The 144,179-nt window shown below is 33.1% G+C and overlaps 2 protein-coding genes and 2 long non-coding RNA genes across 9 annotated transcripts; 3 read left to right on the top strand and 1 right to left on the bottom strand.

The window, feature by feature from the left end:
• The first annotated feature begins 8,521 nt into the window (after nucleotides 1-8,521).
• Nucleotides 8,522-19,319, top strand: LOC143056456 (uncharacterized). 4 transcript variants are annotated; one of them, XR_012972354.1, is made up of 5 exons: nucleotides 8,522-8,778; nucleotides 12,264-12,387; nucleotides 18,188-18,284; nucleotides 18,480-18,570; nucleotides 19,000-19,319. XR_012972354.1 is itself a non-coding variant. In XM_076229536.1 (3 exons), the coding sequence occupies exons 1-3, from the start codon at nucleotides 8,591-8,593 to the stop codon at nucleotides 19,060-19,062; spliced, it is 375 nt and encodes a 124-aa protein (XP_076085651.1). In that variant the 5' UTR covers nucleotides 8,523-8,590; the 3' UTR covers nucleotides 19,063-19,319. The 4 variants fall into 4 exon arrangements, 1 of the variants encoding a protein (XP_076085651.1); XR_012972355.1 differs by lacking the exon at nucleotides 18,188-18,284 and having other exon boundaries at nucleotides 8,523-8,778; XR_012972353.1 differs by lacking the exon at nucleotides 18,480-18,570 and having other exon boundaries at nucleotides 8,523-8,778.
• Nucleotides 19,320-26,723: 7,404 nt separating this feature from the next.
• On the bottom strand, nucleotides 26,724-99,066 carry LOC143056113 (uncharacterized). 3 transcript variants are annotated; one of them, XM_076229195.1, is made up of 39 exons: nucleotides 98,881-99,066; nucleotides 95,244-95,375; nucleotides 94,457-94,713; nucleotides 93,624-93,753; nucleotides 92,999-93,139; nucleotides 91,562-91,630; nucleotides 89,772-89,880; nucleotides 89,128-89,247; nucleotides 88,410-88,494; nucleotides 87,448-87,613; nucleotides 85,583-85,712; nucleotides 84,539-84,629; nucleotides 80,855-80,948; nucleotides 80,105-80,166; nucleotides 74,259-74,384; nucleotides 72,740-72,830; nucleotides 68,946-69,035; nucleotides 67,536-67,676; nucleotides 66,217-66,321; nucleotides 65,310-65,409; nucleotides 62,934-63,054; nucleotides 61,893-62,006; nucleotides 58,798-58,899; nucleotides 56,531-56,721; nucleotides 55,911-56,005; nucleotides 54,503-54,684; nucleotides 53,022-53,169; nucleotides 51,676-51,808; nucleotides 51,265-51,336; nucleotides 47,910-48,041; nucleotides 46,276-46,460; nucleotides 45,473-45,695; nucleotides 44,254-44,441; nucleotides 40,886-43,629; nucleotides 38,122-38,199; nucleotides 36,675-36,789; nucleotides 33,314-33,379; nucleotides 32,509-32,857; nucleotides 26,724-29,749 (listed from the first exon to the last, which is right to left on the bottom strand). In XM_076229195.1, the coding sequence occupies exons 2-39, from the start codon at nucleotides 95,341-95,343 to the stop codon at nucleotides 29,554-29,556; spliced, it is 7,641 nt and encodes a 2,546-aa protein (XP_076085310.1). In that variant the 5' UTR covers nucleotides 95,344-95,375; nucleotides 98,881-99,066; the 3' UTR covers nucleotides 26,724-29,553. The 3 variants fall into 3 exon arrangements, with proteins under 3 accessions (XP_076085310.1, XP_076085312.1, XP_076085311.1); XM_076229197.1 differs by having other exon boundaries at nucleotides 38,122-38,196; XM_076229196.1 differs by having other exon boundaries at nucleotides 98,978-99,066.
• Nucleotides 99,067-105,296: 6,230 nt separating this feature from the next.
• LOC143056649 (uncharacterized) lies at nucleotides 105,297-110,187 on the top strand. The gene is made up of 4 exons (XR_012972439.1): nucleotides 105,297-105,610; nucleotides 106,906-107,060; nucleotides 108,915-108,998; nucleotides 109,878-110,187. It is a non-coding gene; the product is annotated as an uncharacterized LOC143056649 (long non-coding RNA).
• Nucleotides 110,188-138,283: 28,096 nt separating this feature from the next.
• Nucleotides 138,284-139,905, top strand: LOC143057760 (uncharacterized). The gene is made up of 2 exons (XR_012972814.1): nucleotides 138,284-138,357; nucleotides 139,831-139,905. It is a non-coding gene; the product is annotated as an uncharacterized LOC143057760 (long non-coding RNA).
• Nucleotides 139,906-144,179: the final 4,274 nt, after the last annotated feature.

The following is a 144,179-nucleotide window of genomic DNA, read 5'->3' as shown; positions in this document are numbered from 1 at the left end:
AGAAATGTGTGTATTTCTTGCTTCCAACTACGATGTTCCGTTTGAGCTGCACGAATTGCTTTTCCTATAGTTCTCATGAATCTTTCACTTTCCGCGTTAGCGCGAGGCCATAACGGAGTTATTTTGCGGTGGTTAAAACCCATGTTATCTGCAAAATTTCGGAATTCTCCTGAATTAAACGGCGGTCCGTTGTCTGTTTTCAGTTCTTTCGGTATTCCAAAAATTGAGAAAGTTTTGTCTAAAAGCGGTATGACGGATTTTGCGGTTAAACTGGTTAAGGTTTCTATTACAGGATACCTTGAGTATTCATCTATGATTACCATAACGTAATATCCATTCGGAAATGGTCCACAAAAATCCATGCTGAGATTCTCCCATACATTATTCGGTATCTCAGACATTTGTAACGGTTCGAAAACATTTTTCGGGGTTGACGCTAAACATGGTATACATGATTTACACGTTTGTTCTACAAGTTTGTCTATTCCAGGGAAGTATACCTTTTCACGTAACAACTGTTTTGTACGTACTATGCCCTGGTGCCCTTCATGTGCAAGGTCAATTACACGCATCTGTAATTCTTTCGGAACGACGATTCTATTATCATGAAGTATGATCTCCATATCATTAACGGGAACGACTGTTAATTCGTATCGTAATCTTGAAAATGTATCTAGCGTATTACTCTCATACTTGTCCCACCTGTTTGATTTTAATGCAGTAATAACAGTTTGTAGATCTTTATCTTTTTGTGTACTGTCAGCTATTTCATTAAGGGTCATTGCCTTCGGCACAGCGTTGTCAGTTAAGTATCGAACATACTCTTCAGCTAATTGAGAATGTTTACATGCAATAGATGTAGTCGGGGTCGGATGTCTTGATAAATAATCAGCTGCGTTCACCTTTCCTGGTTTGTACTGCACTTTGAAATTATATCCCTGTAATCTTAATCTCCATCTTTCAATGCGTGCTGGTGTTTTTGCCTTTGGACTGTTGAATATAGTTTCAAGCGGTTGGTGATCGGATACCAATGTAAATGATTGTCCGTACAAATAAAGGTGAAAATGTTCAATTGCCCATACAATTGCTAATGCTTCCTTTTCTGTTTGGGAATAGCGTGTTTCAACGTCTGTCAATGATCTGCTTGCGTATGCGATTATTTTCCCATTTTGTGTTAATAATCCAGCTAATCCAACGGGACTTGCATCTACTATTAACATTGTTTCTTTGTTAGGGTCAAAGTATGACATCACACGGTCAGCAACAAGTTCATTCTTTAGCTTGTCAAAATGATTCCTGTTGTTCAGATGTCCATTCCCACTTGGAATCCTGCTTTGTTAATCTGCGGAGCGGTTCGGTAATAGTTGAGTAATTTGGAATGAAACGTCCTACATAATTGGTCATTGCTAGGAAACTACGAATTTCACCTACGTCTTTTGGTATTGTCGTGTTCCTGATAGCGCTTATTTTTCTTGGATCGGCTGATATGCCATCTGCACTAAAAATGTGACCACAGAATTCAAGTTTGTTCTTATTAAATTCACATTTTGCCTTATTTAATGTCAAGTTCTTCTCTTTAAGACGTGCAAATAATTTTTCCAATCGTTTATCATGTTCGGCTTGGTTCCTTCCAAATACGATTATATCGTCGGATATATTTCGGACTCCATCTAATCCTTCCAGTGCATTACTCAGTGTGTTTTGAAATAACTCTGCGGCTGAAGAAACACCAAAACTGAGTCGTTTGTATCTACGTAATCCTACGTGTGTCGTGAAGGTTGTGATGTTCCGGGATTCTTCGTTTAACTCCAATTGATGATATCCACTTCGAAGGTCCATTTTCGAGAATACTTTAGATCCGTTTAAATCTAAGATCATGTCATCGAGTGTTGGTGTAATATGACGTGAACGCAAAATAGCTTTGTTCGGTTCCCTCATATCCACGCATAATCGAATTTCGTTCTTGTTTTTCGGTTTAGGGGCCACAACTATCGGGGACACCCAAGGTGTTGGTCCATCCACCTTTTCAATTATATCCTGTTTTTCGAGTTTCTCGAGTTCTGCTTCTACTTGCTTGCGAATGTGAAACGGAATACGCCTATGTGGTTGAATTACAGGTTTTACACTTCCATCAATATGAATTTTCACTTTTTCATCTTTTAATTTTCCAATTCTATTGAACACATCGCTATATTTATTGCATAATATTTCATGTTTATCTGCTACTGAAGAAATGACTGGCACTATGCTTAAGTCAACAGATGTCTCGTAGCACAATAAATTCCCGTATCTTCCTTTCATCACATACATCGGTGCGGTTGTTATTTTATGGTCAGTCTCTATTGTAGCGTGAAATTTTCCCATTAATTTCAAGTTTTTATCTGAACCATATGCGAAGACTTTAGTGTCGGCGTGAGAAAGTTTGGGTTTACACTTGATGTTCTCGAATGTGCTTTCATCAATAACATTAATACTTGATCCTGTGTCAATCAAAATATCCACATTAGAATTATTGATTTTCACGTTTATTTTCGGTTGTCCTTTCTGTACTTTATTCACAGTATTTTCTCGTAATCCAAAAACGTAACCATCATCTGAACTGCTGTCATGATCATCATCATGTTCGTAATTGTCAACTTTGTTTACTTTTCGTTTGAAAGTGTTGGTTCCATCCATACGTTTGGATCTACATACAGAAGCGAAATGATTCAACTTTTTACATGAGTTACAGCTTTTTCCAAAAGCTGGACACTTGTTTGCATGTGGGAAATCACCTCCACAGTTTCTGCAAGTAGTCTTTTTCTTTACGTTTTGGTCAGTTTGTGTCTGTAGAAATCGTGGTCCGTTACGACGTTTTCCAACTCCTTTTCTAACAGCATTTGCGGATTGTTTGTCTGATTGTTCAATTTCCGTTGCCTGTTTTTCGGAAAGTTCTAACGCTCTAGCGGATGAAATTAATCCTTCAAGGGTCGTGTCTTCCCGAAGAGCCTTTCGTCTTAGTCTAGTTGAATGACAACCTTGGATTATTTGCGATTTTACTTCTTTAGATGTTTCAGTAAATTCACAGTTTACAGCTAGCTGACGTAGTCTCGTGTGAAAACTGTCGATAGTTTCATCAGATATTTGTTTGGCTTGTCTAAATTTGTAGATTTCATATTCCGTATTCTTTTTCGGAGCAAAGTAAGCGGTTAACTTGTGTTTAGCGGCAGCAAAGTCTTCTCCTGTATTGTCAAGGGTATCAAAGACTTCGTTTACATCTTCTCCAGCGTAATGCAACAAGAGTGCTCTTTGTCGTTTGCTGTCTTTTATGTTCAAACCAATGAATAAATTTTCAAGTCTACTTATCCATTTACGCCACCTTATTTCAGCATTATTCTCATGTACCGGAAAACTCGGAAAATTTGGTAAAGATGCAGCCATGGTTTGATTATCAGTGTCACTAATTATTAAATCCATTAAAATACATTTTTAACATTTCCCATTTATGTTTTTATCCTCGTCGCCAATGTAACGTTTGTAGCCTATATATATTAACTAAGAGACAAGCCATGTGTACTGATTAACATACTTTAATATAATGCTAGAGCTAAGTAATCAACACAAATACATAAAGCAATACGACGCGACCTTATCTGCTATGTCCATCAACACAACACGTGCGTGAACTCTGAACTGTATAGATATTTATGAATGAATGAAAGTTACAATATTACATCTCTTCTTTTCTCAGATTAAACTTCTACTTTAATTAATTATATTACTGTCTGTGTAGTCATAAAATCTTTAACTGTCTGTGTAAACAAATTAAGTGATAAGATGCATAAAATTGTATCAATAGAAAATTAGAACTTTATAGTCTGTGATAAATGTAAATTATCTGGTACGCGTACTGTAATGTCAATATAATTAGTGGATCGTCTGATCAATCTGATAAGGCTATCATTACGAGTGTGAATAGTAAATTCCACAAAATCGATTTGTATCATAAATTCACAAACATATAAATCAACATCAAACCTAACTGATACATCAGAAAGAGCACAGGATTATTATGCCTGTAACACAGCTCTTTAACGCACAAAATCATCGAGATGTTTCGGTGTTTGTTTTTCTCGTGATGATCTTCTTAATGGTGTGTTTGGTATAATGTCATCATCAATGATTTCTTCTATTTCCTCATCAGTCATTATCTTAGATTTCCCAACCTTTTTGAAGTGTGACGAATTTCGAGTTATATCTTTTTGTTGTTCATTCGTTGCCGTAATCATACTACCCTTTTTATTCTTGATTGTTAATGGTTGAGGATTGTACGGGGTAGATAGTTTATCTTTCTTTTCCTGTTTAACTAGTACGGTATCTCCTACTGTAAAATCAGGTACTTTTACTGAATGTTTTTTTTCGAAGTATAATTTCATTTTACTTTTGTTCTTGTGGTCTTCTTTGCGAACTTCACTGTCGGCATGGTCATTTATTGAAATGTTCGGCATTTTTGTATTGATTTTCCTTCCAAATAAAAGTTCTGCCGGGGACACGTTAGTTGTTGAGTGTGGTGTTGCTCTATAATTGCGAAGAAATGTGTGTATTTCTTGCTTCCAACTACGATGTTCCGTTTGAGCTGCACGAATTGCTTTTCCTATAGTTCTCATGAATCTTTCACTTTCCGCGTTAGCGCGAGGCCATAACGGAGTTATTTTGCGGTGGTTAAAACCCATGTTATCTGCAAAATTTCGGAATTCTCCTGAATTAAACGGCGGTCCGTTGTCTGTTTTCAGTTCTTTCGGTATTCCAAAAATTGAGAAAGTTTTGTCTAAAAGCGGTATGACGGATTTTGCGGTTAAACTGGTTAAGGTTTCTATTACAGGATACCTTGAGTATTCATCTATGATTACCATAACGTAATATCCATTCGGAAATGGTCCACAAAAATCCATGCTGAGATTCTCCCATACATTATTCGGTATCTCAGACATTTGTAACGGTTCGAAAACATTTTTCGGGGTTGACGCTAAACATGGTATACATGATTTACACGTTTGTTCTACAAGTTTGTCTATTCCAGGGAAGTATACCTTTTCACGTAACAACTGTTTTGTACGTACTATGCCCTGGTGCCCTTCATGTGCAAGGTCAATTACACGCATCTGTAATTCTTTCGGAACGACGATTCTATTATCATGAAGTATGATCTCCATATCATTAACGGGAACGACTGTTAATTCGTATCGTAATCTTGAAAATGTATCTAGCGTATTACTCTCATACTTGTCCCACCTGTTTGATTTTAATGCAGTAATAACAGTTTGTAGATCTTTATCTTTTTGTGTACTGTCAGCTATTTCATTAAGGGTCATTGCCTTCGGCACAGCGTTGTCAGTTAAGTATCGAACATACTCTTCAGCTAATTGAGAATGTTTACATGCAATAGATGTAGTCGGGGTCGGATGTCTTGATAAATAATCAGCTGCGTTCACCTTTCCTGGTTTGTACTGCACTTTGAAATTATATCCCTGTAATCTTAATCTCCATCTTTCAATGCGTGCTGGTGTTTTTGCCTTTGGACTGTTGAATATAGTTTCAAGCGGTTGGTGATCGGATACCAATGTAAATGATTGTCCGTACAAATAAAGGTGAAAATGTTCAATTGCCCATACAATTGCTAATGCTTCCTTTTCTGTTTGGGAATAGCGTGTTTCAACGTCTGTCAATGATCTGCTTGCGTATGCGATTATTTTCCCATTTTGTGTTAATAATCCAGCTAATCCAACGGGACTTGCATCTACTATTAACATTGTTTCTTTGTTAGGGTCAAAGTATGACATCACACGGTCAGCAACAAGTTCATTCTTTAGCTTGTCAAAATGATTCCTGTTGTTCAGATGTCCATTCCCACTTGGAATCCTGCTTTGTTAATCTGCGGAGCGGTTCGGTAATAGTTGAGTAATTTGGAATGAAACGTCCTACATAATTGGTCATTGCTAGGAAACTACGAATTTCACCTACGTCTTTTGGTATTGTCGTGTTCCTGATAGCGCTTATTTTTCTTGGATCGGCTGATATGCCATCTGCACTAAAAATGTGACCACATAATTCAAGTTTGTTCTTATTAAATTCACATTTTGCCTTATTTAATGTCAAGTTCTTCTCTTTAAGACGTGCAAATAATTTTTCCAATCGTTTATCATGTTCGGCTTGGTTCCTTCCAAATACGATTATATCGTCGGATATATTTCGGACTCCATCTAATCCTTCCAGTGCATTACTCAGTGTGTTTTGAAATAACTCTGCGGCTGAAGAAACACCAAAACTGAGTCGTTTGTATCTACGTAATCCTACGTGTGTCGTGAAGGTTGTGATGTTCCGGGATTCTTCGTTTAACTCCAATTGATGATATCCACTTCGAAGGTCCATTTTCGAGAATACTTTAGATCCGTTTAAATCTAAGATCATGTCATCGAGTGTTGGTGTAATATGACGTGAACGCAAAATAGCTTTGTTCGGTTCCCTCATATCCACGCATAATCGAATTTCGTTCTTGTTTTTCGGTTTAGGGGCCACAACTATCGGGGACACCCAAGGTGTTGGTCCATCCACCTTTTCAATTATATCCTGTTTTTCGAGTTTCTCGAGTTCTGCTTCTACTTGCTTGCGAATGTGAAACGGAATACGCCTATGTGGTTGAATTACAGGTTTTACACTTCCATCAATATGAATTTTCACTTTTTCATCTTTTAATTTTCCAATTCTATTGAACACATCGCTATATTTATTGCATAATATTTCATGTTTATCTGCTACTGAAGAAATGACTGGCACTATGCTTAAGTCAACAGATGTCTCGTAGCACAATAAATTCCCGTATCTTCCTTTCATCACATACATCGGTGCGGTTGTTATTTTATGGTCAGTCTCTATTGTAGCGTGAAATTTTCCCATTAATTTCAAGTTTTTATCTGAACCATATGCGAAGACTTTAGTGTCGGCGTGAGAAAGTTTGGGTTTACACTTGATGTTCTCGAATGTGCTTTCATCAATAACATTAATACTTGATCCTGTGTCAATCAAAATATCCACATTAGAATTATTGATTTTCACGTTTATTTTCGGTTGTCCTTTCTGTACTTTATTCACAGTATTTTCTCGTAATCCAAAAACGTAACCATCATCTGAACTGCTGTCATGATCATCATCATGTTCGTAATTGTCAACTTTGTTTACTTTTCGTTTGAAAGTGTTGGTTCCATCCATACGTTTGGATCTACATACAGAAGCGAAATGATTCAACTTTTTACATGAGTTACAGCTTTTTCCAAAAGCTGGACACTTGTTTGCATGTGGGAAATCACCTCCACAGTTTCTGCAAGTAGTCTTTTTCTTTACGTTTTGGTCAGTTTGTGTCTGTAGAAATCGTGGTCCGTTACGACGTTTTCCAACTCCTTTTCTAACAGCATTTGCGGATTGTTTGTCTGATTGTTCAATTTCCGTTGCCTGTTTTTCGGAAAGTTCTAACGCTCTAGCGGATGAAATTAATCCTTCAAGGGTCGTGTCTTCCCGAAGAGCCTTTCGTCTTAGTCTAGTTGAATGACAACCTTGGATTATTTGCGATTTTACTTCTTTAGATGTTTCAGTAAATTCACAGTTTACAGCTAGCTGACGTAGTCTCGTGTGAAAACTGTCGATAGTTTCATCAGATATTTGTTTGGCTTGTCTAAATTTGTAGATTTCATATTCCGTATTCTTTTTCGGAGCAAAGTAAGCGGTTAACTTGTGTTTAGCGGCAGCAAAGTCTTCTCCTGTATTGTCAAGGGTATCAAAGACTTCGTTTACATCTTCTCCAGCGTAATGCAACAAGAGTGCTCTTTGTCGTTTGCTGTCTTTTATGTTCAAACCAATGAATAAATTTTCAAGTCTACTTATCCATTTACGCCACCTTATTTCAGCATTATTCTCATGTACCGGAAAACTCGGAAAATTTGGTAAAGATGCAGCCATGGTTTGATTATCAGTGTCACTAATTATTAAATCCATTAAAATACATTTTTAACATTTCCCATTTATGTTTTTATCCTCGTCGCCAATGTAACGTTTGTAGCCTATATATATTAACTAAGAGACAAGCCATGTGTACTGATTAACATACTTTAATATAATGCTAGAGCTAAGTAATCAACACAAATACATAAAGCAATACGACGCGACCTTATCTGCTATGTCCATCAACACAACACGTGCGTGAACTCTGAACTGTATAGATATTTATGAATGAATGAAAGTTACAATATTACACAAACTAGCTAGTTTGTGAGTTTATTACAACTTAAACCGTCGGATTTTATGCTAACAGACCAACATAAATTTTTAAATTTTGATAAAATGTTAAAATAGTAATTTATTTTTGTTGGTATAAAAGTTCACCTGAGGATTTAATAATAGTATCAGTTTCTCTGACATGTATGTCAAATCATAGGTCAAATTAAAATAAAGATCATAAAACATGTATAGGAATAGTTGAACACGAAATAACAGTTTCTTTCCCCACTACATTTCGCGTCCCTCACCAGCTCCCCCTCTCAAGACGAGATAATTTGATCAGATGGAAGTGAATGACAAGAAAAGACCGAAAGGACTCAGTTTGAAGCGCAAATCCAACAACAAACCAGTGCTTGCACAAAACGAAAAGATAAACAAAACAACAAATAAACAACACACACTTGAAATAATCAGTCACGAAAGATTCGTACCAAACTCTTCACCAGCTCTGAAAAAGAATTTAGTTCAAAGGTATTTGAATGAATATCATAAAAGGATTTTTAGAGTTTAAATCAAATTCAGTGTCAATCAAATATGTCTTGGAAAATTTCAATAATCTTCAGCCATTTTTCTTTTACACTTTTATAAATAGGTGGGATGATTTTTTTTAACGATTTATGCCTATTATATAATGGAGAACATAAACATATTTACACTTTTGGTATTTAGCTGTATCTTGCCTCCGAATGACCTTAGATCGACTCCGAATAACCTTTTGACGTCAAGCAACAATCACTTTTAAATTGTGACGTCAAAAATTTTAAATTATGATGTCAAAGTTTACGGGAACCTGTGTGATTTTACGTAATGGCGGACAAATTTGCATACAAGTGTAAATACGTCTATTGGAGTCCCTGGTGTAAACACGGTCGATGAAACCATGCATGAGCTGATTTCGTCATCTCAACACGGTACCACAAATAAAAACGGTCTTGTTATTCATGTGATTGTTTTAGCCTTCTGAAGGGATAAAAAAGAATTTAATTAATAAGTTCAAGCAAAGACATATAATACATTATATGTCTCTGGTTCAAGCGTTAGACTCCAATCCTGTGATTTACAATATCTTTTAAGTCAAATTTATATCAGATAGAAATTACTTTTTGCTCTGCATCCTTGGCAGTGTGCTTGGTTCAAATTCAGCTACAGTTCGTAGTCGAAATCTTTCCTTTATTCTAAATAAGCTATTTTTTGAAGGCATGCACACAATCACCGGACATTGGAGGAACTCTCAGAACAGGGATTCCTTAGTTTTGGACTCGCATTACATAAAATCTTCAGGGTGAAACCATACAAACAGAAGATTTTATGAAATAAAAGTTATTGGTTTTATCAGTTGAATGAGGTGAAGTCATAAGTCTTAGGTGCACGGATACACTGGACTGCACTGTACGTTTCTTTTGCTTTGAAGCCTTCATTTCAAGCTTATTGATAGTTTGTGGTTCATATTGAACAGTAAATGTGTGGTTCTCTTTTAACCAAGAAATCTAAAAATTAGTACCCAATGAAGTGGGTCTCATTGGGGTCTAAGCGTGACATGGGATTGCCGATTTTTTGTAAGCGTGACACGTGAAAGTCAAATTATTGTGCCGTGAAAATGGGAAATGAAGTCTAGCGGGACACGGGAAATTACAAAAAAAATGAGAATTGCTTACGTACATAGTGTAAGCGGGATACTGGAAGCTGACAAAACAGTACATGTAAGCCTGATCTGGGATCAGAACCCCCCAATGAGACCCCTAATGAATAATAATGAATCCACAGTAGAATATTATCCTGGGGTCCTGGCTAATCTTGTCAGTATATGTTTGTTTTACATCTGTATCCAATCAATTCTTGTTTAACATCAATTAGTAAAAATTAGACTGTAATTATTTTTCTTTATGAATTGATGTATAGTGTTATCATATCTAATTAGTAGTATGATGATAATTAGTAAGCAGAAAAGGGTTAATTCTTATCAGCAATCGCCTGGTGAGAAAGTTAAAAGTTTAAGATTTCACATGTCCAAGGTGTCAATTGGATTCCAATTGTGCTGGTTTACATCAAACATCAAAATTTATGCAAATATTTATTCAGCCTCACTTTAGATTCAGAGTCAACTGGCACTGAATCGATCACATGGTATTTGTTCCCCACCTGGCCCTTACGACGCGCAGCTAGATTGGGCCGGATCCCAGGCTAAGTAGAATATGTGGTGAGCAGACCAATCAGGAATGTTCACAGAATTCAACAGCCCTTTGAGGAGGGGATGGATGGGTGTTAACAGAATAGAGAATAATAGCCAAAAAATATAAAAAAATGGACTAAAAAATAAAGAATAGAGAATTGTGAAGTTCTAAAATTTAAAGGATAGAGAAAAATGGTAAAAAACGCACTAAGAATTTGAGAAAATGGCCCTTAAAAATTAAAGAATACTGAAATAGGTAACTCCCATCAAAACAAGACTCTCTTTAAAGTCATATGAAACGAGTGAGTGGTGAAAAATAATGTTTATCCAATTCTTGAACCAATGCATGTATATCATAAACTAAGTCCTCTGTCCACGAATTTCTCATTTTTTACGCATATATATCGTTTAATCATCAATTTTTTTTCTCTCTGTCTGTTATGATTTAAGGTAGCACAATACAAAGATTTTTCATCCCTAATCAGACATCTTTAAACTGATGTAATTCCACTCATCTTTCTTTAAATTTTATAAATGAGGTACCAAAAGAAAGAAGAAGGATTAATCTTTCAAATTGTGATAATTTCATTATGACATAATTATTACATCATTAATTGTTATGTAATTAGTTGCTATATTGTGATGTCTATACTTGAATGAATTTAGCTTCTTTGTTATTCATAGCATCCCAAAATATTTTATATATTCTTGTACAACACAGCCTGACCCTAGGATTGTATTTCATTCTCTCATAAATCTTCAATGAAGTTTGCAACATCAATTCATAAGAGATCACCCAATTCAATTGGGTATAAAATTTGTTCTATTGATGTTTTTGGAAATCTGAGACACAGTTTTGGAGGTCAGGCTGTGTTGTTCATTCAAGTGTGGACATCACAATATAGCAACTAATTACATAATAATTAATTATGTAATAATTATGTCATAATGAAATTATCACAATTTGAAAGATTAATCTTTGTTCTTTCTTTTGGTACCTCATTTATAAAATTAAAAGAAGGATGAAATGAATTAAATCAGTTTAAAGTTGTCTGATTGGGAGTGACAAAATCTTTGTATTGTGCTACCATAACAAACATGGCTGCTCATCAAATGCCGTGTTTTGAAGCCGAAGTTTACCGATTGTCACCTTATAGTAAACAAATAACAAAAAGCATGGGTATTGAGCACGTGTTTAACATGTACAATCAGATAATTGTTTATTTTAATGACAGATCCATGCGTATTGCGATCACCGGATTTTTACGAGGAGGGTTACGCTCAGGTCACTATGCATACGGAAAATATGTCGGCGAATTGCTTCCTGGAAAGGAAGCAATTAAAAATAAGTAAATTTCTTCTAAATGTGGAAAAATTAAAGAATTTTCCTCAGCAAAAAGTATTTGTACATAAATTGTATAATGAAAACTATCAATTTAGTTATAAAAAACATATGCATGATTTTTTTTAATTTGAGGTTTCTTTTGACTTTAAGGAGTACACTGAAGAATTTCTTTATTTACAAATTTTTTATTCTGCTTCTGATTTAAATCACATTATTTCATTGGATGAGGGCAACAACATGCAGTTTACAAAATGACAACAAAAAACATGCACTTTCAATGAAATCAATTTGGACGGTTGACGATAGCATGCAATTTCTATAATGTTGTAGAGACGCACAATCCATTTCAATCGGGTAAAAAAACTGTTTAAGTTTTGGTATAATACTTTCACAAAACTCTACATGCCAATTATATATATAGTTGACCATATTTTTTTGTAGTGTTGAACCAGTGCAAGATAACGCGCACGAAAAGGAAGAATTTAGTGAGATTAGAAAATTCAGAGACATTCTTCTCCAGAACAAGAGAAACTACAAAGAATTGAGTGACCTGCCAGTATTCAATGTAAGTAATTCATCCTACTTCATGTGTGAACATTATTATACAATTACTGACTTTTGATGATCTTTATTAATATTTCTCTAATCTTCGTCAATTTATCCCTTTCTTCACCCATTGTATAAAAAAAATTTAATCAACGTGTGGTTCGTTTGATCTCAGTACTTCATTGGTTAAAATCCGATTATGACGTCGAATTTTCTTGCTTTCCTCTGAAATTCCTATTGTGACGGCATGAAAAAAGGCGACCATGCCTGATGACGTCACATAGAAAGAACACATCTTTTTGCAGATCATTGGAAAAGAAGGTATAAGCAATCGGAACAACTCGGCCTTTCTGGTTGCCCGAAGAAATAGCTATTGTACTGCGTAGCGAGAATGGCCGAGTAGTTACGATTGAAGGTATAAGTTTACCTGCATAATGTTAGAAAATCGTTAGAGAAACAGATTCTACCACCAAATCTTGTGTAATACGATATTTATCCACTCTCGACAGTTAAATTTTAAATATTTAAAACGCTCGGGCAAGCCTCACGTTTTAAATTTGAAAATTTAACTGTCTCGAGTTGATAAATATCGTATTACACTCGATGCAGTGGTAGAATCTATATATATATATATATATAGATTCTTTAATTGATATCAGTGGATTATTCGATTTATCCAATCGAGATATTTAAGTTATCAATTTTAAAGTTTAAAATTTATAATTTTGCTATTGATATTGGATTAACTTGATAATCCATGAGTTACTATGTAAGAATCTATTTCTCTAATTTTTAGCTCACCTGGCCAGAAGGGCCAAGTGAGCTTTTCCCATCACTTTGCGTCCGTCGTCGTCGTCCGTCGTCGTTAACTTTTACATAAATTTTCTCCTCTGAAACTGATTGGCCAAATTAAACCAAACTTGGCCACAATCATGAGGCCCCTCATGGGGGGGGGGGGGGGGGTCCTAGTAATCACATAATCACCATTTTTTTGCCAATATAATCACATAATCATTAAATATTTGCTTATCTTTAGTAATCAAATAATCATAAACTAAAAATACAGTCCTAGGTAATCAAATAATCATGAAATATTTGGCTTAATAATCAAATAATCATTAAAAAAACGGCCAAGTAATCACATAATCAAAAACCCCATGAGGTCCCTCAATCATCATTGGGGTATCTAGTTTAAAAAATGTGTCCGGTGACCCGGCCAACCAACTAAGATGGCCGCCATGGCTAAAAATAGAACATAGGGGTAAAATGCAGTTTTTGGCTTATAACTCAAAAACCAAAGCATTTAAGGCAAATCTAACTTGGATGTAAAATTGTTTATCAGGTCAACATCTATCTGCCCTGAAATTTTCAGATGAATTCAGTGTTCTAGGATTTTTTTGGCACCTTGACTTACCAAGGGTAAGATCAATAAAAAAATTACTTACCCACATCTAAAAGTTAAATCCGCCAACCAATGCGGACGGCGCAAAGCGACGTCCGCTGCGGCGAGCTTTAGCTCTTATGGCCGGGGGTCTGGGGGCCGCTCAAGGTGGGGGTGATGCTTGATTTATATCGTTTAGCCTTTTTGAAGTAAATCCAAACTTATGCAAACTCATGATCTACAGATTCAGTTTGAATTTTCCGCCATAATAACTTTGAATATTGTAATTTACTGAACAAAGCTGGATTCGGATACAATTGAATTTTGTACAAAATTTAAAAAAAACGATTTCTTACTAAATTTGACAAATATGTTATAGTTATTACTATGTCATTTATTAAGAGCTATAATAAATGCAACTGTAAGTTTATTTTCCTCCGATGACAAGAAAAAAAATCGTTTATTTCCCGATTTAAGCACCAGTTATCAATCCGGATTTTCCGATTTTACCGACACCGTGACCGACTTTTAGAAGATAGGAGAAGAATGTGGTCTCTTTTGCGCTTGATTACACCTAGTAAATGAGTGCTTAAATAAAAGCGCCGATAGACATCGACAAAATCTTCGATCTTTTATCAAAGTTTTTTCTCGTGATTTAATAAAAATAAAAAGCAGATATGGGAAAATTGAAGAGGACCGGGAAATTTCAAGAGTTTTTCGGCTTCCCCGAACTTGAAAATTGACTTACCACCGGGTGACAAAGGCTAAAAAATTACTTACCCGTTGTCCTAATCCACTTACCCCGGGTAACGGGTAATGGGAATCCTAGAACACTGGAATTGGACAACCCGTTGATGGGTTGCTGCCCCTGAATTGGTAATTTTAAGGAAATTTTGCTGTTTTTGGTTATTATCTTGAATATTATTATAGATAGAGATAAACTGTAAACAGCAATAATGTTCAGCAAAGTAAGATTTACAAATAAGTCAACATGACCGAAATGGTCAATTTACCCCCTAAGGAGTTATTGTCCTTTATAGTCAATTTTTAACAATTTTCATAAAATTTGTAAATTTTTACTAACATTTTCCACTGAAACTACTGGGTCAAGTTCATTATAGATAGAGATAATTGTAAGCAGCAAGACTGTTTAGTAAAGTAAGATGTACAAACACTTCACCATCGCCAAAACACAATTTTGTCATGAATCCATCTGCTTCCTTTGTTTAATATTCACATAGACCAAGGTGAGCGACACAGGCTCATTAGAGCCTCTAGTTTGATTTTTTGGTCATTTTTTGTTAAATGAAAATCCCCTTTGAGTGCCGTCCACATTCCACAAAGTTGTCAATTTCATTAACACCTGTTATCATATTTTAATACATCTATAGTGAGCTAAAAGGTTAAATTCATCCAATCACCTTCAGATATCAACGACAACCACACGTTAGTTGAATTTTTTTATACAATTGGTCCAAAAATGGATTAATTTTCATAGAATTAAACAACTTGAATTAAAGAAAATGATTTATCAACCCTAGAGATATGACATTCACTGAGGCAAATAAATTATTTTTTTATCATATCATTAATATGACTTTTTACCTATCTCTAAATTTCTAGTATTTGCTGAAGATAATTTTAAAACTGCTCCTTGTTTTTGTCTCATCTTGACAGAGTAACTTAGAGCAAGACATAAGTATGCTGTTTCTTGGGACAGTAGTGGTGGCAGCAATGTATAAGTTTGTGATTAGGTCAGTTCATTGGTAATCACTCGTGGTAGGTCAATGACATTTGGTATCCAGTTTTATTGTATAGCAATATAATATTTCCCACAGAACGTAACCAAAAGTTAGCGTGCAATAAATTCTAATATTGCACTAGTGCAATAAATCTTCAAAATTCATGACGTCATTAACGACAAAATCTTAGTTTAAACCAATTTTTACTTTCAAATATTATATTGCTATACAATAAAAGGGTTATTGCATGAATATTGGGGAATATTGTCCCTCGTAGAACATATATTGCACTCGCAAGCTCGTGCAATATAAAATTCTACTCGGGACAATATTCCCCAATATTCATGCAATAACCCTATAGTATAAGCATTGGCTAATCTCATTTCCATAGAGATTTGTTGGCTCTGTCCCTGTAGTAGTGGTTTATTTAAGAATTGAATGCTTCTTTTTGTAACTTCATTAGGGTGTAAAAGCGTTGACCGAAGTACATTTTGTATGAATGAAAAGCGCTTCATTCTAAAAAAAACCAGTGCACACGGTCAACGCTTTTACAACCCTATGAAGTTACAAAAAGAAGCGTTCAATACTTATAATTAGATTTTTTAGCTAAGATAATGAAAACACGAATTTATCAATTTTTTTTATTTAATATACCTGTGCACTTAATTGTGAGACTAAGTTTTATCATGAATGATAAGTTTTATTGTGTAATGCAATTGCTTAAAGAATAACACGTGATGTGCAGTAAGCCAATCAGAATAACGTGTTATAATGAAACATACATCTAATGTAATTATTAACTTATAAACTTTTGCTTAGTTTACATAGTATACATAGTATGTATGCATAGATCAGTTTAAGATGAACCGCTAATGTTAAGTCAATGATGCTTGGTATTCAAATTTATGGTCATTTGCAAGTCTTGTTTCTATGGAGATTATATAGCTCCACCCACTTACGTGGTTCATTGACTTTGAAATTTTTATGTACCGGTAGTTTACAAGTATATGTTTGTGTTGTGGTTTGTTTAAAAGGAACTTTGAATGTTTGTATAACTTGCATGTTAAAGTATTGCTATTTTAATTTCAATATATCCATTATCAGAACATTTAATTTTTTGGTTTTGGCAATTTCTAAGAGACTAAACAAAAGGGCCACAATCATTGGTGTATGGAATGATTGTAATGTGTACATGTCCGTCTGGTAGATTTCATTTGACCTTGACCTCATTTTCGTGGTTCATTGTTCAAAGATATTTTTTTGTAATTTTGTTAGTTTATCAGATGCTATTAGCAAAAGGTCAATTATATTTGTTGTATGTAATGATTGTAAGGTGTACATGTCTGTCTGGCAGGGTTCATATGACATTGACATAATTTTTATGGTTCATTGTTCAAAGATAATTTATGTAATTTTATTACTTTATAAGATGTTATTATAAGCAATATAGGTCAACGATATTTGGTGTATGGAATGATTTTATGGAATACATGTCTGTCTGACAGGGTTCATCTTATTGTGACCTTATTTTCATAGAACAATGATAATGATAAGTTGATGTGATGTTTGCAGTAAAACCTTCATATTAGTCAGACTTTCAACACAAATTCAATGATAAGCAAAACAGATGAATTTTCAGTATGCTCACTCTTGTTTGAATTTATTCCCTTATTCTTTGATTAATATAATAGATAGAGATAAATTTCAAACATGAAAAAAAAATGATCAGAAAGAAAGATACATAGATATAGGAAAATGTGGCAAGAGTGTCAATGATCCAAGTCCCAATCAAATTTTCAAAAGTAAACCATTATAGGTCAAGGTACAGTCTACCTCATGGAGTCTTGGCTCACACTGAACAGCAAACTATAAGGGCCCCAAAAATTACTAGTGTAAACTGTAAAACCATTCAAACAGGAAAACCAATGGTCTAATCTATAGAAAAAAACGAGAAACATGAACCACATCAACAAACGACAACTACATTTACAATGCATTATATACAGTAAAATAAGTAAACATGGTCAAAATCAGTCAACATCTTGTAGAAGCTTTTACCATTTAAAGTAGTTTGTTTATCATTCATTTCTTCTAATTTTTTAAGAATTCAAAATTATTTTGGCATTAAGTTTTACCCTTGTCAGTCTGTACATCCATATGTACATTCAAAAGTTGGTTTCCTTGCTCTAACTCCAGTGACTTCACTTTAACCATTCTAGAGTTATGCCCCGTTACAAATGGAAAAATTGCTGAATTTTTCGTTTCTGTTCTTTAACTCAAGTTTGCCTCCACTAAATTAGTTAAAACTCATACACAATACTTATTACCACAAAACTCAAATCGAGTACAAATTTGGGTAGTGTCACTTTTACTGTTCTTCAGTTATGTCCTTTTATAACTTCATATGATATGCGAGCACGGCATCATCTGTGTCCCATGTTCAGATTTATCAACATGAATGAAATCTTCTGTCAACTCCAGGACAGCCTTTGTGACATATATTGTCCTTAAATTTCTTTCCTAATTTTAATCAAAATGCCATGTGAGTTATAAATGCTCCTTTAAGCCTCTAGTTTTGCTGTATAAATTTAAAACTACCAAAATGACATATTTTTATTACATGTAGGTAGTTAAATGGGCAATAACAGCTTTTAGAGGCTCTCTAGTTCTGATTATCTCCCTTTGTATTATTCCAGGAACCAATTCAGAAGGATAGAGAGTTAGGAATCAGTTCAATAAGTTTAGAGACACTTTCTTCACTTCCAGACATCTAATTGTTGATAGATTTTGAAGGTACAATATTTATCATTTCTACTATGAACAGTCATGTAGATTTTAATACATATATGCAAAATAATTTCTATAGACCACAATTGAATTAGGCGAAGTTAAATCTGTATATAGGTAGATCGGATTATTTGATAATGTCCAATCAGATTTTAACATAATGTATAAAGTTTTAACCCTGCCTTTTTATATTGTTTTCAGATGTCAATCTTAGTTACAAACATTATTACATTGTACAAACAAAGCAAGCAAGCAAACCAAACCTTAACTTGCTAGCATTAGGATAACAGCTGTAAGTCAGTCATTGAATATTTTGAGACACAAGAGTTGTTGGAGTAACTATTCTATCGAGTCAGCCGGCGGTTTCCACATGAGTTTTATAGAACCCATTCACCAATTCTTTTTAGATTTTTCAATGTTATAAACATCAAATTCATATGTTTAGTAATTCAACTTTGACCTATTTTATAGTAGATTAGATTTTGGAGTTATGCCCCATGATATAGAAGGAAAAAACATTTTTTAGGTTTGGAGACAAATATTAGAATACTGATGGATTTTGAAACATGCATCATTTAAACTTTTTGGTCATAAAATTGGTAAAGCTTAGCTAGTCAAATTTGTTTTAAAATGATTTTACTATAATTGATTTTAAACACATTATCTACAACACTTCATGTGGATATATATATTACTTGATTTACTCTATTTTTTTTTGTAGATTCGAAGTAAATTTTTCACTATTCTGCAGCTGTCAAAATGGAAGGCAAACTTAAAGATGTAAAATTAAAAAAACACGACGAGATGAATGATACTTTACTAGAGAGTATTTTCAGCGAGTATAAAAGTAACGGAAAACTTGTGTCTGAGACAATTGTTTCTGTAGATTCATTGTACAAGGATGGCATAAATCCCATGATGAAGACACTCGAACGTTTACATAATGGAGGTACATTTACCAGTAATAAAAAAATTCTGAAGGATTTGGAACAAATTTCAGACTTTGAAAAAAAGTTTTTCATTCACCAGTTTTATACTGAAAGCACTCCCTACTGAAAATGTACTTGGGATTCCAGTGGGATACCATTGGGATTCACTTGAATCCCAGTGGGAGAAAAAAATCCAGTGGAATCCCACTGGAATGTTTTGGAGTGTCAGTGGAATCCCAGTGGGAAGTTTATCCCGATGGTATCTCAGTGGCATTTCCACTGGATTATTTCTATATTTTCCAGTGGAAATTTGTACTTTTTGTCATTCCTAATTATCCCACTGGAATTTGGACATGTGTCTTTTATAAATATATAATTCCAGTGGGATGTTGGACTTGTAGAATTTTCATTATAAAAAATTTCAATGAATTTAGCTGATAATTAAATGATGATGGACCTGAAAAATGTTATGTGTTGCTATTTATATATGTACATTTAAACATGTATAAAGTGACTAGAATATATATACTTATTTCATTAACAGTATTTAAGACAATTTAATTTTGAATTTTTCAACAAAGGAGTTGCAGGTAATTAAAATTTATTTATTTTCAAGTACAATTAATTATTAAGTCTATCTCTATATTTAGTTAAGTATTATATCATGATTATACACAAATATTATTTCCAAGCAGTCTCTTTCTTATCAATTAGTAATAGAAATGTTATGTGCCCATCTGTTTTCAATTTGCCTCTGTGAAATGGACAGGAAATGATATGTACACACTCAATGGGGCCCAATGAAGGAGACCACATGTCTTTGTATATTTCTCTTAAATTTCTACAGTTCAAAATATAAAAATAATAGATAAAAGTTGGTAAATATCATTTATTTATTATTATATATATCAGATATTTAAGATTTAGGTAATTTAATAGTATGATTAGGAAAACATTGCAAGGAATCAAACAACTCCCTATAGATACAACCCCAACACTGGTCAGATTCAAAATTTGAACTTGCAGCCATTACAAGAAAAGATGTCTTATTTATCTTGACCAAAATATGAATTTTACCATGGATGTAGAGTTGTGGACTAAAATTTAAAAGAGCAAAAGTTATATTCTATTGATATTAAAAAGTGAAGATGTATTTTTTTGATGACATGACTATTGGATTTGTGAAGATTGATGTTTTCATATTTTTTGGATTAAATCTTCTGGTAAGTACAAATTATGAATAAGTATTTCAACCTTTTTGAAAATTATGAAACTATCATTTCCTTCAAATAAATTGTGACCATGTAGGATCAAGAAAATAACTATAAGACCATGCATTTTTTGCATATACATAATTACTATTGGATTGTCACAGTATGACACATGACTAATATATCTTTAAGACAATCTCTTCAATAAAATATTATTCAATAGTAGCTAGTTTTCGCAAAATTGGAGATCTGTAGTATGACTGTAATAATTTAATATATATAGAGACATCTTTTCCAAAAAAGCAAAAAGTATTATCTTTTAAAACTTAATTAGTACATATGTACTCAATTATCATGATTGTGGATCAAATTTGAGATTTTAAAAATGGCAAGACATACATGTAAATATGGGCCTATGATGTTAGAGTAAAATAAAAGACCAATACAAATCAGAGTAAAGAATAACCTATACACTTCACTTGCATTTCCAAAAAAAAGACAATAAACTATTTAAGACATGAAAAAATAACGTGATTGATCTGCTGTTTTCACGGGAATTTAAAACAATTTCACTACACATGTGGTACATAGTGTTGAAGAATCCATTTAAATTTCTCTGGGTTTGCATTAAAATCCCACTGGAATTATTGAAATTTCATTGGGATCCCATTGAAATTTCAGTGGAAATTGCCCAGAATCACACTGGTATTTTAAAAATATCACTGAGATTCCACTGGAATCCAAGTGGGATTTTTGAAAAAATATCACTGAGATTCCACTGGAATCCAAGTGGGATTTTAAAAATATCACTGAGATTCCACTGGAATCTTCTAAAAATCCCGACAAAATTGTCCAGTGGAATTCCAGTGGGAACCAGTGGAATTCCCAAGTGAGATTTATGTGGGATTTCAGTGGAATTCCACTGATTATTTTTAGTAGGGGCTGATATTGGGATTGTATATAAATCTTTGAGAGCACCTTTAAATAGTCATCTTGGTCATAATGCATATATTAAAAGTTTAGTACAAGAAAATGAAGATGATATTATGTATTTTGAAAACATATGGAAAGCCGATATAACTTTGTTCAGATATCCATTACATTTGATGGTTGAATGCAATAACAGGCAAAAGGCAGATTTTCTGTTGAAAGTGAAAAATGTGGATATTAATTCCAGAGATGACAATGGTCGAACAGCATTGCATTGGTTTATTCTTTATTCTGATTACTGTACGCCAGAAATAAAGTATTCAGTTATAAATGTTTTGAAAGATGATGACAGTTTTTTTGAAAAAATGAAAATACAAAGTGAAGATTTTAGAAATGTTTTAGATAAAAGACATTTAGATATGTTGGTATGGTGTGAGGATAATGGTGCTAGCATTGTCACCAGAGATAAAAATGGTATCAGTCCAATTTATTATGCTGCTTTAACTGGACAGACATGGCTTGTTGAACGCTGGTTGGACGATCGATTTAACCTTGATCCGCTGACCAAAATTCTAACATGTGAGCTGTTGGCAGCCCAAACATTAAACGAAGAAATGTTTGTAAAAGCTCTTGAAATGAGATCTGATCATGCTTTAGAGCTTCCTTTATTTAAGTCTGTCATTCCCTGGATTATAGAAGAACCCAAAAGTATTACAGATTTTAAAAGTCTTGTATCAGCCGACTCCAGGACAAATCCTTTATTATCCATTTTTTCCTGTAGAATAATGGAAAGAGTTATGGGCCCTACTTCACACCATTTCTTTATGGCTGCTTTAAAATTGGAAGAAAAATTATGTTGGATTGAAGAAGAAAAGGATCAATCTTTTATTAACATGACAATGCAGTTATATTTGTATCGGAGACAGATTATGATCGACCATTTTGAAATAGGGCTTGATGGGATCACTCTTGACCACTTTAGTAGAAATTATTCAGAAATAATTTTGGAAAGAAATATTGATAAAATATCAAACGTAGATATTTTGAAATTTGTGAACCTCCTTTTAATTGAATTGCGTTTTTTGTTGGAACACGAAAACAAGGGTAAGAAAAAGGGTTTAAAAAGGAAGAGTAACATGTGCAATGTTCATTATGAAGATGAGGCCAATGATATTGGGGAGAAAGCTATTTTATTTATTTCATACATTGTATCTAGAAGTTTAACAGATAACGAGAAGATTCAAGTACAAAATTTATTGATGGAAATCTCTTTTATCAGCAGAAGACTACCATATGTAACTGAGTGGTTGCAGCAAACCGTTAAACAAACCTATAGTCATCTTCTGCAGTTGAACTATTATATTAGTGATAGAAAACACGTTGAAGTCTATGGATTCAGATATGCAGCTTGGATTTTTATTCTGGAAAAACTAATCGAATATGGTGTCACTCCTGAGGATTGTAATGAGTTTTTCGATAAACACTCTGAAAAATTTATTGATGCTCCCCTAAACATTCTTTGTGAATATTACAGAGATGTTCAAACAAGTGATTCAAATGATGAGCATGGTGTTGTCAAGAAATACTTAAGCAGTGAACTGTTTCGAATGGTCACATTGTTAGTGAAGGCCGGTGCACATGTGGACATGGCCAATTTTGATGATGAAACACCACTACAACTTGCAAAAGGCACTTCACTGGAACCTTTCTTGTTGTCGCATAGAAATCTGCAATGCCTTGCAGCAAGAGCTGTTGCAAAACATAAAATTCCATTTGAAAATATTCTTTCCAAAGATATGACTGAATTTGTTAGATTGCATTTTTGGTAATGGGGTTTATTTTCATGGAGATTAAATTTCAAAAGCTCACCCTGTTTGTGAGGTTAAATTTAGGTGTTTTTCTTGTACTTCACTGTAATCTCCTTAAAGATGTTTTATTGTCATTGCTAAAATGTCTAATTTTACGGTATTTGGCAAATCTATTATTGCATTTGGTATTAAAATTCATGAAAATAAATGTTCCCTTCTGTGTTCAGTGGTGAACCCTCCTTGAAGATCTTTATAGAGTACTGATACTGAAAAAAACATATTTTTTTAATTATCTGACAGGAATATTAGATAATATCATGAAAATAAGCCATGTGAGTGATACAGAGTCTATGGAGACTGCCCTGTAGGTTTTGGTGGAGCCTAGACTCTTGTCGCAGAAAGCTCGACAGAGGGATAGTGATCCGGTGGCGGCGGCGTTAGCTAACTTCTTAAAAGCTTTATATTTTAGAAGGTGGAAGACCTGGATGCTTCATACTTTGTATATAGATGCCTCATGTTACGAAGTTTCCGTCAGTCACATGTCCAATGTCCTTGACCTCATTTTCATGATTCAGTGACTACTTGAAAAAAAAGTTAAGATTTTTTGTAAATTTAAATTCTCTCTTATTATAAGTAATAGGATAACTATATTTGGTATGTGCGTACCTGGCAAGGTCCTCATGCCCGTCAGACAGTTTTCACTTGACCTCGACCTTATTTAATGGATCAGTGAACAAGGTTAAGTTTTGGTGGTCAAGTCCATATCTTGGATACTATAAGCAATAGGTCTAGTATTTATTTATTCAGTGTATGGAAGGACTGTAAGGTGTACATGTCCAACTGGCAGGTGTCATCTGACCTTGACCCCATTTTCATGGTTCAGTGGTTATAGTTAAGTTTTTGAGTTTTGGGTCTTTTTTTTCTAATACTATATATATATGCAATAGGTCAACTATATTTGGTGTATGGAAATATTTTATGATCTATGTCGGTCGTGCAGGTTTTATTTGACCTTGACCTCATTTTCACGGCTCATTGATCAGTGTTAAGTTTTTGGGTTTTGGTCTGTTTTTCTTATCTTGAATGCAATATGTCTTCTTTATTTGGTATATGGAATGATTGTAAGGTGTACATATCTAGTTGGCAGGTGTAATCTGACCTTGACCTCATTTTCATGGTTCAGTGGTCAAAGTTAAGTTTTTGAGGTTTGGTCTTTTTTTTTTCTAATACTATATATATGCCAAAGGTCAACTATATTTGGTGTATGGAAATATTTTATGATCTGTCAGTTGCGCAGGTTTTAATTTACCTTGACCTCATTTTCACGGTTCATTGAACAGTTATAAGTTTTTGTGTTTTGGTCTGTTTTTCTTTTAACTATAAGCAACAGGTCAACTATATTTGTTGTATGGAAGAATTGTTAGCTGTACATATCTGCCTGGCATGGTTCATCTGTCCTTACCTCATTTTCATTGTTCATTGGTCAATGTTTAGTTTTCTTGGTTAATGTTAAGTTTACATGACAGTGTAATAAAGCTTTACATTTAGGACTATCAACATAATATCAATGATTAGTAAAGAAGGTGAGACATTTCAGCGTGTGCACTCTTGTTATATCAATTCACACTGTAGATATATGTACATATGAAAAATAAGAAGATGTGGTACCATTGCCAATGAGACAACCCTCCACAAGAAACCAAATGACATAGAAATTAACAACTATGGGTCACCATACAGCCTTTAACAATGAGCAAAACCCATACCCCATAGTTAGCTTTAAAAGCCACAGAAATGAAAAATTGTAAAACAAAATTCAAAAGAGAAATCTAACAGCTATTGTACAAAATATTCAACTAAAAACAAATATGATATACAGCAACAAACAACTACTAACCTACAGGCTACTGAATAGACAACTTTCGAGTTCGATGCATTTCCGTCAAAAACTCTGGTTTTAGTGAACGTCATTTATGCGTTAAGGGGCGTCGTCACTTCCATTCTAATGTTGAGCGAGTGGTTGGAAAACTATAATTCTATATTGTACGAATTATTCGGCAAATTAAATTCTCAAAATTGACAATCAGCACTGCTGTCATTAGGGAATTGTCATTAAGTACCTACAGAACAACCATTATTTTTAGTTTATCCTGCACAACGACGATCACTAAGACGTTTGATGAACTTTAATAGTGCAGGGATACAGGCGAGCCCCTTCTATCTTGTAAATGACGTCATAAAGGCGCACATAATTGACAAGTATTTTCCGGTGACGAATGAACTCAGAGTGGTCTATTGGGACAGGCAATTATAGAAGATGGTGGGATCAAAATATTTCTAAGGCACAAACCCTCCTCCTAACCTGGAACAGTGGTCATGGTGGTGTAACAGTACAACATAAGGCACAAACCCTCCTCCTAACCTGGAACAGTGGTCGTGGTGGTGTAACAGTACAACATAAGGCACAAACCCTCCTCCTAACCTGGAACAGTCGTCATGGTGGTGTAACAGTACAACATAAGAACAAAACATAACAAGAATGTTAAAAATTCCTTTGATGTTTTAGATAAATTACATGCTTTTGATGGTACTTTTGATTCTATTGACAGCATTGACTTTTCAACTCTTTACACTACACTTCCACATAATCTTTTCAAACAAAAGTTTTCCTATTTAATTAAATGGTCGTTTGATAAATTTGAATGCAACTCATTTAAAGACTTCTTCTCTAATGAGAGAGGCAATATATATACTTACTGAAGGTGTGATGAGATGATTGAAGCTGTTAATTTTCTCCCCCATGATGATATTTCTGTACTTTTCAGCAATGAATTTTATTGACAGGTTGTATGTATTCCTATTGGCACCAATTGTGCCCCTTTAATAATAGACGAAGACTTCCCTCCACCAATAAATACTGGTCACATGATGAATATATATATAAACAAGTCTTAATTGAAAACTATGTTCAAACCTATGATTGCGTTGGATAAAAACCACAATTTTTATACGTGTGCATGTAAAACAAATTTCGTTGTAGAAGGGTCGAAATACAGCACAAACAACACTTTCCAAAAGACCAAAAAAGTGAAAAAGTATATTTAAACAAGACGCATTAGAACAAATGATGTTCTTTAACCCTGCTGACTGCCATTGGCTATTGCCAAATGCCTCTTGTTTAAATATACTTTTTCACTTTTTTGGTCTTTTGGAAAATGTTGTTTGTGCTGTATATATATATATATTCACTAACAAACAAATAATCATCTTATGAGCTTACACCCCTTATAAAAAATGGATGCTATAATAAAGCCATGGGGGCTGTTAGTAGACTTAAACACCAACAAACAAATATCTAATCATGCAAATTGATTTAACAGCAAAACAAATATGAACACAAATATGTAATCCTGACAGGCTGTCTTTAATTGTCCATATCATTCCATTTGACCATTAGCAATTTCAAAGACTTAACTTGTTCTACATGTAACATCACTGCCAGTAAAGGACATATTAACAAATGATGCTATCTATCACCAATGATATTTTGGCAATAAAGAAAGAATATACAATATATCAGTTTATTATCATTAACTTTTCTCTGGACATAACAACAACATGTATCTCAATATCTCAATTGACAATAATTCTATATTGTAAATGGTAGGAACTCGTGCAAATGTATTACAAAAAAGTTACAATATTTTCAAATTTATAATAAAATAGACAATGTAATACATATGATCTGAGATCAATAGTTTAACCAGATGCTCTGCAGGGTGCAGCTTTATACGACCGCAGAGGTCAAACCCTGAATGGTTGAATTGGGGCTAGTATGGACACAACATTCAAGCTGGATACAGCTCTGAATATGGATTGTGATTAAATAGTTGACACAGCATAGGTTTCTGACACAGAATGAATGTGGTCTAATGAACTTAAATTTTTTTTTTTGCTTTTGAGCAATTCACTATGCCATTGAATATTAATCTTCTCAAAAAAAAACCCCTCCCCCCCATTTTTTTTCCACATCCCCCTTTCCCCTATTTCAACAATGATCTCAATTCAAATTTCTAATGGAGTTTGCAACAATTACTACTCATTTAAATACATCATAAAATATTAAAATATAAAATGTGATACAGTCATGGTTAAAATTAATATTAATTAATACATGTAGTAACTTCTAAAAAAAATAAATGGGAAATGTGTCCAAAGGGACACAGATGATGCCCCCGCTAGCATATAACTTTATAAAAGGCTGCCAAAAATTGAACTTAATCTGAGTTTAGAGGTAATAAGCATTATATACACATTTCATTTAATTTAGTTGAGACTAACTTAAGTTAAGAGAACAGAAACTAAAAAATTCTTCAATTTTTCCATTTGTAAAGGGGCATAACCCTAGAATGGTAATCAAAGTGCTTGTAATCACTGAATGGTATTAAAAGACTGCTTTAATTTATCAGTTGGTAGTTAAGTGAATATTGCATTGTATTATATTGTATATAGCATTGATTTAAGTTGATTCACTACTATTCTGGGCAAAGAAAGATAACTCCAATTTTCAAAGATTTCATTAGGCATTGGTTTTAGGTGATTCAACAAACCATTGTGGACAAAGAAAGATAACTCCAATTTATTCTTGAAACTACAAAAATGCTTGTTTTTAGCCCCTTATTGGACCTTTATTCCTAGACTGTTTGCCCCATAACCCACAACATATATCCTAACCTTCTACTTATGGTATTAAACATTGTGGTACAATTTCAGAACAATTGAAATACTTATACACAACTTTTTGTACTGCCACTACATAAATGCTTGTTTGGACCCCAAATTCCTAAATCTTAGGGACCATATCCCCAAAATCAATCTCAAGCTTCCTTTTGTGGTTATAAACATTGTGTTAAAATTTTATTGATTTCTATTTACTAATACTAAAGTTATTATCCAGAAACCATCTCTTCGGACGACGACGTGATACATGTACCAATATACGACCGCATTTTGCGTCGTATAAAAAATAAAAAAATTGTTCAAGAACTAAATGCATATCTTTGAGTGTCATATTTCAAAACAAATGTTTTACCAAAATCTATTATAATTCAAATTAATGGGTAACATTTCACAGTTAAAAAATTAAATTCATACCTATTTTCTGTCCATGCATCAAGATTTTAACATGTTTTCATATGATATGGAAGCTACTAAAACATCATGTATTCCTCTTAAACAATAGCAAAACACAGACTTTTTTAAAATACAGACACATGAACGTATATAACATAAATAAATGTTTACCATTTTTCCTCAATGTATACTTTTATTCTGTTTAAATACTTTAAGTAGTTTCCTATTTCATAAAATTCACAGAATATTGAAACAGAAGTAATTGACTACTTAGCACTTTTTAGATGTAGATGCAATCCTTTAAAATCATATTCATATAATAAATTTGCACAACTATAATATACATAATATGAAAGAACTACTCCTTACTTTTCATGTCACTTAAACCCTTTAAACCAATATTTTACACATTGAATTAAGTGGTTCTCTAAATTTTTAAATATATCTCACTAAAAGCTCCAAATTTTTATTATATCTTCTCCTGGTTGCCATACTTGCTGATTTTCAAAAACACTACAACATACAGTTAATACCATACAAAGGAACTTCATGCTTAACAACTGGCCCAACAGCTAAGATTAGGTTAATAATTACTACTATGCCTGGCACAGGGGCAGATTCTGGACTTTTGATAAAAGGGGGCCCTTTATTGTCCAACGCAAGATTATATTTTTACTGATCAAAGGGGCTGACATGATTCATTCACAGTGTACAAATTTCTACATTATGCCAATAGAATCTTTTCAAACATTTTCTTTAATAGTCATTTTGAAGCAGAATTCAAATGTGTCTTTAATGATCCTTATATGTGGGGTAATGCTATCATGTTACAGCAAACTGCCTTTGGCAATATGAGCTGGAAATCATTAAGATTTGTAGATATCCAATACTGCAGTAAATTCAAAAGATGCCCTTTACAAGAGTTAGGTATCACTAATTTAGAATGATGGATTCTGGGTAAAGTTTGTTGTTAGGATAGCCATGACAAAAGATCACACAATGTTTAGGTAAGCTATTATAACAAGCTGCATATTTTCAGTAATCTGGGGTGATCTGGGGTGGAAAAACAATGACAAACAAACTTGTAATTCATTCATATAATGTAAAACACAATCAAATTTGATACTGACATGCTTATAAAAGAAAGTCCCTGCTTGGATAGCACGAGATGAACAGTTCATATCTCAGACATGTATATTATCTACTCTCACTTGAAATTCTTATTTTGTAGTACAATTTAATGTTTTTTAAAACAGTTGCAAAATCACCAAAGCTTAGCCACACGTTTTTTTCGTGGTAATGCCCCAGTTGCTTTTGATCCCCGTAATGTCAATATTGGCATTTCCTGTGTACGCCTTAATCTTTGTCGGGTCAAAGGTCTCTCTGCCTCTGTTTCTCCTTCCTCCTCTTTGATTGGACTTATTAAGTTGACCTCATCATAGTTCAAGAGTTTCTTTTTCCTGCAACAAAAAATAAAAGTAATAGTATTCCGAATTCCGATATTATGTGTATGTGCAGCTGAAAATAGATAACCATTGTCAACATGGTCTTCAGAGAATCCTGGTACCCCAAATAAATATTAGATGGCATGCAGTATCTTGGTATGCCAAGTACAGCATTATAAGTAGTTCCAGAGGAGAAGATTTTGGTAAAAGTAATGAGACCACAACAGACGCAAGTGATAGCAGTAGCCCACAATGAGCTAAGAAAGAATTACCTACTTTTTCATTTTCATCCATTATAGTTAAACAAACTACCTTGATGGTTACGGAATAACTTGATGATTTAGGAATGTGTCGTAAAACACAGCTCCTAGATCATTCACCAAAACTAGGGATGGAAACAAGCTTAACCCCACCACATTCTGTATGTACTGTGAAAGTACTTTAATTTGTGGGTATCAATTTTCGTGGTTTGAGGAATATTTACATGTTCGTGGGTTTTTAAATTCGTGGATTTTAGTTTTTTAAAAATAAAAAATAAATAAAAATTAAAGCCTTTTAAGAGACGAAGGTTGCAAATAGTCTGGATTGAGGAAATTGCAAAGTAAACATTGGACCGTGTAAATCGTAATGATAGCACTAATTAACCCATGATAAAGTAATTAACAGATTAAAGACCATCGAAGGTGTTAATTAGGCCATAAACATGTCACTTAAAGAAAACAGTAACATAAACAAATGCTATAAACGTATCTTTAATTGTCAAAAAATTCTTATCAAAATCAAACCCAGCATGAAATTATAATTTCTCATATGTACGAGAACTATGAGAATATAAAATGAACACTTTATCATACTAGCATATCAATACTGGAAATCTAACTTTCATCGATCAAAAATATTTTTAAGAGAAGCAAAAGATCAAATTAAAGTTGTACAGTTTAGGTTTTTAAAGATTAAATGGGGATAATCATGCATGCAGTTGTAGTTCTGTGACTGCTATTAAAGAATTCTCAGATTTGGCGTTATTCAATATATTTTCTAGATCATATCAGTAGTCGAACCTACCGATGGGGATCTTTCCATGTCTTGATTTGGTCAATGGTTGTTTTATTTCGTTGGACACTTAAATGACTTTATCCACGAAAACCAGGGAAATTGGTACCCCACGAATAAAAGTACTTTCACAGTATGTGCCTGTTCCAAGTCCGAAGCCTGTAGTTCAGTGATTGTAGTTTGTTGCTGTGGTACATATTTGTTTTTGGTACATTATTTTGTACATAAATTAGGCCCTTAGTTTTTCTCATCTAAATTATTTTGCATTTGTGATTTCATGGCCATTAAAGCTAACTAGGTGGTATGGGCTTTGCTCATTGTTTAAGGCCATACAGTGACCTTTGTCATTTGGTCTCTTGTGAAGAGTTTTCTCATTGGCAATCATACCACAACTTCTTTATTTATTCATACTCATGTTGTGCCTATACAGAGACTAAATCATCTGACTCTACTATAATAACAAAAAATGATTTCTAATAAATAACAAACTGTTCGTAGGGGATGACCAATTGATAGTCTGGAGGTGGGAGGAGGATTTTACATAGATTGTAAATATTCATTTTCGGCTGTTACTACATATACTTTATTTTCAAATTCTTTCCTGCTTAAAAATTTATTTCCACTTCAGTACACAATTATTTCCTGTATTATATATTTTCATCTTAATTTTAACCTTTTACCTGTCCAGGATTTTCATTTTCAAAATCATCCTGCCCCAAAGAAAATTAAATGGGAACCCTTAGTACTAACTTTACAAATATTTGTTCTGAATTTAAAATTTCCTTAGTAACCTAGCAGTTAAAGCCCTGCTCCATCAAAAATTTTAGGTATTGACCAAAAATGTATTAAACCCTCTTAGGGACGACATCAAAAAATCAATTAATGTGGTATGGGAGTCTAAAATAAAAATGATAGAACTGTTCATACTTAGCCAAAACATAGTATCTATTGATATATATTCAAAAATATGATAAAATTGATAGGTCACCGTGCATTTCCTCAAGCTACAGGCTGTGACAAAATGACAATTATTGTATGGATTATACAGGAAAAAACACCATATTGTGATTAGAACCTAAACAAAATGTTAGAATTGTGAAATAAATTAAGAAAAGATAGCTTTCAGACAATACTAAGAGAATATCAAAAGAAAAGATAGGGTCACCGTACGTTTTTTATGGCTAAAATACAAAATAGGAAAATTCTATATAGATTCCTTCAGAAAATGCACTGTTTTAGAGTTACCTCCCCTTAAAATGCCAATTTAAAAACATTTAAAAACCACCAAAAAAAATTTACGATACAATATTAATATTTATAAGTTATATCCTTATAATAAAATGGTTCTTTTAAATGAAATTTCACATTAAATATCTGCATTCCTGCCAAAATTTGATCCAAAATCTGGACCTTAGAATCTGTTTTTTACAATCCTAGATGAAAAAAGACACCCATACCACCTTAAGGATAAAAAAACTTAATTCAAATAGTTTGGGTGTGGGGGTCAAAATTGCTGCAAGTTTTGTTTAATTGACATCAATTTTTATATATATCTTTATTGGTCACTCAATTTTTCCCAAATTAAGTAAGAGTCAGTGAAAAAACTATATGAATTAACTTTTTTATCCTACATTGAACTTTTGATAGATGTCGTCCCTTACCCTCCTCAGTGAGTAATGCCTACCTTCTTAAACTATTCCCCCTCTGTAAATAATGCTTACCTTCTTGTCTTTTTCTCTTTTTTAACAGGAGGTTCACTTTCAGATTGCACATCAGTTTCTTCTGTTGCAGTGCCTGGAGGTTCCTCGGGGATTGAAAGAGGAATAGAAACATCTGAATCAGATGATCCTTTTCGCAGTCTGCCTCTTTTTGAAACAGATTTTACTGGAGTTCCCTCCCTTGACCTAATTGGAGTTTGCTCCCTTGATGTTGAAGGTAATAAAATTGATTGTTCTTGAGCAGCAAGCTGTGAAGTATCTTCCTGGAAACTTGATTTACGAGTCCGCGGTGGGGCTGGTGGTGAAAAGATGAAAGACTGAACTTCTGATGCTTCTTTAACTTTGGTAAAATCTGGAAAATCAATAAATATTTTGACTATAAGTCTTCAAATGTAATTATAAAAAAATTAATACTGAATTCATGATTATTCATGGGATAACATTTGCCATTGATTTTGTAGTTCAACGTGAATCACAATTTCAATTTTTTTCATTGATTTTGTAGTTTGAGGTGAAACACAAATTGAAATTGTGACTAGGTTAGTATGGCAATAATAGAAACCCACATTCTGATATTGGATACATATATCTGTATGCAGCTTTTTCAGATATCGCAATAATTAATCTTGCCTTTCTGTTCTATTCTTAAAATTTCAATAATAACTGCACTCACTACATTCTGAATTAACAGTAGCAATTGGCAGTTTATCTATCGTCTAAACAGACTGTCAAAAATTACTCTTCCAAAAACATCTCTCTTACTCTGGATTACTTAAATTTTTTAATTAACATATTTTGCAATATTTACCTTCTGTTGGGAGATCAACTTCCATTGGATTTGAAAATGAAAACACTGGTGGTACTTCAACAGACTCTGAAAAAACACAACATATATCAAACAAGCACTCTGTGAGTATAGTATAACATGGCAATACAAAGTCCCCTATCCTGTGAGTATAGTATAACATGGCAATACAAAGTCCCCTATCCTGTGAGTATAGTATAACATGGCAATACAAAGTCCCCTATTCTGTGAGTATAGTATAACATGGCAATACAAAGTCCCCTATCAGTTGAAAATTCATTGTATTGGAACAAAATTATAAATTGATCTATAACTTGTTATGAAAACTGATTAGACCAACAGATGGAGTGCAAACCTAAAGTCCCCTTTGACCTTGTCTGTAGGGAACTTAAAACTGCCTGGCAGTGGGTGGTCTTGAGGAAGCATGTTTCGCCACAAGATTGGAGGTCATGGGTTCGAACTCAGGCCCAGTCAAACCAGACTTTAAAATTGGTATTTGCTGCTTGTCTGCTCAGCAAGCAGCATATATAGTGTGAGCAAAAACTCATCAGCTTGGAGTCAGAATAATGGGTCTAGGTAAGTTGACATGTCTTCCTGCAGACTGTTACCTCGTGCACTAGCATGTTAAAAATCCAGGTCAGTATGTCAGTCTAATACAAAGCAGGGTATATATTCATATTACATTAACATGTTCTTGTCCTGAATATGCATATTATTTTGCCCCTGGACATTAAGCAACCATTCTTCATCATCATCATTAAAGGTTGATAACTCGTAGAAATCAATTTGAAGCCAATATGAATCAAAACTGATGTTGGTTGTAGGTCAACAAGTAAGCAACCCAACAACAAAACAAGAGCATAGTAGTGGGACCAATTTCAACTTAATTTTTTTACCAAAACATCAATAATTTTCTTTTATGTAGACAACACACATTATCTTACCTCCTATACATTTCTAGGAATATGATTGGTTAAAAGCGTCCTCGTGGAAACCGTGTATATTTAATATTAGGTTAGTTGGGAGGGGGGGCTTATTTCATACACGGTTAGTAGTGGAGTTGCGTCCCTTTATATTCCATATAAGGAAATAAGAAGGCGGGGCTTATTTCATACACGGTTAGTAGTGGTGTTACGTCCTTTTAGAAAAACAAAACAGTACTGAGAAAAAATCTTAAAGGTTTCAACAGATGAAGAAAGTGATAATAAAGTGAAATAAATTCATAAAACACATTTAAATCTAACAAGTTGTCATTGTTGGCATCTGTTTTTGTAGGATCAAAGGAAGTAGTTTCTTAATCATGTTAATGCTAACTGTATTGAAAACTTGCTCATTTTGATAGGTCACTAGTCTAAATTTTACACGTTAAGACAGTCGGTAAGATAAATTCGTCTTTGCTCTAACCCCATATGGAGTTTACTGACCCCATATATACCGTATTAGGTCACTAGCACACTATGTAACTAATATTATTATTATAGTAGTAGGATCCTTAGGAAGTTAGATTGAGGAAAGTTTGCATTTTCGTGGATATTTGATATCGTGGTTTTGCCAATTTTTGCATACAATTATTACTCAATTTATTTCACTTGACTGGGAGGAGTTTAACCGTTTCGCTCATAATAAACCATTCCATCTATAGATAGGTGTTTTAAGATAAACTCATCAATGAAGTGTCCAGTTATTCTTTTGTAAATTCCTTTGATGGCACTGATAGGTGATTAGAAATCAGTAATAATTATAACGGCAATCATCCTAATCACACACATCTTTAAATAGACTGTCCTTATGCAAATTAAAACGTAAGCTCCGCCCGATCAGTTGAAATGACATTGGTAATAATGCTTATAGAAATTTATTGAACATTTAAATTAGTAGTTCACTTGTTCCCTGAAACCCACCAAAATTAGTATCCAACAAACAATGATGAATCCACAGTAAGCAGCTGAGATATCCAGTACTCTCCTTCCCCCAATTTTCCCCATATTTTGAGTATCAAAATACATACACTTTCTTATATACTGGAATTTTTTTATACAAAAAATATTTCTATAGCTATCCTGATTATGCTATTTCATAGAGAAATAAACTAGGGTTGATAAATATTTGATACTTTTAGGGCTATATTTTTAAAAGCTTCTGTGAAAAATCAACATCTGATTAGTTTCAAGTACTTTAATATGATTTTTTATCATATGGTATTCCATATTGAGCTGATTCTAAGTATGTGTGTCTATAACCGTATTGCGTGTTACTTTTGTGATTTTCATTGAATAAAGTATATGATATATTTTGGAGGATTCAAACTTTTTCAATACCTTTGCATGTACACTATTTATTTGGTGAAATTTATTTTTGCGATTTTGTTATATCCGCGAAAATTTACATCCCACAAAAAATAACCCGCTATACAATATGATGAGTTACAGATCAAGTTTATGTTTGCTTTCTTTGCAAGCGGGCCATTCGTGTCAGAATGTGTTGTTCTGACACATCTAATTTTCCTATTTATGCAACACTTTCCTTCCTTCATCCATCCTACTGGAAACCAAATTATTTTCGAGGATACTTTTTCGCCTTTATCCCTTTCTTGTCCACCTCACAGCGATTTAAGTTTTCACACAGATTTTAAAATTAATCTAATGTTGTAAGATAAGAACAAGAATGTGTCCAAAGTACACGGATGCCCCACTCGCACTATCATTTTCCATGTTCAATGGACCGTGAAATTGGATAAAATATCTTTAATGCCCCTCTACTAATTTGGCATTAAAATTAGAAAGATCATACCATAGGGAACAGTTGTTAATGTCTGTGAGTTGTCTCATTGGCAATCATACAACATCTTTTTTATATGTGTTTCAAGTTGATTGGACTTCCAACTTCATCAAAAACTACCTTGACCAAAAACTTTAACCTGAAACTCGCACTTTCATTTTCTATGTTCAGTGGACCGTGAAATTGGGGTAAAAAGTCTAATTTGGCTTTAAAATTAGAAAGATTATATCATAAGCAACATGTGTACTAAGATTCAAGTTGATTGGACTTCAGTTTCATCAAAAACTACCTTGACCAAAAACTTTAACCTGAACCGGGACAGACGGATGAACAGACAGACGGACAGACGAACGAACAAAGAGATGGACGCACAGACCAGAAAACATAATGCCCTCTTCTATCGTAGGTGGGGGCATAAAAAGTATGAGTTTTAAATTTGGGCGACTATCTTTATTCCTGTTATTTTTCTACTTATAAAAGTCCCAAAAAATAAACTTTTTTTTACTTGTGAAAGTCCTGAAAATAATTCCCTCATGGAAATTGTTGGTTTACAGTATTTAAAATGAATGGAACTTAACCAGATTACCTGTTTCAGATAAATCAGATGTCTCTGTTTTATCCTCATTTCTCTTTGACCCTCTTGAAGGAGTAGTTGATTTTCTACCTCTTCGACCTCTAGACGGGGTTGCAGTACTCTTTTTCTGAAATTAAAGATAAACATATAATGATAACAGAGACTGTATTGGTAAATTAAGTTCAGAAAACCGAACTCTCTTCATAAGTTTCACATAGAACTCTGTTTCACTTTCAAATGCTGAGTACATATGTCAATCTCTTCTGACAATATTTACTGTGGAGTGATGCATATTTGCTTGTACTAATTTATGTGCTTTTTGTATGTAGAGAAACAAAGGGTTTTGAACAATCTGCATGTGATTGATTGGTGTTTAATGCCACCTTCAGTACTATCAGCTTTCATGGCAGTCAATTTTTATTGGTGAAGGAAGCCAGGGAAGACCACCAACCAACTGTCTGCAAGTAACTGACAATCCTAGTCAATTTTTATTGGTGAAGGAAGCCAGGGAAGACCACCAACTGTCTGCAAGTAACTGACAATCCTAGTCAATTTTTATTGGTAAAGGAAGCCAGGGAAGACCACCAACCAACGGTCTGCAAGTAACTGACAATCCTAGTCAATTTTTATTGGTGAAAGAAGCCAGGAAAGTCCACCAACCAACTGTCTGCAAGTAACTGACAATCCTAGTCAATTTTTATTGGTGAAGGAAGCCAGGGAAGACCATCAACTGTCTGCAAGTAACTGACAATCCTAGTCAATTTTTATTGGTGGAGTAAGCCAGGGAAGACCACCAACCAACTGTCTGCAAGTAACTGACAATCCTAGTCAATTTTTATTGGTGGAGGAAGCCAGGGAAGTCCACCAACTGTCTGCAAGTACCTGACAATCCTAGTCAATTTTTATTGGTGGAGTAAGCCAGGGAAGACCACCAACCAACTGTCTGCAAGTAACTGACAATCCTAGTCAATTTTTATTGGTGGAGGGAGCCAGGGAAGTCCACCAACTGTCTGAAAGTAACTGACAATCCTAGTCAATTTTTATTGGTGGAGGAAGCCAGGGAAGTCCACCAACTGCCTGCAAGTAACTGACAATCCTAGTCAATTTTTATTGGTGGAGGAAGCCAGGGAAGTCCACCAACTGTCTGCAAGTAACTGACAATCCTAGTCAATTTAGATTAAAGTTAAGCCCACCTGCCGCATGCAAGATTTCAACTGACAACCTCAGTGTAGACAAGCTAGTGATACAGTAGTTGAACTACATAGACCACTCACCTATCGAGACTCTCATTCTTCATGTGGTAGGCTTTTTTACCTACTGTGTACATAATTGTATCTTATATTGGAACTTGCATATATTGCAACCACCTGTTGGTTTAAAATTGAATAATAACAAATCAATGTTTTTCTAAGCTATTGAGTAGTTCGATTATCTTTTTACAATATTGGACTTTTCTTACCTTATTTTTACTTGGTGAATCCATTTCTGAATCTGGTGGGGTCAGTATTTCTCCATCAGACTGCATTTGTTCTTCCTGCTTGAAAGTAACAATAGTTACAATACATTAACATTGACTGTTAATTGAAAAAAAGACAGGTTGGGCTTAAAAGTTAATCACTATAGATTCATTTATTCACATGGGTACCAATTTTCATGAAGTGAGGAACAATTGTATTTTCATGGTTATTATATTTTGTGTATGTGCCAAAGCCTGTTGACAAGGTTACATATTGTACATCATTAGGGAGATACCATTTGATTTTTATGGGGGGGCTAGGATGAAAAATTGTGTCCTGCCTTTTTTTTTAGTTGTAATCTCTGTCCTGCCTTTTTATTTTTCAGTCTATTCGGTCCTGCCTTTTTTTTTTCTTAGCTTATCCTGACTTTTTTACAACAATTGTCATCCTGCCTTTTTTTTTTGGCAAGTTACTCATCCTGCCTATTTTTTTACTCAAAATCCTGTCCTGCCCTTTTTTCAAATTTTATCCTAGCCCCCCATAAAAATCAAATGGTAGCTCCCTTAGGCCTTTAAATTTGTGGTTTACCTATACCTACGAAATCTGGTATCCATCGAATAATATTAGTTACACAGTGGGCTAGTGACCTAATAGAATATACATGGGTCAGTAAATTCTGTATGGGGTGAGAGCAAAGATATCATATTACGTCACCAGTAAACTGTCAGTGTGTAACAAACTTATTTTACCGACTTTCTGATGTTTTATTTAGACTAATGGCATATAAATGGGATCCAGTCTTCAATGTTTAGAACCTACTTCCATTGGTCTAAATTATAAATACATACACATTTGCCTTAAATAACAACTTGTCTCATTGGCACTCATACCACATCTTATTTCCATTGTTAGCCTTAATGTGTTTTTTGCATTTATTTTCAGTCTTTAATCATCAATTTTTTCATCTGTTATTTTGGCGAAACTTTTTGAATTTTTCTTCAACACCATGTTGTTTTTATAAAGGGATACAGCACAGAAATGCACACAAACCCCATATCAACATACATGTGATTCTTCCGGCGGGAGTTAAAATCTCCCGCTTTTTAGACCCTCTTCCATCCCTCCCGTTAAAAATTTAAATCTTCCGCTTTTTGAAAATGTCAATCTCAAAAAAATTTCAGTAGACATTTCAGTTTACAAAATAGATACGGACAGGGAAAAAGTCTGAGAAACTCAAAATTGATATGGGAAAAGTCCGAGAAAAATGCAAGTTTCCTGTAATGAAATTTGTGTCAAAAAGGTAAATAGGAAAATAGCCTCGAGTAATCAATGAAGGTGTTAATGATTAGACTGTATATACAACAATAAAAGATGATTGGCATTTACCTAGTAATCAACTAGCTAGTTAAATAAACATGTCTGAATGACTAAAAGTGAAATACTGACAATGGAACAGTTGTATAAACATCGATTTTGATGCTGTTGAAAACATGGAACAGACTTACAGTTTATACTGAACCTTAAAGACAATAAAATCAACTCAAATATGATATGTATGGCTTGTTTTCTATCAAAGCCAATGGAATACCTGCCTTTACATATTAAAGTGCGTTTGTCTTATAATTTGACAAAATGCAAACTGTATGTTATCACCAAATACCCCAGCATCAAATTAAAGAAGACAAAGTATCTTAGCCAAATTTAAAAATGGTGCAAGTCAAGTGCCAAGGGTCAAGACCATGCTTACTACACTTCATACAAAGTTGACTATGGTGGCCCTAATTACTTGACTAAAAATATGGAGACAGCTACCCACCAGAAGACCCACAACTCTATCAATTCGACACCTTCTGTTACAAAAATGTTCAGAAGTGGTACTAAAGTTGACAATGTAGCTAAAGAAGAGGTACTTTTTGCCATGTATGATGGTTGATCACTTTATCTTGGAACTATTTATGATGAATAAATATTTGAACCCCCCTTATCTTCTATTTTACTGAGTAAAAAATGGCTATGCAGGTGTTCAAAGGTATGGAATCGTTGGTTTTTTAACAAAAAAAGAAGATATATAATGCAGTTTAGACACACACAAAAAATCTTGTGTAAGTTGATAAAAAGGAAAATAAAAAATCTCCAGTTATGAGGCCCAAACTCCAGCTGAAAATTTCCAAATCTCCAGTTGTGGCTTGACAACTCTGTCACATGTCTATCAAATATACAGGGTTTTACATGAATTTTTAAAAAGAACTATCTGTATATTCATGTTTTTGATTTAAAGTTAAAAAATGTTTTTTTTATGCATAATTTTCTGCAGTTGTGTGGCATTGACAATGCATAAGGTTGATTTCAAATTATTGTATACTGTTAATTTAACAATTATTGTGTATTTTTTTTTAATTTGAATAATGTGACTGAGTGAGTATCGAAATAATAAGAACTTATTTTGGGTTATCTGATCAATTTATCTGTATGCAGTCTTTCCTGAAATCACAATAATTGATTTTGCATTTTTGTCCTTTCTTCAAAAATCGCGATAATTTTTTTGAATTTACAGTAGCCAGTGGCGGATCCGAGACTTTTCCTAAGGGGGGCCCACTGACTCACCTAAGGGGGGGGGGGGGGGGCACTTCAGTCATGCTTCAGTGATTCCCTATATAATCAACCAAATTTTTCTCACGAAAAGGGGGGGGGGAAGCCCCCCCCTCCCCCTGGATCTGCCTACGGTAGCTGGCTGTGTTTTTTCTTTAAACTGTAAAGGAACATTACCTGATCTATAACTTTAGTAGGAATTTCATCCTCATCTTCCAACATTGGCGACTGTGACCTTAATGACCTCCTTGACGACAAACTTTCATCAGAAACAGCTGACAATTGTCTAGATGCTACTGATCTCCTTGAAGGAGATTTAACCTCTGTAAATGAATCTGTCTTCTTTTTCCTTCTACCAGGTGATTTCTTTACATTAATTTTGTCATTGTCTTCCGTATTTGTATCATTTTCAGACACCAAAGTTTCACTGTCAGCGTTATCTTCATCTACAATCTTTGTGCCTTTCTTTCTTCCTCTTCCAGGAGATTTAAGAATGTTGTTGGACTCATCTCCATCTTTTAAAATACTTTTTCTTCTCCCAGGGGATTTTTGCACAGATGACTCACTCTCTTCAACACCTTTCAAAATACTTTTTCTTCTACCAGGAGATTTTGGAACGGTCGACTCACTTTCTTCAGCTTCATCAACACCTTTTAAAATACTTTTTCTTCTCCCAGGAGATTTTGGAACGGGTGACTTACTTTCTTCAGCTTCATCAACACCTTTTAGAATACTTTTTCTTCTCCCAGGAGATTTTGAAACGGATGACTCACTTGTTTCCATGTTAGATTCACTGTCAGCCTTTAAAATACTTTTTCTTCTCCCGGGAGATTTTGGAACTGTTGACTCATTTTCTTCAATTTTGTCAACATCTTTTAAAATACTTTTTCTTCTTCCTGGAGATTTAGAATTTTTTCTCCCCGGAGATTTCGATACCGATTTTTCAATTTTCGAGTGTTCTGGTGATTTACTCTTGTTCCTTCTATTGCTTGGGGATGTCATTCCTTTATAGTTGACAGTTTTTGTACTTCTACGGCTAGGTGATTGTACTATTTCTAAGTCCTTTTCATCAGAGACACCTTGTTCTAAATTTTCTTCTTCACCTTTTTTTGTGCCTTTTCTACGGCTTGGTGATTTTGCTGTTTCCAATTGAACACTATCAGCTATTCTAAGACTCTGTCTACGACTAGGAGATTTTGAAGGAGCCTCCTCATCCTGAGCACTTTTTCTACCTTTTCTAGCAGGAGATTTAATTACAGTGTCACTTTCTATGAGCTCAGATTCAGTGTTAAGGACACTCATTCTTCTTCCTGGAGATTTAGGCGGTTCTTTGATGACTTCTTTCTTTTTACGACCAGGTGATTTAGAAACGGGCAATATAGTTTCTGCTTCTTCAACTGTTGACATTGAGGACAAACGTCTTGAAGACCTGCGTAATTCCGATTCACTAGATTCGACCAATGAATGCACTTCTACTTTCTTTTTACGACCAGGTGATTTAGAAACAGGCAATACAGCTTCTTCAACTGTTGACATGGAGGACAAACGCCTTGATGATCTACGTAATTCTGGCTCTTCGGACAATGAATCACTCCTTGTTCGAGGTTTGTTAGGAAGAGAACTTTTATAAGTAGATTTTTTCCCATCTAAAACTCCATCATCAGAATTTTCTTCATTATCTTCATTTTCTAACAAAGTAGAAAGACGTTTTTCATCAAAACAACTTTCCTCTATTTCTATCAAGGGAGGCAATTCAGAATCTCCTACACTTACTGGTTCCTTGTTGTCCTGTCCTAGTGAATCACTGTCTATCTCTTCCTCTGCATTGTTAATATCAGTAGCATCTTCATCATTTAGCTGGTCACCATCAGGCAAAGTATCTTTTTCCCTTTCATCAGTACCAGTTGCTTGTAACTGGTTCCCATCTTCATCCTTATTATCTTCTGACTCGAGAGCATCCTTTGACAAAGAATCAACAAAACTTGAGTAGACATTGATTAGGGCTGCTTCAGATTCAGAATGACCAGACACCTTCATGCTTGAACGAATCTGACCATCATCTACATCCATAACGTCATCCTCATCACTCAACTCAAGATGTAAATTTTCATCTTCTCCAGAAGTTGTAACTTTAGCTTCACCTCCGGACACTGACGAGTCCTCCTCTTTCTCAAAAGAAGATAAAACTAGTGGTACATTTTCGTCATACGAGATGTGAGTTTCTTCTTTTTCTGAGCTAGTAACATCATCAGAAACACTTTCATCAGATATTTGAATACTTTCCTTTAAACCAGAACTACTATCTGGGGTTACAAATTTTATGGAAACGGATCGATTTTTCTTTTGAAACAATCTCTGTGGTTTGAGTTCTCTGTCCTCAATCACATATTCCTCTAGATCTTCTTCCTGAGCCAGATCAGTTATTCTGTTCTCAATCTCATTTATTTTATCATCAAGATCTTCATCTGAAGACAAGCTATCATCAATCTCATGTATCGAATCTCTGTGTTCTTCAACCCCACCGAACGAAACTGCCTTTTCATTATTTGTGTTAACATCTTCCTCATCTGTGTCATCAATTTCTATTGGTTCACTGGATTGAATATCTGTTTCTATCGGTTGACTGTTTCCGCCGTCCATCTCTGCGAATTTCACCCGAGGGCTACGTTCTCTCTCAGGGAATTCCTCATCTGGGAATTCAAACTTTGGCGGCATCATTCCTCTTGCTGGTGATTTTGTCAACTTGACTGTGGGAGATCTCGGTGCTGCTGTAGTTTTAAGTGGACTATGCCTAAGTTTAACAGGACTAGTCAGCAGAACTGACTTTTTCAGAGAAGTGACTTGAGCAGGAGGGGCTGGAGGCTGTTCAAGGAAGTTTGGTCTTTCATCAACCTCCTCGGTACTGCTGTCTTTAGCTTCCCCTGTAAAAAAGAAATATACTATGAAAAGGTTTAATCTTTTGATGATAGCATACTATTTTTGTCCCTTTAGTACATGTAGCTGCTTTTGTTTTAGAATAAATTTCAAATATTGTGAATTTTTTTAGTACCTACATAGGTAACAATTTTCATGGTTTGAAGAAAAGTCGTGTTTTTGTAAATTTTGCCAAATTTTTCATATAACTCTATCTGAGAAATTTATACGTTATTGAATATGTAAATTTGTGGTTCATCATTACAACAAAATCCATGAAAATTGGAACCCAACAAACAAAAAGGATTTAACAGAGTTCTATGAACAGCCAAAGGGGAGATAACTTGACTGGTCAGGTTAAAGCAAAATCTTTAAATTGATGCTAGCAGTTTCTACACAACATTTTCAAAGAAAATCCCTTTAAGGGCTTTTGGACATAAGTTCTCGATCATTTATGATTGTCTGTCCATTTGATGTATGCAAAATAAATCATTAAAGTAAATTAAATTTGGGTTGTTTTGGGGTTTTGAAAGACACTATCCGACCTCCCCCATCCATTTAAAAAGATTAACACACAAAGGATTTTTAAATTTCCTCAACATCCAGATCAATAGAACAGCCATTAGAATTACCCTCTGCTTCAGACTTCTTAGAATAATTAAATGTTATATCGTTGTCCACTATCATCACACTATCATCAGTTTCAGTGTCTTCCTCAAGTGATGGCTGTTCATGGCTGGTATTAGGACGCTCCGTTTCATGGAGTGGTGGTCTTTGTAGTATATCCAAAGTTGATTTATGTTTAGGGGACCTTGATATGCTGAAAATAAATAAACCACAACATTAAATATAATACATGTCCATAATACGTCATGCTTAGATTGATCAATCACTACATTCAAAATTTGAGGATACAAATTTTTGTAGAGACGAAATATAGCATTTTTCTGGGATATTTGGTTTTGTGGTTTTTCTATTCTTGCATACAAGGCAATACAAAATTTGTTATTGAACATTTAAATTTGTTATTAACCTAAACCAATGAAATATTGATATTCACAGAATAATAATGAAATCAACAGAATGAATTTAATTGAAATAGAATTGTCTACATTTTTTTATTTACATGTAAATAAACCATTTCAGACATAGATATTTTGTACTTAAAAACTATTGTTCTTTAGACAAATTCAAATGGAGTGTTTTCAATTATAAAAGAACTATATGGATCTTCGACTGCTGTTAAACACTTAATCGGTACTCTTTGGTCTACATATTATGTAATTGATGACTAGATAATAAATAAATAAATAATTGTGGATTCATTTATTTTTGTGGGTATCCATTTTTGGGGATTGAGGAAAAACAACATTTTGGTGGATCTAAGTTGGCATACCAGCCTAGAGAATTTTTTTATATACCTCATTAAACTTTAAATTTAGTGATTCACATATAACCTACATAATCTACAAAAATTGGCTACAAATACTGAAAATTTAGAAATTTTTGTGGTGTTTTTACTATTGTGGAAAATCACATAAAAAAACTCCATAATGGCATTTCAAATTTTGATAGCACTATTAGTATACACCATTCCCTAAGTTTACAGTTATGAAACTCATACTTATGTCAATTGCTTAAAAAATAATAATAATACATGCACAAAAAAGTGCCTGAATTTACAGACAAACACCTGGCCTAGAAGTCATAAAACTTTCGAGTCTGTTTTTTGTACTCATACTCCAAAATCAACCAATCAAAATGCGTGATTTCCTGTTAAGAGCATGATTTATGTGCTTCGAGCACTGAGCAAAGTTTTATGACTTCAACCCCTGGTAAAATCAAACCTACCTTTCTGGAGTTGGGCTTCTATCTTTCACTGATTTTGGACTTGGTGGTGACCTCAGTATTGACTTGTGACCTTTTAAACATGATTGTGGTGTTTTGACCTTTGTGACCTCTGCCTGTGGCTCCACGAATCTCAGTTGTTTTGGTGTCGCCGGTATTGTAGCCTCTCGGAAGGAAACAGACCGAGGAGTTCCTGGTGCTGATATGACTGGTACTTCTTCACAAACTGTGTAAAAAAACAGCACAACATAAATTCTCAATTTACAGCTAATTTCTGAACGCTTGTACAGTAAAACTTTGATAGGATTGCTTGCTCTGTTTGTTTAAACATTAATTTAAGCCAGGTAATTGACACTGACATCTTCAAACAATAAAAATAGGCATATTTTAACCTGTATATATTATATTTAAATTTGATTGGACGTTATCCCAATTAAAATTGTACTATATACAAACAAAGCAAGCAAGCTAACCAAAGTCTTGCTCTACATGCATTAGAAAATTAGCTGTAAAAATATTGTTCTTTTGATATTACATTCCAAATTTTTAACTGTAGCTACATTTTGTCAGTCATAGAATGGATGATATTTAGTTACATGCTTTTTGAACTTATTTCAGTAAGAAAGTTCTCTTTAGCTAATTTTATATCACTGTATTACTGTAACTACTGTGAAACCCATAGGAAGGAAAATATAATAGAAAAAAATAGAAAAACCCCAACGTAACTACATATGAGAATGAAAGATACACGGAGAACATCAACATCCAAACTTTTCAAAAGCAGTCTTAACAATATCCATATATACCTTTTGCCATACACTCTGATGGAGAAATCTGTGGACTTTTGTTGGAGATGAACTGACGGACTTTAAGTATAGACTGAGGTGTAGCTGGTACCGATGACGATGTCCTTGACCTAGAAAGTGACTTTCTCTGTGGTACAGGTGTCTGTAACATACTTAAGGCATCAGCCCCACATATCTTGCTTTTTCTGAAAATAAAACAAAAATATCTAAAAAAGAAGTTTAGGAGAAATTCAATACTTTCCTTTTTGTTGCCAATTGGATTACAATTGTGTTTGTTGCATATATACATATGATAAGGAAATTCAATTAAAGACAGATATAAATAGGTACTGTGGATTCATAATCATTTGTGGGATACAGATTTGTTTTGTAGGTTTCATGGTTATATACCAGGGCTTCCAAAACGGTCATATATTCCGGTCATTTGTATAATGTCCGGTAAAAGTCCGGCTGGGCAAAGCATGAAACGGTCATATACTTTTTAGTTTTCAAGGCTTTTTCGGTCATTTTTACATAATTCACGATCTTTTTGACCCAACCTTTTTCCTATAACATCAACACATTTCCGGTCATAAATGTGACATGATGATTAATTACTATCAAAACAACACCTAATCCAATACTTTCTAATTTTAATCGAGGCTAATTAGTAGTTGGACAGCTGAAATCTACCTGTTCAGGTGACAGGTGAACTATGTTAAGTACCGGACATCGTATAAATTGATCGGTCTATTCAGAATTTTTTTCTTACTTTTCAGCGGTTTGTTTCTAATTGATTTAGTCCAAAAGATTAAAATTATTAGAAATTAGTTTATCAACATGATTAGATGAAATTTTTTAAAAGGTTTTAAATGAAAAGTCGTCAGAACTACGTCGTATGAACTAGAACACGTGTGCGCATGTGCACAGGTGGGAAATTTAATTATGCATCCTACATTTCTTCAAAAATGCTAAAATTATCATTGATACCTGTATCTAACGTTCGTTTCAAGTATTTTGTTGAAGAAATAACGTGGAAAGAGCTTCTTCACTCAGTCGTGCTTTGTAAACATACACGGATTTTACGTATCCGTTTATGGTCCTTGTTTTACCATTGTCAAGTCAACATCCGGTTAGAACAATGTGAAAACGAAACTAAAGTTTTTGCACAAATAAAAAGTCTAAGGCAGATATGAGCACGCTGATGTGCACACTTTGAATGATGCACTGCCAATTTAACAGTTACATCCGAACATCAAATTCATATCATATCAAAGTAAAGTTTAAAATCGTTTTTTTTTTAATGTAATGTCAATCATTGGAATGGCCATCTGATTACCATAATTGCCTTTTGTGACTAAGTCTTAAGGAATTAAAATCGGGATCAGATATGAAATGTCCGGCTGGCTCAAATATTTTTTGGAAGCCTTGTTATATACCACAAATTTTAATGTGTAACAAATAACATAGGAATATATGTAGACTTTGGCAAAAGGCCAAATCAAGTATCAATGAAAATGCAAGTATTCCACAATCAACCAAAGTTTGTTACCACTCAAAAATAAAGGACCTTGTGTTGCTGTGTCTTTGAAACATTCCCCAATTCCATTTTCAATTTCAATGGTCTAATACAAAATACTAAATGTCATACCAACCTTTTAGTAGATACAGGTGACATCATTTTTGACAGGTTATAAGGAGTAACAGCAGCTTGCACAGATGGTTGCCATGGTGATGATGTTTGTGTACTTTCTTGATGTGCCATGTAAACAACTGGCTGTTTGTGTCTAAAGAAATAAATCACAATTTTAATGTATGCAGAGTTTAAAAAAATCTCTGTGACATAGGCTTTTGGTCCAAAACCTTAAATCAGAACTCAAAGTACAAAATTTGTGCTAGACACACAGAATCTAGTTTAAAGTCAGAGTCTGATTATAGTACTAAAAATTTATATATTACCACAAGGCCTGAGATTATGTGGCCTCGCTGTTTGTAACCAGATGCTCCGCAGGGTGCAGCTATATACAACCGCAGATGTTGAACCCTGAACAGTTGGGGCAAGTATGGACACAACATTTAAGCTGGATTCAGCTCTAAATTTGGATTGTGATTAAATAGTTGACACAGCATAGGTTTCTGACACAGAATGAATGTGGTCTAATGAACTTAAAATATTTTTTTTGCCTTTGAGCAATTCACTATGCTGTTGAATATTAATCCTCTCAAAAAAATGTTTGAAGAAATTTTCTTTTTATTTATGAAATCTGAAATGAGAAAAATTTAACCCCCCCTCCCCCATTTTTTTTTCACATCCCCCTTTCCCTTTTTCCAAAACTGATCTCAATTCAAATTCCTAATGGAGTTTGCAACAATAACTACTCATTTAAATACATCATAAAATATTAAAATGTAAAATAAAGTGCTTGTTATCACTGAATGGTAAAAATTGTTTTAATTTAACAGTTGGTAGTAAAAGTGAATATACATTGTATATTGTATAAAACAATGATTTAAGTTGATTCAACTACTATTCTGGACAAAGAAAGATAACTCCAATTGAAAATTTCTTGCTATTGCACAATATTGTGCAATTAGATATTTCTTGCTATTGCGCAATACTGTGCAATTGAAAATATTTGCTATTGCACATTGAAGATTTCTTGCTATTGCGCAATACTTAATATAATAATTTTGGATCCTACATTCTACATACACAGTTAGATTTGGCATATCAAAGAATCCCAATTATTCAATTTTTGATGAAATCAAACAAAGTTAATTTTGGACCCCGATTTGGACCAACTTGAAAACTGGGCCAATAATCAACAAGAGTGCACACGCTGAAATGTCTCGCCTTTTATACTAATCATTGATATTATGCTGATAGTCCTAAGTATAAAGTTAAGCTTCATAACAACTGTCACATAAACTGAACATTAACCAAGATAACTAAACAAAGACCAATGAACCTTAAAAATGAGGTCATGGTCAGATGAACCATGCCAGGCAGACATGTACAGCTAACAATGCTTCTATACAACATATATAGTTGACCTATTACTTATAGTTTAAGAAAGATAGACCAAAACACAAAAACTTAACACAGTGCAATGAACCGTGAAAATGAGGTCACGGTCAAATAAAACCTGAGCGACTGACAAAAAGATCATCAAATATTTCCATACACCAAATATAGTTGACCTATAGCATATAGTATTAGATAAAAAGACCAAAACGCAAAAACTTAACATTGACCACTGAACCATGAAAATGAGGTCAAGGTCACATGACATCTGCCCGCTAGACGTGTACACCTTACAATCATTCCATACAACAAATATAGTAAACCTATTGCATATAGTATGAGAAAAACAGACAAAAACACAAAAATTTAACTATAACCACTGAACCATGAAAATGAGGTCAAGGTCAGATGACACCTGCCAGTTGGACATGTACACCTTACAGTCCTTCCATACACCGAATATACTAGCCCTATTGCTTATAGTATCTGAGATATGGACTTGACCACCAAAACTTAACCTTGTTCACTGATCCATGAAATGAGGTCGAGGTCAAGTGACAACTGTCTGACAGACATGAGGACCTTGCAAGGTACGCACATATGAAATATAGTTATCCTATTACTTATAATAAGAGAGAATTCAACATTACAAAAAATTTGAACTTTTTTTTCAAGTGCCAGGTCACTGAACCATGAAAATGAGGTCAAGGACATTGGACATGTGACTGACGGAAACTTCGTAACATGAGGCATCTATATACAAAGTATGAAGCATCCAGGTCTTCCACCTTCTAAAATATAAAGCTTTTAAGAAGTTAGCTAACACCGCCGCCGCCGCCGGATCACTATCCCTATGTCGAGCTTTCTGCAACAAAAGTTGCAGGCTCGACAAAAATCTAAGTACATTTTTAGATTCAGCATATCAATGAACCCCAAGGATTCAATTTTTGTTACAATCAAACTAAGTTTAATTTTGGACCCTTTGGACCTTAATGTAGACCAATTTGAAAACGGGACCAAAAATTAAGAATCTACATACACAGTTAGATTCGGCATATCAAAGAACCCCAATTATTCAATTTTTGATGAAATCAAACAAAGTTCAATTTTGGACCCTTTGGGCCCCTTATTCCTAAACTGTTGGGACCAAAACTCCCAAAATCAATCCCAACCTTTCTTTTGTGGTCATAAACCTTGTGTCAAAATTTAAATAGATTTCAATTTACTTATACTAAAGTTATAGTGCGAAAACCAAGAAAATGCTTATTTGGGCCCTTTTTGGCCCCTAATTCCTAAAATGTTGGGACCAAAACTCCCAAAATCAATCCCAACCTTCCTTTTGTGGTCATTAACCTTGTGTTAAAATTTCATAGATTTTTATTTACTTTTACTAAAGTTAGAGTGCGAAAACTAAAAGTATACGGACGACGACGACGCCAACGTGATAGCAATATACGACGAAAAATTAAAATTTTTGGTGACGGTATCATTTTTTTTATTCATGTACAGTTCAAATAATCATTAATTGAAGAGGATTTTCAGTTTTCCTAACGAAGGTCATTAGTTCTCTTCGCTTCATCCACCATTGAAAACTGTTGCCAAACAAGAATGTGTCCTCAGTACACGAATGCCCCACTCGCACTATCATTTTCTATGTTCAGTGGACCGTGAAATTGGGGTAAAATCTCTAATTTGGCATTAAAATTAGAAAGATCATATAATAGGGAACATGTGTACCAAGTTTGAAGTCGATTGGACTTCAACTTCATCAAAAACTACCTCGACCAAAAACTTTAACCTGAAGCGGGACAGACGGAAGAACGAACGAACGGACGGACGGACGAACGAACGGACGCACAGACCACAAAACATAATGACCCTCTACTATCGTAGGTGGGGCATAAAAAAGGCAATAGTGTTGAAAGTGGCATAAATTGCCAATCAATCAAACAGTCAAAGAGTTTGCCTAATTTCATCATACATACCCAAAGAAAGACCTTGACCTTGGTGTAACAGGCGTACACACAAATGGTCCTACTTTAGACTCTTCTTGGTCACTGAAAAGATAGTAGGGATGTCAATATACATGTGTACACTTTCTCATTTATTAAATATAGGAGTACCAAAAATATAAAATATAAATTTGCTTCATATATCCCAAATTTTATTCAATTAATTGTATTAACCATACATTTTGAAAACCTAATACCTCTACATTGACAACAACACTCAAGTAAACTGCATCTTGTATTGTCTTTTAAAATCCTGTAAAAACTTTACCACGAAGAACACACATTTTTGTGCTGTTAAAAAAAGAATTAAAATCAATCGTATTTATGAGGCTGGCAAGACTTTCAAAAGTTCCATAACAACCTTCATAAAAAATCTTAACTTACTTTGTTTCAGCCTCATCTTCAAATTTAACCTCTTGAACTCTTTCTAAGATCTCCAGGAAGAGATTTGACCTTGACACAATTTTAGCATGACTGTTCTTTGTAACTGTTGTAGACAATGGTTTTGGCTTTTTCACTGTAAATAAATAAATACATAAGAAAAGTCAATTGAATAGTCCTCAATACCTCAGGCTCATCCACCTTACATGAGGGTAGGAATGCCCTTTACTGTCAGACGTCAAACAGCCATTTTCAGCTACTGTTAGTGTCAGATTGGTTAAAATTTTACCGTGATTTGTCAAAATATTCTTATTGTGATTCGTCAGAGGTCTCAAATAATTATCATAACAGTTATTTTTGGAAAAAAATTAACGTGATTCTTCAAAAACAATTTATCTTCTAAAGAAAAGTGTACATTTAATCGTCATGCACCAAAAATTACTGTTAAGGTCAATTGGCAAGAATTTTTACCATTTCCATGGACATCAAAAAGTTTAACTGTCACCATAGTTACAATGCAATAATTTCAAGTACTGTTAACATGACATTTTCATGGGCTGTTGTTATTGCAACATTTAACAGGTTTGCAGTTATAGTTATAATTACTTGTGTGGTCTTCAGTATAATCATTTTTTTTAAAAACTCTTTCTCAGTTTTGACCAGTTTTCACAACTTTTCTCAGTCTCCTAAGGTCTTTAGAGCTAATTTCCTTATGCATGTACAGAAAGACTTTCGTTACATTGCTTGCTTTGTTTGTATATTGTACAATTGTAATTAGGATGTCGTCATATTAAATTTTAAAGCAATATTTACAGATTTACTATGCCTATATACATGTATATTGTTTGAAGATGTCAATTTTAATTACAAAGCAAGCAAGCCAACCAAAGTTTAACTCTACAAGCATTAGATAATAACACTTTAAATTTTTTTCTCACTTACAATGATTATTACCAAACTATGCATAATAAAGGAGAAACCTTAGAAAATAGTCTGATAGTCATGTAATTTCTAGGTCGAAAAAAGAACACTTGATATTACATGTATGTTATTCTGTCAGATTGTACGTGGACAGTTATTTACTCAAGTCTTCTCCACCAATAGAAACTGTTCACCACGATAAAGCAAAGGATGCTGAAAATTGTGATAAATATCAACAGACTTACCGATTAACTTTTCGAGTCCACAAGCCCAAAGAATCTTAGTTTGATTCTGTTGACTTGTAGAGAAGAATTTTACAAGTCTGAGAGTAGTTTTACAAGCCAATGCTGAAGAAATTTTGGTAAGTAGCGAGGACTGTACCAACACAAAAACTTACATCAATTTGAAGTTCATTCCTTACTACATACCTTCCCTCAGTTTAGCTGTTTTTTTCTTTGGTAAACTTTGATTGTCAAACACCATTTTTCTCTGCACTGCAGAGAGAACAGACAGGAAACCATCCACCATGGCATTTCTCGCTGATGCCCTCTCACGAGCTTTGGACGCTGGCTCAAACTAAAATTAAAATACAGAGTCAAGCATATCACAGCTTAGTCCTTAATTATTGTGCTTCTGTCGTGCTCCATTCCTTATATCCCTCCTTATAGCTGACTATAGGGGATGGGATTTGCTCATTGTTGAAGGCCTCATGGTGTCCTATAGATGTTTATTTCTGTGTCATTTGGTTTCTTTGTCAATAGTTGTCTCATTGGCAATCATACCACATCTTCTTTTTTATATTATCAATACATTATGAACTATTTGAATGCATATAAATGAATTTCAGAACAGAAGGTTTAATTTTGAAATTACTTATGGTAGAGACTAAATGTTTTAAAAAGCCAAGTAGCACTAAATCCCTATAATAAATGTTTGACAATCATTATTTAATACTGTAAATTCAAAATAATTGCAAGGTTTATATAATTGTTAATAGTGTGACTGTGTGAGTATCTCAAATATTAGAACTCACATTATGATTATAATATCTGATCTGTATACAAAAATTCCTCTAATCGCAATATTAATCTTGCATTATTTCCATTTTTCATATAGTTTCTAAATTTACAGTACAATGGAAGGTCTTTTTATAAATTTTAAAAATATTTTATAGAATTAAAAAAATACCTTAAATTTCATTCAATAAAACAATAACATGGACATTATCAAAGGAGTAGGTCTGGTAAGGGCCGATTTTGGCCTCAATTTTAGGTTTATCTGACGAAAGATTTTGGACACTTTTTAAGCAGTAAAGTGTCTATTTCAGTTGATTCAATTAGTTTATGTGAAAGATATTAACTGATTTACTTAAAAACGCTCTGATTCTAGCTTAAATATGAAAAATCTATCAAATATGCCAAAAAATGTCACTTTTCAGATGGTTTTTGTCAAAAATGAAAGTGGCCGCATCCGTGTTCATCCTCAACCTTTATATATGTTATGTATTATCATGAAATATAACTTACATTACAATATTGAGAATGAACACAAATGTGGCCACTTTCGTTTAAGACTGACACCATCTAAAGTTTACTTAAAATGCTAAATTTGTGAAGATTTCAGTAATTTAGTATGAATTAATGATACTAATACCCGATAAATGTGCATTGTATTGTCAAAAACAGCCCATATTTATGTAGCAGAAGCATTCTACTTTCCAATAAATAACTAAAAGTTTACATTTTAACAATTTTGTAAAACTGCTATATTTTGGGGCCAAAAAGGGGTCTTACTGGACCTATTCCTTTATTGAGAAATTGAGAAGGCTATGTCACTGATTACAAAATAGAAAATTCTGATTAGGAACAAGTACTGCCTAACCTTCAATACAGTTATACCAGTGACTTACAATAACTGCATGTTTTAACTTTTCGTTGAGTTGTATGGCCTCTACATATCTGGCCCTTTGTAGATAGTGTAAAACCAGTAATTCCAGGGAGTGTGGTTCTTTACTGTCAGTAAGATATCTAATTAGCTGACGTTCCTCGTTCTCTGTCAACGGCAGCTGCAGTAACTGATCCATAGTTTTAGCTGTAAAAAAATATAATACAAAAGTATTAAATGCACTACAAAAAAGCAATCCTAAAAGTTGTTTTTAAAAAAATTTCCTTGTTATCACAAACAGGAGTAATCTTTCTACCTGTACCATTGTAAATAATTATCCACTTCTATGATAAATTTTTGTTCTCAGCATGTGGATTTTATTCTCTTCAAGAAATCAAATGATGTCAGGACTAAGTAGTCTACCTTAGACAAGAAGTCAACATTTGTTTTTGAGATACAATTTATATCTTAGCTTTTATATATACATGTAAGTAGCCACATACTTAAGATTCCATTTTCAACCTACTAAATGGATTCATTTAATTTTCAAGGATACCAAAATTGGTGGATTGATGGATTTTCATGGAAATTTAGTCTGTGGTTTTTGTATACAAATCTTACAGTATATGTTTGTTGTTAAACTTTTAAATTGTCCTTACAAATTGTGAATTGTTAAATCAACAGTAAATCATTTTCTAGAGAAATCTAAATCACACTGTGTTTTGCTAATTATACCACCACTCATACTTTAAAGTACAAGTTAACAGGAATTAAGGTGGTACCTAACACTACAGGGAGATAACTCTGTAAAGTCAGCTAAACGTTTTAATTTCGTTGTGTTTTAAAAGGAATATTAAGCTTTTCATTGATCAAAATTGGTGTTTGTCAAACTGCTATATAACCAGTGTTTCTGACAAAACGGTTGGTTCAAAATTTTTGTTAAAGGGTCAAAGTAAATACTTTGACAAAATTTTATGAAAATTAAACGAGCCAAATTAATTTTAGTGAAAGTGTTGGGTACCACCTTAACTGTTTGACGCACTCACACACATTACAACACATCGCTGACAATCTGTTTACCAAATATAAAGTAATTCTGTTTAGTAGTACTGTACAATTGTGATGAAACAGCTTCTTATTTATCTGCCATTTTGAAATAGCATTAATAAATGTGCACAGTAATTCTGAGTCCTTTAGCAAATTAAATGCATATTCAGAACTAGAACATTTTACTGTGATATGAATATAAACCCTGCTTTGTATTACACTAGACAGACATAATGAGCCAGCTCTCTTCCACACGACATAAAAAGCAAATAAATATTTCAATTTCATATAAATTAATGTTTTTCAAGTAATAAGCATTAATCTATAATGCTGGAAAATATGATAATTCAAATTGAAATTGGTGTGACCATAGAAACATGAATTACTTTGTTGACATCCTTGAAACAGGTGTTGTAACATATCTTCCATATTATCTTCATCTCTGTATGTTCTCTGGTACTCTAGAGCCTCAGCTGTCAATCTACAAGAAAAATATTAAACTTAGAGCAGTCACGAATATTACATTGAAATCAATGTGAATTTGAAAGAGGATGGGAGGAAGTGAACATGCAGGGTTCAAATGCTCAATCTCAGAGTTGACAGAGCAAACCCCCTCCCCCCAAAAAAATAACAAGAATGTGTCCCAAGTACATGGATGCCCCACTTCCACTATCATTTTCTATGTTCAGTGGACCGTGAAATTGGGGTCAAAACTTTAATTTGGAATAAAAATTAGAAAGATCATATCATAGGGAACATGTGTACTAAGTTTCAAGTTGATTAGACTTCAACTTCTTCAAAAACTACCTTGACCAAAAACTTAAACCTGAAGCGAACAGACGGACGGACGAACAGAGGCACAGACCAGAAAACATAATGCCCCTCTACTATCGTAGGTGGGGCATAAAAATAAATAAATAACAGATGAAATTGTCAAAATGTATACATCATTGTCTGAGGAGATTCTTGACAGGAAACAGCAACATAAACATAACTATTGACTTACCCGTTTGCTAATAATACCGTCAGTTTTATTTTGACTTCTTCAGGTGACGATAATGGTGACTGCTTATAAGTAATGTAGCGCAATGCCATTTTGCAATCTCCTTGGTATAATAGAGACCTGATGATTCTATAATGTTGCCAGTCACCCAAACTCCTGGTCACTAAAGGGTCCAGAATAACAACCATGGATTCCTGAAAAAGCAAAACAAGATTTGATTGATTTTTAGTGTTTTAACGCCACATTAAACCTCCGTTTTTTGACTATTTTGTGACGGTCAGTTTTTATTGTTTGGGGAAGCCAGAGTGCCCGGTTAAAACTACATGAACTATGACCTTCGATAAAAAAAACTGAAAATCTTAGTCAATTAAGATTGGAGTCTGGTGCACCCGCACGATCGGGATTCAAACTCACAACCTCAGTGTTGACTGGCTAGTGATTACAGTAGTAACTACTTAGAGCACTCGGCCACCGAGGCTGTAAGCAAAACAAGATGGTAGTTAATAGTTTAAACATATTTTATTGACCAAAAAAGACCTATTGGATTAGACACAAGTTTTTCAACTTAGAAACGTCTTCTCCAAAACAAGATGGTATAGACATGCTTAAAAATCATAAAATTGTTGGAAGCGTTGTAAGAACTAACAGTCCACAATAATGCAAATCAAAAACAAGAATTGAACAAGCTGAAATTTCTCGCATGTTTACAGATAATGAATGAACTTTCTGTTGAATGTCTTTTTTGTTTTTTTATCAAATTTAAATACAGGTAACAGTGAGTGACCAGTGAACAAAGAAATTGAGCTGGTGGTTAGATAAACCCTGTCAGAAAATCATGTACATTTAACATTAGCAATCATATAATACCCATGGTTAACTTCATTGGTTAATGGAAAGTTTTTTGGTGATTAAATCTTTCTCAGATACTATGAGTAAATAATTCTTATATGATTTGCATATTAAGGAATATGTTGATATGACTGGTCGAGAGAATTTCCGGTAGTTACTCTTGACCTTGGTTATTTTTCGATAGAAGACGTTGACCGAACTTCTTTTCGTAACCAATGTAAACAAGATGGTGGCGATAATAACACTGACTTTAACAAAATTTATTTTCACTACACGTTAATCGTTAAAATAATACACAAAATCATTCGTCAGTTTGAATGATTAGAAAAGTTTTTGCAGTTAACTTTTTATTAGATCTATAGCAAATTTCATTGAGTACATATGTTTGTGTTAACCAACAAATATATTCATGCCCCAGACCTATTCAATAACATAAATATACAATTTACGTGTGATAGAGGTAACAAGTGTGGAAAAATATATTCATTATCTCAAATTTTAAAGAATTATAAGGATTACACGCCTTTTTAAAGGAATTTATTGGTATATAAACTGGACCAAATCACTCACAAAAAAATAAAAGTCCGAAGTGGTCGAGTTTATACACCAATAAATTCCTTTAAAAAGGAGTTTAATCCTATAATAAACATCTTTTTGGTGCAGGCGAGCCATTTCAGTATCTGCTTTTTTTGTTTTAAACTTTGCCGTTTTTCAATGATATTGTTATCCTTTAATAAAAAAAAAATAGGTCAAATATGGCATATATATGCCAGACAGAAATTTAATATCAAATAAGGTAATTGCATTCTAGATGTGGATTATCAAGATCCTACATGTATACCTTGTAATATTACATGTTTTGTACACAGAGCTTTTTGTAAGTAAATAGGTGAATAATTCATTTCAGAATATAAAGATGCATGCTAGTGCAATAACAGTTAGTTCAAGCATACAGGGATCCAGTTTGCCATAAAAAAATTATAAGTCAATAATCTGTGAATGGTTCTAAATTTATATATTTTCTTTCTTCAGATGATTGAAATACCGTGAAATTACTTTTATTCATGGGTATCAATTTTCGTGGTATGAGCAAAAGTTACAAAAGTTACAGAAACTGCTTACGCTTCTGGAGCACCAGAGATCACTCTGTTTTTGGTGGGGTTCCTGTTGCTTAATCTTAAGTTTTCTAAATCATTTTTTTTGTAAATTGTGTCTTGTGTTCTATTATTTGTCTGTTTGTCTTTCTTTTTTAGCCATGAGGTTGTTAGTTTATTTTCAATCTATGAGTTTGAATGTCCCTCTGGTATCTTTCACACCTCTTTTACATGTTAGTGGATTATTAAATTCATGGATTTAAGTTTTATGAAGAACTAAAGTGGTGTGAAGAATTTGAAGCCATCAAATACTCTAGTATTCCTTACCTCAAAGTCTTTATGATCCAGCAGCCAAAATCCTTGGACTAGCTTGACTACAGAGATCGGGATACACTGTGACTTAGTAAACTTACAAATCTTCTGAGAAAACTAAAATAAAAATAATTATATGTAAATGACCTTAGACATAAAGATAAAATATGTGTCAATAAAATGACTACCTACCCTCATAGTATCAAATTTCCAGGTTCAGTGAAACCTGAGGCCGGCAAAGCATAAATACAATGATACATGTAATGTAATTGCAGTGGCAGATCCAGAACTTTTTGTAAGGGGGGGGGGGGGCCCCGCTCCAGTCACCCTTCGATGATTCCCAATATAATCAACCAATTTTTTCCCACGAAAGGGGCCTCCCTCCTGGATCCTCCTATGAATTGTATTGTACAACTTAAATAAAGATAATTGTATGCAAATTTGTGAGGAGAAACAAGAATATGTGTCCATAGAACACCACTCTCAGCTCATACTTTTCGATTTCCCATGTTCAGTGATCCCGAGTGATAAAAGTAATGTTACTCTATAATTATAGTACAAAATGTATAGGTATTCAAAGAATTCAAATACAGAAAATTCTAATGCAACAACGTTTGTAACATTCATTTTGATTGGATAACGTCCCTTTTTTACATGGCATCAATTGACAACTGATGCTGTGGGACATATACATGCAAGTTCAGACAGCATATGACAGATTTTAATAACATGTTTTAATGTTGTTTTCTGTCAGTTTCATTAGAATGGAGATAACATAATTGTATTTTAAACTCCGACGGCATCAATTGGGGATTTGATGGTCGTAAATACCCGTTTACTGTCTCCGCTAACGCGTCGCCAGTAAACTTTATTTGCGACAACCAAATCCCCAATTGATGCTGTTGGAGCTTAAAATACAATACAGGGTTCTCCTAAATATTCAACGAGTGATTGAACATGATATTAATACATGAATACCTGTAGGGGATGAGTTAATTATCAGTCTTGTTCAGTCATGAGTTAAATATCTTTCGATTTTAGAATTCATTGATTTGTTTTTCTTTTTATTACACTGACAATGGGCTTTATAAGGCCAACATTAAAAATATCTTTGTTTCCCCTCCCCGACGGAGGTTATCAGGCTATGGGTAGGTAGGAAGGCAAATTATTTTATTTTATTTCTTGATATCATTTTTCTATATTGAATTTTTATAAAATTCAACAGGTAAGATAAGTCAAGAAAAGTGGGGTATTCCCTGTATTCAGTGTACACCCTAGTTTTTTTATGTTAAAAACAGTATACAGGGACCTCCTTTTTTCCTATTCATTTTATGGTATGAAATCTACAAAAGCACACATCCTTCATGTGATAACAATGTGTAATGAAAGCAAGTGTTTAATTAGTTAAAAATCAAGCTTATTTCAAATCTAATTTGATGCATAACTCACAACAAAACAATTCCTGTGTTCACCAATTCATACCTTGATCATCAATTATGAGATGACAAAAAGATATGTTAATGACTTTGGAATTAAAATTTAATGAATAAAAATTTTCAATAGAAGTGAACATAATTCAGTTATGTTCAGTTGCACCTGGATCATGCAGCTTGGTCAATTAATTCCTAAACAAAAGATTTGCATGTGTTAAAACATGCCCTTTTGTTGATTTCATGCCATGAATTGAAAAATAAAAACACATTTAAACTGGTCTTGTTTACACATGAGGTGAAAGCAGGGAATTCACGTATCCAACATTTTCTGACTTGTGCCCAACCTGTTCGAAGTCGAGACAAAGTAGATTGATTTCAAAGCAAGATTCAGACCATTTTTACTCAAAGATTTTATCCTTTAAACCGGAACAGAGGTTAAAGACAAAGCCAATCAAGGTGCACTCAGTGGGTTGAAAGATGCTTCAGATTTTTTATTTTCAAATATCACCCTTGCACACAACACAAATCATGTAGCAAGGCAGTTTGTTTTCCTTGATTCCGAATCATATAGACGCTTCAATGCAAAAATGCCTTGATTTAAAAGGCTTGTTGATTACAGCATCGGAAAAGGTATGACAAAAAACCAACGCACGTTTACTACAGCATCGGAAAGATATCACCAAAAACCAACATAGCAAAAAAAAAATTTGGACAAGAATGGCCAATAAAATTTTTCAAGTTGCGGCGATTCTACCGGGTTGGTGGTGGGAGGGGAAACAAACAATATTTTATTTTTGGCCTAATGGAATTAAAGTTGAAAATGTAAGGAACTATATCTTTTTCTACACATTCACATTTGTTTTGATGTGACCTCATAAACGACGTCTTGACAACATCTACATCGATTGATGTATGACATTTATTTATTTCACATGTGAAATTATCGGTTTTTATTTCACAAGGAAAGCACGGTATTTCATAGCAAACAAATAATTCTTGGTATTGAATAGTGACTTTATAGAACACTTTAAAAGTGAAAAAGATCGTTGGGTTGTTTGTCAGTTATAATGCCACTTATTATAGTTGTAAACAGTTTCATAGAATTATAAAACTTTCCAATTTTTGAAATTATTTTGAAATATTAGAATATTACTAAAATTTAGCAATATTTTTCACTGTGCATAATCTTATAGAAGGGTAAATATATATTATATGATAAACAATATATTATAATAGTTTATATAAGCTGCTAAAAAGTATATCTTGAATCAGGATACAAATGAAAATAACGAGAATATAAACAGTTTGTGTGTAAATGTGTCAGATATTTTGAGCTAATTAGAACACAGCTTTGTTTACAAATCTTTATAAGGACATCATATTAGAATCTGAAGTTTTTGTAACAGATCAATTATGCTGAGGGCTATTCCAGAAAAAAATGTATGGGGGGGGGGGGGGGGGTTGGAAGGCACATTATATTAATAATACATGGGTGATGGCTATCAGAGCAACTTTTCACACTATAATGCACTATAATTCTCAATTACAATTGTCTGGGTTGTGGGTGCTGACAAAAACTGCCTTCAGACCCCCCATACATTTTTTTCTGGAATAGCCCCGAGAAATTTTTACTGTTTATGTCTATTCTTCACAAAACTAATGGCCATGTTGACTTACTTGTTCGTGTTGTGTAGGGTCCACAAGTGAGACCAGGTCCAACAAAGAGTAAAGCACTAAAGCATTCTTCATTGTTAAGTCTATCCCTTCTAGAAGGTATACATTAAGTAGTGCCTGTAATAATATTAAATAAGTCTATAAGTCAAAATTCCTACATTTTGTTTTTAAAAACAATGATTAAATTGACACAAAGAAGATTATCCTGTTTTAAATCAGACCCAACTGGATTTTTGTCTTATCTGGAAAACTGATTTCTTATATGTTTCTTTAAATATTTAAGTTTATGATTGGTTTTTTTTACATAAATTTGTGAATTGAACTCTTTTTTTAAATATGTTCTATTGTATTGAATTGTGTGAAATTGTAATCATTGTTTGTATGTATTGCTTGACCCTTGTGGGTGTAGTTTTGCAAACTAAGATTTATCCACTTTTGTATTGTTGCAAAAGGATCAATCATGGAAAATATTGAAACTTTATTGAACGCATCAATGTAAATGTAACGGAATTTGATGAGACTGTCATCAAAGTGAGAGGGTTAGCGTTATAAAACCAGGTTTAATCCACCATTTTCTACATTTGAAAATGCCTGTACCAAGTCAGGAATATGACAGTTCTTGTCCATTCGTTTTTGATGTGTTTTGTAATTTGATTTTGCCATGTGATTATAGACTTTCCAAATTGATTTTCCTCTAAGTTCAGTATTTTTGTGATTTTACTTTGTAGTAAGGCAAATTTTTTTTTTAATTTGTTGGTAAGTAGATTTTTTGTGAAAACTTTCTTTTTTTCTAAATTCCTAACCTTGTTCAGAATCAAATTCTTAATAACCCATGAGGGATATTACATTAAAATGTATGTGGGAGGGTGGGAAGGGAAGTTTAATTATTGAATGTGGGTCACAGGTCTTTTTTCAGTATGTATCTATTACCATCATGTATAATAATCTAATAATGGTTCTTGGTTGTATGGATATTTTGAAAGTCCCTACCTACCCTCCCCCATAAATTTGAATGAAATAGCCCTGATTAATTGAATAGCTTACATGTAAACTTGGCGGTGGATACAATCCACTCCCACCTTCCTTCATCCACAAGTCACTGACAGCAGGACCCATGTTATTAACCATGCCATCAATTAGTAGTAAATCTGTTTCACCAATATCACTGAAAAATACAGTAGATTTAAATAAATCAGCATTTATTTTCAAAGGTAGAACTATAAACCATGAATTCAGAGCTGGGAAGACAATTCTTCATTCAATGCTGGTTTTCAAAACGGCTTCAATTTTAGTAATGAGATATTTTACACAATTCTTATCAAAATGAACCATAAAACATAGCAGCACCAACCTCATTTAAGAGTAATAAGTTTCTTAAAAAAAGTTACACAATTTATTGTCCTAAGCATTAACCAACTCATAATTCAATATGTAGGAGAACTGAAAATACGAGTCTGATCGATATTAAAAATCCTTAAAGGTATCAACTTATCGTCTAGCTGTAGACCAAAAATTTGGTTTCTCTGAACAGTATTACTGGCGAAATGACTATCAAAAATATGAAGTTCATTCAACATGTTCAAATGGCATAAAAATATGCAGCCAAGTGTTCTTAGTTCACATGGCCCATTATACAAGCCAAATAATTGTCAAAGTTCACATGGACAAAAGCCTGCAGAATTATGGCTAACGTTTTATGGGCCAAAATTTATACAAACAAATATTTGTATCTTTCATTAATTTTGTCGAATATAAATAAGGCCATTTGTCTTTTTCGCTTGAATTGCTTTATATTTTGTCATTTAAAATTCTTTTATAGCTTACGACATGAACAGGTTTTACTCATTGTTGAAGGCTGTAAAGTGATCTATAGTTGCTTTACATCTATGACATTTGATCTATTGTCAATAGTTGTCTCCCTTTGGCATTCATACCAAATCTTCATATTTTTCTATTGATGGCATATGCTAACGATGCTTAAAATGCATGCATGTGATATGATTGGAATGGTTCACATTGCAACAAGAGTGCACACGCTGAAATGTCTCCCCTTCTTTACTCATCATTGATATTATGTTGATAGTCCTAAATATAAAGCTTTATTACAACTGTCACATAAACTTAACCAGGAAAACTAAACATTGACCAATGAACCTAGAAAATGAGGTCAAGGTCAGATGAACCATGCCAGGCAGGCATGTACAGCTAACAATTCTTTCATACAACAAATATAGTTGACCTATTGCTTGTAGTTTAAGAAAAACAGACCAAAACACAATCTTGTAAAAACTTAACACTGAGCAAAGAACTGTGAAAATGAGGTCAAGGTAAAATAAAACCTGCATGACTGTAATATAGATCATAAAATATTTCCATACACCAATATAGTTGACCTATTGCAATTAGTATTAGAAAAAAAGACCAAAACTCAAAACTTAACTTTGACCACTGAACCATGAAAATGAAGTCAAGGTCAGATGACACCTGCCAGCTAGATATGTAGACCTTTTGATCATTCCATACACCAAATATAGTAGACCTATTGCATACAGTATAAGAAATACAGACCAAAACACAAAAACTTAACTATAACCACTGAACCATGACAATAAGGTCAAGGTCAGATGACATCTGCCAGATGGACATGTACACCTTACAGTCCTTCCATACACCGTATATACTAGACCTATTACTTATAGTATCTGAGATATGGACTTGACCTCCAAAACTTAACCTTGTTCACTGATCCATGAAATGAGGTTGAGGTCAAGTGAAAACTGTCTGACAGGCATGAGGACCTTGCAAGGTACGCACATACCAAATATAGTTATCCTATTACTTATAATACAAGAGAATTTATCATTACAAAAAATCTTAACTTTTTTTTCAAGTAGTCACTGAACCATGAAAATGAGGTCAAGGACATTGGACATGTGACTGACAGAAACTTCGTAACATGAGGCATCCATGTCTTCCACCTTCTTAAATATAAGGCTTTTAAGAAGTTAGCTAACGCCGCCGCCACTGTAGGATCACTATCCCTATGTCGAGCTTTCTGCAACAAAAGTTGCAGGCTCGACAAAAAACCAATGCAAAATGGTGGCAATTAAACAAATGGTCCAAACTGGGAAAGATTGACTGTTTGTGTTTTAACACCACTTTTAAGCACTGCTATTTGGGTATTTCCTGGCAGCCAGTTTTTATTGATGGAAATATAGTGTCTGGAGAAAGCCACTGACCTTCAATAAGAAAACTGACAATCCTAGTCAATTTAGATTGCAGTCGAGTGCACCTGCACAAGTGGGGTTCGAACTCACAACCTCACTATTGACTGGCTAGTGATTACAGTAGTAACTACCTAGACCAACCGGCCACAGAGGCCCCCAAAAATGGGCAAGATAGGCTAATCTAAGGACTTACTGGTGTAGTTTCTGGAGTTCCTGTCTCCGATGTTCAAAGGCCTGCACCAAATTAGCTGCTGGGTAGCTGTATTGCCCTGGCAGTAAATGCTCATCTAATTCTATTGAAAAAAAAAAAACATTTGTAGAAAGAAGAATACTAAAGTTATTTAGAAACTGTGCATTCAATCATTCTTGTTGCTATCAATGTTCATGTATTTTCAAGGATATTTGATTTCAAGCCCAGTAAAATTTTACTTCTTTGATCATTTAATGTACATTTATTTTCAAGTATACTCACTAAAATAAGTATTCCACAAATAATAATGATACCACAGCATACTAAAAATAAACTGCTGTGGTTGTCTGATGTCATATTTAAGTTATTTAAAGAATTTAATGTAGATGGAAGATTTGAAATTGTTTTCCGCTTTGTTTTGTTCACAAACTTTATAGACTTAGGATAATTAATAACTTCACACCTGTCTTAAGTTTGATAAAAATTTGACCCCTGCTATTTTAAATTTGACATCAACCAGTCATCTCAGTTTTTCGTATAAAAGAAATGATTTGACTTTCATAAAAGGTGTCATTTGTTAAAGTCTCAATTAAGTTACCATGAGCAATTTAACCACAGACTGAACCTCAAATATTGACAGAATTGCTTTGTCACACTAGCTCAAATAAAAATTTTAGTTTTAATTTTTGTAAAATCTTTTCAATTTATATTTTTGCAATAATAAAAAAATCTAAAAAAAATTACATAATTTAGTTCATTATTATTTGTGGGATACCAGTTTTTCGTGGATTTCCTCCGTTGAGGTCAACCAAGAATTTAAATGTTCCCACAATTGTAAAAAATTTTCAATCCAAGAAATTTGGTCCCCGCAAAAATTAATGAATCAATAGTATTATAAAAAACTTCATACCATCATGTTCAGGTAGTAGTCCTGCTCTGACAAACCACATCACAACCTTCAAATGCTGACTGATATACAGAACCACACTTAATTTACTCTGTAACTGTATGAATCCTATAAAAGTAAAAAAATTATAACAAGAATGTGTCCCAAGTACACGGATGCCCCACTCGCACTATCATTTTCTATGTTCAGTGGACCGTGAAATTGGGGTCAAATCTCTAATTTGGCATTAAAATTAGAAAGATCATATCATAGGGAACATGTGTACTAAGTTTCAAGTTGATTAGACTTCAACTTCTTCAGAAACTACCTTGACCAAAAACTTTAACCTGAAGCGAACGGACGCACAGACGGATGAACGGACGCACAGATGGACGAACGGACGCACAGACCAGAAAACATAATGCCCCTCTACTATCGTAGGTGGGGCATAAAAATCAAATGGTGCAAAATTTTATATTATATAATGAAGTTAATTCTAAGTAGAAAAGGACCATGAAGAGAAAGAGACAGACAGGGTTAATTGATCAGTATACCTCTTATTAAGAGGGAAAATTTAAACAAAGTATTTTGATTGGCCAATCTCATATATTTGTGGGGGTATATTCTATAATCTACCAGTCTGTAACTAAAGGGATCTGCCATTTTGATTTCCAGAATTTATTCATTGGTATGTGACTTCTTACAAATCTAAAAAGCAGATGTCTCACCTGAAACTCTTTTTTATCAAATTTAATGTATCTTGTTAAGAAAAGTAATTAAAGATAACATATATCTGGTGTTAATGCTTGACCTGAAAATTGCAACAATGATGTCATTCTTGTTAGCTTCAAAAGACGAGAACAATATTTCGTAGAATTTTTCCAATAATGTGATTCTTTACCCTGAAGTTGGTTTTAAATTAAATATCTGTTAGTTTTGCATTAAATTTAGTTTGATTGATTTTTTGTGTGTTTTAACGCCACTTTTTTAGACCTATTTTGTCCAGCCAGTTTTTATTGGTGGAGGAGGCTGCAGTGCCTAGAGAAAACCACAGACCTTCGATTAGGAAAACTGACAATCCTAGTCAATTAAAATTGGAGTTCAGAGCACGTGTACAAGTGGGGTTCGAACTCACAACCTCTGTGTTGACTGGCTTGTGATTACAGTAGTAACCACTTAGACCAATGTCCACTGAGGCCCCATACATTAAATTGGAGATAACTGTATTGTGTGACCTATGTTAAATTAGGTTTTATTGTCACCTTTATCAGTTTACAAAGCTCTGCTACATAAACTCAATTTGTTGACTTCAATTTACATGTACAAAATTTCGTTGAAATTACCTTGCTCAGTGGTTGATAATCCTTGATTTAGAAGATGTCTAAAAATAGCTGCGAGATGAGACAGTTTCTGATACGCATGATGTAACGTCAACATTGACCTGGTGTCTAAATTAACCACTGACCAATCATATAAAGGTGAACCTGTAATAAAAGAAACTGATAATGTACCAGGATTTCAAAAACCATGAAAAAACAGATGTAAAATTCAAATTTTTATTCAATGATGAAAATGTGTGTTACTTTTTAGCCAAAATCTGCTATGATGTATTATTAAAAAGAAAAGGTATTTTATATAATTGTAGATAATAATGTGTTTTGTAGAAATTTTATAGTCTCTCATAACTCTTTTTAGAGTGGCTCATGTTGTTTTAAATATTATTGTTATTTTATAAATGTATAAATGTATGTCAATTTTGAGGTGAGACTCTAATAAAGTATTTGTCTTGTCTTGTCTTGTCTTGTAATCAAAGCAAATAACCTATTGCAACAGAGATACATATATCTTACATTTTTTGTAATTTTGATAGTATAATGCAAATATTGAAACTAAAATGGCAATATTTATTATGTGAACTATGCAAAATATTCAAAGTTAATGAACCATGACTTAAGGTGAAGGACCAAATAAACTCAATGAAATGAGAAATGCCTAAGCTTATAATACTGCACACTAAATACCATGGCCTTATCAGAAGTAGTTCCTTTTGCACCAACTTAAACACATTCTATAACTTGTAAACAATGAAAATTTTTCAAATTCCATGATCTTTGATGAGAGGGTTGGGCCAAATAAAAAATGAAATAATCTCCCTGGAAATTTTGCAAATGCTAATACAACAGTATACCAAATATCATTGACTTATCATCAGTGGTTTCTCTTAAACTGAACAAATCACAAACTTCTACACATTAACGAAAAAAACCCATTTAAAGTAAATAGACCATGATTGAGAGGGCAGAGCCAAATAATCTTCATGAGATGTGCCTTTACTATTATACTTCTGCATACCAAATATCCTTGACCTACCACTTGGGGGTTCCCCTTAAACTGATGTAATCACAAACTTATATTTGTTAAATTAGCAAACCTTAATAGTCAATAAACCACGACTGAGGGGGCAGGGACAAAATAATCTACATGGAAATGAGATGTGCCATTATGAAAATACAATTGCATACTAAATATCAACCTACCACAAGTGGTTCCTGATTAACTTATCTAATCACAAACTAATACATTGTGGACGACCACACCACAAAAAAATTAAATCAATAATATCAAGTAATATATTCTCAGAATTCTAATCAAATTTGCATGACAAATGAGAGTGGCTATTTGAATTCCAACCAACCAACACACAGTGCATTTTATATTGACCAATCAAAAGTCTTGAGCAATATTGGACTTACATGTATTATCGATTGTATTTTTAATATGTACCACACGACTCCATGACCAGTCTAAAACGAACTTCAATGTGCAGCCATGATGAACATATTCTGAAAAACAAAGATAAGACATGAGTCATCAACGAGGCAGTCTCAGAAATTACATATTGAAATATTAAAGTTCAATCACCTGAAAAAATTTGACTTCAAATGTTTTAATAGGCAGGGGCAGATAATTTTAAAATACGTTCAACTACAAAAAAATATGTTTCATAAATGCTGAAAAATTCTGACTTCAGAATCCTATAACTATCATAACAATGGTTACTTTGTTTATTTTTTCCCCCTGAAAATTTGACTTTTCATACAAGATAAACATAATATTTATTTTTTCTGAAATTTCACTTTTCATACAATATTAACATAATAATGTGTATATTAAAGGGTTAATTTTTTTACCAAATTTGGTAAATCTGCAGTTTATCTCATGAATCAAATCCAACACTGTCAGACTAACAAAAATAATTGATCACAAAATCAAACAATTCATAACTGTTCGACAGGAAAATGTCTGTTTAACAGTAATATTCATGGCTGTTCCATTTAAATACACCTAGCACTGACAAATGACAATCAAACAAAAATATTTTGTATATAAAGGCAGTCTGACAAACAACTATTCTAATTGCAGTGGCCTCATAGTAAATACAGATAAATTGATTCAATTGCTACTTTGGATTGATACTATTTTAAAGGTGCTTTCAAAAGGTACTAGATATTTCGGAATGGAACAGCCGTAAACTATTTCAACATTTATAAAATGAAACTTACGATGATAGTATACCGCTGCCAAGATAACAATACAGAATGTATAAACAATGCAAAAATATTCTTTTCCTTTTTTATTGTTTCTACAATATTTTCAGTGGCATTTGTGTGTATCCCCAATATTTTATCTTTTGTCATCCCTAAGATCCGTCTATAAAGAGTTGCATTTATTGTTACTTAAGGATGTACTTAGGTGAGGTTTTGGAATTCGTGTCAAATGTTTGGACTCCTTGGTGTTTTTCCATTAATAGCTCTTGAAAGGCCATTTACCAAAATTTTAGAAGATTCTTGATTTTCTTTGTATAGTTTTGAGACCCAAATAATACCTATGCAAACATAAGGTAAAAGTCCGAGTCAGCCTTTTCCTGTCATATTTTAAATCTCAAATATCTCGAAAAGGAGGTCCATGACCTATCAATATTTTTAGCTTATTTTCATCCTTAGCGAATGCTCTACCAGCTTTAAGTATCAATTTTAATTTCTTAATTTCTTCATTTTCACCTAACCTCACCTAAGTACATCCTTAAGTACAATATACAGCAGCAAAACCTTTCTTAAGGTGGTACCTAACACTACAGGGAGATAACTCTGTAAAGTCAGCTAAACGTTTTAATTACGTTGTGTTTTAAAAGAAATATTAAGCTTCTCAATGATCAAAATTGATGTTTGTCAAACTGCTATATAACCAATGTAATTTTTCTGACAAAACGGTTGGTTCAAAATTTTTGAAATTTTTATATATTTGTCAAAGGGTCAAAGTAAATACTTTGTCAAAATTTTAAGAAAATTAAACGAGCCAAATTAATTTTAGTGAAAGTGTTGGGTACCACCTTAACAAAACCCCTTGGGCATTGAATATCTAGTTCAGATTAGAAAGGTGGTTAAATTGATAAAGAAGTTTCATTGTTAGTCTCCATATGGATATAATATTCAGTAAATACATGTTTGTAGCTTGCACAAGATTCATATTTGTCAGGTTTCAATGTATAAATTCTCAATCACATGAAAAACGACACAAACATTAAAAAGTCATTGAAATAGGTCAAGGGTAACTTTTATAAACAAATATCTGTCACATATTACTAATTAGAACCTGTCTTGATCACAACAGGTATAAAGAACCTAGTACCAGGTTAACCAGATGCTCCGCAGGGCACAGCTTTATACAACCGCAGAGGTTGAACCCTGAACAGTTGGGGAAAGTATGGACACAACATTTAAGCTTGATACAGCTCTGAATTTGGATTGTGATTAAATAGTTGACACAACATAGCTTTCTGACACAGAATGAATGTGGTCTAAGAACTTAAACTTAAAAACTATAAAAATTTTAAATTGCACATTTACCTATTATGGTCCAATATTCAAAATCTAAATACATGGTTAGATTCAGCATATCATAGAACCCCAAGAATTCAATTTTTGATGAAATCAAATAATGTTCAAATTTAAACCCTTTAGACCTCAATGTTGACCAATTTGATAACCGGGCCCAAATATTAACAAGAGGCTGTCACAACGACAGCAAACCGGATTTATTAACATTTATTTGTGTCCTGGCAATATCACAAGAACCATTACTGATGAATGGTGAAAGTGAAAATCGTCAATATCAAATTTGACCTCCATTTTGTCATCAGTATCAACATATTAAAATTTGAAAAGCTTAGATTGAACGGTTCATGAGTAAATGCAACAACCTGAATGGAAACGCCATTTTACGATCTTTCAAGAACCATAACTCCTGAACGGTAAAAGTCAAAATCGTCATTATTGAACTTGACCTCTATTTTGTCATCAGTAACAACATATTAAAATTTCAAAAGCTTTGGTTGAATGGTTCATGAGAAAATGCACGGACACGACGGGAAAAACCATTTTTCAATCTTTCAAGAACCATAACTCCTGAACGGTAAAAGTCAAAATTGTCATTATTGAACTTGACCTCCATTTTGTCATCAGTAACAGCATATTAAAATTTCGGAAGCTTTGGTAGAACAGTTCATGCATAAATGCACGGACACGACTGGAAACTCCATTTTTCAATCTTTCAAGAACCATAACTCCTGAACAGTAAAAGTCAAATTCGTCATTATTGAACTTGACCTCCATTCTTTCATTAGTAACAACATATTAAAATTTGGAAATCTTTGGTAGAACAGTTCATGCGTAAATGCACGGACAACTCCATTTTTCAATCTTTCAAGAACCATAACTCCTGAACGGTAAAAGTCAAAATCGCCATTATTGAACTTGACCTTCGTATAGTTGTCAGGAATAACATATTAAAATTTTAAAAGCTTTGGTTGAACGGTTCAGGAGTTAATGCACGGACAACATTTGATTGCCGCCCGCCCGCCGTACATCCCCAAATCAATAACCGACATTTTTGTCACAAAAATCCGGTTAAAAATCTAAATACATGGTTAGATTCAGCATATTGAAGAACCCCATATATTCAATTTTTGTTGAAATCAAACAAAGTTTAATTTTGGACCCCGATTTGGACCAACCTGAAAACTGGGCCCAAATATTAAAAATCTAAGTACATGTTTAGATTCAGCATATCAAAGAACCCCAAGAATTCTATTTTTGTAAAAATCAAACTAAGTTTAATTTTGGACCCTTTGGACCTTAATGTAGACCAATTTGAAAACAGGACCAAAAAATTAAGAATCTAAATACACAGTTAGATTTGGCATATCAAAGAACCCCAATAATTCATTTTTTGATGAAATCAAACAAAGTTTACTTTTGGACCCTTTTGGCTCCTAATTCCTAAACTGTTGGGACTAAAACTCCCAAAATCAATTCCAATCTTCCTTTTATGGTCATAAACCTTGTGTTTCAATTTCATAGATTTCTATTTATTTGTACTTAAGTTATAGTGCTAAAACCAAATGTCTTGGGACGACGATGACGACGCCAACGTGATACCAATATACGACAAAACATTTTTCAATTTTTGCGGTCGTATAAGTACTAACCTCCAGGGGACCAGTCTTGTATACATCTATTCAGAAAAGGTAACATGTTATATTCTAAAGCCATTGTTAATAACTGTTCTCTCATCTGTGCCTGAAATCCAAATATCATTTTAAGTAATCCACCATTTTAAATACATGAAAGGAAATATACTATATAAAATAAAGTTTGTAACATTTTTGTTGTCATTTATTAGAAAAAAATGCAAATCTATTCAAGGACTGGAATTGTTCAATATTTTTCAATTATTAAAATCATGGTTTGAGATGTTTCCAAATGCTGTCATGTTAAAGAGTAGTATGCAATATTTTCCTCTTAAGATCAATCAGATTCAGCTTTTTATACTGATCCTTAGATTTTAGATAACAAAAAGTGTTTTCTGTAAAACTTTCATTTGCTAATGGCTTGTAGATTTCTTTACTACAATCTAGTGAGAATCTTGATTCAGACTTTCTTGAACCACATGTTAAAATAAATCAAATAAGTTGATCAACCAGCTTCACCAGCAACAAGGGAAATAACTCATGACAAAGGGAAATAACCCTATCTAAAATTAAATCAATGGACAATTATCTGTAGTCACTATGAACTTTTTCTTTAATACTTTAGCCCAATACTGTAATCAAAACATATGTAGTCAATAGTTTAAAAAAAAAGATGAAGGGTGGAAATATTTTTTTTATAAAGTAAACAGTTCATTGTTTAAGTTGTGAATAAATCATATTAACACTAGATTCTCAGAGTTCTTGAAAAGCCATAGTCGAAGAGATTTGACCACCAAAATTTGAAAAGGAAGGACACAATTTTGGTATTTTGTAAAAGAAATAGTAGTGAAGACCAGTAGTTTTTTCTTCAGGGACCACCAGATATAAAAAGATTTCGAGAAGTTTGGATTCTACAATCACTGTGATCTTTTATTTCTATAAGACACAACACGAGTCTATGTTTATTATGGAAAACTATATATAGACCGTTTTTAAAGATATTCATTTTGGTTTTATTTTGCTGTTAGGTATTATGCAGTATTCCTAACATTGTTTTTTTATTCTTTGGGCCTCAGTTGAAAAGTGGTCTCTGAAGTGATCAATATCCTGTCAACACTGAGGTTGTGATTTAGATCCCCACTCTTAGTATGGTGATTTTGACTCTGTTCTTAGAGCTAATTTCCCATGCATGTATAGTAAGACTTTGGTAAGCTTGCTTGCTTTTTTATATATTGTCCAATTGTTACTGGAATAACATTAAATCAAATTCAAATATAGTATATACAGTTTTAACTATGACTGTCTATATTGTTTGCAGATGTTGAAATCTTAATTACAATGATTGAGCTAATGTTTATACATACAAAGCAAGCACAAAAAACAAAGTCTAGCTCTACATGCATTAGGAAATTAGCTCTATTTGACTGCAATTGCTGGTTTTTCCTGCTTTTTGGATTCCTCCATCAATGAAATTTGCCTGCCACTAATAGTACTAATACAAACAATTAATTAATACACTTTTGATTAATTAACATACTGTGGTGGGGTTGTGAGATGAAATGTCTAATGGCCGAGGAAGTAAACCCATTAAGATACACAAATTATACTGTTCTTTGCAGTTTAGTAAAACGGATGGACCTATCTTCTCCATGCTAGCTAAAACCTGCAAAGATAAAAATGAAAACACTGAGCAAAGACATACTTAATATCTGAAATGTTCATGTGTATAAATTTAACTTTTTCTCATTTGAAATTGTAATGTAAGGGCTATTCCAGAAAAAAATGTATGGGGGAGGGGGGGGGGGGGGGTTGGAAGGCACATTGTATTAATAATACATGGGTGATGGGTATCAGAGCAACTTTTCACACTATAATGCACTTTAATTTTTAATTACAATTGTCTGGGTGGCGGGTGCTGACAAAAACTGCCTTCCAACCCCCTCATACATTTTTTTCTGGAATAGCCCTAAGATAAACCCTACAAAAAGCTGTCATTGTTTATTGAAATGCATACTACAAGACCAATACGTTAGAGTTCACACTACTTCAGAATCATAGGAACGAGGCATTTCTTTTTTTGAAACTGATAGGGGAAAGTGGTCAAACTTGAAAGAAAAGTGCTTGATCACCAGTTGAGCAATAATATAATGATATATGCCCTATCTGAGGTCCAAATTGGAAACAAAACCTGTCACAAAAAACCTAATATATAGTATTTAATTTTTTGGATTTTTTCACCAGTGTTTGTTTATAATAATTTGAAATGATGAGAATTTATGGACAAATTTTAGGCATTCATTAATGTTAGTCTAGAATATGAAAATGTAGACTTTAGAAAGTAAGTCACTATAACTTTCAAAAGATTACCATTGGGTTATTTTCATAGATTGCTTGATTTTCAATCTGAACGGTGAAATTTTGTTTTAAAATCAAAATTTAATTTAGGATGTAACGTGTCTTTTGATTGGCTGAGGTTATTTTGTTATCCCCCATAATCATAATTTAGTCATGTCACTGTGACGTCATTAAATTATAAGAAATGACTATAATATTTTTTTCTGTCTATTTGAAATAACACAAGAGTGCACACGCTGAAATGTCTCGCCTTCTATACTAATCATTGATATTATGTTGATAGTCCTAAGTATAAAGCTAAGCTTTATAACAATTGTCACATAAACTTAACATTAACCAAGATAACTAAACATAGACCAATGAACCTTGAAAATGAGGTCAAGGTCAGATGAACCATGCCAGGCAGACATGTACAGCTAACAATGCTTCTATACAACATATATAGTTGACCGATTACTTATAGTTTAAGAAAAATAGACCAAAACACAAAACCTTAACACTGTGCAATGAACCGTGAAAATGAGGTCACGGTCAAATAAAACCTGTGCGACTAACATAAAGATCATAAAATATTTCCGTACACCAAATACAGTTGACCTATGGCATATAGTATTAGATAAAAAGACCAAAACTCAAAAACTTAACTTTGACCACTGAACCATGAAAATGAGGTCAAGGTCACATGACATCTGCCCATTAGACATGTACACCTTACAATCGTTCAATACAACAAATATAGTAGACCTATTGCATATAGTATGAGAAAAACAGACCAAAACGCAAAAATTTAACTATAACCACTGAACTATGAAAATGAGGTCAAGGTCAGATGACACCTGCCAGTTGGAGATGTACACCTTACAGTCCTTCCATACACTGAATATACTAGCCCTATTGCTTATAGTATCTGAGATATGGACTTGACCACCAAAACTTAACCTTGTTCACTGATCCATGAAATGAGGTCGAGGTCAAGTGAAAACTGTCTGACAGACATGAGGACCTTGCAAGGTGCGCACATATCAAATATAGTTATCTTATTACTTATAATAAGAGAGAATTCAACATTACAAAAAATTTGAACTTTTTTTTCAAGTGGTCACTGAACCATGAAAATGAGGTCAAGGACATTGGACATGTGACTGACGGAAACTTCGTAACATGAGGCATCTATATACAAAGTATGAAGCATCCAGGTCTTCCACCTTCTAAAATATAAAGCTTTTAAGAAGTTAGCTAACACCGCCGCCGCCGGATCACTATCCCTATGTTGAGCTTTCTGCAACAAAAGTTGCAGGCTCGACAATAAAAAATGTGGTGCACACTGTTAAATAATCTGCTACGCACGTTATTCAGTGTGCACCACATTTTTTATGTTATTTCTTCATAGACAGAAACAAGAGTGCACACACTGAAATGTCTCGCCTTCTATACTAATCATTGATATTATCTTGATAGTCCTAAGTATAAAGCTAAGCTTTAATACAACTGTCACATAAACTTAACATTAACCAAGATAACTAAACAAAGATCAAGGAACCTTGAAAATGAGGTCAAGGTCAGATGAACCATGCCAGGCAGACATGTACAGCTAACAATGCTTCTATACAACATATATAGTTGACTTATTACTTATAGTTTAAGAAAAATAGACCAAAACACAAAAACTTAACACTGTGCAATGAACCGTGAAAATGAGGTCACGGTCAAATAAAACTTGCGCAACTGACATAAAGATCATAAAATATTTCCATACACCAAATATAGATGACCTATGGCATATAGTATTAGATAAAAAGACCAAAACTCAAAAACTTAACTTTGACCACTGAACCATGAAAATGAGGTCAAGGTCACATGACATCTGCCCGCTAGATAGGTACACCTTACAATCATTCCATACAACAAATATAGTAGACCTATTGCATATAGTATGAGAACCAGGTGCTCCGCAGGGCGCAGCTTTATACGACCGCAGAGGTCGAACCCTGAACAGTTGGGGCAAGTATGGACAAAACATTCAAGCGTGATACAGCTCTGAATTTGGATTGTGATCAAATTTTTGACATTACATGGTTTTTTTTACACAAAACAAATGTCAAGATTTTACAAATCAATTAAAGATTTCTTCTTATTTAAATCTAAAATTAAATAGTTGACACAGCATAGGTTTCTGACACAGAATGAATGTGGTCTAATGAACTTAAAAGTTTTTTTTTTGCCTTTGAGCAATTCACTATGCTGTTGAATATTAATCCTCTCAAAAAAATGTTTGAAGAAATTTTCTTTTTATTTATGAAATCTGAAATGAGAAAAATTTAAACCCCCCCCCCTTTTTTTCACATCCCCGTTTCCCTTTTTCCAAAACTTATATCAATTCAAATTTCTAATGGAGTTTGCAACAATAACTACTCTTTTAAATACATCATAAAATATTAAAATGTAAAATAAAGTGCTTGTTATCACTGAATGGTAAAGATTGGTTGGTAGTAAAAGTGAATATACATTGTTTATTGTATAAAACAATAAAAAAAACTTCATCAGTAACATTTTATATTGGCAAATTTCCAATGAAGTTATTTACATAAAGTTATTGGCAAATAAAAATAGAAAATGACATCATAGTCATGTCTGGCAAATTTCCAACATACATTATCTAAAACATTTTAGATAAGATAAGGAAAAAAAGCTTCATCAGCAACATTTTATATTGGCAAATTTCCAATGAAGTTATTTACATAAAGTTATTGGCAAATAAAAATAGAAAATGACATCATAGTCATGTCTGGCAAATTTCCAACATATATTATCAACTACTATTCTATACAAAGAAAGATAACTCCAATTGAAAATTAATTGCTATTGCACAATATTGTGCAATTAGATATTTCTTGCTATTGTGCAATACTGTGCAATTGAAAATTTCTTGCTATTGCACAATACTTGATATGGAATCCTGATTTGGACCAACTTGAAAACTGGGCCAATAATCAAAAATCAAAGTACATATTTAGATAAAGCATATCAAATAAGCCCAAGAATTTAATTTTTGTTAAAATCAAACTTAAATTAAATTTGGACCCTTTGGACCTTAATGTAGACCAATTTGAAAACTGGACCAAAAATTAAGAATCTACATACACAGTTAGATTTGGCATATCAAAGAACCCATTTATTCAATTTGATGAAATCAAACAAAGTTTAATTTTGGACCCCCATTTGGACCAACTTGAAAACTAGGCCAATAATTAAAAATCTAAGTACATTTTTAAATTCAGCATATCAAAGAACCCCAAGGATTCAATTTTTGTTAAAATCAAACTAAGTTTAATTTTGGACCCTTTGGACCTTAATGTAGACCAATTTGAAAACGGGACCAAAAATTAAGAATCTACATACATAGTTAGATTCGGCATATCAAAGAATACCAATTATTCAATTTTTGATGAAATCACACAAAGTTCAATTTTGGACCCTTTGGGCCCCTTATTCCTAAACTGTTAGGACCAAAACTCCCAAAATCAAACCCAACCTTCCTTTTATGGTCATAAACCTTGTGTTTAAATTTCATAGATTTCTATTTACTTATACTAAAGTTATTGTGCGAAAACCAAGAATAATGCTTATTTGGGCCCTTTTTTGGCCCTTAATTCCTAAACTGTTGGAACCAAAACCCCCAAAATCAATCCCAACCTTCCTTTTGTGGTCATAAACCTTGTGTCAAAATTTCATAGATTTCTATTTACTTATACTAAAGTTATTGTGCGAAAACCAAGAATAATGCTTATTTGGGCCCTTTTTTGGCCCTTAATTCCTAAACTGTTGGAACCAAAACCCCCAAAATCAATCCCAACCTTCCTTTTGTGGTCATAAACCTTGTGTCAAAATTTCATAGATTTCTATTCACTTAAACTAAAGTTATAGTGCGAAAACCAAGAAAATGCTTATTTGGGCCCTTTTTGGCCCCTAATTCCTAAAATGTTGGGACCAAAACTTCCAAAATCAATACCAACCTTCCTTTTGTGGTCATAAACCTTGTGTTAAAATTTCATAGATTTCCATTCACTTTTACTTAAGTTAGAGTGCGAAAACTAAAAGTATTCGGACGACGGACGACGACGCCGACGCCAACGTGATAGCAATATACGACGAAAAATTTTTCAAATTTTGCGGTCGTATAAAAACAGACCAAAACACAAAAATTTAACTATAACCACTGAACCATAAAAATGAGGTCAAGGTCAGATGATACCTGCCAGTTGGACATGTACACCTTACTGCCCTTCCATACACCGAATATACTAGCCCTATTGCTTGTAGTATCTGAGATATGGACTTGACCACCAAAACTTAACCTTGTTCACTGATCCATGAAATGAGGTCGAGGTCAAGTGAAAACTGTGACAGACATGAGGACCTTTCAAGGTACGCACATATCAAATATAGTTATCCTATTACTTATAATAAGAGAGAATTCAACATTACAAAAAATCTGAACTTTTTTTTCAAGTGGTCACTGAACCATGAAAATGAGGTCAAGGACATTGGACATGTGACTGACGGAAACTTCGTAACATGAGGCATCTATATACAAAGTATGAAGCATCCAGGTCTTCCACCTTCTAAAATATAAAGCTTTTAAGAAGTTAGCTAACACCGCCGCCGCTGCCGTAGACGCTGCCGCCGCCGTAGCCGCCGCCGGATCACTATCCCTATGTCGAGCTTTCTGCAACAAAAGTTGCAGGCTCGACAAAAATATTACAGTCATTCCTTAAATAAATAATTGGCTTTATCAGTCGTTCCACTCTCTATATTACTCTGTTCAGCTCTTTATATTATTCCGTATTACTGCTTTGTGACGTCAAATATATTGACCCGGCTGATATTGCAAAATATCAGCTGCTCGACTTAATATGAATGCTTTTTTATCTCGTTCGCAGCCATTTCTCTACAAAAAGCTTCATATTATGTCTCTCAGCTGATATTTTATGATATCAATATGCAGACAACCTAAAAATCAGTACATACCTGTCTCTGTGTACCAAGGAATTGACATTTTATCAAACCAGACTCCATTATCAGCAAAGCATCTAAAAAAAACAATACTACTATTGAAATTCATTCTATTTTGAATTTACCTTTTTTTAGAGCAAGCATTTACAAATCATTGAAAAAAATCACTGGTTTTGCACAAACATATTAACTTGCTTATTAAAAATAGCTAAAATGGTAAAAGAAAATTTTTCAATTTTATGAAATTTACTTTCACTCTTTGTGCTTTTAAAAGTTGTTAAAAATAAAAAAAATATATGAAACCTATGTTTTTCATATCGAAAAGTTATCAAGAGTTGCCTCCAATATACAACAATATTAAAAAAAAAAAACATTTATTATGTTTTCTCTCAATTTATCAAAGATCAACCAAGTAAATTCAATTCATATAATTGACATATATATAAAATTGTTTATCCCATAACTTTAACTGAAATGCAAATGAATTAAAACTAGGCAATGGTTGTAGTTTGTTGATGTGGTTCATAAATGTTTCTTATTTCTCGTTTTTTATAGTTAAGACCGTTGGTTTTCCCGTTTGAAGGGTTTACAATAGACATTTTTGGGGCCCTTTATAGCTTGCTGTTTGGTGTGAGCCAAGGCTACGCGTTGAAGACCGTACTTTGACCTATAATAATTTTTCCCTTACCAATTGCGACTTGGATGGAGAGTTGTCTCATTGGCACTCATACCGCATCTTCTTATATCGATGAAAAATTAACTTACCAAATGCCAGAGATGCAGGATAAAAGTGTTGTTCTGGTGGCAGAGGAGAGGTGTTGATAAATTTACTCAAGCTGTTTGTCAAGATGTGTACAGCCTGTAAATAAATATAGAAATTAAGAAACTACAGTGTGCATCTATCTTTGCAATTGTTGAACATAAAATGTGAGCTTTAATATTTGCCATATTTACTTATCCTGTCGCAATTTTCTAAATAACAAAATCTTCACAAAAATTTCTGAATTAACAGTACTTATTTTTTGAAAATGGATTATCAAACAAGAATATGAGTTAAATAGTCGAGCTCACACTGTTTTTATGGCCAATGAATTCAGAAATTTGGGTAAAAAATCTTAATTTGGTTTAAATTCATTCCCGTCAGACACGTGGCAATGTCCAGTAATAAATGGTTTGGTCCAGTAAAAGTTCATTTATTACTGGACCAAATGACCAAGTGTAGCTGTAGGAATTTTGTAATAGTCATATTGTAAAAGACTGCTAAAACACTGACTGGACATATACTGGACCAAAAGACCACTGCGGTCCCAAATACCTTTGGGACCTCTGGGTTTATAGTAAATAAAAGTTCACATCCTGATGAGTACATGTTCTTAGTTTCATTTTTCCGTTTTATCAAAATAAAAATGGTGGACTCAATAATTTTTTTTCAAAAGTTAATGTTTTTTTTTTAATTGTTATGAAGCACAAATAATCTAAATTTCTCTATGAGATAAGCTCTATTCATTGCACTGTTTTTAATTTCTGGACAATGTTTTCATTAACAGTCAGGATTCTACTTCGTCAAAATTTCCTCCCCATTACGCCAGTTCATTTTCACAATCGTAGAAATGGAAGCCATTGTAGGGACGACGAGCTACCAATTTTGCTCTTGGAAACCGATAAATTTATCCACATTGCACCATTACGATCCTTATATGTCAGTTGTATTTTAAAAGACAAATGTATCAACTAGCTATAAATGAGCATCAGTTAATGATCTTGTCTGCATTGATTCAACTTAAAACTATTGTCTGATCGGTTGTCAGGTGGAATTTTCAAAAATTCATAAACATTAAAAAAAATTCTAATTAAATATTTCGTGGAAGGGCAGACTAGATTTTTTTAGACTATAAACCCTAGTTATCACACACAAAAAATTACAATTTTTCGAAGATATGCATTTTCATCATCCAACTTGAAAGACTGTCCTCAAGTACTTTCAGTAAAAAAATAGCTATTCGAACACACCTACTCTGTTTTGTGATTCATTAGTGAGTACTGTGATTTTTTTTATGTTATAAAGTCAACCTGTAGCTTTGATATATAAAAATGATAGAATCTGAAGCAAGATGATGTATGAAATATTCTTGCTTTGTACGATATCAAGACAAAATATTCAACTCAAACACACCCTAACATAAAAAGGTGCACTCGATTTTCTCTTTTCGATACAATTGTTACCCATTTTTTGAATTCTTTTCTTGAATCACACAATGGAAGGGCAGACAAGAAAATTACTGAACTAATAGATTGATATGTTTTCCGTCCATGGTAATTTTATTTTAAAAATCGGAGGTTATGCATTTTCTACATCCAACTTGAAAGATACCCATGTCATTGACTTGATATCTAATTGTTCTGCTTAACTATGTACTAAATAAATTGAAAACTTATGCAAATGGTGTTTTTAAAATAAAACACTTCGTAATTGAGAAGAAAATTGTAATTTTGTTTGTTTCTATTAACTTTTAAAATTTTTGTCACTATCAGGGTTTCCCCTGGGTCAATTATTTTTTTCACCACCTCTTTCGCCAAAACAATATATTTTTCGCCACTTTATTATTTTTTTCGCCAAGTAACATAAATTCATTTTTCGTTTAAAATTCACATTTTTTTCTACCCTCCCCCTTTCCCTCCTTCCCTTAAATAAGATGATTTCGCCCTTTTGTACTAAGAAGTGGTTTTTACAACAAAACAAAAGCTTTTATCACATGAAATTAATCCCTTATTTCATGTGAAGTCATTACGTTGAAGGATTACTCTCATTCGAGGGTTTGTTCCCAACCTTTTGGATGTACTTCTTCATAACGACAGTTTTCTTTTCTTGACCATCATAAATGAAAAAGTTGATACGTCAAACTATGCTTGAAACCGTGACGTCTGTCACTCAAACGTTAAATCGGAGATTTTTCTTGGTTTTGAACAATTTTCGTCACAACAACAGCTTTCTTTTCTAAACTGTCTTTAAAAGGAGAGAAGACGTCAAACGTTTGCTTCAAACACGTGCGTCACAAAGTGGTAAATAAATTCTGTATGTGACATTTAGTGGAAGCCATTTAACCATATCATTTTGTCAAACAATTCAATCAACACCTTTATTAATTAGTCCTTTGTTGTCGATAGCTATAAAATGCAATCAGCTGATTATTGATTTTCTGTCCAAATCTTAATGAGGTCAAGGTAAATTCCGAGTATTGTCTGATCCGGTAAAGTCCGAGAAACTCGAAAAAAATAAAATAAACAAGATGGAAGAAAATAAATCGTTATATATATTTCTTTCGCCAAATTCTTTTGCAAATGATGAATTTTTATCGCCACAATTATTATTTTTTCGCAAATTGCCAGCGGAAACCCTGGTCACTATAGCAAACATTACAGTAAACATTTCATGCCTTCTCTAACAAAGAGCTTCGATTCTTTTGTTCTATTTCAACCGGGTTTCCGACTGTTAAGACAAAAAGATCAGCAATTTAAAACTAGCAATTCAATCTGGCACAAGCAAATCATAAAATTGAGAATGGAAATGGGGAATATGTCAAAGAGACAACAACCCAACCAAAGAGAAGATTACTTGCTAAATGACAACAATGGGTCTTTAACACAGCAAGACAAGCCCTCACCCGGAGGTGGGCCTCAGCTGGACCCTAAATAAAAATGTGTACTAGTTCAGTGAAAAAGAACTTCATACTAAACTCCAAAACACAAGTGAACTAAAATTAAAAAAGATACAAGACTAACAAAGGCCTGAGGCAACTGACTTAGGACAGGGGAAAATCCAACGGGGTTAAACATACTATGAGATACCAACCCTCACCTATACCTCTAACCAATGTAGAATAAACGAACACACAGTATACATATGTTGTGTACAAGTTGTAATTTTGTACAAATTATAATTTGAACAGATTTTTTGTACAAATTATCAGTGTTTTATGACCTGCTGAACACAGATGGATGATGCAATCACACAGTCTTTCATTTCGCATATTTCTGTCTTATTTTCACAACTTAATGATACAGTTTAATATTGAGCATTGATACAAAAACATTATAAGACAACAAATTGACTTGATATGGATATGAATATGGTATTAGAAAAAAATAAAATTAGAATTTAAACCATTCAGGTATCCTCATTTCCAGTTTGAAGACAAGGAGAATAGCACTAAATGTTAGGTTGAAGTCTATAAATTTGAATTAAAAACATTACACTGGTACATTTTAGAAGATAAACCTGTATCACCTGTTGCAAGAAGGTATGTGTTAAAAAACATATAACTTGTACAAAAACCCTGTACAAATTATAAAATTTTTCTACACATAGCAAATCATGTCTTTTTTCAAAATTTTGTGTTTCTGGGTTGATGTCTTATTGATGTTTACATCCCTCATGTTACAAAAACTTACCAATAATTCGTCATGTGCTGAGTTGCCGACAGCTTCGTCAAGAGAGTGTATAGATAAATATGAACAAGTGGCCAGGTTACCTCCAACACCCCTGTAATCAATTAAATCAATCACAATCAATTACATATGTTCTTTCCTAATGATACAATATATAGTGGGTTACTACCACATATATATATGTAACTTGGCTGATTAACTCACAAAAGGAATCAATGTCCAAAGGAGTTATACGTAAATTTAAAACACACCATGAATTTATGTTTAAAAAAAACCCCACTTTTGATGGTTTTACTTATTTACAGCAAGTTTGTGGGTAATTTAAAGGTATAGTTAAGTATGACAGTTTTTTTAAACAAATGCAATTTTTTAAAGTGTACATTATCATGTCATTTTTCATAGTGAAAAAGAAATTATCAATTTACTTCCCAAAAAACATAATGTATGTAATAAAATATGTCGAGACACCCATTTTATATATTATATTCATGCACTTTTGTTAAATGAGGTAGCAAATACCATTTTAAATCTTCGGTTTGACTCATTTGTGGATTTATAAACACACAAAATACATCACTCTATAACAGCATACTTTTTGGGACCACTGAGGCTGTTCCAATAATAATGGGAATTATAGGCAAATTGCATACATCTATTAAAGCTATATTTCAGTTCAATATAAATCAAGGTGGTACCCAACACCTTCACTAAAATTAATTTTGCTGTTTAATTTTCATAAAGTTTTGACAAAGTATTCACTTTGACCCTTTGACAAATATATAAAAATTTCAAAACATTTGAACCAACCATTTTATCAGAAAATTACACTGGTTCTATAGCAGTTTGAAAATCACTAATTTTGATCATTCAGGAGCTTAATATTCCCTTTGAAACACAGTGTAATTAAAACGTTTAGCTGATTTTACAGAGTTATCTCCCTGTAGTGTTAGGTACCAGCTTCATGTAGTTATTGAAGAAATTATTCTTGTCTACAGCTATAAACTTCAGTTCTTTTTTTTATTGTGTATATTTTATCCGTACAGCTACCTGAGAGTAGCTGGCATCTGAGCATGATACCATCTGTTCATATCAAACACTGCCATTTGGTAAGTCTTCTGACTGCTTTCTGTTGACTCCCAAACAAAAAGACAGCGACTCAAATCAGGTCCATGAACACCTGAAAAAATGTCCACACAATGTCATATATTATAAGACTACTTGAAAGTGGGGTCATTTTTTCATACATAAAGTCACAGTATAAACAAACTTGTTTTATCATTTAAACAGCATTCACATCAAAATATTTCATACTTTTTTATAATTTTTAAAAGATGTGAAATGAAACATTAAAAATAAAATGATTTTAATGATATATAATTACAAATTTCTCAGAAATCAGCCACACTTCTTCATATTTAAGTAGAAAAATACAAACTTGAAGTTTAGTAAAAAGTATTTTGCTATACAGTAATAATGAAACATTGAAATACAAAAACATTGCAATAGGATTATCAGAAACCAAAAACCTCACCAAAACTCTTCAAATATAGATAACAGTGACAAAAGTAATGAACAGTTTGTTAAATATCATTAGTATTTTTATACATACTGAAATATGTTAAACAAGAATGTGTCCATCTTACACGGATGCCCTAATCGCACTATCATTTTCTATGTCCAGTGGATTGTGAAATTGGGGTCAAAACTGTTCTTTGGAATTTAAATTGGAAGGATCATATCACAGGGAACATGTGTACTAAGTTTCAAGTTGATTGGACTTCAATTTTATCAAAAACTACCTTGACCAAAAACTTTAACCTGAAACTTGCACTATCATTTTCTATGTTCAGTGGACTGTGAAAATGAGGGAAAATCTCTAATTTGGCATTAAAATTAGAAAGATCATATCATAAGGAACATGTGAACTAAGTTTCAAGTTGATTGGACTTCAACTTCATCAAAAACTACCTTGACCAAAAACTTTAACCTGAAGCAGGACAAATTGATGCACAGACCAGAAAACATAATGCCCCTCTACTATCAAAGGTGGGGCATAAAAACCATTAGCCTACCTACCTACCCTATTTTTTTCTGGATGGTAGCAGGAAACAAGACTTTATTTTTTTTGGGCCTTAACAGCAAGATATTTAATACTTTTTGTTGTAAAACGTTTAAAAATATTCATTGAACATGTTGAATGAAACATTTAAAATTTCAAATGATTTTATTAACATAAAATTAAAAATTTCTCAGAAATTGACCATGCTTCTTCAGATTTTGATAGACAAATATAAACAGGAAGTTTGGTGAACAGTTTTTGCTATACAGTAGGATTGAAACGGTGAAATATTAATACATTGCCATAATTTTCACAAACAAAAACCTAACAAAAAGTCTTCAAATATAGGTCACAGTGAACAAAGTGTTGAACAGTTTGTTATAAAATATCGTTGGTATTTTTATATATATTGAAATATGGAAAACAAGAATGAACACTATCATTTGCACTATCATTTTCTATGTCCAGTGGACAGTGAAATTAAGGTCAAAACACTACTATGGCATTAAATTTAGAAAGATCATACCATAAGGAACATAAATATATGTACTATTAAAGTTTCAAGTTGATTGGACTTCAACTTCATCAAATCAAAACTCTTATTAGGCATTAAAACGAGAAAGATTATATACTTCATCAAACTTTAACATGAAGTGGGACAGACAGATGGACAAACAAACAGGCACACAAACCAAAAACCATAATGCCCCTAGGTCAAAGGTAGGTGGGGCAAAAAAATCAAACTAAACAAAAAACTTTACAAAATTAAGTCACAGATAGGCAGACAATGTCAGTATCATCTGCTGATTGACAGAAACTGGACATTTAAGTCACAGATGAAAAAATTTCTTACTTTCTTCAAAAGATTCCTCCTCCTGGAGTTTGGCAGGAGGTTTGTAGTTTGGATCTTCTAATGTATATCCTGTGATGGCTCTGCTGGAGACTGTTGTATTAGACGCACCATTGAACAAGTTAGCAGTCATTTCAAGGTCAAATCTCAAACTGACAGAGGTCAATTCCTGAAATAAAAAATAGCAAACTATACTTTTATTGTTGGCACCTATTATAACCTTAAAACAAACTGCATTTGTATGAACCTGTTCTAAGTCAGAAATATGCTGTCAATTGATATTGTAGTTTTTAAGTGTTTCTTCTTTCTTGTTTTTCATATAGATTAGACTGTAGGTTTTCCTATTTGAATGGTTTTACACTACCATTTTATAGCTTGCTGTTCAGTGTGAGGTAAGGCTCTGTGTTGAAGGCTGTACTTTGACCAATAATGGTTTACTTTTACAAATTGGGACTTGGATGGAGATTTGTCTCATTGGCACTCATGCCACATCTTCTTATATCTATATCTTATGTTTATTTAACTGCAAGCAGTAGAAATATACTTCAAGGTGACATGTGAGCTCTTTGTTGATGTTTCTTATGAACTCATGGCTCACCATATAAACCTACCTTTTCATGGAATTTAAGGGGCAGTATTGAACATTTGTGAACCAACTGCTCCAGTTCTAATCTTAATAATATCCCTTAGAGCCTATGCCTTTAATCTTAATCTGAATTAATCTAGCAAAAATTCTTTATTAACTCAGAGATCACCATATAAACCTACCCTTTCATGGAATTTTAGGGCAATAATGAACTTTTGTGACCCTACTGCTCCGATCATATCCCTTAGAGCCTTTAATTTTAATTCTAATCTTAATTACCCTGTGTGGACTTTATACATTGCTCCGATCTTAATAATATCCCTTAGAGCCTTTAATTTGAATTCTAATCTTAATTACCCTGTGTGGACTATATACATACCTCATAAAAAGCACCATAATTACTATACCAAGTCTTCTTGTTGTAAGCTAATTGATACAGAGCTGCAGATGATATTGTCTCTTCACTGAAAACAAAATTCATGAATAAGCCTAGTCTTTAAAAAAATCAAATAATAAAAACAAGAACCCGCCAAATTTCATGTTTTAAACATGCTCCCAATCATAATCTAATGTAATGGAGAATAGGAAAAAGGTTTCTGACAGATCAGTAAGAACACTCACACTTTACACCTGACAACATTTTTAACTATTGACCAAATTATGAAGTCGTTCTGTTCAGTTATACTGAAATATGGGTGGTGAAATTACTTAAAATCATTCATCATATTAAAACTATTCAAATTGTGTTGTTAGGGTGTTATCTCCCTTATGTTATTCCCACATCTCAATATCATAACATAATTTTAATAAACATGATAAAATAGCTACCTAGAGGTGTACATACCCATCAACAATGGACACACACCCATATATACAACAAGGGAAGTTTTAAACATTGTACAGATTCTACAATTGTGAAATTTTTAAATTGTACCAAAATTCTTTTAAAACTGATTTTTAGTTTAAGATAAAAAAAAAATCTTCCCAAGGAATAGTAAATATTAATCATGAACAAACGAGAAAAGGGTGTTTCCATCAAATTGGCTTCAATGAGACAGCAAACCAGCAACACACAAGAACATAAAGCCTTTACTTACTCTTCAGTATCACAACCTCTGATAATCCATAGATAACAGAAGTTTTTAGGATCATTTTCTGGTTCCTGGTAAGCCACATGTAGGACTGATCCACTGTCTTCCTCAACTCTCGAACTATATCTGAAAAGATCAAATATAAACTATGTTTTACTAACCATTAGTAATTTGAATATCATCATATCTAAATATGGAAATTCATTTGATTGGAATCCCTTAATAGATTGGATATATATATATTTCTTTATTTATATACTATCAATTTATAAGTCTTTTAAATATGTTAAAAAGCTTGTAATTTTGAAATAAAGTAGCAAACATGCTTAAAAATCTTTGAAAAGCAACTTGAGAGAATATTTTTCTAATCTATAAATGTGGATATAAGCAAAAATTTCCACGTTACAACAATAATAAGTCACCAACCAACCCACCCTACATAATAAGAGTAGCAAACATCATTAAAACCCAAATTTAATTGAGAGAATATTTTCCTTATTTATATAAATCTGGATATTAGCAAAAATTCTCTTTAATTTTCAACAATAACAAGTCACCAGACAACCAACCCTACATGGAGATTCTTTTTTCAAGCCTTCAAAAAATTAACCTTAACAGCACTATCACTTGCTATTGCTCATACAACTTACTCTAAGACAGGTACATTTAGCTTCCACAACTGGTAACTTCCAAAACTAAACCCTATAACTAGTGTCCCTATCTGTGGTATATACTTTAAACATGTTACTATAACGTCACCTGAAATATATAATATAAATATTCTCTGTCAAAGTGGTAGTCAGTTCTTTATTTAAGGAGGTAGACCTAGGTTAAGGGAAATTACTCTTTAAATCATTAGTATGTTTGTGTCAACTATTTTCAAAAATATATTCTAAGCTTCTAGGTTACATAGATTATTTTCAATCTGTTTCAGGTGAATGCTTAAAATACATTGATGAACTTGACTTTTACAAACGCTTAACTGATTTAAAGAGTTATCTCCCTGAACCAAGGTCTACCACCTTAAGGTGACACATAACACTACAGGGAGATAACTCTATAAAAATCAGCTTAACGTTTCAATCATGTGGTATTGATAAGGTAATAATAAGCTTTGCAAGATCAAAATTAAGTATATGTCAAACTGCTATGTTTTCAATAAAAAAAAATCTGTGAAAGTGTGTGATTGAAGTTTTTTGAATTTTTTATATTTTTGTCAAAGGATCAAAGTAAATATTATGTCAAAATTTTATGAAAATCAAATGAGACAAATCAATTTTAATTCGAGGTGGTTGGTACCACCTTAATATCTTGAAATTATTTGATATAATTCCACCTCATGTAATAATTGTGTCTTTTGATGATATTTTTTACCTATTTCTATGTATTGAGATTTTTTCTCTGCTGGGGTATTTGTCATTAGGGAATTCCATGTGCCAGGGTATTTGCTAGCAAATACCATGGCAGATGGGGAATACCATGTCTAAAAATAACCCAATGAATTATTTCTATTCTAATATGACAAATTTTTGGTCATTCTAAATATACAGTTTCAGATGAAATATTTAGGATAAAAAGTATCATTATTGAATTTGGAGCGAATGACGTAAAATTTCCGCAAATCTGTACTTTTAATGACGTCATAAATAAAACTCAACGGAAACGCATTGTCAACCGGTCATACACATAAAACTGGAATCCACTTGTATTACACTTCACTGAAACTGATGAACAAAGTGTAGTAGTCAGCCAAGAACCAGCTCATCATAAACAGAGAGATATATATATGGTCAGTGACTGTTCATAAAAAAAGAAAGGATTATACGGCCAATGCAATTTGACTGTGCAAATAGCACAGCTGCAGTGCTTGTAAATTTTAATGGATCCACCCACAATTATTAGTACCAAAGAAAATAAATGAATCGACCCACAATTATTAGTACCAAACAAAATAATTGAATTCACAGTAAACTTTCTCATTTAATACTTCCTGCTGGTTTTAAACATTTTGAAAATTTAGTTGAAATATATCTCTCCTTTCTATAATTTTGATAGATCTAAAATATAACTGTCGAAATTATATTAGCTGCCCAATTTCTGCACACATTTGGGGGTAAAAGCAAAGTCTTGTCGTGTTAGAATAATGTGTCATGATAGGGTAATGTGTCATTCTGCAGAAAGTTACCCTGCTAATTGCATGTTATAAAATGCTAGTCTAGCATGTTCGAATTCGTATTCTTTAAGATGTTATTCAAATATGCAAGTGATATTTGCCACTGGACTTTAAACAACAATTCATTAAAATCTGAGACTGATTGCTAAAATGCTTTCATACATGTACATATTTTTGTTTAGGGCCCAGAATTGTTTGTCCTAACATGTTGTTGGTAATAATATCAATCAATCTATCTATCTGTCCATCATACAACATTAAACTCACTTGGATTAAAAGACTTCAGTTCTGTGCCATCGCATCTTCTATATTTAAATAAATTGCCATGAGATTCTTCTGAAATGGAATTGATAGATACAAGAAGATGTAGTATGAGTGCCAATGAGACAAACCTCCATCCAAGTCACAATTTGTAAAAGTAAAACATTATAGGTCAAAGTAAGGTCTTCAACACGATGCCTTGGCCCACACCGAACAGTAAGCTTTAAAGTGGCCCATATAGGACTATTAAAATATATTTGTCATAACAGCAGAACTATATCCCTCTAACATGTTTAACCCCGCCACATTGTATGTATGTGCCTGTCCCAAATCAGGGGCCTGTAATTCAGTGGATGTCGTTTGTTTATGTGTTACATATTTGTTTTTCGTACATAAATAAGGCCCTTAGTCATGTTAGTTTACTCGTTTGAATTGTTTTACATTGTTTTATCGGGGCCTTATATAGCTGACTATGGGGTATGGCCTTTGCTCATTGTTGAAGGCTGTATGGTGACCTATAGTTGTTAATGTCTGTTTTATTTTGGTCTTTTGTGGATAGTTGTCTCATTGGCAATCATACCACATCTTCTTTTTTATATTTAAATTCATTTGTCATAACAGCAGGGCTATTCAAATTTATTTGTCATAACAGCAGGACTATTCAAATTTATTTGTCATAACAGCAGGACTATTAAAATTTATTTGTCATAACAGCAGGACTATTCAAATTTATTTGTCATAACAGCAGGACTATTCAAATTTATTTGTCATAATAGCAGAAACCATTCAAATGTTATACAATTTTCATGCAATGGGACTTTTCAATTAGAACTGATTAAAACAGTTGTCTGTATGTCAAAATTATACATGAGGAAGTCTTGAAGTGATTTATCAGAAGTCCATCTTTGTGTTTATATCAAACCTTAACTTCAACTAAATAATATCATCATGTGTAAGCATCTCCCGAAAACTTTTACAAAAGCCATGAGTTCTGTTTATAGTTTTATTGTGTCTTTTTTATTTTCATTTGATATGTGTACTGTAAACCAACTTATTTCATGTATTTTCGCGGATATTTTATTTAAACCAACTTATTTTCGCGGATACTTTATTTAAACCAACTTATTTTCGCGGATACTTTATTTAAACCAACTTATTTTCGCGGATACTTTATTTCGCATTTTACCCTTTTTAGTACACTTCGTTGCTACATGTATTTAACTTCGCAATTTTTGAATTAACTTGTCGTAGTTTAATAAGTTATGATCCACGTTTTACATATTTGCGACGATTTATACTCGCGAAAAATAAATCGCTCGCGAAAATAAATCGCTTGCGAAAATAAGTTGGTTTACAGTATTTGTTTCCTATGACACAATATCTCAGTAAACTTTAAAATGTGTCTATGCAGCAAGAATCAAAAGTCATTATTCTGAACTTTACCATCTAATACAAGACAAAGGTGATTTCTTTTAGCAATAGCTTGTCTACGCCGATCTGCCGTGTCTCTTGATCTCGGAGTAATGTACTGTAACTTGGAAGGCATTACCTCATCTGAATGAATGTTCTCATCCATACACATATCTGAAAAAAAATGGATGTAATGTAAATTCAGAATCTTTTATTGTGTGCATTTATTTTTTGCGATTTTGTCATTTTAGACTAAAGTGTGATTTTAAGTTTTGCCATATTGAGAAAAAAATCCTGTTTTAATTCACATAAAAAATTTCAAAATGCTAGTTTAAATTATTGCGATTATAACCCTGCCACATTTTTAGCAAAAAATAAAAACATTGCAATAATTTCTGAATTTCCAGCAACAATGAGCAATATCCGTCTACAACAATATCCACAGATATATAGTTTTTCAATGAAATAAACATTATCATCAGATTATTTAATTTTTGTATTTGAAAATTAAAACTTTAGAATCTTGTGATAGTGTTTATAGAAATGCACTTTCCATTTTACCCAGCTGCAGTGCACACAATTAAAATTAATCATCCTCTTTAATGGTTTTAAAGTTATCAACACTCGTCCGAATCAAATAGCACAACTCTAGACTTACCTATTAAATAAACAATACCAGATATGGTCCCCACAGCAATTATTCCATCAAATAATCTTAGTTGGTCATTTAGAGCCCACATTGGAATAAAATCTCCTCCTACATTAGTGACAACCTCAACACTATTTATCTGAAAAATAGTATTAAATATGCATGTGAACTATAGCTATTTTTATATTATCCATTTCATTTGAAATCTGACGGAAAGTTGGCAATCATACTGCATCCCATTTTTATTTCCAAATCTACCATTCTTCATAATCTCAATAAAGATATACCACTCTTTACCAAATGAAATTCTTTTGTAACCTAGTGCACTTAAGATGGCTAATTTGAAATGGCACCCATCGCTGAGGGACTACAAATGTGGTCACAAGTTGTATTTTTCCATACACGGAAGATAATCAAAGTGCCATAATTAAGGATGTTCACTTGTCATGTTTTAGAATTTTTGTCAGATTTTCAAAATCTTCTCAATTTATCAATTTGAATGCCTTAAAAAAAATTGCCCATTAACTCCCATTTTTCTTTTTATAAATCTTATACATGTATAATGATAAGCCATCTGTCAAAGTCCTATAAAAATTTAAATCATTTTTTAATAGTTTTTGAAGACTTAAACTTGTCAATGATAAAGCTGAAAAGTGAAGAGAGACCATTTACCCACCAAAATTTCAATGGCTAATATCTCGTAAACAAGCATATTGACCTATATATTTTTTTTGCTCTTTTAATTCCTTTTTTAATCCCCTATCAATATTAACTAGTGTTTTGAAAAGCTTATCATTTTGAAACTGAGAAGCATCTGCGAAATCCCTTAAAGTCCTACTTACCTTGTGAGGTATTTCAATGACCTTGCTCAATCTTGAGCTCTGCATGTCTAGTACACCTAACATGCTCGTCTGTTGGGCATTGCATACTCCAACCAACAGTTTGGGACTGTTGCCGTAGCAATATTCCTTGACACAGGTGATGTAGCTGTGTGTGTCTTTGATAGTGACACCGAATGCCCATGCTGCTAAACGTCTCCTAGAGGTTGAATCTAGTACCTCTATCACTGGACCTCTGACTAACCACAAGAACTTTCCATCTATCAAATAAATAACAAGTATTGTACATATTGAAATAAGGAAACTCTACTGCATTTCACAGTTTCTGAATCTAAAGAATAATGGATATTTTTTTTGTTCATATCCCAATATGAAAATAAGGTCATAACATTGCTACATTGTTCAGGTCTTATTTAAAAAAAATGGATCACAGTAGTGTTTTTCAAATTGTTTTGTTAAAATTTAGGCAATTGGTTTTGTTTTGAATTGATCAAATTTTTTTGTTGGGCTTATTAAGCTTTAACTTTAATGTTTAGGTTTCTCTCATTATTGAAGGCTACATGTACACTGCAGCATATATTGAATATGTCCATTTATTTGAACTCTAGTAGACAATCATACCACATCTCCATATTTTTCTATACTGATTTATCATGTTTCATGAAAAAAAAATCTGATAACATACATCCCTAAATACATGTACCAACTATAAAAATTTAAGCAATGCGTATTATACACGACTGAATCAGTATAACATTTAACAATTCCAAGACAAAATCACCACAGTTACCTCTGCTTACTCCAGAAAATCCACCAACATCATAATCTGTAACACCATGATGAAAAGGAAGCAATGGTGATATATGGTGTGGGGTTACACCGGGTCTCATTCTGTTCCTATTGTATTGACATGTTGATCCTTCTATAAAAAGAGAAAACATGTTACATATATAGATATAGGAAGATGTGGTATGAGTGCCAATGAGACAACTCTCCATCCAAATAACACATGTAACAATTTATAAAAGTAAATCATTATAAATCAAGGTACGGTCATCAACACCAGGGAGCCTTGGCCCCGACCGAACAACATGCTATAAAGAGCCATAAAATTACTAGTGTAAAACCATTCAAACGAGAAAACAACGGTCTAATCTATACAAAAAACGAAAAACAAGAAACATGTATTAATTACATAAACAAACGACAACTACTGTACATCAGGTATATTGTTTAATCTATACTGTAAATTCAGAAATTATTGTGATGTTTTTATTATTGATCAAAATGGGACAGGGTTATATAATCGCAATAATTAAAACTCACATTTTTAATTTTTTTACATGAATCAAACAGGATTTTTCTGAAAAGGCAAAAATGAAAAACGCATTTTAGACTAAACTGACAATTGTTGAGATTATCGTGGGAACATAAAGTTCCAACTATTGTACATGTCTATTGTCGACGTAGTATTGTGACGTCGCCTTGGGCAGAAATACGTACTTGTATATTAAATGTAATGGCTGAACAGTTGTTGTAATATCGTTGCCTGAACTATCATCTATATTTAGAGTAGTCAACGCCTACCCAAACTTTCGTTTCCAATATTCTCAGGCAACATCTTAGAATAGCAAACTTTCTGGGACTCATATGAGTCGGCTGTACACCTTAACTTGTCACTTACAAATGTACAAAATTTCAATTACTTGAAAGCACAACTAGATCACGAAGCACTAGATTCTATAGCAGGGTTCGCACTAACAAATGTTAACTACGATGAAGCCGTAAATCTATTAATAGAGAGGTTCGGTCAACAAGACAAAATCATAAATGCATACATGCAGGCATTATTAGAAATCCCTTTGCCTAGAAATCAACCAACAAGCTTACGAAGTTTTTACGATAAAATGGAAAGTTACGTCAGGGGATTAGAAGCTTTAGGGCAGACACAAGAAACATACGGCACTCTACTTGTTCCAATTATTATGAGGAAATTACTCAGGGAAGTCAGACAACATCTCGCGCGAGAACATACAGTACACACAGAGAGGATGTAATCTCATACTCCCAACACTGATTCTGGTGTAACACAGTGTCACACTGTGAAACACAGATTTCCCCTCCCAAAAAACACCAAGTAATTACTCCCATCTGGGAGGGTTTTATGACCTGTTGATTGCAGGTAAAAGTAATAAAAATCAACAAAGCATGACTGCATGGTCATGACAGAGACACATAATTACATGTCAACTATTCTCTCACTTCTTCCTATTTTAATCATTTCCTATTTAGTTTAATTTTATTTCTGAAAGCTACTATAAAAAAGGTTAATGAAATGATTTTAAAAAATTATATATACAAAAAGTATTTTTAGATTTGAAATTTATTTACATTCTTTCATAATCTCATAATTAAGAATGGTAACTTGATATTTACAATAAGTTGTATTTATAGTCAGTTTAAACATATAGATATTAATATATAATACATGGTTTAAAAATAATAGTAATGATACCAAAAAAATGAATATAATAAAATAATGTAGATTAATTTCATACATATTATAGTTAAATAATCTTCATTTATTATTTAAATTTATCAAAATAAAATTGAATAAATTCAATTAAAATATATGTCTTTATTTTCTATTAATAATACTCCACTTACAGGTGATATTTTGTTTGTATGCTGAATATTTTTAATAAATAAAGTTGTGCAGGAATCTTTAATAAAATCGAACTATAATATATCTCTGATAAAATTTAACAAATCTCACACTTTTCATCATTTTTGTGACTGTCATTTAATGGCAGGAAACATAAGAAATGTTAATTGTACTACATCAACAACTAGTCAGTCTAGTGGCACACTTCAAAGGTAAACATAGCAATAAAAATCATGGTGTTGGGAGAAACCACACCAAGATAATAAACAATTAAAAAGTTTTAGGGAGGAATTACTCCAAGTTTCTCCCAATTTCCTCCCAAAATTTGTAGAGTGTTGCTGGAGTTTCCTGGTGTGACACCAAGTTTTTACACAGTGTAGGGAGTATGAGATTACATCCTCTCTGTGTGTACTGTAGAATACAAACTTGGGTAATACGGGACCTCCATAAAAGCATTTTAGATGAAATCAATATAATAGACGCAGGACAAAAGATAGAGTCGACAAACCATTTTCCCACAACATCGTCTTTCTTTGCTGGAGCGAAATTGGCAAAGTCAAAATCTTTCAAGAATAGAGACAAGACCTTGTGTGTTTTGTCATGAAATACATGCACCTACCCCGTGCAGAAAAATAACCGACACAGAATCCCGTATGATGATAGTAAAACGTGATAAGTTATGCTTTAACTGCCTCGGTAAACACAGAATAAATGAATGTTAATCTAAACACACATGTAGAAATTGTGGTAAGAAACACCATAGAAGCTTGTGTAATGCACGTCCAACAAACAACATATAACCAGTGAATGAGGTAAACCATAGAAACAGGGGTATAACCCAGCGCATACGAACTCCCACGCGAAAGATAACCAGAGCAGCAACCCGTCAAACCTGCCATCGACAAACGTTCATCTCGTAAATGACATTCATGATACAGAAGAAGATACTACCATTTTGTACTCTCAATCGACAGAATCGGGATCAAATGTACTTTTGAAAACCGCTGTATCTCAAGTAGGCTCGAATCAGCACTTTATCGATACGAATATTCTTTTTGATGAAGGAGCTCAAAGATTGTTTTTGACACAGAACTTAGCGAATAAACTCAATTTACAGACAGAAGGAACAGAGATAATACATTTATCAGCATTTGGAGGTGAAGAGAAAAACAGGAGACACTTAGAAAAGCCATTTTTATAAGGGATTCACCGTTCCACTTCCTGTGGCCCGGCCGGTACATTTTAGGGTTCAATAAAAGTACTCCGATCTCGGTGACAGGCAGTTCCGAACCCCGTAGCAGCCGATACACCAGTGAAAACTATTACAGAAGCAACAATATAAACATTTAGTTTATAAGGTAACCAGCTAAGCATATCCAAGCTATTTAAGGCACCACCATGCACTCCCATAAACTTGTTTGCTTTGATTATAGTGTATTACAAATATTCCATTTGTAGAATGTCAATAAATCATCATTGCAACTTTAACGGTTTGATTCTATAAAATCAGAGAACTCAGGAATAGTGATTCCCATGACAAATTATACCATAATTTATTTATCCCATCTTTGAAAACATTAAGAGCAGCGACTCTAGGCTCTAACAACATTACAAGTAAGTGAACATGCAAAATCCACATGTTTGACTTAAATCCTTAGGAAGCTCATTAGGTACCACCTTTCTCATACGTTTGTAGTTGAATTGTAAATAATTTTCTATAATTTGGAACCCAGTTTGCAGAAAATTTATTTTAGCTGTTTACCTAAATTGTGTCCGTCTCAACCACTGCTATAAATATTTTAATCTGTGTATGCTTGTTTATATTTTTCATGAGATAGGTGTACGAATTAACAGCTTACTTATGCGGTTTGTCTAAAATTTCAGATTTCAGATAACCGCCATCCAAAACAAATTTTGTACATGTGAAAAATTAAAACGAAGGGCGCTTGCGCAGTGAAACCGGATAAAAACAATGTTTTTGAAACTTTCTCGGAGAAAGAAATGAATCTCCGGAATGCGGAATGTGCATAATTTGAAAGTTATAACTGGGACTATTATCTATTATAATTAGTATAATAGTCCCAGGTTATATCAAATTATTGTTCATTAGTATATTAATATCATGTGTTTACCTTTAGACGCTTAAGTTTGTTTGTTTGTTTGTGTTCGCTGCAGGTTAACTCTTCCGATAATCGACCATTTTCCGACAGAAATCAACTGAAACTATGTTAAAGTTTTCAAGACAAAAGTCACGGCTCCGGTAAGCCTTTTTTAACTTCGCGCGGAACATTTTTGGAATCTGGAACAAATGAATATTCCTGATCATCCGACTCTTTAGACAATCAATATCTTCTTCAAGGAATAATTATAATTATAACAGGGGCGGATCAAGTCATTTTAAAAAGGGGGTTCCCAACCCAGAGTAAAGGGGGGTTCCAGCTATATGCTCCCATTCAAATGCAATGATCCGCCAAAAAAAGGGGGGTTCCAACCCCCGGACCCCCCTGGATCCGCCAATGGATATATATATGTCATATATATAGACTGAGAGTACAGAAAGTTCAAACAAGGAGTGACCTAACACACCAGCGATTTTTTTGACCGACGAAGTAATACAACTTTTAATACAGAGAGTGTGCCAATTTCCAATTAGTAATAAGACTTTTACAGCACTTCATGTTGCTGATTAAGAATGTCCTTTTCTAAATTTCGAAAGTACTGTAAAAAAAAAGTTTCCAACATTGTCCAATTAACTCTCTCAAGCAAAGTTGACTAAAGCTGCAATTGTTAAAGATATTTGTTTGTCCTTTTCATCATAAAGCATGTAAAGCGCCTAAAGTGACCATACGTATCGTACATCTCTCGGCTTTCAAATGTCTGGGTTTGGGCGTCCCTGATGTCGGCAAATCCAGGAAAATACCCTTTTATAAATGACTGGATCCGATCCTGTAAAGGCAAATTCAACATATGTTCAAGAAAAACAAACTGTAAGTAGGGCCCTGTGGATGGGATTTACAGAGAATAATGGGCTTCACTATAGAAAAAAATGGAGAAAAACAGATACAAAAAATAAAGAATAGATAATTATATATATAATGGAGTATTCAAATTTTAAGAAAAGATAAAAATGAACAAAAGTATCTATATAAGGGAGCTACCATTTGATTTTTATAGGGGGGCTAGGATGAAAAATTTTGTCCTGCATTTTTTTTAGTTGTAATCTCTGTCCTGCCTTTTTATTTTTCACTCTATTCGGTCCTGCCTTTTTTTTATTAGTTTATCCTGACTTTTTTTACCTAAATTGTCATCCTGCCTTTTTTTTTTGCAAAGTGTCTCATCCTGACTTTTTTTTTACTCAAAACTCCTGTCCTGCCTATTTTTTTCAAATTCCATCCTAGCCCCCCCCCCCCCCCATAAAAATCAAATGGTAGCTCCCTAAGAACAAAGATAACCTGAAAAATGAAGAATATTGAAATGAAAACCTTCCAAACATTTTTTTTTTAACTTCCGACCATAAATTAATTGTTTAAAACCAACAACAATTGATAAAAAAAAGAGAACAATATCCAAATGTAATGAACCATGGTTATTGATAGCGGCGGCATCGACTCAGTGGACTGGTTGTAAATAAACTCATTATAGACACCAAGATTAGAATGTGCAAGTATACGCCAGACGCGCGTTTCGTCTAAAAAAAGAAGACTCGGTCACCGGTTATACTCGAATCAAAACACTTGGTTCAAAAGTCCAAATAAAGATCGAAATTACGGATCATTGAGGATAAACAAAATTTGAAAATTGTCACCGATTAACGAAACAAACACATGTGAAATAGTTTAAGCTATAAAAAAGACAGATAACATACAAGAGGGGGGATAGGGACTCTGGGATCGGATGTTTCTAAGCTCGGGGTTTCGGGATTGACCCTTTCGGGATCCGGGAATTATTTTTTCGACTGATTTCGTGATGTCGGGATTAAATTATTTAAATTCAGGACCTCGGGATTTCGTGTTTTAAACCCAGGATTTCGGGATCAGGACCCCTCATACAATCCAGAGAATCGTTGACGTGTAAAAATACGCCCGTCGTAGTCTTGTTTTGGTTAGAATTTAGAATTTGGCTTTCAGCTGTTTAAACTTTAACAAACTGGCATGTACATCAGATAAGGTAATGTTTATAATAACTGAATGACTTAAAAGAGGTTTGTCCTTATTTTAAATCACCACGACCCTTAAATAACTCCACTTAAACCATTCTTGTTTTTATTTTAACTCCGACAGCTTGATACAACAAATAACCAACACATGAACATAGTAAGGTTCACCAGAAGGAATTGACAAATATGGCCGTGTTTAATTTATACATTTTTTTAATGTGATTGCCAACATACCTGTGCACATAGAAAAGAGAATATGGGTTGACAGGAACTAAATAAATTAATTTCAATGCATTTTATGATTCAGGAAATTTTGTGAATTTTGAGACTTTTTTTCATTGTTTTGTTCCCTCAAAAAGTGCCAAAAAAATTAAGTTGGCGAAAATGTATACATCTGATGTTCACCAAATGTTATAATTGTAGTGAATTTCCCATTATTTTTTTTTACTGATTTGATGATATATCCGCAATTTGCAATTTGCAAAACAGTAAATCAGAAACTTTTTGAATTGGAACAGCAACACTTACCGTCAGTATACCATGTATACCGAATTGTTTGCTCTGATGTTGTGCTGTCCCATACTCAGGGAAGGGATGGGCCCCTGCAAATATTTTAACCCCGCCAATTGACGGATCTAGGGCCGGGGGGGGGGGTTCCGGGGGTTGGAACCCCCTTTTTTTGTGACAATAATGCATTTGAATGGGGACGTGTGGTTGGAACCCCCCTTAATAAAATTAACGGTACCAATTTTCTTGCACCAGATGCGCATTTCGACAATACATGTCTCTTCGGTGATGCTCGTGGCCAAAATATTTGAAATCCAAAGCTTACATAAAAGATGAAGAGCTATAATTCAAAAGGTCCAAAAAGTATAGCCAAATCCGAGGAAGGAATCAGAGCTTTGCATGAGCATGATGAGGGAGATACATTCCTTAATTTATAACAATTTCTATCATTTTGTAACAGCAAATTTTAATAACACAAAAAAATCCGTATTTTCATGCCACTACCGAAGTACTGGCTACTGTGCTGGTGATACCCTCGGGGACTAATAGTCCACCAGCAGAGGCATCGACACAGTGGTAGTAATAAAATTAACGGTACCAATTTTCTTGCACCAGATGTGCATTTCGACAATACATGTCTCTTCAGTGATGCTCGTGGCCAAAATATCTGAAATCCAAAGCTTACATAAAAGATGAAGAGCTATAATCCAAAAGGTCCAAAAAGTATAGCCAAATCCGAGGAAGGAATCAGAGCTTTGCATGAGGAAGATACATTCCTTAATTTATAATAATTTCTATCATTTTGCAACAGCAAATTTTAATAACACAAAAAAATCCGTATTTTCATGCCACTACCGAAGTACTGGCTACTGGGCTGGTTATACCCTCGGGGACTAATAGTCCACCAGCAGAGGCATCGACCCAGTGGTAGTAATAAAATTAACGGTACCAATTTTCTTGCACCAGATGCGCATTTCGACAATACATGTCTCTTCAGTGATACTCGTGGCCAAAATATTTGAAATCCAAAGCTTACATAAAAGATGAGGAGCTATAATCCAAAAGGTCCAAAAAGTATAGCCAAATCCGAGGAAGGAATCAGAGCTTTGCATGAGGGAGATACATTCCTTAATTTATAATAATTTCTATCATTTTAATTGTCCTATTAATTGTCCTTGGTTAGCCCCCCCCCCTTTTTGTCCTAGGTTGGGACCCCCTTTTTTAAATGACTGGATCCGCCCCTGCCGCCACATTATGTATATGCCTGTCTCAAGTGAGAATACTGTATTTTAGTGGTTATATCGTGTGTTGCTGTATGGTGACATCTGGTGGATACAATTGTCCCATTGATCATGACAATCATGCTACACCGCCTTATTTTTATAATGATTATTGCCCTTTCATTATTCACAAGTTATTAAAGATTTGTTTGTTTTATGGTGCTCAATCTGAGTGAATGATTTTGAATTCATGTATTTATCAAACTTTTTCGGTATAAAAAAAAATAATCGGTTCTTGCTTTTTCTAGTCTGCCAGTCGTGCAACCTGGAAAATGTAAAATATTTGTTTTATTCAAATTTGGTTTCGTTTCGATGTTTAATAAACATTTTATTATCACTTACTCCGGTTGTTGATATTTGAACGTAACACAAGGTCATGTTACCTCAGACTATTATGAAGATTTTACACTGAATCCATTGGATATGTGCTGATTGATTTCAGTCTGGGAATCTTGATTTATAAATGCATTTGTTGTAATTGGCTATGGTATAGCTATAGGTAACTGCGAGTTCTCGGTCCTGTTTCTTTTTTTCTTTCTCTTTTTGTTCGTTTATTTATTTATTGTGCTGTGTCAATATGATGAGTAAAAGCCTTTTCAGATCGATTTTTATAGTTTCGTTATTAAGTTGTGCTGTTACACCACCGTTCCTGGTTAGAAGGAATGTTCAGCAATCGCATTTTTTTTTATCATGCCAAACTTTTCCCCTGTGCTGTTCCAAAGCCTGTAGCCTTGATTTCCTTGGCTGTCTGTCATATTCGTTTTTCGTAGATTGTTGTGTTCATACATGAGGGTTTGGATGGGGTTAAATGATTAAAGAATAATGCCCTTAAAAAATGAAGATTAGAGAATAATGAGCCAAAAAATAGAAGATTAGAGAATAAAAGGGTTAATTTTTGGAAGATTAGAGAAAAAAGGGGTTAATTTTTTAAAGATTAGAGAAAAATGGGGTGAAAATTAAATGTTTACAGAATAACAGACCCCCCCCCCCCATTCCATACCCTCATACATCAGTCCGTTAGCTTTCTAATTTGAACAGTTTTACATAGACATATCATGGCCTTTTATAATTTACGTTGAAGTATTATAGGTTTTGCTCGTTTTTGAAGGCCATATACGATAAATTGTAGTTGCTTAAAAATTTGCGTGATTTGGTTTTTAGTGGATAAGTGTCTGAACTTTGCTAAATGGCAGCCATATATATACCACATCATCTTATTATTATTTTGAAAAATGTTGGTTAAAAAAGAATACACATAATTTAAAAAAAAAACATGAATAATTATCTCAGCACTGTACTATCGTGTAATCCTTTTTTTCTGTTTTCAGATTGATCATTTAGCAAAATCATATTTGTGGAATTCATATTTGTGTTATTTGGTATAGTGAAGTCTCTGTTCGTTCCATAGTTGATATATTGTCTGCAGTGGGAAGATTTTGTTTGGAAGAACAGACAAAGAAAAACAAAATTCAAACGAAAAGATAGGCCGGATCTGAAAAACAAAATTCAGACGAAAAGAAAGGCCGGATCTGAAAAACAAAATTCAGACGAAAAGATAGGCCGGATCTGAAAAACAAAATTCAAACGAAAAGATAGGCCGGATCTGAAAAACAAAATTCAGACGAAAAGATAGGATCTGAAAAACAAAATTCAGACGAAAAGAAAGGATCATAATGCCACTGTCAAATAAGACAATATTATCCTATTGTGCCTGCGTAACTGGATTTAATCTAATAGCGACAGCTTATTCATTTTACTATATCAAAGTTTTTATGAACCTATATCACATTGAAGAAAAATGGTTTCATGGCGCCCAGATTCTATATTTAATCTGGAATGCTGTGAATGATCCGATGTTTGCTTATATTCAGGACAGTACAAATTTCAAGTTCACAAAGACGAGACGAGAAAGCATAATGTATTCGGGACCATTGTTTGCGATTTCGTTTTTGCTGCCATGGATACCATGGGGAGATAACTCTTTTATCGTTGGGATTCACCTTATTGTGTCGTTATTTATTTGGGATACGCTTTTCACGTTTGTAGGCCTAGCTCAATGCACCTTGTCGACCGAACTGTCCACCAATTTGTCGGATAGAATAACATTAAATCGATATAGTTCCATTGGTTCTCTCCTTGGTGCCAGCAGTGTCATGGTCTTGGAGTATACGTCTGATAGTTTGCATAATTTTAGAGCTTTTCAAACGACAGCTGTCATCCTCACTATATGTAGCTGTACACTATTTTGGTATGCTGGACGCAATGCCCATACTGAATATGATGTTAAACAATTGTCGACGACAGGAAAGGAAGATAATGACGACATTTCTCATAATAAAACAACAAGAGAATCTTACTGGAGGCAAACAATACAGATTTTATCAGATAGAAATTTTATTTCATTTGTAGTTGCAAACTTCTGTCAAGAATTTCATCGAGCTTTTCTTAGTAGCTTCATGGCTATCTTGGGAGATCATTTAATATCTGATCAAGATATATCAAGAAGTGGGAGGAAATTGTTTTATGGTGCCGTCACAATAATGCCACAAGTAAGTTATGTATATAAGCTAGACCATTAAAAATGTCATTATAACAATACTTTCGTGCACCAGCGGCGGAATATGGTTTAAATGGGTTGGGGAAGAGGGACATTTTGTTTTTGATCTCACTTTTCAGCCAAAAAGATGAATACTAAATATCGGTGTGTTAAAAACACCCTTATATTTTGTATGTTAGGAGCACTACAACAACCTTGCATTTTTTAGAACTGTTTGAGTTGATCCCATTCATTTTGTTTGGGATTGATATACAGTGTTCATTATTGTCAAGATTTCAAGATTTCAAGATTTATTGATAACGCTCAACCACATAAACGTGAAACATGAGGTCAAAGTATAATACATAAACAATTGAATGACGAAATGAACATGCAGTACTATCTAAACACATAGATATACATTTGTAAATATTTTAGAATAAACAAGGATTTGTATAGTGAGATTACCTTAGCTGTATTTGGCCAAACTTTTAGGAATTTTTGGTCCTCAATGCTCTTCAACTTCGTACTTTAATATTTGGCCTTTTTAACTTGTTTTGATTCGAACGTCGACTGATGAGTCTTTTATAGACGAAACGCGCGTCTGGCGTAAATAAAAAATTTCAGTCCTGGTATGTCTATGATGAGTTTATTTACATATAATAAGATTAATGAAGTCAAAAATCCCTTTATTAGACAAAAAAACTAAAGTTTTAATCGACTCCGGAACAATACCAAGATTTAAATTTGATACAATGTCATAAGCACGATTCACAATAGTGATCAATAGTCATGCCATCGCTTTGTTTAGTATGAGTTATCAGTGATAATCCATGTGCGTTCTAAATATACATATAACCTTCTATCGTGATTCACGGTAGAAGGTGTATATCTTTATTTGGAACGCACATGGATAAGGCAGCAACCTTTTAATTTTCGGGGGGCTATTGATTTTTTTTCCGGACAAACTTTGTTTTGTCCACTCAGATTGCAAAGCACATGGTTTAAGGTCAAATTCACTGACATAATGTTGTACAAGAACAACTCAGATTGCAAGGCACATGGTCACAGATACGATTCACTGACATTGTGTTGTACCAGAACCATTTGGATTGTATTGTACATGGTCCCGGGTATGATTCACTATAGAACCACTCAGATTGCAAGGCACATGGTCACAGATAAGATTAACTGACATTGAAAGTTAAAAGAACCACTTAGATTACAAGACATATGGAAAACACGTACAGTTTAGTGCTGTTTAAAAAAAAATGTATTCACTTCGGTATGTTTTTTTTTAAATTTTAGCTACTGGTTATTTTTGGAACTCCAATGATACAGAGATATTCATACTTCAGTGCCATACAGTTCAGCCATATTTACAAAGTTGGGGCTGCAATTGTTATGCTATGTATAGGACAGAATCATCCATGGTGCTTGATTACGTTTCTGATGTTAGACAGGTAGGTATCATTATCGTTTGACCTATGCTTTATACGTTTTGAAGACAGAAAAGTCATCTCAAACACACCTGACTATTGAAGGTGTACTCTACTTTCTCCTTTCGATGAAATTATTGCCCATTTTTGTTTTTTTTTCCCCAAAGAAAGCTGTTGCCGGGTGTGGAGATGCTAATAAATGCGATGAAAAGATTAATCTTTAATTTGAGGATTTTTTTCTGGCGGAATGTATGCTTATGCGTATAAAATGTCCACAAGTATTTGCACCTAGCACAATCGACTGTTCTGTGAAAATTTGACTTTAATTAACAAGTATTTGCCTTATGTAAGGAAGTTTCCATGAGCCACATGTTCGTTGTCCTTGACCTCATTTTCATGGTTCAGTGAGTTCTTGAAAAAAGTTAATATTTTTTGGTATTTTTATTTTTCTCTCATTATGACTAATATGATAACTGTATTTGGTATGGGCGTACCTTGCAAGGTCTTAATGTCCGTCAGATAATTTTCATTTGACCTCGACCTCATTTTATGGATCAGGGATCAAGGTTCAGTTTTCAAGGTTAAATCCATATCTCAAATACTATAAGCAATAGGTCTAGTATATTTGGTGTATGGAAGGGTTGTAAGGTGTACATGTCCAACTGGTAGGTGTCATCTGACCTTAATCTCATTTTCATGGTTCAGTAGTTCAGTTTTTGAGTTTTGATCTTTTTTCCTTATACTATATGCAATAGGTCAACAATATTTGGTGTATGAAAATATTTTATGATGTACATGCAGGTTTTATATTACTTGACCCTATTTTCACGGTTCATTGCTCAGTTATTATAATCCTGGTACTTTTGATAACTATTTACACAACTGGGTCGACGCCGCTGCTGGTGGACGTTTCGTCCCCGAGGGTATCACCAGCCCAGTAGTCAGCACTTCGGTGTTGACATGAATATCAATTATATGGTCATTTTTATAAATTTTCTGTATAAAAACTTTGAATTTTTCGAAAAAACTAAGGATTTTCATACCCCAGGAGTAGATTACTTTAGCCGTATTTGGCACAACTTTTTGGAATTTTGGGCCCTCAATGCTCTTCAACTTTGTATTTGTTTGGCTTTTTAACTATTTTGATCTGAGCGTCACTGATGAGTCTTATGTAGACGAAACGCGCGTCTGGCGTTTAAAATTATAATCCTGGTACTTTTGATAACTATCAGTGGTAATATTTTGTGTTTTGGTCTGTGTTTCTTAAACTATAAGCAATGGATCAACTATATTTGTTGTATGGAAGGATTGTAAGCTGTACATGTCTGGCTGGTATGGTTCATCTGACCTTGACCTCATTTTTATGGTTCAAAGGTTAATATATAAAAGAAGATGTGTTATGATTGCCAATGAGACAACTATCCACAAAAGACCAAAATGACACAGACATAAGTCTGTTTCTTAAAAACTAAAAGTAATAGGTTAACTATATTTAGTGTATTAAATGATTGTAAGGTGTACATGTATTTCTCATTTGGTTTATTTGACCTTGACTTCATTTTCTTGGATCATGTTTAGTTTATGTGATAGTTGTAGTAAAGCTTTATATTTAGGACTATCACCATAATATCAATGGTTAGTAAAGAAGGCGAGTGCACTCATGATGTACCTTTTTGGAAAATAGCTTTTCATATTTTCATTTTGAAATATTTTGGCCTCGAGCATCACTGACGAGGCATTTATTGTCAAAATGCGCACCTGGTACGGGAAAATTGGTACCTTGAATGTTATTGTAGGCGAAGTGAGGACACGTTATCGGTATTTAAATCAGATTTAGTTTCGAATACTATGATAATTAATTTTACATCTGTATTTCAGTTGCTTTGCAAATGCTTCATACTCGTTGCTTTGTCTACCGTTGTCTGACATAGCTGATGCCAATATGATAAAATATAACAGAAAGTAAGCTGTTAAGCTAAGTACATGTATATAGATTCATATTCATATAGAATAGAAGAGTGGTTTAAGTATATCAACTACTGTATCACTAGCCTGTCTACACTTAAGGATGTAGACTTAGGTTACGGGAAATAACTTTAAAAAATCATCACAACGTTTTTCGTCAATCACTTTCATAGATATATTTTAAGCTTCTGTGTTACATAGAATATTTCCCATCTGTTTCAGATAAGTTCGTAAAACACACAGATGGGCTTTTACAAACACACACTAGTATCTGATTTAAAGAGTTATCTCCCTGAACCACTGTCTACCCCCTTAAGTTGTGTTGGAATCTCACACATGACATGTATACTCGGATCCATCCCTGTTGACTAGGATTTTCAGTTTTTCTACCGTGAAAACTCCGGCTTCCTCCACCAATTAAAACTGACCACCTCGTAATATCACAATAGTGCAGAAAGTGGCTTAATCATATGTATATAAAAGAAAATACCAGTATTGAAAGTTGTTATATGATCTAAAGGAACAAGACGAGATTTAAAAAAGAATATGTATATACTGAATACATCACAAGTTATAAAAATAGAAGACAGACAAATTTGCAAAGAAACATATTCCAAATGGAACGATTTCCATTAAATACTAATTAGTTTTACATTAAAGTAAAGTAATCGAGCAGTTTATCAGTTACAGTACAAAATTCGAATTCAGAACAATACACTCTGTTTAAAGAGTTTGAAAAAAAAGAGATACACAAAGAGTTTGAAAAAAGAGATACACCCAATTTTCACAATTTCAACGATATCACAACAGTTCTACTGCATTACTTTTTTTAAATCTCAATTTTAACATGCATTTTGTTTTTATTTGTTTTTGCAGACATCCAATTTCTTCAATGATTTTTGGAACAAATGCCTTGATAGTTAAACCAGCAATATCTCTCTCTCCAATGTTGGTAGTCACCATTTTGAATAACCACGGGTATAGCCAACTAAAAGATATTAAAGCAGACGATGTTGATCTTAAGACGTCGCGTGAACTGAAACATGCAATGTTTATATTGATATGCTTTTATCCAATAGTTATTGGTATCATACAATTTCTTTCCTGGTCAAGATATTCTGTACGAAAAAGATCGAAGCAAATTTTTATTGATTTATAAGAAGAAAATAAATGAAAAATTAAGATATTCCCGTCTTATCCTCGACCTGTCTTGATTAAGGGATGTTTTTGAAAGGAGCAACAGTCTCGTTAGTAATCAATCAGGAAATGGTGGTTGCAAGCTATCAGAAAACATTTATTGAGACCAGAATAAAAGCAACAACAATAGACATTGATACTAAGACACAATTACAATAACGATCACCGTGCCAATTTTACGGCTAAAAAACCTGCATTTTTACAGTGAATATATCTTCAGTGATTATCGATCATAATCGAGGCCAAAACATTTGAAAGTTAGTCCTACAGCAGTTTGCATTGAGTGTGTAGTAAAGGTAATATTTTTAGTAAGCTTGCTTGTTAGCTGAACCGTGATGTCATTTTTAGGTTAGGTAAACTATCGTCCTTTAAGGGTAGAGTAGCCCGACAGATAGCTTAGACTACTCCATAAGGAGGGTAGTATACATAATCTAGCTAATAATAAATATACGGTTCAGTTAACAAGCAAGCTAGCCAAATATTCTACCGTTACCTACACACTCAATTTAATCTGATGTAAACCTAATACAAACGCTGAAGACGTTCATGTGGATGGTATGGTTTGTAAAACTCTACTAAAATAGCCCTTAAGCAGCTTTTTTAATTTTTAATAAACAGATAAACATCTCTGGCAATCTAACAAAGATATGCAATCAACAATAAATTATTAAAGGATGTTTGCTCATCTGTTTCAAAATAACAAGATTTTAATGACTATTATAAATTGATACCTTTTAAATAGAAAAAGCAGAAACAAACGAATCGTCCATATCCTTGTGTTTGAGAAATATTCAATCGAAAATGGCAGGGCATGATTAATTATTTTCTCTTGACTTTTCATGCAGTAAGATTGAGAATGGAAATGGCGATTGTGTCAAAGAGACAACAACCCGACCATAGAGCAGACAACATGTGTTTTTTTTTCTCGCTCGAAAACTAAAAAAACAACAAGGAATGTATAAGATTTTAAAACATGATGGTTAAAACTAGAGAACTTATTGGTCGTCGGCTAAAATCATCGATCTCACACCCCCAAAAAAGCAACCCGGGCTCGGACCCATCATTAAGCCAATGACAAAGCCGTCATATACATAAGAGAATATATTTGTAATGTTTGCATAACTCCAAGAAGGTCGCGTCTCCTTTGTCTGAGTACGACATAGACAAATTTATAGCGTGGCATTCTCGTGTCCGTTAATCGATCACCACTAGATTTTCAACAATGATGATTTAAGGCAACAGTAGTTTACCGCTATTCGAAATTCATAAATCGATTGAAAAGAAAACAATCCGGGTTACAAACTAAAACTGTTTCCTCAGTAAAATCCTTTATACTGAATAAACGGCAAATGACAGGCTCTTGATTTGAGACAGACACATAAAGAATTACAATAGAGAAAAGTATAAAAATGAAACATTTCATTCGTACATGTTTTTTTTATTTCAAACTGCGAATAAGCCAATTGACCCTGGGAACAATATATCTTACATATAACATCTAATATATATGTTCCTGATTGACCCCAATCCAAATCATATCACAACGGCAATCTTATCATCCCTTTTTCCTAATTCAACACTTGAGGAATGGAGAACGATTTTAAGGACAAATTGTTTTATATAAATAATAAATATAATTTTACCGTAACGGGTTGGTTGTAACCCTATTTAACGTTAAATTCATGCAAGTGCAAAAGACTTCCAATATAAATCCTTTAATTTAAATAAAATCCGGTAAACGTAGTAATCGCCTCATTGACTTGGAAGACATGCGCATTTCGAACATACTGAGTCTGAAACATTTCCGATATTGACATATGAGAGTCTGGTTGGGCGGTCCTACATTTCTGACTCTTTATTTTTTAGTGAATTTTTCTCTCTTCTTTATTAATCTTGCCTGTAATTCTCTATTCTTTTTATATAAACTTCCTATTATTCTCCCAATTAATATTTTTTGCCTATTTTTTCTGTTCTTTTTTAGCCACTTATCCTGCACATTTTGCCCATTTTATTCTATTAGGTAGTAAACCCCAACAAGACACTCACATTGTATATAACAAAGGCATTCTGGAAATTTACAGTAGAATCAGCAATTGAGAAAAAAGTAAAATTTCAAAAATACTGAACACTGAGGAAAATTTAAAACGGAAAGTCCCTTCAAATAGCAAAATCAAAAGCCCAAACACATCAAACGAATGGATGACAACTGTCATATAACTGAATTCGTACAGTCACATGTACTCCTATTTAGACCCAACTTTGATATTTTTTTGGGAAGATTTTATCACTTTTGTTTATGCACCAAGAAACTGAAAACATAGCCAATAGGTTTTCACTGAACATTTTTATAGCAATATATAGATTTGATGGTGCGAACATTTGACATTGATGTATGACTACAAGTTGTTTACATTAATTTTTAAGAGAAGTTTGTGCCGTTATGTAGTCCGAGAGAAGGAAAAAAGTTTTCTGTAAAGTGCAGGATTTTTATGATCACCTCTAGATTTTCAACAATGATAATTTAAGGCAACAGTAGTTTACCGCTATTCGAAATTCATAAATCGATTGAGAAAAAAACAAATCCGGGTTACAAACTAAAACTGTTTCCTCAGTAAAATCCTTTATACTGAATAAACGGCAAATGCCAATGAAAAGTCTAATAATGATATACATTGATATAATGTGAAACTTTTTAAATGAGAAAAAAATCCGGACAATTAAGATCATAACAATTAAAGAACAACACATATGAAGTACACTAACCATCAACAACCACTGAATGACAGGTTCTTGATTTGAGACAGGCACATAAAGAATTACAATAGAGAAAAGTATAAAAATGAAACATTTTATTCGTACATGTTTTTTTATTTCAAACTGCGAATAAGCCAATTGACCCTGGGAACAGTATATCTAACATATAACATCTAATATATATGTTCCTGATTGACCCCAATCCAAATCATATCACAACGGCAATCTTGTCATCCCTTTTTCCTAATTCAACACTTGAGGAATGGAGAACGATTTTAAGGACAAATTGTTTTATATAAATAATAAATATAATTTTACCGTAACGGGTTGGTTGTAACCCTATTTAACGTTAAATTCATTCAAGTGCAAAAGACTTCCAATATAAATCCTTTAATTTAAATAAAATCCGGTAAACGTAGTAATCGCCTCATTGACTTGGAAGACATGCGCATTTCGAACATACTGAGTCTGAAACATTTCCGATATTGACATATGAGAGTCTGGTTGGGCGGTCCTACATTTCTGACTCTTTATTTTTTAGTGAATTTTTCTCTCTTCTTTATTAATCTTGCCTGTAATTCTCTATTCTTTTTATATAAACTTCCTATTATTCTTCAAATTAATATTTTTTGCCTATTTTTTCTGTTCTTTTTTAGCCACTTATCCTGCACATTTTGCCCATTTTATTCTATTAGGTAGTAAACCCCAACAAGACACTCACATTGTATATAACAAAGGCATTCTGGAAATTTACAGTAGAATCAGCAATTGAGAAAAAAGTAAAATTTCAAAAATACTAAACACTGAGGAAAATTTAAAACGGAAAGTCCCTTCAAATAGCAAAATCAAAAGCCGAAACACATCAAACGAATGGATGACAACTGTCATATAACTGAATTCGTACAGGCATATGTACTCCTATTTAGACCCAACTTTGATATTTTTTGGGAAGATTTTATCACTTTTGTTTATGCACCAAGAAACTGAAAACATAGCCAAATAGGTTTTCACTGAACATTTTTATAGCAATATATAGATTTGATGGTGCGAACATTTGACATTGATGTATGACTACAAGTTGTTAACATTAATTTTTAAGAGAAGTTTGTGCCGTACTCAAGGGAGAAAATATTACCTGTTATGTAGTCCGAGATAAGGAAAAAAGTTTTCTGTAAAGTGCAGGATTTTTATGATCACCACTAGATTTTTAACAATGATAATTTAAGGCAACAGTAGTTTACCGCTATTCGAAATTCATAAATCGATTGAGAAGAAAACAAATCTGGGTTACAAACTAAAACTGTTTCCTCAGTAAAATCCTTTATACTGAATAAACGGCAAATGCCAATGAAAAGTCTAATAATGATATACATGGATATAATGTGAAACTTTTTAAATGAGAAAAAAATCCGGACAATTAAGATCATAACAATTAAAGAACAACACATATGAAGTACACTAACCATCAACAACCACTGAATGACAGGTTCTTAATTTGAGACAGGCACATAAAGAATTACAATAGAGAAAAGTATAAAAATGAAACATTTTATTCGTACATTTGTTTTATTTCAAACTGCGAATAAGCCAATTGATCCCAATCCAAATCATATCACAACGGCAATCTTATCATCCTTTTTTCTTAATTCAACACTACACTCTAGAGGAATAGAGAAAGATTTTAAGGACAAATTGTTTTATAATAAATATCATTTTACCGTAACGTGTTGGTTGTAACCCTATTTAACGTTAAATTCATGCAAGTGCAAAGACTTCCAATATAAATCCTTTAATTTAAATAAAATCCGGTAAACGTAATCGCCTCGTTGACTTAGAAGACATGCGCATTTCGAACCTACTGAGTCTGAAACCTTTCCGATATTGACATATGAGGGTCTGGTTGGGCGGTCCTACATTTCTGTACTCTTTATTTTTTAGTGAATTTTTCTCTCTTCTTTATTAATCTTGCCTGTAATTCTCTATTCTTTTTATATAAACATCCTATTATTCTCCCAATTAATATTTTTTGCCTATTTCTTGTTCCTTTTTAGCCACTGATCCTGCACATTTTGCCCATTTTATTCTATTAGGTAGTAAACCCCAACAAGACACTCACATTGTATATAACAAAGGCATTCTGGAAATTTACAGTAGAATCAGCAATTGAGAAAAAAGTAAAATTTCAAAAATACTGAACTCTGAGGAAAATTTAAAACGGAAAGTCCCTTCAAATAGCAAAATCAAAAGCCCAAACACATCCAACGAATGGATGACAACTGTCATATAACTGAATACGTACAGACATATGTACTCCTATTTAGACCCAACTTTGATATTTTTTGGGAAGATTTTATCACGTTTGTTTATGCACCAAGAAACTGAAAACATAGCCAATAGGTTTTCACTGAACATTTTTATAGCAATATATAGATTTGATGGTGCGAACATTTGACATTGATGTATAACTACAAGTTGTTTACATTAATTTTAAAAAGAAGTATGTGCCGTACTCAAGGGAGAAAATATTACCTGTTATGTAGTCAGAGATAAGGAAAAAAGTTTTCTGTAAAGTGCAGGATTTTTATAATCTATAAAATAATGATTTGGTTTTATGGTTTTTGAATTTTAATTTTATGGGTTTTGGTTCGTTCAATTTTCGTAATATTTTAACAAAGTTTGTAAATTGGCCTTTTAACCAAAATATAAAAAGTTTAAGAAATTAGAACCATACAATTTACAGAAATAATTTTGTTGGATATATAGCAGTTGACAAACACTTATTTTGATCATTGAAAAGCTTAATTTATCATTGCTAATAGTATGTGATTAAAAAATTCTGCTGATTTTTCAAAAGTCAACTCCCTTAGGTGTTCTGAACCCCTTATTTTTTTGCTTATATCCTCGTTTACATGATAGTTTTACTCGACAATAGCAGAGAAAGAACCTAGTACCCTTACGGAAAACAGTTATTTGTAGTTTACAAAACCAGCTTAATATTCATAAACTTTAGAGCATGTTTTTGCATAAATTTCGTGCTCCGGTCGTGAACTAACTGACAGTTATGGTACCATTAGATATTTTTGCAGTTCTGCTTTATAAACTATTTATAGCTGTTTTACAGTATTCCAATAATCCGCCGTTGATTTGATTTTTTAACTTTTGAATACACTCAACAACACTTGATATTTTGATATTTCAATCTTAAATTTCAATCTAAAAAGTATGCGATAACCTTATTTTTGAATGTTTTGTTAGTTATTCAAAAGCCTCCAGTTTTATTCATGTAATGCTACAAATAATATATTTTGCTGGCTAACGCCTTCTTTTATGTTTTATATTTGTATTACATGCGGAAAATGCTAGAGAGAGTTATTTCCCGCCAAATTTTACCTCAAAAACAAGCACACGAACCTTTCGGTTTTTTTTTCTGACTTTTGACTTTCGCTATTTACATAGTACTCTAATTTTAAAGTTTTTTAGAACACTTGTCATTTTGAAAAAGAGGAGCGAACATTTTTCAATGATATCTAGTAAATATTTCTTAACCAGAAAAAGTTCTGTTTTTCAACATGCCCAGAATAGATGCGCAGAATAAGACACGATCTGCCTTACAGATATTGTATAGAAGTTTTGATGAATGATCAAATAAGGAAGGATTGACTATGTTTTCGTTAGTCTATTTTTGCAATCAATATAGACCTTTCCCCTACATAATTCATCTAGATCAGTGCGCAGTAAAGCACTTTTTGATACTTCCTTGAAATTAATTAAGATATTAAAGAAACACGTTTTACAGATGTTCCTCTATGTATGTAAACAAAAAAGCCCAAGGAACATTCATATTTTGAGAATTTGTCAATTTTCCATCGATTTCTTTTTATCTATAAGCTAAAGAAAATCTTCAAATGTGTTGAGGTTGTTGTCGATAATTTGAAGAATTCGAAACTAAATGTGGTAATTAGACATTATTTGTCAGAAAAGCCCTTAGTGACTTGTCTACTGAAATTGTTCTCGAAAAGAGTGCATACGCCCATTAAATTAAATCAAACCGTAGTATACCGCTGTTCGATTGATAGAAATAAAATCCGACTTACAAACATGGTGGGTTGAACCTGGTTTTGTAGCTAGTCAAACCTCGCGCTTTTATGGCAATGTGAAATATAACATGAATAGCTTCAATACTTTGTATCTGCAGGGTTTATATCAGTCATATGTTCAGTCAACAATTTTTGTAATGGGCCATAGAACTTTTCTTTGCAACGTCTTTTTTTTAATGTAGCAATTAGACTTTCTATTTATGTTTAGCGCAAAAAAAACCGTTTCAATCGCATAAAAATAGTAAAAAAAAATCAAGCTTATCAATAATAAAAATTATTGTTTATCAAACTGGTGTATATCCAATGAAATTGCTTCTGGAAATTGTGGGGTTAAAATTCCTTGAACGTTTTCTATTTTTGTTTTCAGCATGTCGAAGTCAATATTTTGTCAAAATTTTATAAAAATAAATGAACCAAATCTCTTTTTTTTAATCAGATCGTCGTGTGCCCCCTTATACCCTCATATCGTACACGCTATTTGCAAGCATCCTCGCAAAGTAAACTGTTTGTGTTTAATATGCAAATCACTCAAAGATTATTTTAAGTTTTTTAAGCTAGTTGCGGTAAATATGTCGTTTGTAGAAGGTAAATATGTCGTATGTAGACGAAACTTGCATCAGACGTACCTGCTTTCTCTATTGAGTTTTTAAAGCGTCTTTAATTTTTAATCATCATTTGTTCCAAACCTTTAATGATGTTTGCTTGTCATATTTTGGATTTTTTGTCATATTTTCGAAATCCTCTGGTTTTATCCATTTGAATGCCTGTAAAATATTTGCTCATGGACCCCCATTTTTCTATTTATAAATCTTTTACATGTATAATTATAAGCCATTTGTAAAAGTCTTATATAAAAGTATTGATTTTTTAATTGTTTTTGAGAACTTAAAATGGTGAATGATAAAGCAAAGTATTTATTTTTTAATGGTTTTTGAGAACTTAAAATGGTGAATGATAAAGCTATGAAAATCAAGAGAAATCATTTTCCGCCAAAATTCCAATGACTTATATCTCGAAAACAAGCACATTGACCCCTATATTTTTTTGGCTTTTTTTATTCCTGAATTAATTCCCTATCAATATATACTAGTATTATGGAAAGCTATTTATTTTGAAACTGAGCAGCGAACTTCCTTAAGTACCGAATTAAACTTTTACCGAGCTTTTACTTACAACCCGACGGGAGACACATGTTGAGATGGATCTGCTAACTTTACCTATATCGATGAAGGTAAATTCATAAGAGAGCTTCGGACGCACGAAATTTATTAAGTGTTGTTTTAATGTCCCATTGGTGGGCATTGTGTTTTCTGGTCTGTGCGTCCGTTCGTCCGTCCGTGTGTCCCGCTTCAGGATGAAGTTTTTGATCAAGATAGTTTTTGATGAAGTTGAGGCCCTATCAACTTGAAACTTAATACGCATGTTCCCTATGATATGATCTTACTAATTTTAATGTCAAATAAAAGTTTTGACTCCAATTTTACGCTCCTTTAAACATAGAAAATGATAGTGCAAGTGGGGCATCCGTGTACTATGAATACATTCTTGTTATTGTTTACAGCAGTAGGTTACTACCGCCGCTGGTGGAGTATCAATCCCCGAGGGTATCATATTTACGTAATTCCATACTCAGTCTGACTTTATACATGACATGTTCGGGTGGTTTATGAAAACATAGCAGATGACGCCTATCATGAAGATAAACCCGGTAGAGTTAATGCATCCCCATAGTCTGCCTTTAATGGTAGATTATTTTGCAATGCCTTAGCACTTATTGTAATTATTAAACACGTTTTATAGGAGTTACACGACGGATGTCACATGTGGAGCAGGGTTTGCCTATCCTTCTGAAGCACATACGAATCTTGAAATTATCCTTTTCATACGCTGCTAGGATATATTACTGTTTGTTGATTACATACATGCGTGGGTATAAGTATTCTTTTAACCACTTTTCTTGTTTTTAAGAAAGTATGACTAATTATTTTCGATTTGAATTCGTAGAAGAATGTTTCTGTATTGTTTACACTATATCCTTTTTTGTTTAATTTTGCTATTGAATAAACTCGGCTGTTGTCTGCTCTATGATCGATTTGTTGTCGCTTTGACACATTCCCCATTTCCATTCTCAATTTTATCATCATAGATACCAGGATTAAAATTTGTATATACGCCAGACGCACATTTCGTCTACAAAAGACTCATCAGAGACGCTCGAATCGAAAAAAGTTAAAAGTCCAAATAAATTACGAAGTTGAAGAGCAGATTTGTAACTTGTTGCATGTATAAACCTACAATATCAATCCAAATAACCAAATTATGAGATCAGATTATGGGATTTTTAAATTGGCGAACGACGTATCTCATAACGAAGTGTTAATAAAGGTAAACATTCAATTAAGAGACATGGTATATTACCATTTAGCAGTCTGCACCAAAACCTTTAGTAATAACTAGTCCGAAATATAGGGAACAGTAGTATTTCGTAGTACATAAGTCATAAATCAATTGAGAGAAAACAAATACTAGTAACAAACTAAAACCGAGGAGAACATCAACTATACGAAGAAAACAACGAAACAACAGAACACCGAAGACCAATATTTTTACATTTTCTTAATGTGTCTAAACAAAGTGTACACATACTTACTGGGCCGAGCTTTTTTTTTTTACCAGTCTTGAGTTTCTGACCAGTGACTAAAGGTGCATACTGTTTTAAGCCTAACCCATTTTAACCCATCTCGCCATTTATAAATTTAAAACTATTTTTTATTTATATGACCATATTTTTCATATCACAACGATATCACAAATAACAATTTTTGTGTTTTTTAATGCTACGTCCTCGTTTTTGATTATTCAGACTGTTTTGAATCGCGAGTCATAGGTAAGCTCATATAAACGAAACGTGATTCTTACATTCTTTATGATAAATCTGATATATTTGATGACTATAGCAAACACTGCCACTGCTGGTTGAAGTCTCCAAGAGTATAACTTACCCTTTAGTCAGTACTTTTCTTTGACATAAAATACAATTGACCGTTTCAGAATCTAAAGCATCATGGGTAATTTCATTGTTCGTACCCCAAAGTGAAAATAACGTTACGTCATTGGTTGAATTTCCATTGTTTATAACGTTTTAAACCAATCAAAACGCTTTGGTGTACGTTTTTGAAAATATTACCCAGGATGCATTAGATTATGAAACGGCCAATTCAAATGCTCATTTTCTGTTAATTTACTGTTTTTGAAATGTTTATTAATTTCAAGCAAGACTTTCTCTCATTGTCTCATTGGCAATCATATCACATCTTCTTTTTTATATTTACTGCAGGGTTTGTTACTTGTACTGTGTGGATTTAGTAGAATGTGTCCCCGTGCATGTAGTGTATGCCCTCATATTTTTACAGTTGGGATTTTTTGCTTGTGAGAGAGCTGTCTACTTATTCTATTATCATGATTAATGTCTGTGTCATTTTGGTCTCTTGTGGAGAGTTGTTTCATTGGCAATCATACCACATCTTCTTTTTTCATATTTCCTACTCTCAGACATATATTGCCAAAACAGTATTTGGCAATACCTGTCTGGATTGTCATTTTTTAATGTCTGGAACTTTGTATTTAATTTGGGCTTCAAATTTATTTGATTTGAGCCCCACCGATGCCTCTTATGAAATCTGTATAGCACGTCCGGAGTACCAAATCAAAACCTGGTAAATAAACTCATCATAGATACCAAAATTGAAATTTGGTAATGGCGCCAAAATTTACTAAAATTTGTGCCAATTACAGATAACGCTATCTATTCATGAGGTAGAAAAGCCTTAGTATGTCAAAAATACACAGTTTTGTAAACAGTAAAAAGTAAAATCATAAAAAACTGAACTCTCGAGGAAAATTGAAAACGGAAAGTCCCTAATCAAATGGCAAAATCAAAAGCTCAAACAAATGGATAACAACTGTCATTCCTGACTTGTTACAGGCATTTTCGATGTAGAAAATGTTCGATTGAACACTGTTTCATAGCTATCTAAACTTTTTAAATTTATAATTATGACCGTAACAACGATAATTCATACATACACGAATTTACAAACACTTAGTTGGTGCTACTACTGGTTGGATTTTCGGCATGGAGAGTATCACCCTCTCAATATTCGGTACTTTTGTGATGTCAAGAAATATTATAAGCTAGGAATTATCTATTTTTCTAAATACTAGTAAAATGTTGAATTATTTTAAACACTAAGTCCCCCACTAAATCCAAAGGTCACCTTAACCGTACTTATCACACATTTTCGGGATTTTCGGTTATCTAGGTGGTACCAAACACCTTGATTTAAATTAATTTGGCTCGTTTAATTTTCCTAAAATTATAACAAATTATTTACTTTGAACCCTTGTCAAATATATGGAAATAATAAAACTTCAACCACACACTTTATCGGTTATATCCACTTAAGGATAACATTTTTTTATTGGAAGTTCACGTCGCAATGAGCTGACAAGCACACTCGAAAACTTAGATGTGGAAAATATGTAAATATTCGGAAATTTTAACATGCTATGGACTATGAGGATAATATGTGACTTGAAAGAACTTTGGATTTTTTTTTATCATGTAAATATTATTTAAAAAAAATAAATCTATATGCAACAAAATTTTTCATTCTCTAAATTCAGTTTAAAATCCTCGTTATGCAATACACTATTTTCATTCTACCGACTTTTCCCCCCTGAAGTGTATTTCTTTTCTCCAGGTTATCTACTTTGTGATTGGACATTATTGCACTCGTTTAATAGTTATCAAAGGTACCATGAATATAGTTTAATACACCAAACGCGCGTTTCGTCTACATAAGACTCACCAGTGACGCTCAGATCAAAATTGTTATAAAGCCAAACATGTACAAATTTGTAGAGCATTGAGAACTTTAACTAAAGAGCAACTAAAAAAATGTTAAAACAAGCTTACAGGAAAAGCAAAGCAACACGTGATAAATTTAATGCGGCCGAAGCGCTTTTTGGTGCAATTCGGGGATGGCATTAATTGTTTCCCGATGATTTTGTCGTGTATAGAAAAGAAAGTTTCTCTCAAATTTCACCCTTTGTACGTTTTATTACTTGCTCTTACTTTGCCGAGTACCGAAATGTCATACCACTGACTAGGTCACTAGTAGTTATCTCGATAAATAATGAAAACATTATATATTGCCTGATATATTTCTAAAAAAAACCAGTTTATAAGTAGTTCTTTAAATTGTGCGATTGCTTTATAGAATACATTTTTAATCGGTATCGTGACCGACATTATATTTATTATCCTGATTTAGAGTAATTTCTCACAATTTTATTTGCTGATATTGTCCTAATTAGTTTCAGTACAATTTTTTTTCTCGCAAATTGGAGGTATCTCCCTTTAACCATTGAACAAATAAGAAAAAAAAACATTTTAGAGTTACTTTATAGTCCTAATATTTTTCCTTTTTCACAGTTTTAGATTAAATGTTTATATATATATATATAGACCTGCACTGTAGCCGTCCCGCTAGTCCACACGACCACCTGGGCTTCACAAGTAATAAATTTTGTGAAGCCCAGGTGGTCGTGTGGTCTAGCGGGACGGCTACAGTGCAGGCTCGTCTAAACATCAACCCAACAATGTTAGATCTGTAAATTTGCTTTCGCAAATTTTTGGTCCTTCCCTCGCCGGGATTCGAACCCATGCTACTGTGATATCGTGACACCAAATCGCCTGCACTGCAGCCGTCCCGCTAGACCACACGACCACCTGGGCTCTAAAATAGAGCTTTCGCTGGCCGTGTGTTACCTTTCCTCGTCAGTTTTAATCTAGCGGCGTACTACAGTACATGATATATAAGACATGAAGATGTTATTGTTACAGATCAGCTAAATTATCTATAGTAAAGGATCCTACAAATTAATGTAATATACAGTCACAGAAAATAATTATATTTATAAGTACGTCTGAGTCAGTGACTACTCTACAACAGATGTATCCATCGGATCGCCATCAATGATAATATATATATATATATATATAAGTACGTCTGAGTCAGTGACAACTCTACAACAGATTTATCCATCGGATCACCAGCAATGATGGTGATACATGGCTGTGTACATTATGTATATACAACTCGTCTAAACATCAATCCAACAATGTTAGATCTGTAAATTTGCTTACGCAAATTTTTTGTTCTTCCCTCGCCGGGATTCGAACCCATGCTACTGAGATATATATATGGTTGATATTGTCCTAATAATTGAATTTGAATATAATTGTTAGTAATATAACAAAATTAGGATAAATTCGTTACACAGTGTACAATTGTCCTATTACGGAATTTATCGGGTCAATAAAATTCATATCGGGTTTGGCTTCGCCTCACCCGATATGCATTTTATTGACTGGATAAATTCTCGTATTAAGACAATTGCACACTGTGTAACTAATACTATTCATCTTGTGGACTTTTTTTTATAAGAAGAGATAAGTTTTCTATCGCTCTTGTGTCATTGATTTTCCCACAGTTTACTTCGTACATATTCAATCGCAATTTCTATCTTCATTGATCATTTAGTCAGTAAACAAAATTTCACTTGTTATCAACATTTACACTGCTTTAAACTAGTAAAACATTTACAAGTTTTTACTGCTGGCAATGTAGGAAATTTGACCTATTGATGTTTTCTGATATCAATCATTTTTCTTTCAGGATGTCAATTTGACATTTACGTCTCAAAAACGCCTGGATTGTTTCTTTCCATTGGCTACAAATTGTCATGCATTTTTTCTCCAGCGCTATATAAACAGTTTGCGAAAGTTTTGTTTAGCGATACCGTACCGCTGCGTCTAGGTGAACACTGCAGTGTAAGTAATACTTTTCTTTGAGTAAACCTTTATCTATAATATTGTTTCTCTCTTAATTTAAACCATTTATCTTCATCGGTACTTCTGAAATATTAAAAAATTTAGTAAAATCTATATTATATATTTAAAATTTCAAGGAAAAAATAGAAGAAAATAATTAATCTTTATTATTGTTTTTTTATGCTTTTCTTGAGTAAAACAACAAACTTTATGGTTTACTTGCTTTTGTACAATACTGGTTCTTTTTTTGTTGTTCTCAAGAAAAGTATTGTTTATTTTGGAAATAACAAAAATTTAAATTGAAAATATTCGTTGCTTATCTTAATTTACTCTGTTTTATAAGCCGTATCGAGTTTATGTTTCGTTCTATTTTGGAACACAAATGTTGGTGTAGAAGACTTTTCATTAAATCTTCTCCTGAAATTCATCTAAAAAGAATTTAATTTTCAATTTATTTCTTTAATTTTTAAAGCTCGACCTTAATGTAAAAGAAATCAATTTTGTTTTCATTTCCTTAAAGTAGCGGCAATGGTGTGTTATATTCTGCTAAGTATAGTTAACAATGTTGAAGGATATTTTAAACAATAACAAATCAATAAAAGCACACATGTTGCTATTTATCTAGGGTCACGACAGCGGTTTTGCATTTGGTACTTGGGGAAAAATAATTGTTTGCCTTTTCTAAAAACACCAACAAATATTCTACTTTTTTCAATTAAAGTCTATTACAAAATACTACAAGTTAAACCTTTACATTTCATGTATCATTTTCATCTTATTACAATATTTCACATATGCGATCGCGAGATGAGATATCAAAAATATATATGGATATACCGAATAATTTCAGTGTAGTCAGTGAAACATAAATTAAAATCTCATTTCGAACCAGTGTAATATTTGTTTTAAAGATGGTAGATTTATAAAGGATACTTGAGTAGTTAACCTGTCAACTGGATTACTAATAATAAATCAGTGTGTGCATGGAGCCCCCTTACAAGACGAAAAAGGGAAATAGCTCATTCATGTCTAAATAGTCGTATACAATTTAATGATTCAGTGTTAACCAAAAAAATTTCTTCTCTAAACAAAATCGTGATTCACTCTGAAAAAAATCGAACATCCTTTTCGTAATTATAATTGGTAATAATTGTTGCGCAATCTTTATCAAGTTTCAATATAGCGAAAAGAATTCCAGTTGAATCACCCATTGATAACGGAATAAATAAATATACACAAAAGGAGGTGAGGGATGGGGGATGGGTTCAAGCAGAAGCCTGTTCGATTCAGCACTATTAATGTAATCATTACAAATGTTTTCACATACAAGTGAGAGGTTTAGCTAGCTATAAAACCAAGGTTGCATCAAGAATTTTGTGTTTGAGCTTTTGATTTTAAAATTCGATCACGGACTTTCCGTTTTGAATTTTCCTCGGAGTTCAATATTTTTGATATTTTACTTTTTCTGATTTACAGGAAAATGGTGATTCCGTATGTGATTGTTGTGCTATGTCTTGTGTCGCCATCAACTCAATTCAATGGATTAGGAAATACCAATGTATTTGATGATGCAGAACCCGCCTCTATAATTCAAACTGGAGAAAGTTTTCCCGCTCAGTTTTCTGTAGTCGACAGTAGTCCTGATCTAGGTGCTGTAGACGGAGGAGGTGGTGGATTTGGGGGTCTTCTTATGATGGGACGTAAGTATGATTATAAATATTGCACCCTACTTGCATTGCGTATGAATATTTATTGGGGAAAAAAAGTGCCAATCATTGTTATTTATAATTACTAGTAATCGCAAAAAATCATCTAGTGTAGTACCAATACGTCCGACAACATTTGGATAAACAGTTTTTTGTTTCCCTATGTTGGTTCGAACATTTTCATTTACAATGAATAATTGGCGAAAATATCAAATATATCTGTGCATATTGTTTTTTTGTTTTTTTTTACTTTTGTTAAAGATCATTTTTGAGGTAATAGTAATTTTGCATTTAAAATTCGTAAAAAAGCATACTTTAAACCAACTAGTCTTCGCGCACTATTTATTTCTTGCGACTTTCGTGAGAAGAAAACTACCGCCAATATAAATCGTAGCAAAAATTTAAATTGTTTGTCTTTATTTGTCTAATTACTTCAATAATTATGTGACAAGATTTATAATAGAACAAACTGGATACTCTCAGAAATTGAAAATCAATAACAAAAATAGCTATACAAAAAAGCGTTTTGAAAGTATGCATTTGCTGAAATGATTTACAATTCTTTTTAGCTTAGTAACATATGTAATGACAACGAGATACGTTTAAAAGCTGGTATAAGGTGCTAAGTATGTTTATCAAGTCAGATGTTATCTATAGTCACAGTTAAATTATAAATTTGTTTACAACTTATTTGTCTTCATAGGAACCAGAATTCATGCACAACCTTTCCAAATACAAGACGAGAAAGCGTCTTCTTATGTACCTTTGTGATTTCAGTATACCCTTCTTATTCCGATTTCCGAATTGTAACATAACGTCTGTACATCGTCCCAGTCAATAATTTACACTGGCGCCTGTTCACATTATACCTATATGATTAATGAGGTCATGATTTTTAAACAAACACCCTTTTACGAAAATTATAGAGAAGAACAATTGGCCGTTTCAGAATCTAAAGGACGATGGATAATTGCATTGTTCGTACCCCAAAATGAAAATAACGTCACGACATTGGTTGAATTTCCATTGTTTTGGACGTTTTAAACCAATCACGACGTTTCGGTGTACATTTTTAAAAATATTACCCAGAATGCATTAGATTCTGAAACGGCGAATTATAACCGATATTACAAGGCTTATTGTTAATTTCTGTGTCATTTAGTTTCTTGTGGAGAGTTGTCTCATTAGCAATCATTCCATATCTTTAAATTGGGTTAACGTAAATAACAACAATAGGTCAGGGCATTGACAAAGCTGTTTAACGTAATTGAATTATTTATAAGGGTATATTTTTATTAAATGTTTTTGTAAGTTGAACAACTCCTTATTGATAAAGACAATGATACCCAAGTATTATTTTCATTTTCGTCTCATGATTTAAGGTATAGATTTACTGAAAAATAAAATATTGTTATAACAGCATGATTTTGAAATTTCGAAATTATTATCTGACCACTAGTTTCAGTATTAACCACCAGTGATTTAATCTATAAAATTCTCAGTTGTATAAAACGTACTGTTAAATACACAGAATGTAGAATAAAAATTCTTGAAATTCTTCAACTCGACCATTTTTTTTCTCACAAAAACTTAATGTGGCGTTAAGCCCTTTCCATCCCTTTTCGCGAAGATTTAATTTTGCTATTTTCATTATTACTTTAAGTAGTTTAACATGGAACGATCATAGTTTAACATATTCGCGATGGTTTATATTCGCTTTTTTTCTACTTGCGAAAATAAATTGCTCGCAAAAATAAGATGGTTTACAGTATTGCTCTCCTTGTAGAAAACTTCCCCCTTTATCAACATAGTCGCACAGCCTTGAAAATATGCTTGTGAAAAAAAGTAAATCCTCAAAAATACTAAACTCCGAGGAAAATACAAAAAAGAAATTTCATTATAAAATGGCAAAATCAAAAACTCAAACGTTTTTTAGTATGGAAATTAGTATGGCGTTCATTATCACTGAACTATTATATATTTGTTTAGGGGCCAGCTGAAGGACGCCTCCTGGTGCGGGAATTTCTCGCTACATTGAAGACCTGTTGGTGACCTTCTGCTGTTGTTTTTTTCTATGGTCAGGTTGTTGTGTCTTTGGCACATTCCCCATTTTCATTCTCAATTTTATCAAACACATTAAACGAATGAATAACAACTGTGATATTCCTGACTTAGTACAAGCATTTTCTATGTAGAAAATGGTGGATTGAACCTGGTTTTAAAGCTAGCTAAACCTCTCACTTGAAATGATATGTGTGGTTGCATTATTTGTTAATATACACCGTTTATTAGATAACACTATATTAATAATCGCAATGAATTTTAGATACTTCCAGTTTGTTATTTGACTCTACAAAATTTCTCTGTGGTTCTGCTCAGAGTTTACGTACATCTATCTTTTATAGATGATCGCAACTTTTGTTTTGGACTTTTTGTGAGCTTGTTTAATCCATGTAGGGACTTTATGTCAGATATTCCGATATTTCATTTCAATCCATGTAGTACCAATGAAAAATGTACTTGCTTATCTCCCTCCGGTTTTTCATAATTTTATTACTTATAATTAAAAACGCCATTTTGAAAAACTTTGTTATTCATTTTTTTAATTTTTTTTTAATAGAAACAAGGTGCCAATATTAAATGTATAAAAATATAAAGAGAATCATTTTCAGCTAAATTTTCAATTGATCATATTACTTTTATCTTTCTTTTAGTTACATTATTTACAAACTATTAATTTATAACAGTCTGTTAAAACGCTTGTTATTTTGAGATGCAAACATTCTTTAATGATCCTAAACTTAATTCAACTCGAGCCAATATTTAATCAACTCTACAATAAACAATTGACAAGCTTAATACTAAAAACATATTTTATACCACACTGACACCTAGTTCAGTCACCAACTCTTTAAGTTTTCTCTGACTTCGTTTCTTCTCCCTTATTCCTAGGGTCCGTTATCCCTGACAGAACCCCTACCCTACCCAAAATGAATTACGGAGGACATATGATTAGAGCCAATGAAATTGATTAAATAGTAAATGTATTCAAGCATTTTATTGTCAAATAAACCAGTTATTTAAATCTTTAAAATGAACATAATCATATTGTAAAAACGATATGATTACGGGCCGGTTCTCTCACAACACTTGTTGTCAGAGCCAAACAGAACAAAGAAAAGTGAATGTCTGATTACTGTAAATTTTTCTTCGGGATACAATATTCATTGGAATTTGTTCCACAATATTTTCAGTTAATTAGTTTTAACTTGATCAATCTTCCCCTTACTTGTGACAGTGGTAAGTTTAAAAAAAATGTTCAACAGAACAGGTGAATTAGACTTATTAACGTCTTCTCCACTCGTGATTGTGGTGTAAATGAGCAGCGAAAGATACCAAACGCTAACCTTAACTTAATTTAGGATTAATCTTTTCACTTCTTCTTCTTTCTGTCACGGTTTCCTGTGGTAAGGAGCCAATTACTTGATTAACACGAATATAGTTTTTGTATTGTTTTTTTTTTATTTCAGTTGTTCCATTACTCCTCTTGGCGGCACTTGGAGGAGGTGCTGGACTGACAGCTGCTACTACAGCTACTCCAGCCGCTGCTGCTGCCGCTGCTGCTGCCGCTGCCAGTGGATGTCCAGTTTGTACAACTCCAGTACAGGCAACATGTCCTACAACCGCAGGTAGGTAACATTTATTTATATCATAGACAATAGTGGATTTCTTGGATCTGTTAGGTACTGGACTCACAGGTGATGCTGCAGGTACTCCGGTGGCTGCTGCTGTCACCAGGGCATGTCCAGCTTTTACCACGCAAGTACAGGCAACATGTCCTACAACGGCAGGTAGGTAACATTTATTTATATCATAGACAATTGAGGACTGTTGGAATACAATGATTCATCATAAGTTATTTTAGAAAATAGCAAACAAATCAAGGTGAATCTTTCTTATACTGTTGTAAAATGTTGACGTTTCCATGCATACAGAATAATTTGGTGCAACAGAATAAGGAACATCCGTCGAAAATGTGTAAAATATGCAATAAATTAAAGATTACACAAAGAGGATGTACAAAATACGGAAATCATCATAGACCTGAAAAAAATGATAATAAAATCATTTTTATGAGAATGTATCAGCCTACACGTTATCTTATTAAGATTAAGAAAAATGCACTAAGATTCAAAGAAAACAGAAAATTAGGATATTCCATCCACACCCTCCTCTGTAACTTTTTACCAATAAAAACACTCAAAAGAAGATTTTGAAGTAGAAATACTTTTAATGTAAATTACAAAGCTATTCATGGTAATAAGAGAGTGATCTACCTTTTTGGTATTTTTTAAATTTCTGGGCCATATTTTTGTGCATATTTGTATAAATTAAATCAATGTTTTGTTTTATTTTGACATACATATGCTTTACCATGTTATATTTTGAATAGCTAATTGTTTCATTATGAAAGAAAATTGTTGATAAACTTATTACAAAAATAATGATATTATTTAAAAAAAATAGGAAGGAAACAAAATTACAGAGAAACTTTTCAGAATCACACTTAGATTTAGTTGGATTTGTGTTGCTCAGTCTTTAGTTTTCGATGTGGGTTTTTTTTTATGCCCCACCTACGATAGTAGAGGGGCATTATGTTTTCTGGTCTGTGGCTCCGTCCGTCTGTTCGTCCGTTCGTCCGTTCGTCCGTTCAGGTTAAAGTTTTTGGTCAATGTAGTTTTCGATGAAGCTGAAGTCCAATCAACTTGAAACTTAGTACACTTGTTGCTTATGATATGATCTTTTTAATTGTAAAGCCAAATTAGACTTTTGATCCAAATTTCACGGTCCACTGAACATAGAAAATGAAAGTGGGAGTTTCAGGTTAAAGTTTTTGGTCAAGGTAGTTTTTGATGAAGCTGAAGTCAAATCAACTTGAAACTTAGTACACTTGTTGCTTATGATATGATCTTTCTAATTTTATATAAAACATTAGTTTCTTGAAATGTTACTTTTGTAGTCTAATCTAGTTGCCGTATCTTGATTTCTACTGTGTGACTTCCCATGAGATTGTCCAACGATGTAGTAAATTTGTTAAGTACCAGACTTGACATCAAATATTAACATAAAATAGTCATAAATGATACAGCTTTTCTCTTAAATTGTGTGCATTCAAATGAACAGTTTAATCAATTTTGCTAAACCACACGATGGTTAAATCTGTACCGTGTAACCCCCAACCCCTCTCCCGAACATTGCAAACAGGACAGTCTCAACTGAATCATTAGAAGAAGAAACAGATTATAACGCTTAACCCAGATTACTACAACATCTATATTATATATCAAGTGCTTTAAAGCTTTTATGATTACAATTACGGGTCTCTTTTTATTATGTTTAATGTTCAATTTGATTTTCCAAGTGTAACAACATTCCTGTATTTGTTTTTTTAATCAAAACATTGCTTTATTCAGCACAATGCAGCCCTAGAGCAGCATGTCCAGCAGGTTTTGCGGTTGTTGTAAATGGTAATCCAAATAAATGCTACAGAGTATTAGGAATTGACGCTATAAATTATGGTGCTGCAAGTGTAAGTACAATGAAACTTGTTTAAACCGAACCTCTCCGGGACTGAAGGTTTTGTTCGGTTTTGGCCGATGTTCGGTTTTATCAGGTTCGGTACGTATGCAATTTGATATGACGGTGCTTAAGAACATATTTAGTTTAGACAGGTTTTCGTTTATGCAGGATTCGGTTTAATTTAGACGCTACCGTGTTTTACCCCCAAATTGAAGAAAGCAAGTGCTACCATTGGTTAAGAATAATGTATTCGGTATGGGCGTGACTTTAATCTACCGATAGATAACGGAACATTGTTAATACAAATGTTAGCTTAATTTGCCATGGGTGGAGAGGAGGGAAGTGGATCGTAACCCCATGGCTAGCGAAGATGGTATGGCTTATGTGATTTCGAAGATTAAATAATATCCTCCTTAATCGCATGCAATTTGATATGACGGTGCTTAAGAACATTTTTGGTAAAGACAGGTTTTCGGTTTATGCAGGATTCGGTTTAGTCAGGTTTCACTGTATGTTATTTCTCTAACGATACAAAACTTAATTAAACTCAAACATGTCACTGACTCTTTAGTATGATGATAAAGTAAAAGAATTCCCAAACAGTTCAGAAAATAACAGCCAGCTCCTTTTCAATATTTTGAATTTTTGATTCATACAATAACAACTACTAATTACAAAGTCCTAAAACATGTAAGTCCACATATAACGGACATTACGATATTTTAAACGTTGTATTTTGTGGGGTTTTATCACACTGATTCTTTTTACCCTTTGAGAACGAGTTTTATCAAATTACAGCCCACTAGGTTCATGAATCGAATGTAGATGTTTACCCCTTATGATCCATTGTTTATTACCTAGATTATAATCTTAAAAAAATTACGACTTCGAGATTTGAACTCTCAATCTCTGTTTGTCAATTTTTCATCTTACCGCTGCTTAATCGCACCCCATTCTGACTCCTAACTCTAAAAATTAATATAATGCCAAGAAAAAAATGTCGTGAAAGTGCGACAAAATATTAATCAGCCAATTCTTGCGTAGTAAAACAAAATATTCAGAATGAAAATATACCACTTCCTGCGTTTTTGTTATATAATGCAAAATATTATTCTATTTAGAGTCGACATGAGCATTTGACTACATTTAACTTGCTTCAAATATCTTATAAAGAAACTATGCGTTATACAAAAATTTATGAGTGTTACCATCCCTAAACATACAACTATATTTAGTTGCAATATAAATGTTTTCAATCAACTAATAGAAGTTCCTGTGAAAGTTTCTTGCACAAATGCATGAATGTCAACGTAGATTTTCGTTTCCTGCTTTACCTAGTGTGTAGATTCTAGAAGCTACCGTGTTTTACCTCCAAATTGAAGAGTGCAAATGCTACCATTGGTCAAGAATAATGCATCCGAAGATGGTATGGCTTATGTGATTTCGAAGATTAAATAATTTTAATAACAAATTTGACAAAGAATGACAAACTATGTTTTGAAATTATATCTGTAACTAAACAAAATAATATTGAATATCTTATTTTCAGGTTGCGTGTGCCACTGTGGGAGGATCACTATTTGAGCCTGGAACGACAGCAGAATTGAACGCAGTACGGGCAACTATACCCGCCGGTAAGTTTATCTAAAATATATTTTAAGTTTTCATATTTGTCTAATATGTTATGATACTTTAATACGTCAGTTGGAAAATCAGTGACTATCAAAAAAATATAAGGTCAATCGTTTGTCGCGTTTGCTTACTTAGAGTATTCTTCCTTAACATCGTTATGTAAAAATGCTGATAGATGAGTTACGGTTATTGAACAGCGCTCAAAATTTTTTTTTTTTCACATTGTTTTGACAAAACGATGGTGGCAATTCTAGAACTGATGTGCTTTTCTACATAATATTTTAGCTTTGATGCTTCATTCCTCCTTTATCTTGACTTTTGACCGCCTGAATTTTATTAGTTGTATAACTTTAACACATGTTTACTCCTAGATTTTCTCTTTTTAGTTTTAATCTACATACTTTCCCTTGTAATAAATAACGGTTAATCAATGAAAATGTAAATACTTAGAAATTTTGTTCTAGTGGATTTGCCCCGATTTCTTAATGGCATAGTACCTACCTTTCCATTGACTATCTAAATAAGCACATATTAAAAAATCGAATAAACTTATAATTTGTTTTTGATATATTTCCCAATATTTTTTGTATTATTCAAGAGAAATTTTCAACAAGGGTTCTTCAATGACCAAATGGCCTTAATGATGTACTAAGGTGAAATTAAATAAATCAAGCATTTAAAATTGATACCATAAGCCGGAAGAGCATAAGTTAAGGATAAAAATAAGCTAACATTATTGATAGGTCATGGAGCTCCTTTTCGACATTTCGTTGATTTGATCTTCTTAAGACTACTGTATCAAGTTCAATGCGATCTCAGCACTTTAAAGGTCACTGTTGTCACTGGTATCCAGTCTATATGAAGACAACATTGCGACACATCTATCGGCATCGCACAGTCTTCTAGGTCATGAAATAAGAGGGAAAAAATCTTGAAATTATGCTTTTTGCACCTGATGACAAACTTTGGGGCAAATAAAAGCCCATCCACATCTCCTCCTCACTCAGCCAGGCTACCACGTGATTCTCTATCTTAGTATTATTGAAATCAATATGGATCAGCAGCAGGGTAACGGTCATTTGCGTTTAATTTGCAAATAAACGAAAATTATACATTTTCTGAAAACAATTCAGCATTATAAGAACTATAAGGAACAATACACGTTATAATTATCCATGGCATCGATTTTGTATAATGATAATTTTATTTTAACAAATGTAATCTTTCAAACCAAAGATAATCAAACCATTGTTTTATGAACAAGTTTTATCCATTTCGAAATGATGAAATATTCTTTACAATTTATTTCATCGCCCGCTTATCTGCGCACGATGATGTCCTTTTAACCCTCTCTACAAAGATATATGTCGAAATGCGAATGAATTTTTCTAAAACCTATGTTATTTTCTTTTTTTATTTTATTTCAACAGCGACTCCTGCTGCACAATATTACATTGGATTTACCGACATTGGTGCCCCTCTCTACAAAGATATATGTCAAAATGCGAATGAATTTTTCTAAAACCTATGTTATTTTCTTTTTTGATTTTTTTAAGAGCGACTCCTGCTGCACAATATTACATTGGGTTTACCGATATTGGCGCCCCTCTCTACAAAGATATATGTCAAAATGCGAATGACTTTTTCTAAAACCTATGTTATTATTTTTTTTGATTTTTTTTAACAGCGAATGCTGCTGCCGCTCATTACATTGGATTTACCGACATTGGCGCTCAAGCTCTCGACCCAACAGGGATCCACACCGGTTCCGGGCTTCCAGCTAATGGAGTAATTCCGCCTTGTAAGTTCCAATAACTGCTACAAATAGATATAGGAAGATGTGGTATGTGTGCCAATGAGACAACTCTCCATCCAAAACATAATTTATAAAAGTAAACCATTATAGATCAATGTACTGCCTTCAACACGGAGCCTTGGCTCACACCGAACAACAAGCTATAAAGGGCCCCAAAATTACTAGTGTAAAACCATTCAAACGGAAAAATCAACGGTCTAATCTATAAAAAAAAACGAGAAACGAGAAACACGTATAACATGTATAAATTACAAAAACAAACGACAACTACTGTACATCAAATTCCTGACTTAGGACAGGTGCAAATAAACTTACTTCTCTATATTCATTAATCTATTCCGGTGGTAGAAAAGCCTTAGTGTTTCAAACATTCAAAGTTTTGTTTACAGTTAATTTATTATTATGAACATATCAACATGATCAATGATAACTCAAGTCAACACAGAAGTGCTGACTACTGGGCTGGTGATACCCTAGGGGAAATAAATCTCCACCAGCAGTGGCATCGACCCAGTGGTTGTAAATAAACTCATCATAGATACCAGGAATAAAATTTTATATTTACGCCAGATGCGCGTTTCGTCTACAAAAGACTCATCAGTGACGCTCGAATCAAAAAATGTTTAAGGCTAAACATTTGCATATCTAAAGATTCTCGATTAAAAGTACTGGCCCGAAAAAGTTAAGTTCACAGAGCATGCACATAAATATTCGTCACTTGTTTTCAGGTCATTTCTTTGATCAAACCTCTTATATTTCTAAAAAGAAGAGTATCAAATTGGTTTTTTTTTGTTTTTTTACAATTAACTTTGCAGTACTAAATGCAGAACTGTCATAGGTTTATTAAATAAAATATCAGTGTTGAGCATCTATCAGCTCCTGTTTTTTTTTTTTTTTTTTTTAAATTTCAACCATAATTAACTGAAGATATTTAACTATCATAGAAAGATACAGCAAAATATCAAGGGGACGAATTCTTATATTCATGAACTGCACGTGGCGAAAACTTAAAAGTGTCGTTTCGAAGAGTAAATAATGCTTTACCAATGAATGTATTTTCAAATTAATGAATATTTGCAAGACGGTTTAAATTCACTCGGTAATGATGAGTTGTAATATGCTTTCAATTCATCTGCATTTGGTCACGTCTTGTGGCTTGTAACTTTATTTTATATTTGTTTTTAAGAAATAAGATTTGATTGTCAAGAAGAACAAATCTATCAATAGAATAAGTGTGCGAAAATGCAGTTATTTGCATATAACTTGAAAAATACTTGCATCGGAATTAAACATATTTATTTAAAAACCAGTTGTTGGCATGACACAGGTTATGTTCTTCTCATATCTTCAAATTCTGACATCTTTTGAACTGAGTTTTACTGTGCGTATTGTTGTGCGTTTTTTTTCTACATTGGCTAGGGGTAAAGGGGAGGGTTAAGATCTCGAAAACATGTTTAACCCCGCCACAATTTTGCGCATGTCCCAAGTCAGGAGTGTCTGGCCTTTTTTAGTCTTGTATAATTTTTAATCTAAGTTTCTTGTGTATAATTCGGAGTTTAGTATATATTTGTTTAGGGGGCAGCTGAAGGACGCCTCCGGGTGCGGGAGTTTCTCGCTTCATTGAAGACCCATTGGTTGCCTTCGGCTGTTGTCTGCTCTATGGTCGGGTTGTTGTCGCTTTGACACATTCCCAATTTCCATTCTCAATTTTATTCTTGAATTTTAAAGATAAACATGCAAACATATCTTATATTAATGTTATTTAGAATTGAGTTCTGGTCACTACTACCTTTTATTGTTTGAAACCTTCAAGGTTTTTTTGGAAGAAAATACATTTTTTGTTTATTTAGGATTTGGTAAAAACAAACAAATGATTTTTTTTTTATGAATTGAACCCGAAAAGTTCACACCCTTGCGCACAATTCCGAGTTCGAGAGCAAAAGTGACCAAAAGTAGTGAATCTATACATATTTTCCGTGAGTGTTTAGAATACATCTATTCGACTGCCTTTTCTAAATGCATTATCGATTAAACGATTTATTTCCCAGAACCGAGGTCTGCAGACTATTCTAAAAAAAAATAATGTTTTGCCCTTATTATTTGACAGTATTTTTATCATGAATTTGTGGACAGAGACGATGTTTTCTGTGTAGCAGTATAGTCGTGCAGTCGTAATTTTACCGATTTTGTGTTATAACGATTGTGACATGTTGACTTAGTGGGAATTTGCATACCGGATGCTGCCTGTGAAGAAGAAGACGCTTACCCCCATTTTTGAAATTTTTAATTATTATGTCTGTTTGTTTTGTTCACACATCGTTGTCAATAATATGGAATTCGATGCGACTGTCATACAAATGAGAGGTTGACATGAATATCAGTTATATGGTAATTTTTATAAATTTCCAGTTTACAAAACTTTGATTTTTTTCGAAAACTAATGATTTTCTTGTCCCAGGCAAAGATTAACTTTGCCGAATTTGGCACAACGTCTTGGAATTTCGGGTCCTCATTGCTCTTCACATTTGTACTTGTTAGGCTTCATAACTATTTTGATCTGAGCGTCACTGATGAGTCTTATGAAAACGAAACGCACGTCTGACGTATTAAACTATAATCCTGGTACCTTTGATATTTATTTACACCACTGGGTCGATGCCACTGCTGGTGGACGTTTCGTCCCTGAGGGTATCACCAGCCCAGTAGTCAGCACTTTGGTGTTGACATACATATCAATTATATGGTAAGGATTTTCTTATCCCAGGCATATATTACCTTAGCCGTTTTTGGCACAACGTTTTGGAATTTTGGGTCGTCAATGTTCTTCACATTTGTACTTATTTGGCATTATAACTATTTTGATCTGAACGTCACTGATGAGTCTTATGTAGACGAAACGCGCGTCTGGCGTATTAAACTATAATCTTGGTACTTTTGATGACTATTAGCTATCTATTAAACCAGATTTAATCCACCGCTTTCTTCTTAACAAAATGACTTTACTAAGTCAGGAATATGACAGTTGTTATCCATTCGTTCGATGTGTTAGAGCTTTTGATTTTGCACTTTGATTTCGAACTTTCCGTTTTGAATTTTCCTCTGAGTTAAGTATTTTTCTGATTTCACTTTTTACTCTGTCACAGCACCCGGTCCGGATCCTTGTAAAGTTCATACAGTACCATCATATTTTGTTTGTGTTAAATTCATTCATTCTTCTAATTGATTTTTGTTACTTATAGGATATAAAATTGAATATTACAGTTTTGGCTTTTTTGTGATTTGGGTTTTTACCCTGTCACAGCACCCGGTCAGATTCATTATGATATTCATACCGTACCAACATGTTTTGTTTATGGTTATTCATTATGATATTCATACCGTACCAACATGTTTTGTTTATGGTTATTCATTATGAAGTTCATACCGTACCAACATGTTTTGTTTATGGTTATTCATTATATTTAATCATTGGTGAACTACTCTCGCTTAAGATCTTTTGATAAAATAATGAATTTTAAAAGGTATTTGTTTTGCCTTTTTTTGTTACTTATATAATATAATATTGAATATTACAGTTGCCGCTGCTGCAGCGGATTGTGTAACAGTTGTACAAACCGGACCTTATACAGCCTCAACTTGTTTGACACCTGGAAGGCCACTCTGTGAAGCAAGATTGGTGAGTGAGACATCAGTATATACTTGTATACAACAGGGACGAGAAAGTTCGCCCATCTTACTTCAATTGCATATGCAAGTTCGTTATATAATTACAAGTTATATAATTGTTGTTTTCAAAGATTGTTTGACATATGTTGTAACGATTTCTATTTAAATCTAAACGCTAGCAAATATAGTTGGAGCTAGGGACAATATTCTTTAAATTATCATTATCTTTGCGTCAACAAATAACAAATATTGTTTTGAAAGGACTATTCTACTTTGCATTGACACGAGTGATCAAAATGCTTTAGACACCATACTGTACACAAAGTTGTCTATTTACAGTTTCTTATATGATGAGAGATTGCTAAAACAACGGTTTATACAATCTCACTTAATTATTTTTTTCAAGAAAGACGGTCAAGCTTAATAAAAAAAAAGTTCACTTATATTTTAAACAATGTGTAATTTATTACTTTTCAAGTACATAGAATAAGAATTACCTTGTCGTCAATCATCTCTGATATGATATCATTATATGTTTACATATTAAAATATACAGTTATTTTTTGTATGATCAAAAACAGCTAATGGTCTATGTCACAAATGTTTGTAAAAATTGAAAAACACACTTTTCTAATTCTAACTGAAAAAGTCAAGAAACAATCATTCATTAAACTGTTATGAATAAAAATAAAAAAAAATAAAAAATAGTTTTTCATTTTTATAAAATGTTGAGACGATCTTTGATGATGGATAAGAAACCAGTTACACACATTGTGCATTAATTCACAGCAAAATGACTTGGGTGTGAAGGTAAAGGTAATATCTTTCTTAGGTTAAGTATACTACCTTCCTTTCGAAATAGTCTAGTCCTATAGACAGACAGCTTGGTTATCTGTCTTACTAGTCTACTCTTAAAGGAGGGTAGTATACGTCACCTGATAATGCCTTCACGGTTCAGCTAGCAAGTAGCTAACTAAAGATATCACCTTTATTTACACACTCTAGACATTTTGCTGTAACTGTAATGTAAGATTCCTTTTTATGGATGTTTGAAATTTTGAGAGACCAATGAGATCTGTTTTTATAGCTATTCTATATCGATCAGTAGAACAAGGTATTGCCTTAAAAATAAAAACTATTGCGATGTTTAGTTAATGCGGAAACACGTCTTAATGAGTAGGGCAATAATTATAACTCGTATCGCGATATCTGATACATAGACATGCTTTCATCGCTTCCTAACGTTGTAATAATTCAAATGTTATTTTGTTTTCTATCATTAAAAAATCACAATAATCAATACTCGCAATATATATTATGAATTGACAGTATAATTTGAACCACTAAAGTTTATACTTTCTTTGTATGATACAACTCGTCAGACTATGCCAAATATAGAAACAAAGAAAGAAAAGATGGAGACGTTATTTATAACATTATACCGGATTTGTTTTATATTTTAATCTTTATTTTATATTTGCAGGATAAGGTCAACTGTGTGTGTCCGTCGTAATCCACCAGGGAAATAATATTTATTCAATAAATCATCTTGTACATATTTTCTATTTTCTTTAAACATCTCAATGTTTTACCATCGTTACACTATTTTTGTGTCTGAGGTATAAAGTCTTTCGTCGAAATAAGTATGATTTTGAATCAGTAGGCAGCATTCCCGCCAATTTTGATGTTTAAAAAAAATAAAAATAAATAAATATTACAATGTCATCTGCATTCTACAAATATCACCGAACATAAATTGTTGAAAACAATAGACACCAAAGACAGTTTGTTGCGTCTTCATTAACTAGCGCCTTCAACAATGCTAATTTATGAACCTTGACATGTGAATTATTGAATTTCAAAGAGAGTCGAAATATACCATTAGGACGTTCAAACTCATAAGTCGAAAATAAACGTCATGGCTTGAAAAAAAAGAAGACCAACCGTCATACTATAGAACACAGAACATAACATTGAAAAAAATCTAAATGTATTCATTTAAGTCTATAGACTAAGAACCACAATAAAATAACTGGAAGTTTGCTTTCCACTTTGCCTAGTACTCATTAGAATTTTGTGTAGTGGATTGGATCGTTCTGTATTTATAGTTGTTTTCTGATATATGTTTCAATCAAAAAATTTTCAACAAGATCAATTGATTTGCCCTATCATTAGGGTTTGTCACCGGCAATAAATAACGAGTAATTCAATCTCATATATCTAGAATGAACTATTTGAACATAAAGCAGGCCATTGGTTTTTTCGTTTGAATTGTTTTACATTTGTCATTTTGGGGCCCTTCTGACTATGCGATATGTGCTTTGCTCATTGTTAAAGGCCGTATGTGACCTATAGTTGTTAATTTCTGTGTCATGTGATTTCTTGTGGAGAGTTGTCTCATCGTACCATATCTTCTTTTTTATATTGACGTTAAAGGACCGAAAGTAGAAGATCTGCTCTATTTTTTTCCTCGACACTAACGCAGATGGACGCCTTTAAACTAGAATCTGACTAGCGTGATGACAATAGTATCGTGATCACTCATAGAATAGAGTTCACATCGTCTTCAATCTAAGACAATATATTATACAGTGATAAAGCATTGAGAACGTTCGTTTTCACGCAGGATATTTTACTGGTGAAAAAAAAAACCAAGAATATTACTGGTGAAATGAGCATTGTTCTGATCTACATATTAATTTCGAGCACACGATTCTGTACATGCAAGTATAATTAAAGTAATTTGTCCATGTCTGCTTCTTGCAACGTCATTTGTAGCATCATCTGTTGACGCAATCATTGTTATATTTAAATATATATATATACCGTATGATAATCAATGAGACAAATAGCCACCAAATGCAAAAAAAAAAAGAAGATCTTGCTGCAGTCTCTCAACATTAAACTTTTTAAAATTCCGTAACATCGGTAATTGCGTGTCAAATACAATAGTACGGGTGACATTTAAAAAAATATATACTGAAATGTTCATCAAAATGATCATTATGATGTCTTTCAGATACATGTTACCAAGTCAGGAATATGACAGCAGTTATCAAATAGTCTGTGTATTGTGGCGTTTGTTATTTTATTGCAATTCAGTGGTTCTGTTGTTCCGTTGTTTTTTTTTTCTTGTTCGGTGTTGGTTTGTAACTGGGATTTGTTTTCGCTAAATCGATATATTACTGTTGCCTTTATTAAGTACAGGTATCACAAGAATATTAATGATCAATGAAAATAAGATCATGGTCATTCGATTTTGAATCTTTAGAACCTGAAAAGGTCACCACATAATCATTTATCATTTACGAAACTAAACGTTACACAATGATTCATGAAAATGAGGACAATGCCAGATACAATCTATTAGACGGACATGTACACCTTGGTTAAGTAATAAATACACTTATTATAATTGACCTATCGCTGATGGTATCGGAAAAAACTCATGAAAACTTAACGCTGTCCAATGAACCTTGCAAATTAGATGTAGGCCAAATGTATTACCAAAATGGTAACATACACTTATCAATAACCACATATTTGAAATTGACCGTGATCTAGAAAAGCAATTCGGACGCTTAAAATGTATAAAGTGTTGTTTTTTTTATAATTTTCCTTGACCAATGAACCATGTAGATGAGGTCAGGTTTAGATGGGCCCTACCAGATAGAAATTTTTACCATATCATATTTCTATACACAATATATAAATGATCTTTTGACTAGTAGTCTTAAAAAATGAATATTGGGCCTAAATCGACACACCTTTATTACTTATGAACCATCGTCAAATACTTCAAAAGAATTTACATCCTACTCTAAAGGTCAGTCTGATCCGATCATATTTTAAATTTATACAATTCCTTTTAAGACTAGCATATTATCAACTATAAACACGTGTTGCGTCATCTCAATAATGTCGACATCAAAGCTAAAAGATGTAGACAACCCTGTATAAAGTTCATGCGTCCTAAGTTCCATTCCGGATTAACCCTCACCAGAAACCTTTAAAGCCGAATATTTGTAAGGCAAGGATATATGAAATCTGTAACATATAGATTTTATAACTGCACCTAGTGTGATACGATATTTATCCACTCGAGAAGTTAAATCCTCAAATTTAAAATGCGAGGCTCGCCGTTTTAAATATCTAAAATATTTTAAATTTAACTTTCGACAGTGGATGATTATCGCATTGCACAAGCTTTGGTGGTAAAATCTGTTTCTCTAGTGATTTTTAACCGTGATGCAGACAAACTCAATCCTTCTTTTGAATGATCTACCCAAAAAACTTGTTCTTTCTGTGCTGTGCAATGTGATCAGATATTGTCGCCTTTTTACATAACGTCACGATAGGAATTTCAGAGGGAAGTAAAAAATTTGTCGTTATAATCGAATTTTGACCAAAGAATAACTGAAATCAAAACAACCACTGGTTGATTAAATAAAAATGATCAACATATCAGGAAAAGGATAAATCGTGTAAGAATAAGAAAAATGCAATATGACCAGAACAATCCAAAAGTAACAGCAAAATCAATTTAAGGTCAACTTGGCATGTGAGTGCATTTCAACCATAGTTTCTTGCTAATCTATTAATGTATAAACCGACAATATTAGAGAAAGGTTAGCTATAAATCATGTCAATACTGACATAGTGACTACCAAGCTGATACTGGTTACTGAATGTCCAGTTTTTCAAATTAGTAGATCAACCAAAAGCTAAATATCGTCAGTCACTCAGTCACATCCCAGCAATACCAGCTGACCGAATGTGCTTATATCAGCGGGCAGCCTTAGACAGCATCTTTCAAACCAAACAAAAAATAGTCAACAATCTCAATCCAACCAAGTAAAAAAATATCGCAATCTAAGTGTTGAATAAGTAACCTTTTAGAAAAAGTTTATTTAAATGATAACTGGCATCATATCTAATTTTCTGTTTGCGGTAAACAACTTCTCTCTACAATCAAGGATGCGGTATCCCGTTTGAAATAAGTTTTCTAGAGGTAAATATCTGTAATCTACATTTTAAACGAATCAAAATTAAAGGTAAATCAAATAACTGTATGTCGTCGAAAAATCAATCCCAGAAAAATGTCATCAAGTTGTTTAAAAAAGAAATTTGATTTACAGTGCAACAAATATGTTTATAGAAATCATTTTTTTATAGAACGAAAATTGATTGTGATTCCATTATCAAAAATACAATTTAAGGTAGCACAATACAAAGATTTTATACCTCCAATTCCTCAGTTTTAAAATTCTGTAACTTTCTTTATAATGCTTGAAAATGTATAAAAAGGGCTATTTATGGATAGCTAACAGGTTATTCTTTCAAATTAATGCTAGTATTATACAACACTTATGTAATCAATTATAATGTTAACCATGTTAACTGTGTCTACAAAATTTTACAAAAATTTTTCACTATCAATTGAAATTAGCTTCTTCATGGTTACCCCTAGAGGTTTGATTTTATTATATGTTGTTATTATATCTACAAAAGATTTCGAATAGAATGTATAGATCTAATTTTACACCTAATCAAACATTATCTACTTTTATGTGGTAAGGATGTTTACACTAATTACACTAATTACAGATTTATGAGAGAATGGAATACGATAGCGATAATTTGACCACCCGTTTGTAGCTCCTGCTGTGTTGATTAAGTAAAAAATTAAGTAAAAGATTAAGTAAAAGATTTCGTTAATATTTCCTGTATAGTTATAGAGATGAAAGAGCTAAAACAAAAACAAAAAATTTCCATTTATTGCATAATGATTGATTACATAATGATTGCATAACAAACATATTGTATTCATTT

This window comes from Mytilus galloprovincialis, chromosome 13 (genome assembly GCF_965363235.1).
Source record: "Mytilus galloprovincialis chromosome 13, xbMytGall1.hap1.1, whole genome shotgun sequence".
Taxonomy (NCBI): domain Eukaryota; kingdom Metazoa; phylum Mollusca; class Bivalvia; order Mytilida; family Mytilidae; genus Mytilus; species Mytilus galloprovincialis.
This window is presented reverse-complemented; position numbering and strand designations above follow the sequence as displayed.

What these genes read in the sequence shown, in the direction of transcription:
- LOC143056113 (XM_076229195.1), bottom strand. Translation starts at nt 95,343, where the DNA reads ATGAGACCCGGTGTAACCCCACACCATATATCACCATTGCTTCCTTTT. An exon ending in ATTTTCTGGAGTAAGCAGAG is followed by an intron (nt 94,714 to 95,243) that starts GTAACTGTGGTG and finishes TTTATTTGATAG; the next exon opens with ATGGAAAGTTCTTGTGGTTA. An exon ending in CAGCACATGACGAATTATTG is followed by an intron (nt 80,949 to 84,538) that starts GTAAGTTTTTGT and finishes ATTTATTTACAG; the next exon opens with GCTGTACACATCTTGACAAA.
- LOC143056456 (XM_076229536.1), top strand. Translation starts at nt 8,591, where the DNA reads ATGGAAGTGAATGACAAGAAAAGACCGAAAGGACTCAGTTTGAAGCGC. An exon ending in AAAAAGAATTTAGTTCAAAG is followed by an intron (nt 8,779 to 12,263) that starts GTATTTGAATGA and finishes ATTTTTTTGTAG; the next exon opens with TGTTGAACCAGTGCAAGATA. An exon ending in GTGACCTGCCAGTATTCAAT is followed by an intron (nt 12,388 to 18,999) that starts GTAAGTAATTCA and finishes TTTTTTTTGTAG; the next exon opens with ATTCGAAGTAAATTTTTCAC.